The 144,179-nt window shown below is 37.1% G+C and overlaps 3 long non-coding RNA genes across 3 annotated transcripts; 2 read left to right on the top strand and 1 right to left on the bottom strand.

Moving 5' to 3' along the window:
• Positions 1 to 17,329: 17,329 nt before the first annotated feature.
• LOC111098463 lies at positions 17,330 to 70,586 on the bottom strand. Its single transcript, XR_005368360.1, has 3 exons — positions 70,380 to 70,586; positions 27,232 to 27,340; positions 17,330 to 17,416 (listed from the first exon to the last, which is right to left on the bottom strand). It is a non-coding gene; the product is annotated as an uncharacterized LOC111098463 (long non-coding RNA).
• On the top strand, positions 34,022 to 48,953 carry LOC111098462. Its single transcript, XR_005368359.1, has 4 exons — positions 34,022 to 34,097; positions 43,742 to 43,815; positions 46,644 to 46,721; positions 48,759 to 48,953. It is a non-coding gene; the product is annotated as an uncharacterized LOC111098462 (long non-coding RNA).
• Positions 70,587 to 70,692: 106 nt separating the features above from the next.
• Positions 70,693 to 85,074, top strand: LOC111098461. The gene is made up of 3 exons (XR_005368358.1): positions 70,693 to 71,935; positions 72,547 to 72,805; positions 84,888 to 85,074. It is a non-coding gene; the product is annotated as an uncharacterized LOC111098461 (long non-coding RNA).
• Positions 85,075 to 144,179: the final 59,105 nt, after the last annotated feature.

A 144,179-nucleotide genomic window follows, 5' to 3' on the forward strand; every position in this document is an offset into this window, starting at 1 on the left:
GGACATAAACATTTACCATTTTTATTTTATTTTATTTTATTTTATTTTATTTTATTTTATATTTTATTTTATTTTATTTTATTTTATTTTATTTTATTTTATTTTATTATTTTATTATTTTATTTTTATTCTATTTTTTAAAGATTTTATTTATTATTCATGAGAGACAGAGAGAAAGAGGCAGAGACACAGACAGAGGGAGAAGCAGGTTCCATGCAGGGAGCCCGATGAGGGACTCAATCCCAGGACCCTGGGTAACGCCCTGAGCCAAGGGCAGGCACTCAACTGCTGAGCCACCCAGGCATCCCAAATGTTTATGATTTTTAAAATAAAGACATGAAAAATAACAGCTTATGTCTTCTAAGTAAATTTCATTAGAGAACAAGAGGACTCCAATCACCATTGTCAAATTATTGATTTTAGAAGATACTTCATATTCAAATATATTGCTGAAATATAGTTCAAATATAGTTTCTAATGGAAACAGAGTCAGTAGAATTTTTGATTTTTCAAAAAGGTGAAACCTAAAAAAAATTGTTATTAAGATCAAGGGACTGATTTTTTTAGAGTTAATTGGCAAATTCTATAAGCAATGCACAATATTCTATATGCAGTTTAATTAAAAAATATTTTTTTAATTCATCCTTTAAATTTACTCTACTAGAATTTTGAAATCCAGATCTCACTTTCTATAATAATGGCTTAATAAAAAAAAATAAAAAAAAAAAAAAAAAAAAACAGCTCTGGATAAAAATTATTTTTCTTTGATTTTCCTCTGCTATAATACCAGCACCACATGGCAATGATGCTACATCTAGTCTACATTTTCAATTCTCACATCATAGGATTTTTTTTTTAATTTATCCTGGCCTATAGTTTGTATGCCAATGTAAAACATTTAATAAAATTTTCTTCTCTTTTCCTTACATATATCTTCTAAATTCTGGTGGCTGTTAGTAACACCCCCACTAGATCCAAATTTTATGCAACTCTAGTTAATACTTCCAACACTTTCTCAAGAGCCAACCCTTTCAGCAGTTTGTTATTTTTACTGCTTTGCTTTGAGAAACTTCATCTTAAGCTCATTTTCACTTGATAAAACACTGACTGTGAGAAAATAATCACTTTTTTTGTACTTAGAAATGTTTTTAAAAGATTTTCTTTAATCCATAGATTATTACAGTTCCTAAGATATTTTAGGAGCCATGAACTCAAGCCTAAGACAGATACTTTTTTATATGCCTTACCTCATTCAATCCTTACCATAAGCCCATAATGTAGTAATTACTAATCACTTTTGTACCAGAGATAACTGGTATAATAGTGATCTAACTTAATAAATTAGTTTACTCCAAATTCTCTACTATTTCTCTTATAGTTTATTGTTTTCTTACTGACTGAAGGTGCACATGCCATGCCCATCAACATGATACTCAAAGACCAAAAGTGTTAAAGGTCTTGATTAAAATTAAAGAGTTAGTTTAAAGACAAAGATAAGATTAGGTGCCAAGATAAAAATCTTCAAGTCCAGTTCCTAACAAATATCAGGCAACCTGCCGGACATGGAGAACAAAGATAAATGGCACACATTCTTTCCTCTTAAAAAAAAAAAAAAAAAAAAAAAACTCAGCATGGTGGGAAATATAATCATACTATTAATAACAATATGTGACTAGTGGAATCTATGGGATCAGGGAACAGCAGGGCTGCTGATGCTTAGGGAAAGGTAGGAAAGCTTTTACCCAAGAGGAGATGGTTTGAATGGGGTCTCAAAAGCATGAGCATGAGTTACGTGGAGCCAAAGGGAAGAGTATGTTTCAGGAAGAGGCAGTGGATTCTTAGAGCAGCCAACATGACAGAAGCATGCAGATGACTCTGGAAGAGGAATTACAAAATGCTTCCCATGCTGGGATGCCTTGGGGGCTCAGTGGTTGAGCATCTGACTTCCTCTCAGGGCTTAATCCTGGGGTCCCAGGATCGAGTCCCACATCAGGCTCCCTGCATGGAGCCTGCTTCTCCCTCTGCCTGTGTCTCTGCCTCTCTCTTTGTCTCTCATGAATAAATAGATAAAATATTAAAAAAAAAAACCAAACAAAATGCTTCCCATGCTATAGTGAGTGCATGCCAGAGATTTTGTGCTTTAGGTAATGGGATAGGAAACTCTCACATCTCTTTTATTTCCCCCAAAGTAGTAACATTTTCCAGTTCATGATTTGAAAGGTAACACTGACAGCATTGTGAAAGAGATTTTAAATGACATCGGTACTCATAAAATTAGAAAACCTTTACAGGAATAAACCACTAAGGAATATGTAATGAATAGTTGATTTTTTTTAACTCTTATTCTAATAAAGACTAGAGGAATGTGCATGTGTATAATTTTAAATATTTATTATATTTCTAAATATATATTTCACATGTACAAATATATTTTTACATAATTAATTTTTTTTAGTTAAAGCTGCATTTTTATATAATGGTAAGCTTATTTTCCTATTATATGTATGTAACCCCTTAAAATATGTTTTCTGTTTCTAGCACTACAAATAAAAATACTTTAAGGAATATTGAGTATCCTACATAACTGTATATATTACTCATATATTTCTTAAGTTGTAAACTTTTCCTTGTTTGATATGGAGAAACTGGGCTCTTTCTTTCTTGCTTTCTTCTTTCTTTCTTTCTTTCTTTCTTTCTTTCTTTCTTTCTTTCTTCTTTCTTTTTCTTTCTTCTTCTAATATTTTATTCATTTATTTGAGAGAGAGAGAGAGAGCACCAGCAGGGGGAAAGGGCAGAGGGAGAAGAAGACTCCCCACTGGGCAGGCATCCTGCCTCCAGGCTCCATCCCAGAGTCCTAGGATCATGACCTGACCAGAAAAAAGGCAATGCTTAACCAACTGAGCCATTCAGGCACTCCTGAGCATGTCTTTAAAATCCTCATGCTTTCCTAGGAGCCACTGCTGTAACAAGCAGATCATTCCTTTATGCTAACAGATTGTGACTGACATAGCTGTCTCAGCAACTCTGTTAATAATTAATACTGACACCTCTTTTAGGTTGAATTATCTATCATATGGCGACTTATATTTTACTTTAGCATATAAATGTAGGAGAATGGCTGTACTGAGCCAGACTAATGGTACACTCAGGCTAGCATTTAAATTCTGACATCATCACCTTATCTTTCTTCTTAACACCAACAGGAGAATCTCCTCACCCCAAAAATAAGCATTCAAGCTTCTCTTGTACACTCATTAGTGATTTGTCTAACAACTTCTTGAACATAAATGTAAAGTAGAACTTTAGTTGAGAAGGCATAGAGAACAGGTAGTTTCAAGCGTAAGGGTATTGAAATGGAAGTGGAGTAAGTCATAGTCGATGGTTCCACATGATAGAACTATGCCAAAGACAGAAGCATAAAGATTTCAGTTGGCCTTAGAGAAAGTTTTTAGAGTTGTCGAAACTTGACTGGGTATATTTGTTGGATAATTAATGAGAAAGAAGTTAAAATTTGGCAGGTGTTCTATAATGAGAATTAAATGTCACACGGTTGGACTGGAACAATGGTTGTCAAGTGGAGAGAAGGGGCTTAAGAAAAAATAGTGTACGTATGATTCAGAAAATGCTTATTGGGGTCATTCTGATATTCCTAATTTCCTCTTTCCTGAGCAGCTGTGAACCACTAGGATTGATCTTCGAATTTTCTATTTCTCTTAGAATTATTTTATTCTCTGAGTTAAAGTAGTACATTGCATAAATTTAAAAACTATTTGTTTCACTTTTTCCTCATATTTGGTCCAGATTCAACATTTTAGCAGTAATATTTGAGATTTTTTTGGCAGGAGGATAAAAGCTCTTCTCAAACCCTGAAATCACTTCTCAAATGTAACTTTTCTAAGTCAATAGTGCTCAATTTTACCCACTTCCAAGTCTTCATCTTCTCAATACCAAGTCCTATTTTTTCTGGTGTATTCATATGGAAAGCTTACTAATAGGCATAATTATAATTTTAAGAAGAGTCTTCAATTTTTAAAATTCTTTATTAGCCCAATTAAATTTTATTTTCCTTTTGGTACAGAAAACAGAAAATTTAAATTTAGGTCACATAAAGTGACTCCATCATAAGCTATCTAATTTAATATTTCTCCAGGTGACCAAAGCAAGTACTTAGAGAATCATCATTTTTGGGACAAATGTTTAATAATGGCATTTATGTTCTACCATTTGAATTCCCCATGAAGAAAAAGCAAAGTGGCTCTTTTAATTAAAATGTAAAGTAATTAAGACTTTTTTAAATAGAATTAAACAAAACAAAACCAAAAAAAAAACTCTGAAAAGAATCTGATTATAAGGAAAATATTCTTTTGTATTTGCAACATGAGTTCTGAATTAATCCAATATCATGAATACTGAGCTTTATTATTGTAATTCTTCAATTAAAGATTTATCATTCATTTAAAAGTGTCATAGTTTTAATATTCACTACTGGTTATTCTATCAAATACTACATGACGAAACTATTAAATTAAAATAATGGCAAATTAAAATAAACTCTACAAAGAAGCAAACATTTTATTTGCCTCAGAATTAACTAATCCCTCTAAATTTTAATCTTGTTAATAAAACTGAAGTCCCAATAACAGAAAATATTTGTGCTAAGTATCAGGTTACACTTAGTTAAACTATTTAAAAGCCTCAAGTGAATTCTGTTACCTGTTTGCATGTGTGGGTACTATGTCTATGGTGTTATATAGCATGAATATTGGCACAGTTACTTAAAGAGCCATCCAGATGAGGAAGTGAAGATAGAATAATGCTCAGACTATTTGGCCAGGGGTAAGGAGCTCCTCTACTTTAGAGTTGGAGATTTCCTAGAATGTCGGATCATAGTTTTCTACAAAGAATGTAAAGTAATAATACCACCTATTCAGTTCCTTTCCCAATTCTATTTGAGCAATTTTTTTGCATCAGTTAAAATTCCACATTAATCCATTAATTAACCTCAAGAAATGAAGTCTGTGCTGACATGATTCTCTCCACAATTTTCAAAGATTACACTATATCCATGGACACTGAACTTCATGAAGATATTGGAATTGTAATGCAGATTGAAATATCTTATGAAGTAGGACTTGCTTTTATAGCTGTGATACAGGAAGAGAGCCACAAAGCAGTAATTGTGATAGAAAACCAATGAAAGGACTTGCTGTTAATTCATGAACCTTCCTGAATAGGTTGACACTCAGCCTCATTGTGCATAAAGTGTAAATAGGTTAATAGTGCCATTTACGATCACAGTTATTGAGCATGACGGCAGACACTCTACTTATGTCAAAGACCCCGTGGAGGAAGTAGAGAGATGGAGACTGACTTGAGAGCCAGGTAAGGGTGGGAGAGAGAAGTACATGTTTTTTTTTTTTTTTTTTTTTTTTTTTCTTACATGCTGATAAATTCACCTCTTCAACTCTGGTCTCTCCATGTGTAACTCTGAGTTTTACAGAGCATCTCTCCACACTTGTATACCTCTGTTCTATTCTCTTCTAGAAGTTTTAGGGCTTCTTTAATTCTCACATTACTTTATTCGGGTCTTCCTTTCTTTTTTATAGATTTTATTTATTCATAAGAGACACAGACAGAGATGCAGAGACATAGGCAGAGGGAGAAACAGGCTCCATGCCAGGAGCCCGATGTGGGACTCGATCCCAGGACCCTGGGATCACGCCCTGAGCTGAAGGCAGATGCTCAACCTCTGAGCGGCCTAGGCGCCCCTCTTTGTGTCTTTCTTAAGACTATTTCTTTTATTTTCTTTTACTTTTTATGGTATTCATTTGTGTATCTTTCTTTTAAACTTCCTTTGTAAACTCTCTTGAAGACCATGAAAATGCTTAACCATCTCGTATACCACCTAATGCTATGCCATCTTTGTATGCACATCATTTTCCTTTGTATTTAGTTGTTTCTTAATATATAATTGAATAAATTTAGGGAAATGGAGGATGCATTCATAACATACTGAAGAAATATAATTGAGAGGATTTGGGAACTCCTGGAAGGTACATCAGTTGATTCTGAAGTCAGTGCAAACATTTCATGGTGAGGAAAAGGATGCACTCATCACCGCAGACATTAGTACTATTTAGGTTGTTAGACTTTTAGTTGCTAAGCTAAGTTGCTAACATCTCTTTAGTGCCTACTTTTAAGAAAAATAAATACTAGAAGGTAAAGAATGATAGTGAAGAATCTTGCTTTCATCACAGAATGGCTACCTTTGAAGTTATGGCAATTACAAATTTCCATGTGATGTTACTTGGTACCATGGCTGATATAGTAGAAACCCTGGATTTAATATTCCTAGTATAGTTATGTAAGAAAAATCTATCATCGTCTACTAGAAAAAGCCCAAATATCAGATTCAGATACTAATTCCTCCATTTATGACTCTCATCAAATATTTCTCTGAATCTCAGTTTCCTTTCTGCAGAATGACTTTAATAACATCCTCTTTACTCAGATTCCAAGTGAATATAGTTATTTTGAAAGCCCTGTTAACAAGTAGTGTTAACACTGAAAGAAAGATTCATATGACTACAAACCTACATAAAATTAGATTGGCTTTCAATTCATTTTAGTTATATAGAATTCACCTTATGAAATAAAAATATATTTAGAATGTTAAAATATTAACCCCAAGATCTTAAATTGAATACAATAAAGTCATATAAAATTCATAGCAAAGGTAAACACATGTTTTTCAAAACTTTTTAAAGAAACAGATGTTCCAAATACCCTTATTTTTCATATAAACCAATTCTGCTATAATGTGGGTTGTTATAACGTGTACATATTTATTATATTCAAGAATTATTATTATAAAATATTTTGGTGTGATAATGATAGGTTAAAACAAGTTCCCATTTTTATAGGTACATACTACAGTATTATGGATGAAATGATATGGGGGCTAGGTTTGGTTTTAAACTAATTCAGTGGAGAGGTAGGGCAATAGGAGGGTATATATTGATAATATAAAATTGGCCATCTGTTAATAATTGTGGAGGCTGGGTTATGTGTGAATGCAGTTGATCATACCATTCTCTGCTCTTGGTGTGTTTTTGAAATTTTTCATAATAAAAGACTAAAAATAAAAAAGAAAAGAAAAGATAGAACTAAATTTGACTTACAGATGATATGATACGCCAGCAGTACTACCTGGGAACCTATGTTTCTCATCTGAAAGAAGAGGTATTCCCAAGAGTCAGTTAAAGCCTCCCCACTGTAAAGTTAAGTAGGCAAGATTCCTAAGATGGAGAAGTCCTGAATATGATAGAGGCATCTGATATATGCCAGCATCATAAGGTCATGAGCTCCTCAGCCCGACAGAGAGAAGCAGACTACTAGGAGGAAGTAAAATTCAAGTTGAAGTTTAAACAACAGCTAAATGGATTTTAAGAGAAAGACACTTCAAGACCTAGCAGACAGAAGAAATGGATCGAGTCTTAAATCTAAACTCCTAGTAATTAATGCCTTCGTAGGATAGAGCTAAATGGATTCCCATGCAGCTCTGTCCTTAGAAATATCTTTGGAGGCTCTATACGCTTTGTAGCACTTTTTATAAATTTGAATTCTATTTTCTCTACATTATAAATATAAATATATTTTTACACTAGAAAAAAATATAGCCACTTAACCACAAGTTTCTACCCAGGCCATTGTGACCGTCAGGACAGCATGGTACACTGCAGACGCTAAGAAAGGCATCAGCTGAAATATCCAGATGCCACATAAAAAGTAAACTTTCGAATAGCAACAAATTACTGTAGAAATCATGGGAAGGAGTATACCTTCTGCCATAAAAACAAAACAAAACCTGAAAGTCTAGACAAAAAAACCTCTACCGATTTAAGGTAAATAAAGCTTGCTTAAAATAAAAACTCCCCACAAAAGGCAACTTATTGATAAAGTGAACTTTGTCAAAATTAAAATCTTTTGCTTCTTTGAAAGATATGACAAAAATGAAAATGTAAGCCTCACATGAGAAAATATTTGATATTTGCATGTTTGTTAATATGTTTATTTTCAGATAATTTATGAGGGATGGAATGAGTATCTAAAATACCGACTATAGAAATAAGACAAGCATTTTTGTATTTTCAATCTAATCTTTTAATCCCCAAGCTCCTATTTCCATGTGAAAGGCTACCCAAAAGTATATTCTAGAGGACTAGAATCTACACATTTAAAAAATTGTGTTGTTTACCTATTTCACCTTGATATGTAGTAATTATTTATGTATTCTGGATTAAAGTGGGGTTTTTTTTATATACATGTATTGCTATATGTAACATATGTACTGCTGACTCTTTCGTCTGTGGCTTGCTCCTTCATTTCTTAGTGGTGCCTTGATTAGTATATTTTTAGTAATCAATTTGTCAACTTGATAAAATGAGTTGCACAAGCAATTCACAAAGAAATAGTTATGAGTGACTATCAAATATATGAAAAGCGATCTAAAATCATTAGTCATCACGGACATGCAACTTAAGACTATGTAACATCCAAATGGATAAAACACAAAATTGGTGAGATGATAGAGCAACTGGAATTTTTGCCCATTGTTAGTGGAAATGCAAAATTGTTCAGCCATTTTGTAAAAGTACTTTGGTAGTTTCTAAGGTAAATATACTCTTCTATTACTTCGCCATTCCTTTCTTGTGTATCTACCCAAGAAAAATAAAGCATATGTCCACAATGAGACCTGTAAATGTATTTCCATTGCAGCATTAGTTGTAATAACTCAAAGTGCAAACAACCCAAATGTCTTTCAATCAGTAGATTGGATTTACAAACTATGTAATATTTATTAAATGGGTTATTATTGTTCACCGACACAAAAGGAACAATGCACTGATATGCCTAACAATATGGAGGAATGTCAGGAACATTATGATCAGCCAAGGAAAGAAGACAAAAATGTATATACTGTATGATCTCTTATATATGGAGCTCACGAGCAGACCAAATATTTACGGTGATACTAATCAGAGTAGTGTGAAAATGCTTGCATCTGGAGCGGTGGATAGAGGGAGGGGTTGACTGGAAAAGGATGCCAGGAAATTTTTAGGATGAAGGAAATAATTTGGGAGATTTTAATACAAAGGCATACATATGCTTCATCATTCTGAACACTTAAGATGTGTGCATTTTATAGTATGTAAATTGTACCTCAACTAAGTACTGTTTTTTTTTTTTAATTAAGTTTCTTTCTTTTTAAAGACTGGAATCTAAAGTGGCTTGTCTGCTAATTACATAGTATAACTGGCAATGATGTGTGTATACATACTTTTCAAAGATTAGCTAATATTTTAAAAATGCTTATGTTAGAATCACATACTTTTAGATATAGAGGAAAACTTCAGTAGAACCTACTCCAATCCCGTAATTTTATAGATATGGAAAATGAGGTGCAGAAAAGTTAATTGATTGGAGTCAAACCAAATATTAAATTGAGGCAGGACAGGGACTCATACCCATTTCTCAATGTCCCCTCCCAGTTTGTTTCCACTGTATTTATTGCCTCTTTTGAGAACAACAATGAAAGAAGGAAAGAAAGAAAAAAGAAGAGGAAAGAAAGAAGAAAGAAAGAAAGAAAGAAAGAAAGAAAGAAAGAAAAAAGAAGGAGAAAAAAGAAAGTAAAAGAAGAAGAAGAAAGAAATAGACCGAGATAAATCAGACCTACACCATAAAAAAGAAAAATATAACGAACTGACCTAACAGAAGCATCCCATACATCTCCCTACCTACTCCCTCCATCCCTCCCTCCCCTCCACTCCCTCCCTTACCTCCCTACCTCCCTCAAAGCCCCTCATCCCCTCCCTCCCTCGCTTCCCCTTTCTTGAGAAAAAAAATACTGGTGTTTTCTTCTTAAGACACAGTTTCTCATATGTTTACCGTGATTTCATGAGAAATTTGTATGTTGGGCCTTGATGATTACTTGCAAGATTGTTTTAACCAAAAGTGAAAGCTGTGATAATACCAGTAATTTAAAATAAGTGTAGAGATGGAGTCCAGATTATAACTAGAATTTTTCGTAAAATGAAAATGCTTTGCTGTATTACCTGTGAGAACTGTTTATTCCTTTGTATGCTTTCAGGTTTTCTGGTATTGGGCATCTGTTAAATCATACCTTTGTGATAAGCTAAGTTTATACTCAGCATGGAATCTCATTGCAAGTATTGAATATAATTGCATTATTGTAGTGAAAAATATGATTTCCAATATAAACAATGGCACATGTATTCTAATCTAGCTTAAATGTTAAATTAAATGATGCCAAGACTTATGATCTATCTAGAAGGAGAGGATCTGGATTTCGGGAACAAAACTTTTCATAATAAATACCTTCATAAAATAAGTAAATTGTTAGAACATCTTGCAAAGAAAAAACAAAATTTGTTTTGATTTATATGCTGCAAAGGAGTTAGAAAATTTCCATTCAATATTTTTTGAATAATCAGTAAGTTCCAGATAAAAACCTTCCAGAGAAATAAACTTCAAATTTTCTGTATCTACTAATGCTAGTATCTCTTGTCCATTATTTAAACTTAGAAAGTGTCCCTTCAATATGTATACTTAAAGCAGATCAAACTCATTTTTTTTTAAATTTGCAAATGAATTAATGGTGTTTAATTGCTTCTTTTACTACAAAACAAATTTTTCTCACATCTTTGCTCCCATTCATTTGCTATAAATTCTTTCAGTCTTCTTCCTAAATTTTATTTCTTTATACTGATATGGTTAGTATCTATCAATCTGTAATAGCCTTTTTCATATACTATAATTCAGATTCGATCTTATTTAAGAACGTTACCAATTTCGTCTTAACTAGGTTTTAACGTCCTCAGGGCAAGTACTCTATTTTTAATTTCCCTGGCATCTTTTAATTACGGCGTGTTGCAGGTGCCGCATACACATTCTACTTTATCTTACTCAGCAATTTATCAATCTCATTGATGAGTTGTTCAGTGTGGAAATAACCTAATTCTGAAGCAGTGGATTTCCCTCATGAATGTTTTTCTAAATCTTTAATTAAATATTTCTGTGGTTTACTCTCATCACTGCTGTAATCACATACCTGTTATAACAGGTATCATTTAAAAAATATTGCACTATGATATGTGCTCATGCTAATTGGTTGCATTTTATTATTAATTAACATGATATATTACTACACTTATATTTATACTAACTTGTGTATTATACATCTATAGTATATTTATTATTATATGTTTATTATTATATTTGTTAGGTTTAGAACATATTCTTATTGGTCATTTTTATTGGAATGCTCAGATACTTATATCATTCAGTTGGTTAAAAAATAATCCACCTGATGTCTCTAATAAGATCAAATGGGCAAAATTGCCAAAAGATTCAAACATAATAGGCAGAAAAAATTTCATGTTCACCAAGCATAAAAAGAATCTGAAAAGTCATAAAATCATAAACTAGGGCTAAATTGTAAGCAATGACCTTTCAGATTAAAGTAGATAGTTTAATTCAGAACTAAATCTAAAGGAAAGAAATTACGAATGACAAGTTATATTTCAAAAGTATAGTGTCAGTTGGGATTCTGATAGGAAGTAATGGTACACTCAAATCAGGATAATTTGAAAATTTATTTACAAATATGTAATTTACAGAGAAATCCAGTGAATGAGGGGTCCTGAAGCTTAAGCTTTATTGTTTTTTAGGGTATTTTATTTTTAGAAAAGAGTCTATGTATAAGGAAGCTTCCCATATTCCCCAGTAACATATCCATCTGCATGTTCTTTTTTTTTTTAATTTATTTTATTTTTTTATTATTATTATTTTTTTTTCATCTGCATGTTCTTGAATGGGTCTTGGTCACATGACAACCAACTGCAAGTAAAAACCTTTATTTCTGGTCATGATATTTTATGCTTATTGTGGGTTTTCTTGACAAGGAAGAAAAGAATCTGTTGATTTGGAGTGAGCAATGTATAGCAGAAGAGCTATACATTTTTTATTTTTACAAATTAATTCCATGTATTTATTCCACAAACACTTATTGAAATTTCATCATGGGCCAGGTACTACTCATACACTTCTCCTGATAGTAATAGCATCTGAATCTATTTTGCTATTCCCAATAAAGTTATGTTTGTTCTTATTATCCTTCTGATTATTTTTGTGACTTTATGCATTGGAGCTAAAGTTAACTGACATCTAAAAGACCACCTCATTTGTGGCATTAATATTGTTAAGAACCATTTTAAAGCCAGAGAACAGAGATAAAGAACTTATCAAAACTACTTAGGGTAAAATTTATTGAAGCTGTTATGAAGTTGGAAAGAGGTCAAAATTATACTTTCAAAATAGAAATGCTAGGATCTGAAGGTGGTTGGGAAAAGAAAGATGGTTAAGATGGTAGCTTTTCTATCTGGTTATTGGTGAATGTTGAGATCAATGTTAATAATCAATATGGGATTTAAATAGAACATTATAGCATACCAATATAAAGAAAAAACTAATTAAACATATAAATTTTTAATCAAACTAAGATTTTTAACCTTGTACTTGGAAAAGGATAAATTTAATAACTGTGAGCTGGTATTATTTTAAGTATAGACATACAAGTTCACTACTTCAAATCCATGAAACAAGCCAAGAAGTCTTAATGAAGTCAAATCTTCCGTTAGTATAATTATGGTAAAGAGTAAAGAGGAGCAGAGATACACATTTGATTTTAGATATGTGGGGTGCTGGATTCCCCAAACTTCACCAAAACAACATGTTGACAAGACCAAGGTGAGTTTACTGCTTGCTGTGGTAAGGGAGAGCAATGCCTCACGGTCTTAGTAGCATCCTAGAGGAAAAAGGGCAACACTGGCATATTTATGAAATTTTAAAAATTAGCTTAAGGTGAATCTTTCAATTCGAGAATGGAGAATGAAGTGAGGGAGTTCAGAGCTCTGCCAGGACTGGGTAAGAATCGTGATATAATAACTCATGACTGGTGGACACGGGAAGGTAGGGATGTTGCAACAAGGGATCAGGGGATCAGCATTTAAACTGCCCTTCAAGCTTTCCAATGAAAAGTGGATAGGTCTTTCAGATTTTTCCTAGAACGAATAATAACACCATAAGGAACATTCTCTTCTTAGCCAAGAAATTTTCTGGAAAAGTAGTTACGTCGATAAAGATAGTAGAATAGTAAAATCATGTCAATTGAGACAGTAAGTTCTGCAGATGTTTATATTCTCAGAGATACTAGTTCTAAGAATAAGTAATTATATATGTATATATATATGTATATATATATGTAATATGTATATATATGTGTGTATATATATATATATATATAGAGAGAGAGAGAGAGAGAGAAGAACGATAGGAAAGAAGAGAGATGTGAGTTCCAGAATTTCTTGTGGCTCGATCAGCATAGAGAGTTACCAAAATAATGAGCTTGACGGGATGACCACTGGGTGTTATTCTGTATGTTGGCAAATTGAACACCAATAAAAAATAAATTTATTATTAAAAAAAAAAAAACAAGTAATGAGCTTTCTTAGAAGAGCTCTTCGCTGAGAGTCATAAAGGAGGAAAATTCAAGAGTCAAGAACACGAGCCAGGGAGGGCAAATGAAGGCCAAAAAAGGGAGAGATCAGGAGCCTAGGAAAGAAAGAAGAAAACCAAAGAGAATATGTAAGAATCAAATTGAACATGTGAACATTTCATCAAATACTATGAAAACTGAAAGTGGGGGTTTCATTTCTCCTCCTTTTTTGTTCCTACTGCACAAAAAGAAAATGAAGCATATGTTTTGTTTCGTTTTTCTTTAGCAATAAGAGAGACTCCTCTACTGCATTATATATTAATGCTGTTACATCTCTTTGGTTAGGTTTGTTCCTAGGTACCTTATGGTTTGGGGCGCAATTGTAAATGGGATTGACTCCTTAATTTCTCTTTCTTCAGTCTCATTGTTAGTGTATAGAAATGCCACCGATTTCTGGGCAGTGACTTTGTATCCTGCCACACTGCCGAATTGCTGTATGAGTTCTAGCAATCTTGGGGTGGAGACTTTTGGGTTTTTTTTTTTTTCTTTTTTAAAAATATTTTATTTATTTATGAAGGAGAGACACAGAGAGAGAGAGACACACACACACAGACAGAGGGAGAAGCAGGCTTCATGCAGGGAGCCCGAGGTGGGACTCGATCCCAGGACCCCAGGGGTCATGCCCTGGGCTGAAGGTGGTGCTAAACCACTAAGCCACTCGGGCTGCCCCCTTTTGGGTTCTCTATGTACAGTATCATGTCATCTGCAAAGAGGGAGAGTTTGACTTCTTTGCCAGTTTGAGGGCCTTTTATTTCTTTTTGTTGTCTGATTGCTGAGCCTAGGACTTCCAGTACCTTGTTGAGTAGCAGTGGTGAGAGTGGACATCCCTGTCTTGTTCCTGATCTTACGGGAAAGGCGCCCAGTGTTTCCCCATCGAGAATGATATCTGCTGTGGGCTTTGTGTAGATGGCTTTTAAAATGCTGAGGAACGTTCCCTCTATCCCTACACTCTGAAGAGTTTTGATCAGGAAAGGATGCTGTATTTTGTCAAATGCTTTCTCTGCATCTATTGAGAGGATCATACAGTTCTTGCCTTTTCTTTTATTGATGTGATCTATCATGTTGATTGTTTTACGAGTGTTGAGCCACCCTTGCGTCCCAGGGATAAATTGAATGCTGTTACAAAATGTAATGCTGCAAGAGACAACTGGTCATTGGAATCCAGAATATGGTGGCAGAGGACAATCTACTGTCAACCATGGTAAGGGTAAAATTAAGATGACGGAAAACAATTGTCCTCATAGTGACTAAATCACCTTATGTCTCTACAGAGTAAAGAAGCCAGCATTAGGTCAAAGATTAACTAATGAATAAATAGTAGCTTGAAATTTTGGCCATAATTAACCCAGCTGAGACAGAATTAACTGATAGAGTTCCATCAACTTAATCAGGGAGGTGAATATTTTATATAAAGAAAATTAGGGGTACCTGGGTGGTTCAGTGGTTGAGCATCTGCCATCTGCCGTTGGCTCAGGTCATGATCTTGGGGTCCCTGGATCGAGTCTTACATAGGGCTCCCCAGAGGGAGCCTGCTTCTCTCTCTGCCTATGTCTCTGTCTCTCATGAATAAATAAATAAAATATTAAAAAATAATAAAAGAAAATTAAACTCTTTTTCTTTTTTTTTTTTTTTTACAAAACTCAAAGCCTTAATGGTATATTTTTCTAGTAGGTACATACCACTATTCTGTTTAAACTTTGGTGTGTCTTACTTATAAAATAGGAATGTAACATTCAAGTTCCTATATAAGATGGTTGAATTGTAGGAAACAAACAACTTGGCACTATAGAATCTTAGTATGTATTATGCACTTTGATTTATGGAATCAAAACATTTGGTAAAGTATCCACTGCCAGATCCAGTATTACAAAGAAGAAAAATCAAATTCAGAAGGTCAATTAGCTTATATAAGGTGTCACAGCTAGTAAATGGTAAAATAAAGATTTAGGTCTAATTCCTAAGTCCTTGTTTTTGCTGTTTTCATCTAATTTATATGTGTGAGTTTTTCATTTTCTTAAGAAATAATGAGCCCATATCATGTGCCAGTAATCGGATGAGATCGTAGGTTGGTAAATGGTTAGATTTTCCTGAGAGGATAAACCCCAATTAGCACTTGCCTGGGAGACCAGAGACACTATGTCAATAAAATATTTATCTCACAGTTTTTACTTGCATCTCACATGAGAAATTGCCAAAGTGTGCACAAGAATCTGAAATCACTATAATTATTCAAGGATTGAATGTGAATAGGGTGGAGCAGTGCATGAAGTTTACCCAACTTACATATGACCTATATGAGACTTGCATAGCCTAGAGTTAATACCTATTGTTCCCCACCCTAACTGTACCTAAGAGCAAGGGGGTGGGCAATGTGACTTCAATCCTCAGGAATAAAAAGAAACAACAGGAGATCTTTTTCTACTAGGAAAGGGAATTTGATGCAGTCTTTAGGGATAAAGACCATGATTCTTTGGAATATTTCTGAAATCCCTGTTACTTTGTCGTTTTCATTTAAGAGGCTATTTTTCTTTCTCTTGTAAAGGATTTTATTTATTTGACAAAGAGAGAGAGAGAGTGTGAGAGAGAGAGAGAGCGAGCGAGCAAGTCCGTGGGGGGGTGGGGTGGCAGAAAGGGGCAGAGGGAGAGGAAGAAGCAGACTCCCCACTGAGCAGGGAGTCCATTGTGGGTTGCAATCCCAGGATCCTGGGATCATGACCTGAACTGAAGGCAGACACTTAACCGGTTGAGCCACCCAGGAGCCCCAGTGGCTATTTTTCTATAATTTCTATTGTGTGTATTTCTGTTGTGTTTTTATGTGAGTATTGCATTCAACTTCCCCACTCCCATCAGGTACACCTAGATACTAATATATTTGTTCTAGTAACAAAATCCTTTTTTTTTTCCCCTTTTGAAAATTGTACACTGACTGGAGTACATCTCCTCTGACTCCTCTAAAAGCAGGAATAGTCACATGACCTAGGCTTAATTGATTGGAGTAACATTCCCACCTACTTACAAAATTGGCACAAAGGCTCATGACTCAAGACCAGTAAGTTAGAGTCCTCTCTTAAAGTTTTGTTTTTAACAAGTTATGATTTTTTTATTCTTTTCTTTCTGCAGTCGCTGCTAATCTGGAAGGATGGAAGCCAAAGTGTATACTGCCCACCATGTGGTACAGGGGTTTAGGCTTCAGGAGCCATTTGGCCTCTATCTTAACTACTCATCTCCTACAACTGTAGCAGGAAAACAGTAAAATGGACAAAATGTAAACAATTTGAAGTGACTGTGGTCCAATAAAGCTTTATTCGCCCAAAACAGGTGGCCCTGGTTGACCTTTGTGGATCACTGATCTAGAATCCATATGACAAAGAGAAACTTCAAGGTTGCACCATTTCCATTTTCACCTGTAGTTGATGTCATCAGACACAAGCACAGAGAAATTCTGAGAGAGGTCTGATAATATCATTTGAGATCCTTATTAGTTACCTCTTGCCACATAACAAACGACTCCCAAACTTAGCTTGAAACAACATCTAGTTATTTCCTCTAGTTTCTATGTGTCAAGAACTCAGAAGTGCCTTAGCTGACGTTTCAGGTTTAGTGTCTCTCATGAGGCTCAAGTGGGGCTGCAAGATCCGCTTTTAAACTCATCCACGTGAAAAATAATAAATAAATAAATAAATAATCACTCACATGGTTTTTCAGTAGGCTTTAACTCTCCATGGGCTGTTGACTGGAGACCCCGCTTCTTCCCCGAGTGGAATTTGTATGACATGATACCTGATGTGGTGAAACAGAAACAGAGTACCTCGAGCAGAAGTCACAGCTTTCGGATAACCTGATTTTAAAAGTGACATGCCATCACTTCTGTTGTTCACTGCTGGTCCCACAGACCAGCTCTGGTTCAATGTGGAAGAGAACTATGCAAGAGGATGAACTCCAAGAAGCAAATCAATGGGGGCTGCCTTGGAACCTGGTTACCACACGATCCTTGATGGATCCCTGTTTGACTATGAATCCTTTCCTGCATTTTCAGGTTGAAGTAACAAATGTCTTCTCTTTAAGCTTGTTTTGTCCCTGATAAGGATTAAGGTTTTGTCCTCCCTTATTCTGTGAACCCTAAAAACATTCAAGCCAAGCATAGTGCTTTCAAGAGAAGAGAGTGATCAAGGAAGGAACTGATGTGGGGTGGAGCTAATGTGTGTGCGGTATTTTCTACAAGTAGTCGTGGATGGTGGAGGGCAGCAAGAAATAAGGTGTTGGCAGCTCAGAAAAATAAGAGTAAGCTAAATTCTAATAACAAAGAGGAGGAAGAAAAGTGTTTCATGTTGAGTGATCTCTGATCATAGATGAGACAATGGAAATATAATTAAATAAAGCCCCCATGTCAGGTAAGTTTATTTTCCCACACAGGCTTAAAAAGCTGAAAATAGTAGGGATCTGGGGAAGCATAGTTCAGACATATTGTACAAGATAATGAGACTTCACTGGGATCTAATAAAAACACTGAAACTACTCAAGAATATCTGATTATTGGAGAGTTCGGGTATGAAAAATGTATGTTTATTATTATAATGTAAAACACATTTGCTACATAATAGCTGCAGCAACACAGTGGTTCAGATTTTCTTAGGAAATGTGAATAAATCACACCAACCAGGCCCAGAATAAAATACAGTTATAAAATAGGAATATCATTAGGATTTGTCTTATGGCAATAAATCATTTTAATAAAACTGCTGTTAAAAATGCAGAATGAATGTCATAAGGCTTTTGGTTTTTTTCCCAATGAGTTGTTGAAATGAACCTCCTGAATGAACTAGATTTAAAAGAATTCTAAATGACCGAGATAACAGAATTCTGTTGAAATGGAGGTGAGGCATTTTAACTATATACACATGGGAAAAATGAAGAGCACTACTAATAAAAGTAATGCAAATACAAATACTCAGATATTTGCTCCTAGTTATATTAACCATTACAAATCAGAGGATATATTTATAAGCAGTCTAAGCAAATCTAAAATGCTTCCAAATTTTGCAAAATTCTTCCGCATGTATTGTTTACTCAGGTAAACAACACCCCAGACTAAAATGGAAGTGACAATTTTACCAAATAAGAATAATGAAATAACAGAGAAAAATGTGATATTGATTTTGCTAAACATAATACAATTTTGGTTGAGCAAAATGTAAATTTTATAATACCAGTAAAATATCCTCGATGTAATGGTCCATCATTATAAACATTTTACATCCTATTTGCATAATAGAACTCCTCATGCTCATATCAGAGTAATTTTATGGTAGATGGGTGTTCTTCATTCAAACCACAGCTGAAGCTACATTATAGGAAGAAGGAATCTGCAACATAGGGGTGAACACACTTTTTTGTGGAAATATACACATTTTCAGTGCCACCTATTGGTAGAAAGAAGAGATTTATATACAATTATTTCTTTTACATATTTGTGGTAATAGATAATGTATGAATAGTGAACAAAGTGTACCTAAAAAGTATGAACTAATTTTGGAGGTGTTTGATTAATTAGTATTAGATTTGTTCATTGATTTTTATACATATGGGAAATCGCTGGCAATTTAAGTAGTTGCATGAATAAAGTCAAAAATTTGTGTATAAATCATTAAAAAATTATTTTAATTTTTATTTTTTTCACATCTTTACACTGAGTAGTCTGATATAAAATTTAGGTAAATTTGGTTGATTTGTTTAAGTTTGGAAGAAAATGTAACTATTGCTTGATTTCATGGCCATGCATTTTCAAATAAATGAAACACTGTACTTTGTGAAATCTATTTACAGAGAAATTAAAATTATTTAAGTTAAAAGTAACCTTTGCCTAAATATTTGGAGATCCATTGGAATTTCTTAGAATGTTTGATTATTTATTGATTGTTTATGATTTATATCTGAAAAATGTCATTTACCATAGTCTTAAAGAGAATCCAATTGCATCATTTGGTACAACATTTCAATTGCTACTTCACTTACATTTACTTTTTAAAGGGCACCCATATAATGCATAGAATCAAGTGTCAAATAAAATTCAATAATAAATTATTCATAATAACACTTGGTAGGTAAGACTGAGGCAACTTATTTTTCTATTTTTGATATTTTTTTTAATTTTTCAAGGATCAAACTCTAGTTTTATTTTTTTATTTATATATTTTTTAAAGATTTATTTATTTATTCACTATAGACATACAGAGAGAGAGAGGCAGAGACACAGGCAGAGGGAGAAGCAGGCTCCATGCAGGAAGACCGACATGGGACTCGATTCCGGGCCTCCAGGATCACGCCCTGGGCGGAAGGCAGGCGCTAAACTGCTGAGCCACCCAGGGATCCCAAACTCTAGTTTTAAAATTGAAATAAGGCAATATCATTAAAACTAACAAGTAAACCTGTATTGGTTAAATAAAAATATTTGCAATTATTAATTTATGAATTGCAAAAGTAACATAACGAATATGCCTTCCACATTAACCAAAACCATGAAGTAATTTTTTTCTTACTGCTTGAGTTTTAAACATCAATACAGAAATATGTTTTCAAAGTTTCCAATGATCCAGTCATATGTAATAATTGTTTCGTTACTTTAATTAATTGAAGGGAAAGTCCTAATTTATACCGTTCCTCTACCTTGATTAGAAATAATTTTGATAATGAAAGATGTGTTGTTTTTCTCCCATTCTCATTGGAGCCTTAGTGAGTCTCTGGGAATCCCCCAGCAAGAAGGGAAGAAGGAATTGAGGAAGGGTTGAAGCAGGTAGGAGAGCCCATCTCTGCTTCTGCTTTTACTTGTTCAATGGTGGTGCGTTTCACTACTGTCTTGACCAAGATCTCCCATGGGGTATGCAGATCCCAGTCACGTATTTTTGCAGAGTCCTTTCTATATAAACAATTTGGTTTGAAAAGATTTACAACATTGGGGTGCCTGGGTGGCTCAGTAGGTTGAGTGTTGGACCTCTTTTTTTTTTTTTTTCAAGATTTTATTTATTTATTTTTCAGAGAGAAAGAATCAGCAGGGGGAGCAGCAGAGGGAGAAGGAGATGGCAGGCTCTCCACTGAGCAGGGAACTGGAGGGACTCTAGGATCATGACCTGAGCAAAAGGCAGACATTTAACTGACTGAGCCATCCAGGCGCCCCACATGTTGGACTCTTAATTTTGGCTCAGGTCATGATTTCAGAGTTGTGAAATCAAGCCCTGTTTTGGACTCTGCACCAGGAATGGAGCCTGCTTAGCATTCTCTCTCCCTCTCTCTCTCTTTCTCTCTCTCTCTTTCTCACTCTCTCTCCCCACTCTCTACTCTTTGTCTTTTTCCCTCTTAAAAAAAAATTTACAACATCATGGCCCATATTTATGATGATTTAGAATAACGGTTGGAAAAGAGGTACTTATGTATTTGTTTATTTTCCAGTTAGTATACATAAAAATTGTTCATAGCATCAAAGTACTTTCACCTCCTGTTCATGACTTGGAACCATTTTTTCATGGTTTTTACTTTCAAATGCAATATTTCTAACTAACTTTATATCTCCAGCCATGAGGAAAAAAAAAAAAAAAAACACGGCAATGCTGTAATTGCTCTCAATGCTGTCAGAAGCCATTTGTATTGCAACAATTGGGTCTTCTCCTCTGTGCAGTTTCTCAATGCCTTTTATTTAATGCTGATTACATCCTTACTCATGACGCTGCATCATCCATCATCCATCATATGACTCATGATTATTGGCATCTAATCACTCTCTCCAAATCCAAATCTTACCTAGATAATGTATGGAAATGTAAATGAGAATTCATTTCTGGTCATGTAAAATTTTCTATTGGGAATGTAATACTGTAAACATAGCACATTATTCAACTGTGTACTCTCTTGAACTTTATAGACTCTAATCACTACATTCCTAGGCCTTGAACTGTTGATGTTGACTGCCATCTTCGATTCCACATCACTAACAATAGGCATTCCCTTGTGTGTACCACCCTGCCCCGAAATGGTATTCAGAATGGTCACCCAATCCTTCCATGGGTTTGGTTTCAAATGTCAGTCAAATTTTTGGGAATGGCTGAACCCATATCCTTCGAGGGTTTTCAAAACCTTTGCATCAAACCTCCCTTCCTGGAATGGATTTAGGAAACCTTAGAGAAGATAGTTTTGGCCAATCCCAGTTAGGTTCACCCAGAAGGCCAATGCTCGGTACAAAGTAGCCCATAGAGAAGTTAGGATCACTACCTTGAAAGCAAGTGGGAAGGAGGTGGTGGGTGCATGGTAAACGATACCTATCATGAACCCTACTGCTTCTAGGTATTGAAGATGGAGATGACATTGTGGTTATCTATAACATGGGAAAGTGTTAAAACTCAGGTCCACACATATGGCTGAAGGCCATGACAAGGCAGGGGACTTTTAGTAGCCAACAGACTGAGCATATCTCATGTCAAATTTAAGTGAGCATCAACCAAAACCAGTGCATCAGCACCATTCTGGTAGCTCATTTCCTGTGAGCCTGTTAAAGAAATATTTTACTACCCAGAATGAACACTCTCAAAATCTTAGCTACCTCACTTACGACATGTAAATTCATGATGAAGTTTTTTTAAGAATTACATGAGATAATATGTGTAAGGTACGTAATAGTGAATGGCAGATGTTAACTAATTTAAAGTGAAACTTCCTTGAATTTCAAAATTATCTATCCATTAAGTAATAGAATATGGAATCAAACACATCTTTTTTTTTATTTCACGCAGCAGGGGCCGTGTTGGATCTGCAAATGCAATAGAGTTGAGGGAATTTGAGTATATACCAAATTTTACACTTGAATAATATTTAAAGAAGAGAGGAGACCCAACTCACTGACAGTGATGGTCACATGCAGGCCTTGGGAGTGAGAATGGGAATTGAGAAATTTCTATGGGAAGGCCATAAAACTAAATACAGTTTCTTTTTTTCCTCAATCTGTTTGTTGCTTTTCCACTTTTTAAATTTATTTTATTTATTATCTCTGCTTGTCCCTTTATTAAGTCATGGGGACCATGGGAAGAGGTAGGGAAGAGAACTATACTGGTCCTTTATTTTTTGACTTTGCCACCTTAAAACACTGATTTAAAACAACAAAAATCAAAGAAAATATCTAAATCATGCCTGCCAAACCATACACGTTTTAAAAGGGAATATCATGAAGTATTACTGATCGACATTTATATAGTAGTTAATATTTGTTTTTAGAATCATGCAGAAAAACAAAAAACATGCTTAGTCAAAAAGACTACCAGTATAAAACGGGTATTTTTAGTTACTTTAAGAGTGTTGCTTCAATCCTTTGATGTAAAGAAGTAAATCACCTGTGCAGAAGAGGACCTAGAGTTCCAAGTCAACTTTTATAGAGAGAGAATATTCTAATGATTACAGACCAGGAAATCCTCTTAGATACCCCTTCCCGAATTTGCATTCTAAATCTAATCTTAAAATAACACAAATGAGAAAGTATAGAGCTGTGCATGGAGTAAAATGTGGATAAAATCCTTGTTTCATCCCACAGTGGAAAATTTCAGGTAATGAAGAGACATTTGTCCAAACCATCTGTTGGTTGTTCAGCCTGGCTTTACATATACAAAAGAGCTTTTCTTTTGCATGCATGCATGCACATGGAGAGCCACTCAGTTCAATATTTATTAAAGATGATTTACATTGTAATATGTGCTTTTAAATTTATTTTTAATTTTTTAAATTTAAACTCAATTTAGTTAACATCTAGTGTATTATTAGTTTCAAGGGTAGAGTTAGGTGATTCATCAGTTGAATATCAGATTCATTACATTACCTGTCCTCCTTAACGCCCATCACCCAGATACCCCATCCTTCCATGCACCTCCCCTCCAGCGTAATACATGTTGATGTAGCAAAGTTGTGTGTGGGCTATTCTACAAATGTCCTTTACTGCAAATAAGCATAAATCTCAATCTCTCCCTCTCTCTCTGTTTCTCTGTCTGTCTATCTGTCTTTCTCTCTCTTCTCATGCTCAGTGATATAGAATGCTGCAAATTCTCTTGAGTTCTGGGCTTCTGAGGGTTCATTTCTGAGGAGCAGAAGCTATCTAAATCTCACATAGTTGAATATCTTTTCAGATCAGATCATCCTGTGATGGAAATTACCCAGGTCAAAGCAGATAAGCACAGCAAAATAGATTCAGTTGTGCTTTGTGACATAAGGATACTGCCTGGTTTAAATAGATAAGTCACCTTACAGAGCTGGAGGGGAGATGATCAAAAGTGTGGAGATGGTGGGAACAGAAAAAATGTCTCATTTATGCCAGCAATTAATCAAAAGAATATGTCACTAATTTAGGTGATTTTCCGACTTTTTTCCCCATAGAGTTTGGGATACTCCTCTGTTTGGTATTATGATAAACTTACAAGTAGATACTGATGTTAAAAAAGCAGTTTAATATGTAAAGTGTATGAATATGCAAAGGAAATAAATCAAGTATTCAACCTCCATATGATTAAAGGAGGTGGAGACACGTTATAAAATTTTACTGAAAGACATTAAGGAGACTCAAAGTAAAGGTGTCAATTTCCCACAAACAGATCAATAGATTCAAAGTATTGTTTATAATATAAAAATAAAGGGAGAAACTGATATTCTTCAGCTCATCTACTGAAGAATAGATTAATAAATTGTGATATATTATAGAATGAAATGATACGGAGCTATGGCAATAAATGAACTTTTGTCACACATAAACATGGGTAAAGCTTAAAAAAAACATATAGAGTGCAAAAAGCAGATTAGAAAGGATATTGAGAATTAATTCATTTGTAAAAGCAAACCTAAACAGTTTACTAACAGATAGTATAGCCATTCTAGAATGTAGTTGGCAGTTCTTTTGTGAAATTAAGTATTTCTGTATCATAGGCCAAGAAATCGCGCAAGACTATATGTTTTGTAGTTCCGAAAAGGAGGAAAATTGAGTGGGTTCACTGCAATGGAGCTTGCCACAGTGGGGAGCTGGAGGCAAGAGAAATTAAAAAGAAAAGTAAGGAAATAACAAATATAAAATTTGGATTCTTCTTATCATTTTCTCAAAATTATGAAATCTTATATTATCTTTTGTACATATGAGGCATTACATATATGTGCACACACACATAAGTGGTTTGCTGCAAGAAGACACAGATCCATCTCATGAAAACTAAAAGAAAGGAGCACAGTGTATTTTATGGCCAACCGTGAAAGCTGGGCAGAGGTTTCCGTAGGATTATTGCTGAGGACGACTTTCAGAACTAGAGAGGGTGGACTAGGTTGGCATCCTTTCAAATGTTCATTATACGCATTAGGATCTGAAGGTTCCCCATACCTAATTCTGATTCCTCTTTCCCTTTGTATTTTTCAGAGGTTCTTGCACTCCTGGTATCTCTCAGGATCTGCTTCCATAAGACCCAACGGATGTGTCTCTGCATCACTTTTTATTACACTAAAGCTGGCATCATCCCTTTTGCAGATGTCTAACATTCCCTTCCAAGTAATCATACTCTCCTCACTTTCTGCCACTTCATTCTCCGCTGCTTCCCACAGGGCATTCAATGATACCATTTTTAAACACTTGGTTATTAGATCAAGCACAGCCTATAACCTTTCAGTTGTTTTCATTTTTTAAAAACCTCAAATCCTTAATATTTCCTATATGTCTGCATGAACCAGCCCATGCCTCTAATAGAAGACTTTAACCATTCTCTCCTCCACAGGACCTCACTCAATTGTGTTCATTTCATTCTTTGAAAATATGAGACTTCTAATCATTTCAGGAACATAACAGAGGCTAATTCTTCTCCTCTGAATGTTTTTTTCTCCTCATATTTTCTTTCTTTACTTAGAAAATTCAGATTTGCCCTTTAGACTCCATTTTAAATGTTTAGAAACAAAACAAAACCAGCAACAAAAATTCCCATTCTTCCCCTTACCTAATAATTTGTTAGATCCCTCTTTTACATGATTGTACAAGTTAGCAATTATTTAGCAATTATTATAAAAGTACTTAAATGATTAATTAATTTTCCAATCATTCACCTAATGTCCATCTCTTCAGTTAGAATGTAAAGTCCCTGAGGACAGGGACCTCTTTTTTTTTTTTTTTTAATCAACTCATTAGTGCTTTGTAAATATGTGGTCAATTAGTTGTATTTGAATAAATAAATAAAAAGTAGTGGCTCCTAATTGCTGTTGATAAGCCAATATGTCTAACTTTCTCAATTTCCAATATTTTGCATGAAATAACTTTTGGAAAAAGGGAAATCTATGTATGTCAGGAAACAGTACACACAGACTGGATAATTTGAGTAGATTGTATTCAAGGACTGTTTATAAAGGTGTGGACCAGATTTTAGGAAACCAATTTGGAAAAATTCAGTACCACAGGACTAGGTCTAAGTGGAGATATTTCCAACCCCTATCAGAAGGGGACACAGGAAGGGAATGGTTTCCAAAGCCTAGAGAGAAAGAAATCAGAGAAATCTGCTCTATGAAAGTTGTAGACTTTGGTGGAGTGAAGCTAATGTAGCAGGCAAAAAGTCTGCAGTAAATATATCATACCTCACTTTCCTTCCACCTTCCACCCTCCTGCACATGCCACCATTGATCAAACCCAAGTGGAAGCCAGAAAGCAAGGGAGACTTCTTCATTCAGTGTATACTCCTACCATAACACTCATCTACCTCATGGCACTGTGTGGGAGGAGAAGGTGGAAAAGTGGATCAGGAAGAGGCCAATGGAAGAAGTTCAGCATAAACACCACTTGTAATCAATGTCATTATCTGTCATTATTAATAGATTCACATGTATTAACTACTGAAGATAGTATTTATTCACCTTGATTACTGCAGGGATATAGAACTACTAGAATAGTGAACTACTGTTCACTATTAAAATTTAAATTCTTTTCAACTCTAGTTCAGTATATATTGCATTACAACCATCTGTGAACATACTGGAGTAACCATTAGCTATATTGAAAATGGCTGCTTTTCAAGTCAGCAAAGGGAAAGAAATCGGCAAAAACTCTCACGAAAATAGAGGTAAATAATTCTGATTTTATTGATTGCTCGAACCGTGTATCCAGAAGTAAAAATATGAGGATAAACTTGGAAGACTTGGGATTTGGCTTGAAAACAAGCACATTACTCTTTTAATTTTTAAAGGCTGTTATTACTTTTTCATATAAGGAAACATGGCGTGATTAACAAATGTCCAAAGGTAGAAGCAGTAATTTAAACAATTTTTGAGAATAGAAAAACTAACAATAGTTGTCCTTTGTTTTCATTTAAATATAAAGACAGCAATGTGTATTACACTATAGCTCTTTTCTCCATTTTTCCCTTGATTTTTGTTGAGATCCACCTCAAATTCCCACAATGAAAATTCGGGGCCAGTTCATGAGGAGCTCTCCATATTTGGGTTCCCATAAACTAGAGAATTTCAAATGTTCTTGACCAACATATTAAGAAATATTTTTATTTCGTATATATACACATATCCATCTACACACAGCACATTTTATAAACAATACTTACCTTCACTTTGTAATGCTTTCTGAAACTTTCACTTGTGTGCTTCTTTATTCTTTTACAGACTCTTCAAGTACTCTGATTTGTAGATGGTTTGAACAACAGAGCTAAGGACCTAGGTTTGGAAAACCTTTGTTAATGCAAAGACTAATGACAGGAAGGAACACAAATATTATTTAAAGCATTTATTGAGACTCATTTGTTCTTAGCATACTACCCTCTATTTCCATCTACTTCATTATAAATGGCAAGATTTCATTCTTTTTAATGCTAAATGAAATCAGTCAGAGAAAGACAGGTACCATATGATTTCATTCCTATGCGGAATTTAAGAAGCAAAACAGATGACCATAGGAAAAGGGAAGGAAAAATAAAAACAGAGAGCGAGGCAAACCATAAGAGACTCTTAACTGTAGGGAACAAACTGAGGGTCGCTGGAGGTTAGATGTGGGGGGGGAGATATGGTAACTGGGTGATGGGCATGAAGGAGGACACCTGATGTAATGAGCACTGGGTGTTGTATGCAGCTGATGCATCACTAAATTCTACCCCTGAAACTAATAATACACTATATGTTAACTTAAAAAGAAAAATCATTTGTATTTACTTCTGATCCTTCTCTTGCCTTCCACCCCTAATACCTGTGTACAGATTTTTAGCATTATCCTCTTAAATACATAATAATTTAACCTATTTGTTTTTTTTTTCTGTCTTCGATCTAGACACTATAATCCATTTTCACTAGCAGCAAGTGAGATTTTGAGAAACCTAGCCATGCATTCTATATTCTAAAATTGATCTGAATAGGATCTTTTTCTGGTTTCAATTTCTGCTACTCTCCACATTATTTTTTTTTTCTTTCAGTCCCATCATCTATGTATAGTTGCTGGATGAAGCTATTAAAAAAAATCTTTATTGTAAACATTAGGATTCCATCGGGGAACAAGAACAACTGTGAAGTAACATGAAATGAAGCATTTATTATAAGGATTAGGATTCTCACAATGGTGAGGAGGGTTGGTGAAGTAAAGTTCTAGAAGGAGATGATTGGAGCATCAGAGAAAAGTCACTAACCAGAGACCAGGAAGGAAGACTAGTGAAGAATAGTGAAGAAGTCAGTGCAATGGATTGTTTCTGCACCTCATCATGGGTCTGAAGTTACTTTGGTCAGTAGTTAGACTGTCAGGGAAAATATCTCTAAGTGAGACTGAATTCAAAAAAAAAAAAAAAATCAAAGACAAACGAGAAGTGTTGAAAATAAACCGGTGTCCTCCAGGACAGATAAGAACTTGCCTCTAAGTCCAATAATTCAGGAACTCTTCATCCCAGAGTCCCACCTCTGTCTGGCCCAGGACTTGGAGAAGCTGAAGAAAGAGAGCAGGTGAAGGAGCTGTGGGTCTATGTACACCAGTGAGAGAAGACAGTGGATCTACAAGGATGAGCCAAGCCCTGGCAGCACATGGGGGTTTGCGTCCCTCTTCAGGTAATGGCCTCTGTTTCCCTTGTACCTTGCAAAGCTCATTTGAATCTCTTTGTGTCCAACCCTAATCATACAGGGAAGGTGGTTCTGCAATATTGTCATGGATTAAACCACCACGCTCAAAACAACAACAACAACAACAACAACAACAACAACGAAAAACCACCGCCCTCTAATTTTGCTCTCTTCTCTGCCTGGAGAATCCCATCACCTCAATCGTCACTTATTTGAGGTAGCACTTCCTTCCCTACAGAGAATCTCTTTGTAAACCCACAATTTCTTTTAAACGTCTATCCTCATAAATCTTGTAGCAAACTTTGCAAATGACTCTCAGATTTACTGTAGCTCATGTTTATAAATTATTGACTTACTAGCTCGGATTTCATTCCCATAAACCTAGTACACAAAATTGCTCAAAAAAAGATTTGTTGAGGTAATAAATGAATAGGGTTTATCACATCCTATCCTTTATGATGACTTATTTATCTGCTGCTCAACTATATTATAATTCCCTTGAGAGAAGGGTTGAGTGGTTTGTGTCTCTGTGATCTTTGTCTTCACCAAATGCCAGAGACATTTTATGTGTTTGATCAATTATGTTCAGCAGATGACTTTATAAACCTCGCTATCTTCCCTTCCAAGAGTGGAAGAAGCCTTTCCTGACAGATGTGTACATTTTCCACATGTTCACACTGCTAATTGGTCACATAGTCAGAGGGGACCTAATAAGCATTGGTTGACAGTGTTTCAGAGAGTTACATTAAAATCAATATGTGAATTATACCTGACAATTCCAAATGCCTTGCATGTTCACGGGTAGGTATTTCATGAAGGGCACAGGGAATTTTAATGCATTTGTGATTTGATTTGTCAGAAAGCCAAGTCATTGATCATCTTTATAATCCCCACAATGACTGACTCTAACTCATGCGTAGAGACAGTTACAGTTGCTGTCACAAAATATGATCAATCACTTAAGAATTAATTTCAGTTAAATGTTCACAGATAAATTAGATCACGTTTGCCATTTGGATATCTGTTTTGCCTCATCACTTTTATGGCTTCTCTTATCTTTTTGTGAGGCATGTAAGCTCTCTGCCTACAAATTCGACTGAGTAAAACAGACCATTTGAGACATACTAACATGTTCACTTCTTAGGGGAAAAAAAATCATTAAACTATTCACTAGTTGAATGCAATTTAGCACCAACCAAGTTTACTAGGCAACACATTTATTCAGTCTAGTTCACTGTGTTCTGATTTCTAACAACAGAAGCTACCTGATTTTCACAGTCAATAACAATTTACAGATAAAAATCAATCTGTTTTACTTGACTGGATTGCAAAACATCTTACAAGTACTTACGTTTTTAACTGGATTTTTTTTTTTTTTTTTTTACCCAAAGCAAACACACAAAATCTCAGTTTGATTTCTTTGTAAACTATTTTTAAAGCCATTCTTCCTTTTTACCTCTTTTTTTTTCCCAGTAATTGCTTACCCATTTTTCTCATGCTCCCTCCATTTTGAATTTTTCTGTTTATACTTCTTTTTAATCAAAAGTCTTATTTAGGACCTTTTAAAGAGAGGCTTATACAACTTCCATTCCTGACTATGACAGATTGTATTTTACAAGACCAATCTCCTTTTGAAAGTAGCAACTATAAATGATGCATGAAATATGAACACAAAAACAACAAAATTGTTGCTTGAAGCCATAAGAGAAAAACCTGGATAGTCAAGACTCGAGTGGTCAAATTCCAAATTCTCTTCTTCCAAAGAAGAGAAATGTCATAAAATTAGGTGGAAAAGGCATTTGCTGATTCTTTAGTGAGGCGGTGCCCAGAAGTTGAGCAGAAATCGATGGCTCAAAATATTTATCAACCTCCTAGGGACTAGGAGACAAAAATTGGAGTTCTGGTCTACCAATACAACTAGGCATTAGGAAGCCCATGTATCCTGCTCTTCTATTCTCTTTGTACTTAGAGATTTGAAGAAGACCTCTCTATAAAAGGAGAGATCAAGTAGACAAGTATAAGGGAATATGGAGAATCAGAAGCTAAGGGGAGTTCTTGGCAATCTTGCCATGCTGAAGAGATAAAGTTGTGAGTTCAGAGCCGACCCAAGATAAAGGACTGTGGTAAATACCCCAGGCTGTCAATTGCAATCTCCAATATCCACTCTAGGAGTAAAAGCACATTAGAAATAGATTAAACCTCAATAATTTAAAACCCTACCTCAAATCATTTACTTTCAGATTGCTACAAAATAATCTGGCCATATGTGATTGATGTTCCAAAAGAAAATCCCCTGATAAAGATTATATCATCTAGAATTTCCATATAGCAATAATTCCTATATAGTGATCTAAAATTACCAAGGGATGCCTGGAAACAGGATCAAAAAGAAAATAGGAAAAGTAGACAACAAAAAAAACCCATTTTGATCCAGATGTGAGAATTTTCAGACATAAGCATTAAAATAATACCAATTTATATGTTCAAGAAAATAAAGACAACATTGGGAATTTCACCAGAGCATTAGAATCCATAAAAACTCAAATACTAGGGATCCCTGGGTGGCGCAGCGGTTTGGCGCCTGCCTTTGGCCCAGGGCGCGATCCTGGAGACCCAGGATCGAATCCCACATCAGGCTCCCGGTGCATGGAGCCTGCTTCTCCCTCTGCCTGTGTCTCTGCCTCTCTCTCTCTCTCTGTGACTATCATAAATAAATAAAAATTAAAAAAAAAAAAACTCAAATACTAGAGCTAAAATATGCAATGGCTGACATGAATAAATTAACAGATGAGAGTAATTAAACAGAGCAGAAAACATTTTTGAACTTGAAAATAGGACTACAGATTATATCTAGACTGAAGCATGGACATTAAAAAAGAAGGAGAGGAAAAAAGAAAGAAAGAAAGAGTAGAATAGCCATATGCAACTTGATGAAAGATCTAATATACTTTGTTCTAAAATCTAAGAAGCAGCAGAAAACAAGAATAAAGCACAAGCAATATTTAAAAAGATATTGCTTTGGAATTTTTCAACACAAACATGAGACATTGAGTCACAGAGTCAATCTATTTTTTTTCTAAGATTTTATTTGTTTATTCATGAGAGACACAGAGAGAGTCAGAGACACAGGCAGAGGGAGAAGGGAGAAGGAGGCTCCCTGTGGGGAGCCCGATGTGGGACTTGATACTGGACCCCAGATCATGACCTGAGCTGAGGCAGACGCTCAACCACTGAGCCACCCAGGCATCCCTACAGAGTCAATCCAAATAGTGGCTCATTTGTGAACTCTTCCAGTTGCATGCCATGTACTCTGCAGTGCCCTCTGTTGATGTTGGAAATCTTCATTTATGCAATTCCTTTTTTATCTTCCAGGACATCCTTTCCAATCACATTTACTGCATCAAGGCACAGATATTATGCAGAGTTGTGAGTAAGAGAATCAACACAACACAAATGACCAACGATAATGTGGCTGCTTCTCACTGTGGACAAGAATTACTGCTTTGAGATAAAGCATGACATCTCTTTTATGTGGCTAATTGTATAATAACCCACTGTGGCACAGAGGGAAGAGGAAAATTCATTCCTAACCTATGATAGTAATTAGCTTTTATGCCTGAGAATAAGGATTTATAGCAGCTCTTAACAGCGATCTGCAGCCAGTGGGAAAGAATCATTAGAACATCTACTAGACTAGACATTTACCTGGGCCTATCGGAAACTTGATTCTGTGTGTATGTGAACAGTATTTCAGTATTTTCTTTTTTTGGGGGGGGGGAGGGGTCTATCTCTTTGGTCTACATAAGTCTACCTATTTATTAAGAACATGAAAAAAAAAAAGAACATGTGCACTTAATAATAAAGAGAAAAAAGTAGATGTCCCAGTGGGAGATTTTGAAGATTTCCTTTGTATACGAGTATCTTCAAAAGTATCTTGTATTTAAATATATCTTGGAATAATTTAGTATCTTTATGGAATGCTTTGTTTCATAATGATTATCCAATTATTGGATGTGTGATTTCTCTAACACTATTATTGTAAGTTATGTGAAAACTCCATCACACTTTTTTTCACTTTCCACCATTTCTTAGGAACCCAGTATACTCTTTTTCAAAAATACCTTTACAAATAATTCTTCTCATCTTATTTGGAAGGCTAATCATGAAGGATAATTTAAAAGCTCTGATTTTTTTTCTGAGTTTGGGCCTTGTTCCATTGGACTACTGAAGATCATAACAATCACATGCTTTTGCTTGACCACGTTGAAGAAAATGGGCACCTTTGCTCTGATGCCCCCTTGTAATTCACAGATATGTACCTTAATCTTTTGTGGAGTCTTGGATTTGAAACGTGTTCTCAGTGGGCCTCTTCCTTGGCAGCATGTGTGTTCAGGTAGACGGCTCCATCTGTGACTAATGCTGGCCAATAAGAGGTGCAAGCTTAAGTGTAAGAGAAAGCTCAGACTCCACATAAAACCTTCACCTAAGATTGCACTGCTCTTACAAACTAAGTCAGACATTTTGTGTGTTTGTGAAAAGTCAGACATTTTGTGAATTGTGTTTGGCTTTTAATGTTTACTCTTTGAAACAAGAGATGAACTGTATCAAAGCCATAAGTACATCAGAAATAGAAACCCTTCAGAGCCCCTGGGGGGCTCAGGGGTTGAGCACCTGACTTGGGCTCAGGTCATGACCCTGGGGTCCTGGGATTGAGTTCCACACCAGGCTCCCTGCATGGAGCCTGCTTCTCCCTCTGCTGTGTCTCTGCCTCTGTGTGTGTGTGTGTGTCTCATGAATAAATAAATAAAATATTAAAAAAATAAATATAAAAATAGATAAAAATAAAAAATAAAAACCCTTTAATGCAGTGTTATACGTTTGGAATTTCTGTCCAAATTTAGCATTAGATTTTTGGAAATAAGTATTAAAATATTTTTGGAGAGGGCAGCCCGAGTGGCTCAGCGGTTTAGCGCTGCCTTCAGCCCAGGGCCTGGTCCTGGAGACCCGGGATCGAGTCCTATGTCAGGCTACTGCATGGAGCTTGCTTCTCCTTCTGTCTGTGTCTCTGCCTCTCTCTCTCTCTCTCTGTGTGTGTGTGTGTACCTGTCATGAATAAATAAATAAACCTTTAAAAAAATAAAAAAATAAAAATATTTTTGGAGAGTAAAGAACACTTAACATCGTGCTTCCTTTCAGTGCTGCATCTAAAAAAAAAAAAAAAAAAAAGATAAATACACCTCCCCCCCCCCCCTTCAAGGAACTTAGAATCTGATAGAGACACAATGCAACCTAGTAATTGCAATACAGTAGATGTGCTGGTACCATAGGCTGACTCCTGGTGCTGTATGGTCTCATGATTCCCAGGCCAGAATTTTGGGTTTGTTTTTTTGCTTTGTTTTTGCACTAAATCTCATTACAGTAAAGAATATTTTCCATGTATCTATAGAAATGCCATGCATCATTTGACCCCAAGAGAAAAACCACCTTGTCTTTTCCCTTTTAATGTAACTTATTCCTTCAAGAATACTATTTTCCAATAATTATTAACCAACTCAAATCTTTCTAATGACATGCATATTCTTTCTCCTCTCTTCTCTCTCTCTCTCTCTTTCTCTCTCTGCATCAGCATGGGTGTATATTTTAACATCTCTTTAAAAACCAATTACAAAATGATGCTCAAAACAAACTACCATTGTTTCTTGTAACTATAGTTATTTCGGGTTTTTGTCTCATAAAATAAATCAAAATAGAAGTATATTGGCAAGTATTACAGTGTCCTGAGAAGCTTGTTAAGTTGGTGTTTCTAAGCATCTGGTTAAATTTTAGGAGAATTTTTTTTTTCAAGATCTCTTTCCCTGAAATTTCAAAATTTATTTTCAATGCTCATTATCCTAAGCCATTTTTTAAAAAATATTTTGTTTATTTATTCATGAGAGACACAGAGAGAGAGAGAGAGAGAGGCAGGGACACAGGCAGAGGGAGAAGCAGGCTGCTCACAGGGAGCCCCACGTGGGACTGGATCCCACCCTGAGCCAAAGGCAGAGGCTCAATCCCTGAGCCACCCAGGCGTCCATATCCTGAGCCATTTCTTTAAATACTGTTCTCTGCCTTTCCTCAATCAAGCAAAGTTATGCGCTGTCTGGTAATAACAAAACAATTTAAAAGCTTCATTTCCATCAGAAGAAAACATTAAAAATCATTTGCATGCATATTTTTTGCAGAGTTTTCATTTTCCCAGATTATGGATCTATCTCATGGCTATGAAGCAGAATTATGACATAATCTGCCTGAATGGAATCATGAGTTCAATATATCTCATTTGTGCATTGTAAACACTTTTCCTTCTAAGATTTATTCTTTGAAAATATAGTTTCCACACAGTTTCCTACCTACAGTAAACTTAGCATTAAGTAGCAACAGAATGACAGATTGCCATTTAGAGCACTAATTGTGATTTTGCCAAAATGAAATACTATTCACATGAGACAGCACAATATTAAAAGTGGACAACCTGAATCAAAAATGGAAAATGTGGGATCCCTAGGTGGCGCCGCGGTTTGGCGCCTGCCTTTGGCCCAGGGCGCGATCCTGGAGACCCGGAATCGAATCCCACGTCGGGCTCCCGGTGCATGGAGCCTGCTTCTCTCTCTGCCTGTGTCTCTGCCTCTCTCTCTCTCTCTCTGTGTGACTATCATAAATAAATAAAAATTAAAAAAAAAAAAAAAGGAAAATGTGGTAGCATGTGTTGGAAAGAAACTCCAACTCCAAAAATCTGTGGTGATGAGGTCTCCAGGGCACAGTTTTATCCCAAGAAGACTGTCAGAATGCCAAGTTCCTAGTACCTATGAAATATTCACAGAACTCTATAAAACAATGAGGTTAATATGGAAATAATCAATCATTAAGAAATGAAAATTGTATTAGAAATCACAACAGCCCTAGTGTGTAAAACATTATCTCCTTGGCTCATGTAAAAACATATAGATATGTACATGCAGAGAATTGTCATTCAGAACCCCCAAATGAGAACTATGGTTGGTCTATCATTTGATTAACCACGTCTTCCTCTTAGATATTGATGGCAAGAAGAAGGAGAGAGCTCTGCTTTTTCCAAAATTTGATCTCAATAATAAAAAGCGATTTTTCTCTGCATGTACCAGTTTAAAATGTCACCTGAGGCAGCTTCTCAGAGTGGCCCATAGCACGTAATGAGCCGTGAGACAACTGCCAGATGGTTTACGGGTATATTCATTACAAGGCACAATCACAGTTTATTAACAAAGAAGGGGGAAAAAATGAAACCAAGTTGGCTTTAAAGCATAACGGGAGATATATTAATGAAATAAAACACCAGCAAATTTTCAGGTAGACTGATCGTCACTTCTCTATACATTGATACTGGACTCAAACACCCGGTAGCTAATTAGGGACTTCTGTGACAGTGCCAGGATTTTTTCTGATTAGATATTTTAAGTGGTGGACTCCTATGGTTTCAGATATGCTTATTTTCAGCCAGTAATCATCAATCTTCTGCCTGAATGAACATATGCCTTTATCCTTAAAAGTTCTATGCACCGCAAGAAGTCAGAACTGTATGAGGTCCCTCAGAGAGAATACAAGCATATATAAATATATATATTATTTTTTATTTAAATATATTTAAATATTTTTTTATTTAAATATATTTTATTTAAAATATATATATATATTTTTTAATCAAAAGCTGCTGCATCAGGGATTCATTCTTGCTCATTCCTTGGCACTTTTTCCATCTCTCCTGCAGTAGAAAGCTGACCTTAGGAACTGGAGTCTCCTCTAGTAAATGGTGGGGAGGGGAGAGGTTGGAGGGGTCAGTCTCCTCAATCTCATACAGTCTTCTCAGGGTACAGAAACCTTTCATTTCTTGTGTTTTTTTTTGTTTTGTTTTGTTTTTTGTTTTTTTTTTTTTTTTTTTCACTTTGCCTTTCACACCTTCCTGCAGTGGTCTAGAGGTATCATTTTTTTTTCCCCTGGAGAATTTATTTGTCCCAGGAATAGAAGACCATAAAATAGCATATGTTGTTAGTGAGTTAGCACTAAATTTAATGCTCAGATTATGCCAGACAAGTAGAAACTCATTAAATCTTAAAAGTAATAGTAATTAGAACTTCTAAAACAGATTTCTTTAAACTTTTATGTGTCTTGAAAACTAAGGTATCTTGGCTTGTAAGAACTCCATCAGTATTTTTTATGAGAAAGCTGTTTTGATGGTTATAGTTTCAGAAAAATGGTTTTGAAAATTAAGAGGTAAGACATTCAAGGAGCATTTCATTCCCTCAACAAATATTTGCTAAGAACCTAAAGTGTGCCTGTTGTACTGTGGGGAGATGTAGCAGTCAGCAAACAGACACAAATCCTTCTCTATGGGAACTTTCATAGTGGAGGGAATACAACAATAAACAAGAAAGCATACAATAAATCATGTCTGGAAGCAATAACCACCATGAAGAAATATAAAGCCAAATAAGTGGATGAAGAATATAATGAGAAGGTTCTATTTTATAAAGAAATTGAAAACAATCTTTTTTTGATAAGGTGGCATTTAAGCAAGACCTAAAGGATGTGAAGGGTGAAATTTGTAGCTATTTGGACAAGGAAGTTTCCAGCAACAAGTGCAGAAGCTAGTAGTTGGTGTGTTTAAGAAGCAGCAATAAGATTGGTGTGACTTGAATAAGAAAAAGGGAGGGTCTACAGAGCAGCCATTGTGAGAACACTGGTAAAGTAGGGATTTTCAACTATTATTCTTAGTAAAATCTGAAGCTACTTGAGGAGTCTGACCCAGGACATCACTCAGCCTGACCATGCTTTTAAAAAGATGATTGAGGGTTGCCTCAATTGAGGGTGGCTCGGTGGTTGAGCGTCTACCTTGGGCTCAGGGCATGATCCCGGGACCCTGGGGTCCTGGGATCGAGTCCCATGTCAGGCTCCCTGCATGGAGCCTGCTTCTCCCTCTGCCTGTGTTTCTGCCTCTCTCTGTGTGTCTCTCATGAATAAATAAATAAAATCTCAAAAAAATAAAAATAAAAAGATGATTGGGATTGCAGGGTAGCAAACTGACTAAATATATGCTAGAGTGGAAGTTGGGTAACAGTTTAGAAAACATTGTAGTGGTCAAGATAGGGGACAGTTTAGAGTATAAAGATGGAAAGTTGAGAACCAGCCAGATACTGCGTATATTCAGAAGAAAAAGAAAAAAAAAAAAGATTTAGTGACAGACTGGATAAAAGAGGTGGACAACGAAAAGAAGTATAAGATAAATCCAAGAGTTTTGGCTTGAACAACATGAAAACTGAAGGTACTGAGGCAGGAAGTCTGGAGGCACATACATCTTTTGCATCACAAGATTTTTCATAAAATTTAAAATAGAATTGGAAAAAGAATGTCTATCAGATTCTCTTTTTTTACCAACCACAATGAGAAGAGAAAGCAAAAGTGATTTTTTTCTCTAAAAAGAGGGATTTCCCCTCCCAGAGACAGAGATATGATTAATAGGAACAGGCATAATCAGATGTCCCCAAGAAGGGTTTCACATGGATTCGGTTTGGGTAAATTCTAGAGCAGTCAGGACTTTTATCTCAATTCCCGTGCTATAACCTGGAGGGGTTCCAAGATTCTTTGAGAAGCCATGTGTCCATCATGGTACTAAAGTGGGAGAAGAATGATGATTATTTGAGGTTTTAAAGCCCCCATCATTCTGGTTGTGATGGACTGATGGAGACCAGTGATCATGAAGGGGTCTCGAGTTTTTGGTGAAGAGTTTACACAGCTGGTTAATTGCTACCAAAATGGGATTGGGTGGAGAACATTAAATCTGTCCCATTAGAGAAGCAATGGAGGGTTTTTTTGTTGTTGTTGTTTTGTTTTTAAGAGTGGGAGATACAGGGCAGCCCCAGTGGCGCAGCGGTTTAGCGCCGCCTGCAGCCCAGGGTGTGATCCTGGAGACCCCGGGATCGAGTCCCACATCGGGCTCCCTGCATGGAGCCTGCTTCTCCCTCTGCCTGTGTCTCTGTCTCTCTCTCTAGCTGTGTCTCTATGAATAAATAAATAAAATCTTAAAAAAAAAAAAAGAGTGGGAGATACAGAGTGACTGACCTCAGCAGCACAAACCACCATAAGACAGAAGACAGTTTTTGAATATCAAAGACTCATTCTCTACTGAAATTACTGAGTTTACAAGCAGCGGGCCAGATTAATTTAACTCTGCTCTTAAGCAAAGTGGACGCTCAAGACTAAATAAGATTATAGGAAGTAAAGGAAATAACATCTCCATGAGTTTGATCTGAAAATGAGAATATGCTCCAATGGTTAATATGTGTGGGGTACCTCCTTGGGCTAGATTTTCAAGTAAATCCATTACAAGGATTTTAAAACTTTGATCCTGACAAGCCAATGGAACAGACAGTTTTTTTTTTATAAATGAGGAAATTGAATCAAAGACAGGTCAGGCAACTCTCTCAAGGTCACACATCTGATAAGGGGTGGGCTTAGTTTGGGAACCCAGGAAGTCAAATGACATTTGTCATCGCATTAGACAGCTTCTGGTTACAGCACCCTGATAGCACGACATTCACTTTGACTTAACAGACTTTTTCTTGTAAACAGACTCCATATATTTTTGCTTTCAAACTAGAACAACTCATCATTTTTTAATCACATGTAATGGCTTACTGCGTGGTAGTAAACTTGGCCTTCTCTTTGATGATCTGCTTTTCTTTCCCCTTGTATCCATCCAGCTGGTCATCAAGCCCTGCCATGATCATAAATCTTGTATCCCACAATTCTTCACCTCCAGAAACATTTGCCCTGACAATCACTAACTTTTCCCATCACTTTAGTACATCCTGCAGCAAAAATAATGGGAAGAGTGTTCCTTCTCAAACACCACAGTTATCATAACTTTCGTTTTGTTCAAATATTTACATTTGACTTCTGTAATTTTAATTTAAATTGGAGTCCTGAGGATACAGAAATGAGAATAGTTTGTTCCAGCCCATAGAAAAGCTTTCAATCAGTTGTTTGCTTTTGAAAGTATTTAATCAACTAACCTTTACTGTAAGTGGTCCTGTGCAGAACAGTCCACATCCAGTCACTAAGGGAAGCCTTTAAAGCTGGATATAGATTTTACCTCAAATATAATATTTTTCTCTAAATTCTTCCATTAATGCAAAAACAACCCCAGTCAATAGATCATGGGTGCATTGTAAACTTCTACATAGAGTCCATTGCTCTCTTAGTTACAATATTTAAAAGTAAGGACCATACAAGTGTCCTAGACTTAATGCTCATGGGAGTTATCACAATTCAGTCATGTTCCATCCAACCACATATGGGGAGGAGCAGATGGTAAATGATGATGACACTGCTGCCTCATTTCCAGTATTCTTTCATCAATCTAGGAGTCTGTCATCTTGTTATTTATAAATTCTTGCCAAATCTATCTCTACCAAGAGATCTCTCTCCCCCTTGTTAAATGTAATACCAGTTTAAGTCATTTGGAGCCAGCTCCTCCCTGAAGCTACCTTGTCAACATGAAGAGACTTCAGGGTTTGTTTTTTTTGTTTGTTTGTTTTTTAGATTTCCAGAATCAATACTGCATTGCATTACATTAGTGTTTTTGTGTGTTTTTAAAACATCTGTAAGCATTTTTTAATCATCTTTTCGAAACCTTTTTTTATTTGTGGGGCACCTCTGTGGCACAGTCAGTTGTGTCCAACTCTTGGCTTTGGCTCAGGTCATGACCTCAAGGTCATGAAATCGAGCCCCAAGTCGGGCTACCCACTCATGTTGGAGTCCTGCTTGAAATTCTCTCTCCCTTTCCTTTTGCCCTTCCCATTTGTGCTCTCTCTCTTTCTCTTTCTCTCTCATTAAAATAAATAAATAAAATCTTACAAAAAAAAAAAAAAAAAAAACCTTTAGGGATGCCTGGGTGGCTCAGCGGTTAAGCGTCTGCCTTCGGCTTAGGGTATGACCCTGGAGTCCCGGGATCAAGTCCCACATCAGGCTCCCTGCATGGAGCCTGCTTCTCTCTCTGCCTGTGTCTCTGCCTCTCTCTCTGTCTCTCATGAATAAATAAATAAAATGTTTTTAAAAAAGCTTTATTACAGAATGCCATTTCTTGAGAGACCAAGGTTAGCAGTTCCAATATCTAAGGCAATAGAACCTCTAGATTTATTATGTAGCTTAGGGAACACTGAAATGTAGATTAGGAAGTGACAAATAGTTTATCAAAAATATTGTTTTATGTTTTTGAGTGCTACCAACCCCATATTCCTTTTATAATCTGTATCACGGCACTTTTTTGCATCTAAATAGAACAACAGAAACACAGCATCTTTCCTCATTTTCATTTCACCATTTTGGTGAACACTTATCTGGAATAAACACTTGAAATAATTATAAGACATATAATAAATAATTAATCAGGTCATTGGGCATTTATTGATCTCTGATGAGTTTCTATGGCTGCTGAGGTTAATAAAACACAGAACTTGTACTGAAAAGTCCATAGCCTACTTGGGAAAATCTACATAGAAACAAGCAAGTTAAAAACATGGGGCTTATCCAAGCTGCTTTGGAAATAAAATAGAGTTTCTATTCATGTGTACAAAGAGAGGATAAAAGTGATGGTTATAATACATGGCTGCAGATGAACATAATTATGTATGTGGGGGAGAGATAAAAGAAAATAAAGATGATTTCCTTAATTCCTAAAAACTTTCTTCCATCAACACGCTATCTTACTAGGTTACCATGTTCTATTTTCCCTTGACAGTAAATATTTTTGATAGAATTGTCTACTTATTATTTGTTAGTAATATTTAAGTTAGTAATTCCTAAGAATATTGTCAAACTCCCACCCCCAATTTTTTTCTCATACTACAATAATCACAAAATGTTACAAATCACTATCTTGTCAACAAACCAAGTAATATCCAATTATCACTCCCTTTTGTCATCTGTGATAGCACAACACTGTCAAGTTCATCTTATATGTGCTCTTCTTCAATGGTAGATTTCTTCTCTCATTGTCAGACCTCCCCCTCTCAAGTTGCCCCCATTTCTCAGTTCATTGCCACCTAATTCCACCTGTTAGCCCATTACCTCCCTAAAGATGACTTCAATCATATAGGCAGTTTGACATCTCTCCTTACTCTGAGGCAGAATTTTGGCCTACTGGAAATCTCCAATCTCTGCAACTAATGCTCTGGTCTAAATGTTTGTGTTGCCCCAGAATTCACATGCTGGAATTCTCGTGCCCGGTGCGATAGTGTTAGAAGGCGGAGTCTTTGGGAGGTGATTAGATTACACAGTTGCGGCCCTCATGAATGGTATTAGTGTTTGTTTTTTGTTTTTTTTTTTTAAATAGACCCAACAGAAGTCCTTAGGCCCTTCTACTGCATGAGGATATAAGAAGTCTTGAGCCTGAAGAGAGCGCTTTAAGCGACCATGTTCACACCCTATTGAACTTTGAGCCTTTAGAATTGTGAGAAATAAATTTCCATTGTTTAGAAATACCATCTGTGGTATTTTATTACAGCAGCCTGAACAGAACTAACTCCCAAGAGTCTCTAGATCCGACTTTTATAGATAATCCACATTTAGTTTATTTTTTCTTTCCCATACAGAATTACTCAAAATGTCAATAAATACATGAAAATATTTCCCTTCTTTGTTTTTACCTTAGTTTCTCTCTTCTTCTTTTAGTATGTCACCAAAAATAAAAACTTACTATACTATGAGCCTTCTGTGAAATAGTCAAATCAATAGCGCATACACAGCTATTTAATATTTTTTTCTTTTATTCTCTTACTAAGTTTAATGCTTTTTACCTGATACTATAGGTATCTCTGTCCCTCACTTCTCTCTTTCACTCTGAGTGGCAGAAAGGTGTAATATTTCTAAAGCTAGACAGGCTTGAATTGAAACCCATAGTCTACATTTCCACTTAGATATTGAACAGAAGATGGTAATTTTTATCTTTCCTTCCATACCTCCAGATTCTCAAATTTAACTGAACATTAGAATCACTTGGGTACTTTAAAAATACTCATCATAGAATTATATCTACTACTATTTCAATTTAATTGATCTGAAATATGGACTGGACAGAGGATTTTAAAATTTCCAAGGTTTTTGAAAGGAACTCTAAGGTTGAGGACTCTGGTGGAAAGTGAGGTGCCAATCTTTCTTCCCCAATTTTTGCACAGTAATTAGTATAAAAATTCTCACATACTATGAATATCTTAATAATTGTCAGTTGAAGGACTATGTTGGGAGTTCACAGATATTCCTGAAAAAAGGGGGAAAAAGCCTAGAAGACAACTATTAGAAAGGCATAAGAAAGAGGTACACACAAAATTGTTAGTCGCTTTACAACAATTAATTTAGCATCAGCAAGCAAATTTGTGGGGGAAAAAAACACTGGGGGTCATTCAGATCTAATTTCAATATTTAAAGCAAAGAGTAAAAAGATGAATGTTAATCCAGTAGGAATTTTTTGTTTAGCTTATAGAGGCCTTAGAGGTGAATGCAATGTGTGTTTTCTGAGAGAGCTTCACATAGTATCTGACTTCTGAGATTCTATTAATGTGTTTTTGTTTTTTAAAGATTTTATTTACTTATTCATGAGAGATACAGAAAGAGAGGCAGAGACACAGGCAGAGGGAGAAGCAGGCTCCATGCAGGGAGCCCGACGTGAGACTCGATCCTGGGACCCCAGGATCAGGGCCTGGGTGGAAGGCGGCATTAAACTGCTGAGCCATCCAGGGCTCCCTATTAATGTGTTTAATGTGCATTTCTCAGGTTCTTCCTGTGGCTGGTAAGAGCCCAACAGAACCCAAGAAAGTTTCAGGAAATAAAAGCCATAAAAATATGCAAAAAAAAAATATATTGGCTTTGATATTGGATGATCCAATTCAATTCTTGTTTCACCATTTCTTTATGGAATATGGTGATAATTATGGAATTCTGTCTACATCCCAGGTTCTGTACTAGAATGTGGAATTGAATGAGGAAGAAGATGTAATCTATGGTCCAAAAATCTTCTGACGGAGAAGGTAAATGAGTAAAAAAAGAAACTAAAGTAGGAAAACACAATGTGAAGAATTTTATGCATAAAAAAACCATGAGACCAGCCACAGAAAAGCCAGGAAAGCAATTTTGCAAAAGAAAAGGCTAAACTGATCATCTCTATTCTCTCCTATCTTTTTGTGATTCTCAAGTTTACAATTTTATCTATGAGTAGAGATATATAAAATTACAAAAATTTTCATAGGACGCAGGAAATGTCATGTTCATAGTGGGCTAGCAATGTTAGCACACTGCCATGTTGTGGGTAAGAAGGGATGGGTTGCATTATTAAAGTAAGGAAGAGAATAAGAGGAAGAAAAACAACAGTAGCTAGGCTACTGTTTTATTTTCCAGGAACAGTAAAGTTGATGTTTTAAGAAAACTTTGGCCAAGAGCCCTGAAATATTTAAATGTCAGCAATAGTTAGATCCAAATGTCTAATGAATTGTGTAAAGTATGTGAAAATTGGGAAAGAGTTTGGATTAATAATCACAATGCACACACGCACCAATACACATACACAAACACAAAAAGCAATATTGATCACATTTTAGAAATACAGATGGTAGACATGAGTGGCTAGAAAAGATTTGGAAAATTTGCGAAAAAAGAGAGAATAAAATACATTCAGTTAAGATAATGAGCAAATACAAGAATATTCTATTCATTTTTCCCCAGGAGTTTGGTTAAATTCTGCAGTTCTTGGCAGTGGAATAAAATGTATGAGTGCTCTGTTTGTTAGATTTAGCACAAAGTCAAATTTCTTCTAGAGATTCTTTAAATGTTGATCACAAAAACCCTTTATACTCTTAAAAAGTAATGAGTATCTCAAAAACTTCTATTTTGGGGCTTATACCTCACAATATTTTCTGCTTTAGAGACTAAAACTGAGAGATTTAAACATATACTTGTTAATTAATTTATTTAAGTATAACAATAAGAAACCCATTACCTGTAGGTATACTGTTTTTATTAAAAATTCATTTTCCAAACCAAAAAATTTTTGAGAAGAGTAGTACTGTATGTTATCTCTGTATTTCTCTTTAATATCTGAATTAATTCAAGACAGCTAATACTTACATTTCCTTCTGGTCAACGTATTTCAATATGTTTTGGTGGATGTCTACGAATAATATCTTGCCCCTACTGATATACTGTTAGAAAAGAGAATAATGTTATGGGTGTTTTTCCTCGATACTGCACCAAAATTCAACCTGTAGTAGTTCCTTACAGGTTGGTTTTATTTTTATTTTTGCACTTTGAATGAATTTTGTGCCCATGTCTGATTTTGTTACATCACTTATTGATCGGAAAATATTGGTTCAATATGTTATGCAAGTTTTTCAACTGCTGACCCACTTCATTACAACAATATAAAAAATCACATTCATTAATAAAATCACCCATCAGAAAATCTTGAAGCTGTCAGGCTTATGGTGATGCAAAGAAGTTTTCCAAAATTCTAACTTGCTTGAAAATTTGAACTTTATCATTGGCAATAAATCTTGTCAGTTATTTTCCTTGAAGTGACAGGCTTAATTGATACCTTTTTGGCAAAATATCTGCTCAGTTACCCAAATGTAATTAACCAGTTTATGGCAGTTGTTCTTTTAGGTACCCTATGAGAAAATAGTTCCTCAGGTCATGACTCAATTGCATCTCCTCATACCAAGACTACAGTCATGATTCATGTTAAACCATCTGCATTTTTATGGGTCATTCTTTTGAGCCATCAGTGCAAATGCTGATAAAGTGGAAAAAAACATCATTGTCTTACTTGACTTATAAAAGTAGTCTTAACCCAACAGACCCCTTGAATATATATCAGAGACTCCAAAGGGTTCACTGATCACACTGTTCTAGACACATAACTAACACAAATATAATGTACAAACATAGGAAAAAAGTACATGTATATGTATGTATGTTCACACGCATGAGATTTATATAAATATGTCCTATGGACTGAATGGGGTCCCTCTAAAAGTCATATGTTGAAGGTCTAGCTCCCAATGTGATGGTATTTGGAAACAGAGACTTTGGGAGGCAATTAGATAGTGACGGTGGAGCCCTCATGATGGCATAGGTGCCCCTACAGGGAAACAAAAACAAAAACAAACAAACAAACAAAAAACACAATTCTCTCTGTCTCTGCTCTGTGAGGCTACAACAAGAAGGCAGAGTCTGCAAGCCAGGAAGAGGGCTTTCACCAGAACCCAACCACACTAGCACCCTGATTTCAGACTCCATAACCTCCAGAACTATGAGAAATAAATATCTGCTGTTTAAACCACCTAGTTTTTGGTATTTTGTTACAGAAGCCTGAGATGGCTAATATAACATGCAGGCACAGCAGATTATGTTATTCTCATTCATTTATGACCATTTACTGAAACTTAAGGATGTGTGTGTGTTTAGAATTTATAAGATTATCCTGAAGTATTTCACAGAAGACTATTAGAAAAAAAAATCTTCCTTGGCTTCTATTCAAATCCTTCCCACTGGCGTGATGGAGGGAAATTGGTTAATGTGTATCAGGATAGGAAATGAACAAATAAACAGTAATTTAGAAAGAGTCCCATAGCATTGAATGCACATCTCAATTAAGACATAATTTAAGCTATGAGACATGAGAATTTGGTGGGCTAAATCCATCAGACTAGGATGGAAACAGAAGAAACAAGAGGAGAGAAAATAGATATTTTTTTATGAAAGGAAGAATGTAAAGTTGAATCAATTGGAAAGATAAACATAAACAAGCATTTATTTTAAAACTAATGTTTTGAGAGTTTGGTATGTGCTTGACGTCATTCAGGATAGCGGGATTGCAATTGTGGACAAGACCGATCTGATGTCTGCCCTCCCAGAGTCTACAGTACGGTGGATGCTATAGGTGAGTGACAAGCATTACTCTAAAGTGAGATAGATGGGATGTCACCAACAGAGAACCATCTCTGAACGGTTACTGAAGGGTGGTAGGCAGTTGATTTTAATTGATGTAATGCTAGGCTAAGATAATGACGTGGTTAAAAAGATAGAAATCAGTTAGGAAAGAACAGAGGCTGCAGGCTAGGAGACAAGAAGAAAGAAAGAATCGTAGTAAGAGACTCCTGGAGCTCTAGACACATAGGAAGGACTGAGAAAATAGGAACATCAGTACAGCAAAGCCACAGGGTGGATTCCCTCATTGAACGGCAGCCCTGGGAGAAACACAAGGCTCACTCTCTGGCATGGTCCTACTTGATCTCCTCCACGTTAGATTAATTTCCTTTCCCAGAAGACCACGCTCTTCTGCATGCCTGCTGGATTGTGTTCTTACATGCCTGCTGGATTGTGCGCTAAACAGTAGCTTCCTGTTTCACCACTCCAACCAAAACCCATGCTACCCTCCATTGTGCACCAGGGCTCTTTAGATCTGCCTCAATTTTGACAGTTGTCACCGTACATGGTATTTGTTTATGTGTCTGTCTTGGTAGAAATTTCGAAGTGAGCTTGATTATAGCAATGTTCTTACCAATTGCTCAAACTTTTAGGACTGACATCTCCGCCCTTTGAAACCTGTTTGGGGACTTCTCTACTCCCCTTCCACCCTGACATCTTGGCCATTTGAAACCTGTTTGGGGACTTCTCTACTACTCCTCCACCAAGAAACAAGATTATTTGAGCGCAGAGCACACTCCTGAATGCATTTACTCCATATACACTACAGCCTGATAGAAACAGATTTTAAATGACTGCTGCAAATCACAAACATTTTTCAGTAAATGTAAACATTCATTTTTTTTTCTGAGCTGAAAACATTTCGAAGAATTCAGAGTTTATATATATAACAGATGGTTCAATTTGGTCTAAAAGTTCGCTGTATCTCAGGATAATTGGTCGTGAATAGCACGGTAATGTGACTGAGCTGCGATCGAGTATAACCCATAAATAAAACACACCTGTAAAAGTGTTCGAAGCAGTTGTTAATTGTTCCACCTGGGCTACAACGTAACAGTGGAAAGCGTGCTAATAGTACCATTTGTGGGCTAATTCACTTAACTTTGGCTTTTTGCAACTTCAGATCATATTTCTGAAAACCAAACTAAGTTTCTGAACTAACAACTCTTCCACATATTTCCAGTAAACAAATGACGTAAGCCAACCCACATCTAGACAAACCACAGATGTAGAGAGCGAGTTAAAGGCCATCTTACTATCTCACTACTGTCCCCATTATAAGAAACAGCAATGAGAGTACTTCAGGCTTACACAAATTTTTAATTCTTTAAATACCCTGATGCAACACATTTATAAAAACCAATATTTTCAGATGGTAGGTTTTTGACAAAGATTAAAACAGATTAATATCAGCACGATCACATAGCACAGATAACCCATGGCAGGATAACAAGACCAATATGAATAGCTCTAAAACTTTATGACTATTCTAGTGGCTTTTGTGTGCTCTGTCGAATTTGAAAGTTATAACAGTCCTGTGAAGTAGGCTAGTTTTCCCTGTCCTTTATAGATGGACAGTTCCTTTTAAGAAGTACCTCCCTAATGTCACCCAGCACTTGATGGCAGATCCAGCTTTTTGATCCACAGATTTTCCTTTCAAATCCAATGTTCTAATCTCCAGGCCTCACTGACTCTCAAAAGAATAATAAAAATAATTTCAGAGACTGAGCTAAAATCATCTCACCTTCTTCAGGAATTTTAGGTGAGAGAATTCAGCGGTTTAAAAGGTCTAGGAAGTGAGATAAAGCACTGCGGATGGGCAAAGAGAGACATATCGGAAACGGTGACCACTGAGCAGAAAATGGTGAAAATAATAACAAAGGAGATCTTGAGAAGAGAGGTTGAGAGCAACCTGTGAAAGCATTATCCTAGATTTGCCAGCTCGGTGGTTTTGATTCAAATCCAGGAAATTAACTTTGTTCTCTTCCAGATTCACAGTTACAACTCACGGCCAGTCATTTGCCAAATTTGAGCTTTCGACCCTTCTACTGAAACTGTGTTTGCATTGCTCTCGAAGGAGGTGGTAGGAGGGCCATGAGCCGTGGAGCAAGGAATTCGACTCAGCCACGGTTCCATCCTGGCTCCTCCACTTGCAAGCTGGTAACCTCACCCCAGTTACTTAAATAAACACTATTGCCTCTCAGTTTTCTCAGCCATAGATGAAAAATAGTACACTTGCTGCGAATATTAAGATAATACACGTAAGGCTTCGGAACAGTTTCTGGCCCAGAGCAAACTATCAGCTAGCAGATTCAAGCTACAAGAATGTAGAAATCTGTTTATGCAAAAGAAAATGAAGGCAAGAGATGTAGATGTGAATAGTGCAGGTCTAGGGAACAGTAGAAATGAAGGAATGACGTGACATTTAGATATTGGAAGCTTTAGAAGAGAGAGGAAATTTTTTTTTTTTTTTTTTTTTTTTTTTTTAGAAAAGCAGAATTCTTGCCAGGCAGGCAACTAGGAAGTTGAATTGAAATTAAGAATTAAGGGATTAAAGGATTAAGGATGTTGTCCTTGTCCTTTTAGAGAACATTCTATGGAAAGATTGATATATTAATTTTTCAGAAAGGGGAGGCGGAAAGAGAATGAGAGAGAGAGAGAATATCCAACAGACTCCGTGTTGAGTCAGTGTCCCATGTGGGGCTCTCTCTCCAGACTCTGAGATCATGACCTGAGCCGAAATCAAGAGTCAGAGGCTTAACCGCCTGAGCCCCCCAGATTCCCCACTATGAAGAGAATCCTTAACGACAGTGTTTAGGTCCCAGGTATAGGCGCACGCATGTGCATACCTACAGGTGACCAAATTGACTTGAGTGCAAACAGAGGCAAATCAATTTAATACTCTGTGCACAGCTTCTTCAGGTATCTGCTCCTCCCTACAACTTCTCAATTTCTGGATATTCTGTTTAATTTTTTTACATTATAATTTTTCATTGGAACTATTCACACAATAGTTAAAAAGAGAGAAGTCAGTTTGATTTAAGGAAGAGTAATCTAAGAATCAAATTGTGAAGCATCACCAACGTTATTTTTTAATGTGAAATTATAAATTGATGTGTCTACTACAGATTCATCTCCCCAAACTGAATTTTCATTCCTCTTTTAGTATCAGCCTATGATACGAATGACGGTTAAAGAAGAATCTCGAAATCTTATACTTTAAAAAAAAAAACTGTATTTGATAATGTGAAGGATATGAATAAAAGTTAGTGGTACTTATTCATGTAGGGATGGCAGTTTTAATGAGTTGTCACTGTTATTCAGACGATAATTTTTATAATTGGAAGTGGCTACTGTGAGGTCACAATAAGGAAATAAAATCTTCATTCAGTTGAAATGTAACTTTGTTCAGTTATAACGACCCATAGAAAAGAGGGTTTTCAACTAAGGGTGCATTTTCATCACGTACACAGTGAAATATAATTAGGTTCAGCCCTCATTCACAGCATCTGCATTTAAAAGCTCAACTCTGTATGAAGCTCCTCCTTTTCATTCTCCTCCACTTCACTCCTCCTCCTTCTGGATTTTGACCTCTGGGTCTTGGAACCATGCAAGATATATTGAGATCTTTGATCTCATTAACATGTTTTGCAATTCATTTTTTCTGTTCCTATCTAGTTAAAATAGATTAGTACTCATAGATATTAAGTTACAAAGCCCAGGTCAGTGCACCGAGATATTGCAAGTCAAAGCAGGCATTTAATTCTTGATTTCATTTAAATAATTATTTAAAGATTGGAACAAAGGGACCTTGAGAGGTTATTTAGTCTATCTCCTGCATCTTAGGCAAAATTATTCCTAAAATAGGTGCCTGACAATCTTTTTCACTCCTAAGGAATCCTTAGAAAGGGACTTAAAGCACCATCTTGGCATATTATTCTGCTCCATAAAAACACTCAATATTGTCTTAATTTCAGATTTAAATCTCAAATGTCATTTTATTTTTTCTTTGTCCTTAGAAGAAGTAATTGAATGATTTTCCCTGCAGTAATCTCATATTTTTAAGTTCTTCTTCCAACTATTTATTTTATCCTTCTACTTTCTCTTTTGCATTCTCAATTCCACTGCAAAAGAGTGACTTGTACAGACCCTGTGATAGATTACAATAATATCCCAGTACCAAAGATGAAGAAAATAGTGTGACTGACAAATATTTATTTAATCTTCAGTTGTACCCTGTTTTTCCAGTGGTAAAAAATACTCATGATATTTCTTACAAACTCAAGAGAGCTGGTTTTTATGAGATGGTGATAATTTAAATGAATATTTCATAAAATATATTTGTCAAATTATTTGACTTTTTTGAGTTTTATGTCCCTTATGTTAAAAAAAGGAAAGAAGAGAGAAAGAAAGAAAGAAAAAAGAAGGAAGGAAGGAAGGAAGGAAGGAAGGAAGGAAGGAAGGAAGGAAAGAAAGAAAGAAAGAAAGAAAGAAAGAAAGAAAGAAAGAAAGAAAGAAAGAAAGAAGGAAAGAAAGAAAGAAAAAAAAGAAAGGAGAAAGAAAGGAGAAAGAAAGAAAAGAAAAAAGAAACCTTGTGTGACTTCATTTAAAGCAAATATTAAAGAAATATTTTGGGGCATCTGGTTCAGTTTGTTAAGCATCCAACTTTTGGTTTCTGCACAGGTCATGATCTCAAGGTAGTGAGATCAAACCCCTTGTAGGGCTCTGTGTTCAGCTCTGGGTCTGCTTCAGATTCTCTCTCCCTCTCCCTCCTACTCACTCTTTCTCTCTCTCTGTCTCTTTCTCAAATAAATAAATAAAACTTAAAAAAAAAACACTTTTGTGGTAACCTAAAGTTACTGATACTTTTGTGTCAGCCTAAAGATGAAAGTCAGAGTGGAAGAAAAGATATTCAAGAGCAGTTTTAATGGAGGGGGGGATTTTCTTGCATACTCTTTCTCTATAATTTTTTTTCTTTAATTCTCACACTCACTTCTAGAGTCATATTTACTGCTTTTTTGAACAACACTCTATCCAGCCTAGTAGCTAGGCTGGAGTTAATTGTGATACCACCGTACATTTTGAACTTTGTCATATGGTCTAAAACTTTGCTACTTCCATCTTAAATAAAAATAATTTATTTCAGCATTCTGCATTGGCAGTAATGGGAACGATCAGTCCTTAGATCTTTAGGTGGAAGCCTGACTGTCTACATGAAATCTTCCACTGTGGAAATAAGCATGTAACAGGCTAAAAGTAACCCAGAGAAATTTCCAAAATGTTATAATGAACTCCAGATATACTAACTTTCATATTTCATTAAATATTGTTATTATTATGAATAATAATTTCATAATTTAAAAAAGAAAAAAAAAAACTTGAATCATAAGCAGAGGAAACTACTTAGAGGGTGATATTGTTGAGCTTATCTCCATCTTTTGTGCAGCCTTATCCCAGAGTCCATTGTAATTTCATCACTTTTAGCATTTTGTGCTTAAGGAAGATACTGTGTTTTATGAAGCATCTTGATACTCTATGCTAAGCTTTGAAAAATCTTCTAAATGTATACAATTTTCATAGATTTATCAAATAATCCAAGGTTGGGAAATGCAGCATAATCTTCACAAAGATGTTCCTCTTGATTGGCTGGAAAGGAAAGTAGACATGTACTTTGAAGTTGTCTAGCCTTTCATTTCAGCAAGCAGGGAAGAGAGAAAGTTTGCCTTAATTTTCAGATATGTCTGTGAGTGAGACCAATATACTCAACACCCAAGGACTCCCAGGAGATTGTTTTTCTCAATCTTAACCTGGGACTGGCAGCTGACTTACCAAGGAGGAAAAAAGGAAAGATACTAAATGATAAAGACATCCATGGGCAAATTATTCAACTACTTGGTCTTTTGAAACATTTCCTGGAAATAGGTCCACGTAAGATTTATTTCCATTAGTATTACCCTAATATTTTTCTAAGACATATTTATCTATGTATTTATAAAACATTTTGAACCAAGTATGCTATAAATATTTTATTCAATTTTAAAGGATAAGTGTCTAATCGATTGCTTATATGAATAATATATTACAAAATAAATTTTGGTTTTCATATTCCAGGACATTCTATTTTAAAATAAATAAAACACAAAAACATTCAGTTTTTTTATTAGTTGTCAGAAAAAATTACACTTGTAAGAATTAGTACTTTTATGATTTGCATAGTAGGCATTCAATAAACATGTTTAAGCGATTTGTAATAGTAGGCAGATCTTCAAGTTTTACATAGAATTCAATAAAATCTTCACATTTGTAAATGAAACTTTAAAATAATTTGTGGATATATTTTTATCCTTAATATAAGTTAGCTCCAAATAGTATTTCCTTAGAACTCTCTTTTATGAAAGAAATGAAAGTATAAAACATGTTTTTTTTTTTTTTATTTAATTGGATACCAAGAATATGGCATCTTGGTGAACTTGTTCCCTTAATATGGATAATCATAACATCTTGCATGCATAAAATTTTTTGAAGAGTAGTCAAACAGCCTCGCTAACACCTTTTAAAATTAAAATAAAATTTAGTTGTCAAGTAAAATAAAATCTAAATTGCTTAGAAAACTCTGGATTTACGGCAGACTAGCAAGCAGGTCATATATGAATTTCATATACAGGTTCTTGAAGTTGTAAATTGAAGAAAACTCATTCAAATTGCCGGAGGAAAATATGTTACTCTGTTTATATTAAAAGCTGTGAGCAAGACAACTTAATGGAAATTGGGTACACTGCTACATGGCTTCAAGCTCCTTTAGCTACAAAGCCGAAGAGGTATTTAATTATAAGTTCTAATAAGAATATCCACGTGACGCAAGGAAAATATAACTTTTTCTGAAAGTTCACACGTATTCAGGGCATAGAGGGAAATAGGAAACAAAAGCAAGGAAGATAGAGCTCTTCTGGATTCTTCAAAAGCATGACCATTTACCTTGTAATTTAGAAAACTGTGGACCTAATCAAATGTTTTACAAGGGTACTGAAATGTCTTGTTAAGTCATCAAACGGTTGTCCATTGCCAAGCTCATATTAATTAACATGTCTAGGTTCTATCTCTCAGGGATGCAACTACATGGTGTGAGCTGGGCTCCCGAGGAACTATAGTTCTGTTAAGAGATGAGGAGAGCAGGGGCACCGACCAGGGCGATGGTCTGGAGGAGGAAGAGCACTTTAGGAGCTTCCTGGGGGTATAAGAGATGCCTCAGGAAGGAAGCTGCTTCTTTAGAACCTAAAACTAGAGCTTCCCCTGGCCCTCTCGACTGCTCGCACAGAGCTGCTGACTCTCCAGGACTGACAATCCCCTTATCACTCAGTGGAAGCAACTGAAGAGGAACAAAAATTGTGTTGGTTCTGATGTTTCTTTTCTAAAAAAAAAAATACTATTCCTGATAACTAATGTCAATGGATCACCTTAAAATTTCAAGTCTTGTATATTTAATACTTTAGGAACTAGTCATGGCTGTTGCAAGTCTTGCCCTGGAAGAAGAACCCTTATATGTGAGAACGTGAACTCTGCAGCCAACATGAGTAACGCCAGGGAGCACTGTCAACACCGGGCCTGGCAGACAGCAATGGGCCAGCCCCGAAAGCAGCCAAACAAACACAAATGATGACAAAAGGCCAGAACTCCACAAAAGCCCCAAATCTGCAGATAACAAAGCGATCTGCGCAACCAGCCATGACTTCCCGAAGGCTTCTCTAGAGCAATCATGTGCTGCAAGAGAAAAGTGGCTTCCTAAAGACAAGGGACTGCCCATGTTGGCTGCACAGCCAAGAACTAGGGTCCTTTTAACCACCTGGGATGAAATGGTTGTGTTTTCATGAGTCTGTAACTTATCTTAGAGCAACTGTTCCCTTAGAATGTCTTGATGCATCAAATACCTCTTCCGTCACTCTGCAAGGAACTTTAAATTCAGATCAATCCCTCCTCATCCCAGGATGTTCCTTTACAAGAAGATAATATTCAGGTTTTTGTATGTCTCTCTACCTCAACTTTCTCCATGTTACCCGGAGCCATGACTTTAAGGCTTTGTGCAAGGACGTTTCTTCCCAGTCTTGACCCTTGCCTGCGTCTCTGCATCATGAGTGCCCATGTTGGCTGATGCAACATTAACATGCCAGTTGCAGATTCTCAATGTGCATATCATTTTCAACTTCAAGACACATCAAAATCAGTATGAAGCTTACTGCATTTGAAATAGATCTCCGGCCATACTCTTTGCTTTTTAAATATAAACAACGTTAAAAAGAGTAAGGGTTTTTATCTGAGTAAGGCTTTTTACAACCTTAGATATAACCTATTAGATTCTAGTAACCCCAACCATGCGGAGAAAGTGCTGAAGGTCTGGGTTGGGTTCTGGATGGTACGACCTGCTTTTCTCTTTCTGTTCTTTTTCCTACTGCACCACCCACCAGTTAGCCACCTGTACATTAAAAGAGAATTTCCAGAATCTCAAAACTTTACAAGTTTGGTAAATAGGCTGAAATGTACATTCTCTGTTTGACACTTGAGATTCTGTGCGAACGGCAATATTTTTTCCCCATTCCTAGAAGATCTAGTTCTGACACTGAGAAATTGATGACAAGAAAAGAAACTGTACTTTGTAAGCCATGGAAGAATTTGCCAGATGGTAAATGACACTGAGTGTTTGATCAGCAGACTGCCGTTCTCCGACTAGAGGCCAATGACGTGTACTTTGAGGATCCTAGGTGTGAAGTGAGGAAGAAGGGCCGGGAAAGCAGACGGCCAGTGAGGATGCACCAGAGCACTTTTCACCCAGAACAACGCATCAGTTAAGGACTTGCTTTCAATATTAGAAATATGTGAGATATAATCTAAGATCAATAGATGAAAAGTTAAACTGCATAAAATGAATTTGGAACGCATTTAGAAAAATTTAGGTGATTGCTGTTACAGGTTGGGTTGTCCATGACTGTGGAAATTTCCCAACGTCATTTCAGCTTTAGGTTTCTATCATCAAGCCCTTTAATTTCCAGTCCACAAACAAAAATTAATAGAGAACCGTGTTCTATTCATGATTCTATGGGAAGAGTTTCCTGTCACTTATTAGCTGCATAAACTTTTCAAAGTATAGAAACTTACCCATGTCCCTTAATTCCTTTGAATCATCCCTTTATACATCAAGGTAAGGGCTCGAAGGACTCATAGGACAAAGCCCGTCCTTTACAACTGTGATTCCCTTCCCTCTTTATTCCCCCCCATAGAGTTAAGGATATTCAGACCTTTTGAGAAAAATGCATTTTTGTTAAGGTCTGCAACATTTTGTTTGAAAAGTTTCAGACCTTTGGAAAAGTTGAAAGAATTGGGTAGGTGAAGCGTATAAGACTGTTTTTAATTTACAAAAACATCAGTGGACTAGGTGAAAAGTATAGGAGCATCCCTTCTGCCTAGGCTGAACTCTATGGAACTGCTATTTTTATAGGTTAAAACTGCTCAAATATCTGCAGTTTCATGTGATTTGAAGTAAATACAACTAATACGCCTAGACCTTTTGCTGAGGTTCACCAGTGGTTCATGTTTTGCCCATTTGGTCACCCTTCTAGATATCAAAATAAATATAGATATAGATGTATAGATCTATTCACTCATGTGTCTATCCATTTATTCACCTGCCTGCCTATCTGTATATCTATCTTCAATCTATTATCATCTATTTAATCTATCATCTCTGGTCTGTCAAAATCTGCTAAATCCATTATTCTAAACCATTAAACTCTCTCTCTCTCTCTCTCTCTCTTCACACACACAAACACAAAATATTCATATTTCTTTTCTTTTTAAAAGATACATAGAAAAATAAATAAGTAAATAAGTAAGTAGATAAATAAATAAATAAAATAAAGACACATAGTACGCCATTGTGGACAAAAGGACGTACAGAAAGGACAGATGAGTCAGCTGCTCTCCGCATGAGAATTAAGGATATTCTCAGCATTTTTGCTATTATAACTAATTTCAAAATGATTAACATTATACATAATGTTTGTCGTTTTAGTTTCTTGTTGCTTTAAACTGACGGAATTCAATTCCTAGAAGCAGAATTGTTGAGTAAATGGATAAATACTTACATACTTAATGCTATATGCTGCTGAACGTCCCTCCAAAGAAAGACACTATTTTAAAGTCCCATCAGTGTAAGAGAGTCCCTGTTTCCTCACAGGGTATTGCCAATCTGTGTCCAATCTAATAGCTGGGAAAGATGATCACAGTGCGATTTTGTGTTTCCCATATTTTAAGGGACACTCTATCCCACGACCCCAGGATCACGACTTGAACCAAAGGTAGATGCTAAACCACTGAGCCACCCAGGTGCCCCTACACTTTGTTTTTTTTAAATTGAGGATTTATAATATGTTCAAAATCTACTAATTCTATGGACAGAGCTCTTTCAATGCTTCTTTTTCCCCCAGTTCCTTCTGTGTTATGCTAGTAGCATGTTATTATTTATTTATTTATTTATTTATTTATTTTTTTTATTTTTTAAATTTAAACTTTAGAATACACTTTTCTAGCTCTGGAGCAAAACCCATTCCAAATTTATTTGGCATTTTGTGACGTGAAATTTATTTATTATTTTGGCATTTCGTGATGTGAAATCAACGTACTTAAATTAAAATTATATCTTCATTTGTCCAAGTCTACTTCTTTGTCTTTTGTGGTGTTTGATAATCTCTTGTTTGAATAAAGCTTCTCCTCTAACAGCGATTCCTCCTCCTAGGAATGCCTCCTGAGACAGTCTTTCCTGAGCTCTTGTATATTTAAAGCTATTTTCCTATGTACTTGATACTTTAAGAACAACGTAGCTCACTATAAAATCCTTGGCCCACATTTGGTTGCTTTTAAAATATGACTGAGAAGTTGAAGAAAATCCAGTGTCCTTTCTTTTGCAACTTGGTCAATTTTTTTTCTTAATGTTTGAAGTCTAATAGTTTTATTAGTCTGTTTCTCATAACTTTCTGTTCTAGTACATTTTTGTCTCAGGTATATGGTGATTTTTCAAATTGAGTCATTTATTTCCAGAATTTTTTTGTGAACTAAAGTTTTAAGTATTACATCTGCCTCATTATTTTTGCTTTTTAAGAACTAAAATTATATGTACAACGGACTGTCTTTCCTGTTCTCTGCATCAATTGCCTTGTCTGAATCTTTTCACCTTTTTATTTATTTCATTTTGTTCTCAGAGATATTTTCATGTAATTTTTCAAGACTCTTATTATATCTTCAGTCAAATGTATTTTATTCTGACACCTTATAATTTAATTTTTCTAAAGTTACTTTTTCTCTTTCTCCCATTTCTTTTCCTGAGTCTAAATGGGCTCTCATTTCACAGATTCTGAGGGTTTTTTCCACTTATGTTATAAACTTTGATTCATGTGTTCAATTACTTTTTCTTATCTGTAAGTGCCTGATAAACGATATTTAATTCTATTCAAGTGTTGTGGTCATAGTTTTCTTCTGCTTTTTGTTGTTTGATGGAAAGCATTTTCATCAGCTAAAATATTTCGATCTATCTTCTATTAGTTTTTACTTCCTGTTTATATTCAAATGTCTCAATACACTTTTATGTAGAGAGTGGTCAGGGATTTGCCTGCAGTAGCCATTCTCGGTGCTCTGCTTAGATATCATAGAATCTCTTTGCTGATTGGGTGCATCCTCCCTTAGGCGCTGTGGGTATTGCTGCTTATATACTTTCACACTTTCAAATTTCTCACACTTTCAAATTTCACACTTTCAAATTTCTCCAAGGGGCTTGCTCTCGGATAACTGGAGCTGTATCACCTGGAAATTGCCATTTCCCCGTGCTAACCCAATGACCGATCTGTGAAGACCTACAGCAAGCAAACCAGTACCCTCAAGGGATACAATAAGTTTATGGTTCATTTATGCACCAGAGTTCCTGTAGGATGGGATGAATATGAACATCACTTGAAACTACAGCCTTGCTTAACATCTTCCCCTTCCCGATCATGCTTTTCTTCCTGTCTCCTTCCAGTGCTCTGAAGCTTTTTCCTTCCAGTTTATCCTGGGACCACTCATTTCACATCTCACTTGCACAGGGATTCTCATTTGGGCCCATTTCATCTAGGAAACCCAACTTAAGCTAGTAAATGACTAGCTTTTTGTTGTGGTTGTTTTATTCAAGGGCACCTTTCTTTAGGAAGGTTGGTACACCTTCTAACCTTGTAATTGAATTTCCTTTCTTAATCTTAATTTCTATTATTTAATAACTGTTCTTTACATATCAAAGGGATACAGCATCCAAGTCCTATCCTGGTCTCCTCATTCCAAGCAACATGCTGCTTCTGTTCTTGTGCGCTTCAAGAACTTGCCTTTGGATTTCTCAGAAGCTGGTCCTTTGATCTATCAGTTCTTGATTGTGATCCCAGTATTTCCCAGTGCATGGCAAGCTGTTCTCTTGCTGAGATGTATTTATCTGTTATATATTAGACTTTTGCCTTTCCTTTTCACCAAGTCTCCACTTGAGTCTGTGCTCATAATGGGCTCTGGAGATGGCTCTGATGGATTTGATTATATTTTTCCCTATTTATATATAATATAAATTTATGATATTAAATTATCTCGTGTTCTCTGTTCTCCAGTTTTCTTGTAGACCTCTATTTTAGGTGGATTTATCTATTATTCCTTACCTTTTGTATGTGTCTTTCTTAGCTCTTCTTTCTTTTTCTTTTTATTTTTTGAAAGATCTCTGAAAATGTTTGGATTTATGCCCTATTTAATTTTTTTTATTCATAAAAATCAATTTTAATAAATGTGGCCTTAACCCCATGGGATTGAATACCTTCAAGTCACAGAAAAACTAACAAGTCTCAGTAATTTCTTAACCAAGAGTGAGAAAAAGTTGACCTTCTTCCGACTTTATTTCTACTGCTTCTATAAACTAAAATACATCAATTAGGAAACCATGAGACTGTGACAATTTGAAATAAAGTATACATGTCTGTTTTTATTGATGAAAAACAACCAAAGTTTGCTCAAATGCACAGAATTTAGTTGGAAACGAACAACTTCTTGGGAAAATCCTTCTACAGGAAAGGAAGTCCTTCTGGCAGCCACCCTGCCTAGCTGTAGAAAAGCTATTTGTCATGCTAATTTGTTATATTTTTAGAGTAACTATTTTAAGTGTCTTATTTAAATTTTCCACAGTCATATTCAGCTAATAAAATAAATTAGATAATTATAGCTAACTCATAAAGTTTCTCTGGCACTATTTTTCTCAATTGAAATTAGACACCAAATTGAAAATAAATCAGGCAATTTTTGCACGTTTAATATTCAAACATATCATCTAAATAAGTTACATGGGTTTTAGAGCTAGCCTAGAACTTTAAAAATTTGTCTATAGTCTCATCATTTTCTATTTTTTCATTGATTTGTGTCATTCTGGTTGTGTCACTGAAATAAGAAGCAATAAAAGAGATAATTGAGAATTACTATTTTAAAATATTGCAATTCTACATAAAATATGAGCCTAGAGATTATTGAAAATAATATATGTAATTTTTCTGACATCTGGGGGCTGAAGTTTTAACTGCCCCTTGTCTGTGAGAGTGACATATGCTTCTGTGTTTAAGTATCTTATTTTAGGACGTTTCGTAGAAGTCATTTCTGCAAAGGCTGCAAAAGAGAATACTAGTGCAGTCCTGCCTTAGCTATGAAACAGGATGTTGGTGCTATTTTATTTTAGCTGTCCTGACTCCGTATTTTCTTGCTGGAGGCTCTGGCTCTGACTACCTATCCAACTGACTCCTAACAATAATCTTAGCACCTTGTCCTGGAAAGTCTAAGTGTGACAGCCTTCTTTCAATCTATCTCAATACCTTTCCATTCAGTTCAATACCTTTCCATTCCTGCTAGGGTTGCTCATGACATTCGTGGGTCACATCCATACTAATCCCCTAAATGTTTGCACAGCCACACCCTTGATGCTCTCGTCAGAATATGCTTTCTTGGGGCACCTGGGTGGCATAGTTCTGTTAAGCCTTAAGCTCTTGGTTTTGGCTCAAGGCATGATCTCAGGGCTGTGATCTCAGGGTAGTGAGACGGAGCCCTGCATCCTGCCACTTGGTGCAGTCTGCTTGAGATTCTTTCTTCCTCTCCCTTTGCCTCTCCAGCTCATGCTCTTGCTCTCTCTCAAATAAGTAAATAAATCTTTAAAGAGAGAGAGAGAGAGAGAATGCTTTCTCTGCAAGATTTTGCAAATCCTTGCAAATAAGAATTTCTTGCAATATGGATTGGATACAAATTTTCCAAATCTCTAAGTTCTCATTCTTTGTTGAACAGTTCCTTCTTCAATTCCTTTCCTTCTTCTTGCATTTTACTAGGAACCAAGCCACTCCTACAACACCTCCTTAGAAAAAAACTCTCATCAGAGTCACTTTTAAAAGTCACTCCATGGCAATCTCAGCTTTTCCTAGCATGCATCTCAATTTTTTTTCCAGCTTCTACTCATTACCCTTTTTCAAAGCTGCTTTCACATTTTCTGCTTTCAAACAGACACTCACTTCTCAGTGCCAGTGTCTGTCTTGGTTAGGACAGTTACAACAGAATATCATAAAAGGTGATTTAAACAACAGAAATGTATTTCTCACAGTTCTGGAGGCTACAAAGTTTAAGTTCAAGGAGCTGGCCAACCTCTTGTCTAGTGAGAATACTCTTCCTTTTTTGCAGACTGTGATCTTCTTGCTATAGCCTCACATGATAGGAAGACTAATGCCTTTCTCTTCTTATAAAAACAATGCTCTTGTCATTTGGATGACACTTCCATGACCTTATCTAAACCTAATTACTTCCCCAAGACCCTCTTCCAAATACTATCTCATTGGGGGTTAGGATTTCAACATATGAATTATGAGGGGATATAGAAATATCTAGTCCATAACATTGCTCCATGCTTCTCTCCTAACTTGATGTGCATTGCTGGCAACCTTTGGCATCCATTGGTGTGTAGAAATACCACTTTATTGCCTCCATTATCACATGACCTTCTTTGCTATGTATCTTCACATAGCCTTCTCATAAGGACACTACTGGTGGAACTTAGGGCTCACTATAATCCAGTATGACCTCATTTTCACCAATTGCATCTGCAAAGATCCTACTTCCAAATAAATTCACATCTGTTTTGACATAAATCTGGGGGAAACAATATTCATTCCAGGATACTCTCCCACTGCATTTTCAATTATTCCAGGATAGAAATAGAGCAAGTTTTTGGCCACTGTTTATTCCTATCACCCATCTAATGTAGATGCCCAATACAAATGCAGTAATGAATGACACATGTCCGAACTTTATCTGATTACAAATACATTGTGGCACTTGTGGCAATGGTAAGAAGGCAGCATATGAATGTTTCAGCATAATAGTTTCTTACTGATAAAAATTACTGAAGGACTTCACTCTGATTCCTTATCATTTTTCAACTGGGATCAAGAAGGGGTGGGGGAACCAAAACTAGACTTTTGTTCAAGAGGGAAAATGAGATGTACATTCCAGAGCTCCCTAGAATCACAACTTCTGAGAGCCTGGGTGGCTCAAATTTGAAATTCTATGCAAATTTCTAAAAAGAAGCAAACATCTGCTGCATTAAAAGAGATCTGTTATATAAAAAGAATCACAACTTTTTTTTTCAGATTTTATTTATTCATGAGAGACACAGAGAGAGACACAGAGACACAGGCAGTTGAAGGAGCAGGCTCCCTGTGGGGAGGCCAATGGGGGACTCGATCCTGGGATCCCGGGGTCACGCCCTGAGCTAAAGGCAGACGCTCAATCACTGAGCCACCCAGGTGTCCCTAGAATCACAGCTTCTTAAACTAAATATTTTAGCCACCCTGAGAGATTATTACAATATTGTTTATAAAGTAGATAGTATAGGAATTTTAGAATGTAACATTACTCCTTTCCTTCCTGTATGTATTTGGCAATCTAATGGTCCTGTTGTCATACGGTGCCTAAGATAGTGCCCAATAACACATACGTGGCAAAGTGAGCCAGGATAAGCACAGTAAACATTTCAGATTAAAATCAATTCATATTATCTTGAGGACTCTGGCACAATCATAATTTTTTTTTTAGGACAGATGAGAATATTTAATATGAAATTTTAAGTCTTCATTGCTTTGCTCCATGAAAAGATTTTTTAAAATCTGAACAAATTATAACAACTATTCTCATAGGAACTAAAATCTCTTCTGGACTTTTTAATAACATCACAATAAAAATCTTTTAGCTAAGGCATTATTATAAATAATTCCTGGAAAATCCTATAATATAACTGAAATAAAATATAAATTATCAATTCTTTTTTTAAAGGGGAGGAGATTTACTTTTTTGAGGAACCTCCATGGTGTTTTACAAAGAAGACGTACAATTTGCCAACAGACACGTGAAAAGATGTTCAACATCACTAATCACCAAGGAAATGCAAATCAAAGCCACAATGAGATGATACCTGACACCTGTCAGAGTGGCTGGAATCAAAAGACAAGAAATAAGAAATGTTGGCGAGGTTGTGAAGAAAAAAGAACCCTTGTTCACATAATTTTTTAAAAAGTTAGTTCTTAGGTTTTGCTGATGACCCAAGGACATATTTAATCTTTGCCTTATCTTTGATCTTGACTCAAATAACAGCACAAGAGCTGGTCTGATGATTTTTGTTTTGCTTTGTATATAAGGCTATTCTTCATTAGACTAAGCAGTCAGTCTTTCAATAACATCTACCATTTCCTGAGTCAGTATCATACAAACACACTAAAGTGAGGAGCACCAGTTGTGAGAACCACTCTGGTATGGAACAGTTAAAGCTGCACCTGCACACCAATAAGTATTGGACATTTGGGCAGCCTTCTCATGCTGAGAATTCGAATCCTAAAATATGTCCTTTCTCTGGTAATGAAGGACCTTAGCTTTAAATAACTTTTTAAAGGAAACTGATGTTTCTTATATATATGTATAATATTGAAGTGTCTCTACAAAATGTTTAATTTGTTTCTTTCTTTTACATCGATGAGTAGTGTTTTAACTCAGTGGGGAGAATAAGAGAAGCATGGATAAAGTAGTGCAAAACATTGGTGGTTTATATTGTATATATTTTTCTTTTACCACTCAATTATCTTACTAATCTTACTAATAGAGCATATTAAACATCTTGAATCAATCAGGATCTCCAGGGAAATAGTATATGGAATTGTATATGATTAACTCTATTTTTCAATGAACTAATATAATTTGGGCATCTGCAGTAGCATCATTGATGGTCATCTGATAATTAGCTCTATTGCATGAACTGAATGTTTGTGTTGCCTCCAACACCAAAATTAATAGATTGGATACTAACTGCTAGTGTAATGATATTAAGAGGTAAGGCCCTTGAGAAGTAATTAGGTGGAGCCCTTCTGAGTGGGATTGATGTTCTGATAATAAATGAAAGAGATGAGAATTAAAATTAAAAAAAAATAAAAATAAAATGTGATTCTGTCTTAAGAGGAAGAAAGAAAAGAAGGAAGGAAGGAAGGAAGGAAGGAAGGAAGGAAGGAAGGAAGGAAAGAAAGAAAGAAAGAAAGAAAGAAAGAAAGAAAGAAGAAAAGAAAGAAGAAAAGAAAGAAGAAAAGAAAGAAGAAAGAAGAAAAGAAAGAAGAAAAGAAAGAAAGAAAGAAAGAAAGAAAGAAAGAAAGAAAGAAAGAAAGAGAAAGAAAGAAAGAAAAGAAAGAATCTTTCTTTCCACCATGTGAAATTAAAATAAGAAGACAGCTCTCCCAACTCAGAGTGTTCTCACCAGATGCTGGATCTGCTGGCACCTTGACCTAGGACTTACCAACCTCCAGAACTGAGAAATAAATTTCTATTTAAGTGCTCCAATTTATGATCTTCTGTTATAGCCTCCGAACTGTCAAAGCCACTTGTACAAAGGCCTTCCCCTAACCCCAAGATATTAGGGACATAAGGAGCTGCAGGATCTGGATCTTGGTGCTACTTCATATTCACAATGCTCTAGTAGCTTTCATAAATATTAGAGTCTTGTGCCAAAAGCATGGGTGTAGCCAACTGACTTTTCAATATTAGTTTTAAAAAATCGTGTTTACTTTGATTCATAAACTCTTCTTCAAATGTGAACTATCTGACAAGGTTTATTTTTTAGCTATATATATTTTGTTGTTGTTGTTGTTGTTGTTGATGTTGTTCAATAACTAAGTTCCATTTAAATTGAATTTGTGACTACTGATAGCTCCAAAGATGCCTTGGGAAGTCTGAAACAACTTTCTGTAGAGAGTCTATTCCAATGAGGCTGTCATTATGATGTGATGTTTAGTGATATAAGTCAATTAGTTCCAAAGAGTTCATTAAGTTTAAACGTAAGTAGAAGATTCTGGATTTAAAAAATCACACTGCAAGCTATTGCTTTGCCTCCACTCTATCAAATGTGTTAATAAACAATTGTTCTAAGAGAGTCTGTGGCACATAATAGACTCCACTGCCAGCTGCAATTTTGTATTTATGATTGCTATGAGTGTCATGTCCTTGGATATAAGGATAGAACCTTAAAATTGATTGCCAGAAATCCTATGCAAATTCCTAAAAAGAAGAAAACAATCTGCTGTATTACATAGGTCTGATATTATATAGTTGATTGAGAATTAAATTCTGAGAAACATACTAATGCATTCTAATTGGCTAATTCACTTTTCTGAGCCCATCAAAGTCGATTTCTTTTGGTCTTGAATTCTCCTGAAGGTTCTAACAATTATAAAGGAGTGTATCGTGTCACATAAAACACGCCTGTTGTGTGGTGGTGGAGACATAGCTCTGGGGTGTAGAGTTTTGTACTTCACTTCCTTCAAATTATAAAGAAGAGATACAGATTTTGGTTACTTCTGTTGATATCTTATTGTAAATCATAGAAAAGCTAGAAAACAAGAGATTCATTCAGCAGATTCAAGAAGTGTAACCTCACTCACGGGTATTCATATCAAGTAGAAACTCCAGTGATCCAGTGGCAATGTGTGTCCCCTTTGTGCCCAGGTTCTTGGTCACACCTCTTCGAAGAATGAACAGGTAAAGTTTCCTTAAGCCATCAGGGTGTGCTGAGTCGTGCCAATCAGGGCTTTGGTCACATATCTGTCTACCTATTAGGTTAATGTCCAAGTGCTGATAGTTCTTTTTTGCTGACATCTGGGATCTGAGGTCTTAACTGCCCCTTGCCTATAAGAGTGACAGGTACTTTATGGTTAATTTTCTTATTTTAGGCTGTTCTGCAGAAGTCGTATCTGCAAAGGCTGCAAAGCTGGGTACTAGTGTGGTCCTCTCTAAACTGCAAAACAGGATGTCAGTGCTGGTTTATTGGAGCTGCCCTGACTCCACATTTCCTTGCTGGGGACCTGGCCTTGACACCCTAACTGTCCAACTAACTCCTAACAGCACCACCTATGAGCCTGTGGTCAAGGCAGTCAGCCTCACGCACCTCTTCATGTACCATCCTTCCTTTAGTGAATCTACTTCTTTGCTTCTGAACTAACTTGTCTCTGGCTTTTCTTTCTCAACCTCTCCTTCTGGTGCTTTTTCTGTAGCTTCTGCTTCTCTGCTACTAAAAGTAACCTGTATGACAGGTCAGGTCAACATGCTTTCACAGAAGACATCAGCAAAGGTCCACAAAGACAAATGTTTCCATCTGTCTGGACTGCTAACAAAATACAACAAGTTGAGTGGCTTATAAAGAGAAACTAATTTCTCACAGTTCTAAGGCTGAGGAGTCCACGGTCAAGGCACTCACACGGTTGCTTTCTGGTGACGGCCTTCTTAATGGTTCATAACTGGCCTTCCTGCGTGTCCTCACATCATGGAAGGGGCTTACACACTCTCTGGGTTCTCTTTAAAAGAGCACTCATCCCCTTCATGAGGGCTCCACCTTCAGGACCTAAGCAGCTTCCAAATGCCCCACCTACTAATCCCATCTTCTTTGGAGGTTAGGATCTCAAAATAATATTGAGGGGACATAAATATTCAAACTATAGCAGCAATTATTTCTAGCACATCAAACTCATAGTAAGTGACTGACAGATTGGGAGAGAAATATTTTGATAAATAAAAAATATCTTGATAACTAAACATTGATGGAATATTTAAAATATACAAAGAGCTCCTGTAAATCGACAATAACAACCAAAATGACAGAAATAAATATAGTACAAATGGAGAAATAAAATATTAAGAAAACAGAAATTTTAAGAAAACAGAAATTTTAGATGGAGAAATCCACATGACTAGCCTTACTAGTAATTAGAGAAAGAAAAACTAAAATTAACAGAAAGGACTCTTTACCGATCAGATTGGCAAAAGATTAAAAAAAAAAGTTGTTTTAAATGGTTGATAATACCAATTATTGGTAAAAATGTGGGATAATGGGAATCTTATGTAGTGCTGGCAAGAGTGCAATAGAGTGAAGCTTTTATATAATGAAATCTATCACCATTTAGGGAAATCAAGTATATGTAAATTTTATCATTTTACCAAGGCTACTCCTCAGTATGGGTGCCAGAGGGAATTTTGCCTGGGTCTCTGAGGTTGTTCATAAAAGGCTATCCATTGTCATGAAATTTCAGTAGTTGAGATTTAAAATCAGCTGGGTATCCGTAAATAGGCAAGTGGATGAATAAAATTTGGTAGATGCATAAAATTGAACAAATGCAGGGAAAACTATTCAAAACATTCAAACATGAAACAAAACTAGTTAAACAATTTCTCTTCTTTGCTATTGTCTCCTAAAAAGTTGAAGCTGAAAATACTTCTTGGCCCTTAAAATATTGTTTAATGTCATAAAGGACAAGTAGATTGAAAAAAAAATTACAAATTTTATTCTCTTTCAGTGAGGCAAATGGCAAATGCCACTCAATATTCTAAAGTTCAATATTCTGATCCATCAAAATAAAAACTTGCAAAGGTGTACAATAGGCCATTGCTATGAAATTTATTTTCATTTTTTTATTGAATCTAAAAAATTATTTCATAGGCAGTCAACCCATTCTGACTGCACCAAAAGACAAATTGAAAAATAGCGCATATTCATTCATTTTAGTCCTATTAAAAAAAAAAAAAAGGTGAATTGGGGTATTACAGTAATTTACCTGAAATACAAAATGTTTAAGTGGCTTTTGCCCACTGGACCAAAAGCCCCAAGTCAAGTATCTCTTGGACCATGCAGGCACAATAACTGAGAGGCTGTATATTGCTATGACATTTATGTGTATAAGGTGGCTAATTTCACACTTGCACAGCTCCATTGGTAAGAGGCATTTGTCCATATTTGTTCATCCCTCTGTCATACTAGTGAGAGGAAGCTGTTTAACATCTAGAAAACAGCATGCTGCAGATTATTCCAAAGTACTTTCGGCAGAATGTAGGACCAGGCAAAATTTTGAAGTAGGAAATGGTCTTTGCTTTCAAGAGTTCTTTCCACTTCCATTCTTTTGCTGCCTGTATCACCATCCCATTCACTTGTCCTGTTTATTCCCTCTACCTGGCATCTTTGACCAATATCATGTTTTTTTTTTTAGGTTTGAGTAGGCACTGGGGAAAACTAAAACGGGAGGTCTTCTTAGCTAAGAAATTGAAATTGCCACTCAGCTTCCAGCCCCAAGGCACAAAACTAGCTTTAGGGTAGAGGAGGAATCAAGACATGATGGAGGGTAGGTCTCACTGGTTTGATGACTGCTGAGAAGTGGATAAATTACCCTCTGGAAAGTCCAGCAAAGAATGAGTATGTCCCAAGAGTTGAAGGACCATGGTAATGGCAAATTCAGAAGTAGGCAATGTACAGAGGCTCAGGTCAGCAAGCTAGGAATCAACTTTTCAACTTTCAGCAAGCTAACAGAAATAAGATCCAAGTCACAGACCAGCGGAAGGAAACATGGCAATCAGAGTAAGACCGGTCAAAGCAAAACATGATAACAATCTACTGGCTGTGTATTTCAGGTAAATATTAAGAAATATCAAGACTGAGTGTCATCACTGAAAACTAACTTATTAATCAGGTAAACACAAAATATATGAAGTCTAGAATACATATTGTTGCTATGGAATTTACTTCATTACCGAATGTATAAACTGTGCTATGTAAGCTTGACAAGGAGAAATGCCATTGGACTTAAGTACTTTGAATTAGTGATTAGAAATGAGACCAAAAAAAAAGGTGAGACATTAAAGTATTGATTGAAGTTTCCCTTTCCATACTAAACCAAGGTCATGATTATTTCTAAAGTGCTGATTATCTTGAATTTACAGTCCAGGGTCAAGGAGGCTAGTTCTGTGGACTACCAATCAGTCAGAGCTTCAGAACCAATAACTGATAAGATGTTCTATTAAAATGACTTCCAGATATATTTGCATTTTAATAAGAGGAATCTTCAGTACTCTAGAAATTAATCTTTAAAGTTGAAACTATCAGGAAGTGATGAAGATATTTATGAGCAAGAAACCTTATCAAGGTACTCGATACGTATAAAGCACAGATAACCACTCTCTTAAGTGGAAAGTTAAGTTTGTCACACATCTTAATATGTAAGAACAAACAGAATTGAAGATTTCCCTTATATTCAATCATTCTATCACAATCACACAGAAAATTTAATACCAGCTCTTCATCATATTTGAACTAAAGTCTAGCTCAGATGCCACTTTTCCGTTGTCTTTTTTTTTTTTTTTTTTTCCGGCGTACTTAAACTAAATTGTTCCCTCAATTCTGTATAATTTTTATAATATTCTTATATTATCCTGTGCTGTAATTATACTCAGATGTTAGTATCTCCAGCCAGAATATGATCATTTTTGAATATAAAATTTTAGACGATTTTTTCTGCTTTTTTAAATAAGTGGTTTGCAGTTCTCCAAAGGAAACCAAGAAACAAAACACCTCTGATTTGTTGCATTTCCCTATTTCTGAGATATAAATATTCCCACCATGACACATATTGAGTAACGAACCTGACTTCACTCAAGCTGAATATAAAGGTGAGAGGAATGTACACAGTTGGCCCTTAAAGAGTCTGTAAGATCTGGCGTCTTCAGGCTTCAACTCTCTGGATTTGAATATTGGTTCAAATACTTACAAGCTATGTGATCTTGGTCAAAAGATTTGTAATGAAGATAATTATAGCTTTTCTATCACAGGATTGCTGTGTGGACTGAATGTGTTCATAGGTTTGAAGTAACTAGCATAGTACCTATCACATAGTAAGCAACTCAGAGTTGTTAACTAACTATTTTACTTCCATATTATAATCAGAGAGACATCTAGGAGTCATGCACAGTAGAGATCCCCTGTTTTGATTACAAGAGGTTTAGAATAATTGATTAAGTAGGAATGGGGATTTTAAAGGAAGTCCCTTTCTGAGAAGAGTAGAAATACATATTTTTGAAAGTGTTTAACCAGAATCATGAAAGTTTTCTTTTAATAGAATATAGATTCTGCTGCTATATCAAATATAACAAATAATGGATTAATTTACAAGAGAAAAGCTCACTTCTTTTTTACCTAATAGCCTAAAGTTATGTAATCCAGGCTTGATGTGATAGGGTCCCAAGTGCATTCCATTTTCTGCCCTTCTTCAAACGAAGGTCTTGTCTACATGGTCTAAGGTGGATCACTACTAAATTCAGTAGAGAAGCTCCAAGAAGTCAAGTCAAGAAGTCAAGATGGAGAAGATGTGTCATGAGTGCACTGTGGAGACCCACAGCACGACCTGTGTCTTTCCACAGTGTCAGCTCTATTCAGTCATAAAGCAAAGTCAAGTCACAATTATAAAGCAGGGCCAGGATTCCAAATGCAATGACATTTCCCCGTGTGGTTAAGCTCGGCCTCTTACACAGCACACGCAATGGGACAGAGGACAAGCCACACAACAAACAAGATGACAGGAGGGTGCAGGGAGTTAATGACCCAGATCCGAAGTCAGTCTATGGGTGCACAGTCGAGATAAGACCTCCGTCTGGTCCGGGTCAGCTCTTGGCACTTGCTGCTTCTTACGTTCAAGCAGTGAAGGACCTTGGTTCCATTTGGAGATGAATGGAGCAGAGCCTTCAGCGGCAGTTGCGTTTTTTAAGTGGTCAGACACAGAAGGGTCAGGTCTCAAGAGCCTGACGGTTGGCTGGCCAAATCCTCTCCTTTTTAAAGGGATTTAATTGGGCTCGAACCCCTGTCCAAGTTGTGCTCTGGTTTTTCCCCTAACCAATTGTAGGGCGTCAGTGTTAGGAGCTGGTTGCACAGTTAGGCAGTCAGGGCCCGGGTTCCCAACAAGGAAGCATGGAGTTGGGACAGTTGAGATCAAACAGCATGGATATCCTGCACCACAGCTTGGACAGGACCACCCTGGCCTTCTGCTTTGCAGCCTGTGCAGAAATGACTTTGGCAAAACATCCAAAAATGAGAATTTTTTTAACATTTTTTTTTTTTATGAGAGACACAGAGAGAGAGAGAGAGAGAGGCAGAGACACAGGCAGAGGGAGAAGCAGACTCCATGCAGGGAGCCTGATGTGGGACTTGATCCTGGGTCTCCAGGATCATGCCCTGGGTTGAAGGTAGATGCTAAACTGCTGAGCCACCCAGAGATCCCTAAAACAAGAAAACTAACCACAAAGCATCTGTCACTGTCACAGAAAAGGAGCAGTTAGGACCTCAGCGCCCAGATGTCAGCGAAAAAGGACCATCAGCACATGGACATTAACCCAATAGGTAGACAGAGATGTGACCAAAGCCCTGATTGGCCTGACTCAGCACATCCTGGTGGCTTAAGAGTTCCACAAAAGACCCCACTGAAGTCCCTACACTTGGAAGCTCATAGGGCAACCCTCCTGGACTCCCCTCCGTCTCTAGGAGCTCAATGAACTTTGCTTTGGTGCCCACCACTCTTCATCTGGGCTCCCTCTTCATTCTTCGAAGAAGCATGGCCAAGAACCTGGTACTTGAGGCGACACCAAATCCTGGAATGTCAGCTGGTTCTGGACTCCTAGCTGCAGTACCTTAACCGCTTGCGTCATTGGCTGACACAGGCCCCTGCTTGACATGAGGGGCTCCGTTCTGACCTCTGCCAAGTGCGTACATCAGCTCCACTCACAGCTCATTCATTGATAAGAACATATTTCCAAGGGCAGCTGCGTGGCTGCGATGTAATCTGAGTCGCATTGGCTTTGTTCTGGGGCAGCTGTGTGTTTAGCTAAAATGCAAAGTTTCTAATACTAGGGAAGGAAAAGGAGGATGGATAGGAGGGCAAAAGAAGACGTCTTTGCCAGGTGTGTGAAGCATCTGTGACGCCTTCCTATTGTTCGTGGCTCATGTGGGGGTCCATGAAATGTGAAAGGGTATGGGATCCTCTAGAAGACCATCCAGATAGACACGAATAGCCTAATTCGCCTTATTTCCTTTCCATAGGACCTTCAGAACCATGGTGATCCCTGGTTGTACTGTTTTAGGTACAATCATCATTTTGCTTCAGTTGCTATTGTAGCTGTAAATGCGATTTATACGTCCTGGGTTGATAACGGAGCTAAATGCATGCAGGTGAAGTAGGAGTTCTCACGGCTCAGGAAGTGATGACCCTTATCACGGGCATAATCCAGCCGCTGAATTCAGGCACGTGAGCCATTAGCAGATGTTCCTTTTGGCTCTCCTTAGCCTTACTTTTATTTATTTATCTTTTTTACAGTGCCAAAGATCACTATCTCCAAGGAGACGCCCCAAATAAGGAAATAAGATCCACAGAAATTCATCCATAGAGTATGTGCATTTTTTCCAGTCATGACATGAGAGGAATATCCTGCGTGTTTCAGAATATACAGCTGGAGGCGATGTTCCGTGGTACCTGAATTTAAGATCTTGAAAGCACGAGGTAGCTTGCCTGAGAACCAGTGTCAGGATGCGGTGCTGCTCTCAGACAGGGGAAGGACAACAATAAACCTCGACTGGTAATTTATTTTTATTTTATTCTATTCTGAACATTTCTTAGACTCGTTTTTTTAAACCCAGGCTACGTCAAAGAATGTCTTTGAAAATAATCATCCCCCTTTATTAATCAGTAATAGCCTCAAAATGTAGGATTTGTTTACAGTTAACCAATTATTTCAGAAACGAGCTATTAGCCATGCGGATCATACAATGAATAAAAAATAATTGTTCCGAGATTAAAAGACACTGATAACTTCATTTTTTAAATTCATGATCCTCCAAATCTTACTACCTCTCATAGGCTCTAAAACTAACGATCAGATGTTACCATTTTGAGACCAACCGAAAGGAAGACCATCTAAATCTCCCCACCCCCCCCCCGCCAGTCCCAGTGATTTTTCTCTATTCTCCCGGAGCTCTAGGGAGATGGGAGGAGAGAGCAAGTGCTCTAGGATCAGGGACTTTGGGGTCTGACCCCTGACCTCACTCTTCCGTGGCGTCGTGACCTTGGATGATAGGCTTGGCCTTGTGTCTTTCTCACTCTTGGTCACCGTTCACGTCCTCCTGTGACCCTCGGGTCCCTCTGTTCCGTGTGGGCTCACTCAGGAGGAGGGGCGCCTCATGTCCGCAGAGGCCTGAAACTGTGAGTAACCCCTCAGAGAAGAAGAATACAAAACTATATGCACAAAATCAGGTAGGAAAGCAAGTACTGATTCGCATTGAAACCACACTAAGTCATGCATTTTAAGAACACAGAGGACGGGGTCTTTTTTATTATTATTATTCAAAAAATTAAAATGTTTTATGGGTTTCCTCTGAAGAACACTTTCTCTACAAAAATTCTACACGTCCATATGCTTCCGATTGCAATGCATTTGTTTGTTTTAGTATTTATATAAATTCCAGTTAGTTAACGTACAGTCATAGGAGCTTCAAATATACAAGTCAGCGAGTCAACATTTCCCTGTGAACAAACTGATGGCTACCAGAGGGCAAGGGGGGGGGGGTGAGGTAGGTGATGGGGACTAACGAGGGCACTGGCCGTGACGAACATCAGGTGTTGCGTGGAAACCTTGAATCAAAAATAAATAAATAAATAAATAAATAAATAAATAAATAAATAAATAAAAATTTTAAAAAATAAAAAAGAATAAAATAAAACGAAACCTTGAATCACTAAATTGGACACAGGACAAATTCTTAAAGAAATGTTCACGATAAATGCCACAAATATCACCAACTATAGGGGGGGAGTAAAAGCATATTTTTGTGTTAACTGTGTCTTCAGTGTTTCTCCCTTACATTATCCCTCCTGCACACTTTTCATATGGAGGGGATTTCAATAATAGCATCCTCTCTAGAGAGCATAGAAAGAGAATTCTGTGTTTTTTCTTGTGCGGTTGAACAGCACATAATTTTATTTCTACCTATATAAAGGGTTTAGAAAAGTGTCTTTCGGGGCACCTGGGTGGCTCAGTGGGTGAAGCACCTGCCTTCAGCTCAGGTCGTGACCCCAGGGTCCTGGGATCCAGCCCCACCTCAGGCTCCCTGCAGCAGGGAGCCTGCTTCTCTGCCTGTACTCCCCCTGCTTGTGCTCGCGCTCTCTCGCTCTCAAATCAATCTATCTATCTTTAAAAAAAAAAGGAAAAAATAAAAAATTTATTTTGATCTCACAAATTTGGGGGCTGGGTTGGTATATATTTAAGACTGTTGGTGAGAAGAAGCAGCAGGCCCCAGCGGGAGGCCCCCAGTGGGGCTCCACCGAGCACAACACCCACACGAATGGCAGCGCCAGCCTCGACTCCCAGGTTAGGCCCAGGGACTTCCATCCCCAGGAGGAGAAGGAGGGCACCCCAGGGGAAGGCGACCTTTTCTGAAACACGCCTATTCCTTTCCTTTGTAGTGACTTCCTCGCCCCCAGCCGGCCTCTGCCCCTCCAAGCCTCCGTGTGCACTCTTCTGGGCCCCCTGCTAGTGGGCGCACCTGCTTAGGGATGAGGGAGAGAAGCGCAGGCCGCCTGCGCGCCTACCCAAGGCTCCGCTCCTTGAGGCCCTCGGGGGAAAGAGCGCGGGTGGGGCTCAGGCCTCCAGGACAAGATTTGGACCCTTTTCCAAAGACGGATGTCGGTACTTTGACCTTGCTGCTTTCCTCGGTTGCCCTAAGGATTTGACTTTTAAGAAACCTCCATACGTCCTGTGGGACCCAAGCTTACACCCCAGGATAGCAGCGCCCCCAGCCTGGGTGCAGGTGTCCTTGCTCTCTGCGCCCCGGTCCCCCCAGTGGCCTCCCCGCCCAGGGTCCCCCCACAGGTGTCCCTACCCCCCCACCCCACCCCCACCGCCCCGGGGACACCACCGCCCGTCGGGAGGGAAAGGGAGAGAGCCAGGAGGAAGAGTTCATGGTGAGCTGAAGGGGGAAAGATGTCAGATTCGAAGGCGAAGGCCAAGCAGGAATTCTTGGCACATCTTTGGTGCTAAATGGTGGTTTGGGTAAAGCTGGGGCACAGGCCCAGGGGGTGAGGAGGGGCCATTGTGCACCTGCCGGGTGGAGGGCAGAGGGTGCAGGCCCCTGGTGTTTGGGAACAGTTTGGGGGCCGGGGGCGGAGGCTGAGGGGCCACTACCCTGGGAAGAGCTCCTGATCGTCTTCTAATGGGCCCTGAGTCCTGGGCGCCTCTGGAAGCACCTGCACCAACAGGTACAGTCTGCCGCCTCGGGAGGCTCCTTCTGCGGGTGCAGGCCGCCTTGGGGGGCTCCTTCAGCAGGTGCAGGTCGCCGCCTGGGGAAGCTCCTTCGGCAAGTGCAGGTCGCCGCCTGGGGAAGCTCCTTCGGCAGGTGCAGGCCGCCACGTCAGGCCACGGGCTGCACGAGCTGGGCCCAGGCTCCTGGCCTGCCCCTGCCCGTGGTGGCCGCTGTGGGCTGTCGCCCCTGCTGTCACGCACTGGGCCCCCTGGTTCCCATAGGACAGGAGCGGGTGCTGTCACTGAGGCCCACCCTTCGCCAGCCTGCAAGTAGGCAGCACCCGGTCCCCACCGCGGCCGTCGCGAGACCGCGGGGCCTGTTCTCCAGGAGCAGCCTGACCAGGCCGCGCCCAGGGCTCCAACTGCCTGCCTGCTTCTGCCAGTTAATGGGAACTTAAGTTTTTTGATTCTTCTCACACCTCTGTAAGGAGTCCCTGCACTAAAATATATATTTTTAAAGATTTCATTTATTTATTTGACAGAGAGAGAGAGAGAGAGAGAGAACCTAGGCAGGGGGAGCAGCAGGCTGATGCCAAGGGAGAAGCAGGGCCCCTGCCGGGCAAGGAGCGGGATGCAGGACTGGGTCCCACCTCGAGGTCATGGCCTGAGCCCAAGGCAGGCGCTTCACCGATGGAGCCCCCGGATGCGTCCTCACTAAAATACCTGAAATCCTCTAAGCTGCAGTCTATTTCCAGCAGCTTCCTGAGGATACAAGGTACTTCGATCTTCTTCAGCATCTGTTTCTTTATCTATAAAATGGGCCAAATATCCATCTCATTGGTGGGCAGCAAAGAGGACAGGAGACAGCGTGTGCACAACGCACGCCCCCCCGCCCCCCATCTGTACCACTGATTCCTTCAAGCTCACAGCCACCGAGGAGCCCCTGCTCCCAGGACAATCTGGCGCCTGATGAGGTCTCCCCATCTGATGGGGATCTGCAGCCCAGGGGGTGCAAGACTTCGCCTGGGGCAGAAGCAAGGAGCTGGAAGGTTGTTGAATGTGATGTGAAGAAGCCAAAGGGGGGACAACCAGAGATAGCTGGCCTTGAGGCCGGCCGGGGTGGGGATCCAGTTCAAGGGGGATTGCATAGGGAGGGGGTGGATGGAAACGTATGGAATTTCCTTTTATGGTACCAGGTAACCCCTTGGGCAGCTAGGGTGTGTGGCTGTCTTGAGCTGGGTCCTCCCCTGGGCCCGCGTTCAGCCGGGGCATCAGGGTGGGCCCTGCTACCTCGCCGGGGCTTCCACAGCTCAAGCTGCTGGTCCAGAGGCCTCTGCAGCCGCCACCCAGCGCTTCCCACACAGTAGATAAAAGATCCCAGTATCACCGTGAGATTCCTGCAACCATGCCTCTGTGGGGTGATGCAGCAGACGTGAATCCTCAGAAAATATTCAAGGCCATGCAGAATCGAAGCTCCATGTTTATCATTAGCCAGTGTCTCCACAAGTGCATTCTCAATAAATATAATAATGATAATAGAGAAGAAAAGAAACACACACGTTGGAAGATGGAAGTGAGCTCTGCCAAGTAGCAGAGACTGCACAGGCCCGGGTGGGCAGCCAGTGGCAGGAGGGCCCGGTGGGCAGCCACCCACGGAAGGGCCCACGCCGCCGCGTTTGGTTGTGGTTTATTCATTGTGGTTGGTATCCGCAAGGCCTAACTTCTCCATCCATCAGCTAACTCCCCCCTCTCTCTTTGTCTTTATTTTCTCTCTCTCTCTTTTTTTTTCTCTTGATTACTTTCTAGGGAAACCCATGCTGGCAAATCCACCATGGCCTGGATTTCTTCCAGGGAGCTTGATGTTCACCAGAAGTGGCTCAGGCCTTTAGGAGAGGCCAGGCCCTGCCCCCAGGACCTCTGCTTTGGCGACACATGAACCGCTGTGCAGAGCACAGCAAGCTCGCAGCGCAGCCCCCATGACCTGCGTCACCCTCAGGCCGCAGAATCCCTAGACTGTTGCTGCCTGCTTGCAAAACCCACAGGCCCCACCTTGGGCCAGGTTGCTCATTCCGAATCAAGTCTGAACCCTCGCAGTCATCCTCCCAGTCCACAGCTAGTTCTGACTGTTCCTCGTGCAATGTCATAAAGATGAGGGTCAGCGTCCAGTGAAATGTCGTGCGTGTCCCTGTGTGTGGGCGCCTGTATTGCTTTCCCTCTAGACATCCTCTGGGGCAAATGGGGAGCTGGGGCCCGCTGGCAGGTGTTAGCCTCTCAAAGATCAAGGTACTTATTTTTAATTGACAAAAAAAAAAAAAAAAAAAAAAAAGGTAGGTAAGGAGAAGAAAAGGGAAAAAAATCTTGAAGGGAAAAAGAGAAGTTTCATTTGAGTGCAGATAGGGAGTGTTGCCATGGGAACCCTGCTCCAAGTGTGAAAAAGAACATCCGTCCGCCTGTTATTGGGGAGTCCATCATGCGCTGGCAGCTGCAGGAAACCTGCTCTGATTAGTGCAAAATTTTAATTTTCCAAAGGGATTGAGTCTGGATGAATGGTTTTAATAGTGATAAAGCCCCCCCCACCCCCAAAAAAGTGATAGTCATTATCTAAAACTCTGGTCCTGATGACAGAATGCTCTCTTATCTCCTCTAATCAGCGTCATTTTCCAAATGCCTCCTGTGACTGCTGTAGAGGACAGACAAGAACACATCTGAGGACGCAGAATCCCTCTATAATCTCTTTATTTGTTGTTATTTGTCTTTGGCCAACTCCACGCCATGCATAACATTCATATCAAGTTCTTCAGACTCCCTAGGAGAAGTTCTGCATTGTAGTACAAAGGGGAGGGGGGGATTTTACTGTCTGAAATCTCTACAAACAGAAAGTGACCAGAGGTTGAACCTTAGGCTCTGTATCAGCCCACTTTGGCAAGGCATTTGATATGTTGGGGAGAACACTGTCAATGCCCAATTTCTGTTGACAGAAATAAGTTTGAATAATTGCTCCTTCATAGGCAGCAAACACAATTCCCCGCTGAGGCGCAGGTCAGGGGAGTTGAGAACGGGGACTGCAGAGCCAGTTGCCTGGGTCGAACCCTGCTTCCCCATTTCCTAGCAGCGTCTGACCTTGGACAGGTTACTTAACCTCCCATCAGCCCATTTTCTTCATCTTTAAAACAGAAATTCGGGTGAGAGCGATGCCCAGGAGATCAAAAGTTCTAATGGCAAACTCCTGCAAGGCACCAAATGGTGAATATTTTGGGCTTCCTTAGACCTGGGGTCTCTGTGGCAGCGAGGCAACCCCGTTACTGCAGTGTAAAAGCCGCAATAGACTGTATGAAAACTGATGGGGTGCTTATGTCCCAATAAAACTTTATTTACAAAAACAAGCAACAAGCAGTGGGGTTGGGTTGGCTTCCTGAGATGTAGTTTGTCACCCAATGGTTTAGTACATAAAATGTTTCAAATAGCACCTAATTTGTAAGTGCCAAATAAGGCCTTAACTAGAGGAGTTGCCCAGCTGATTTTTGTTGTTGACTTAGTTTAAAATGAAGACAGTACTTTGAAATCATCAATACACCTTCAATATCAGTAACTCCATTGAGGCATATTTAATTCAGGAAGGAGGGCAGCCTGGGTCGCTGAGCGGTTTAGCGCTACCACCTTCGGCCCAGGGCGTGACCCCAGGGTCCCGGGATTGGGTCCCACGTCAGGCTCCCTGCATGGAGCCTGCTTCTCCCTCTCCCTGTGTCTCTGCCTCTCTCTCTCTCTCTCTATGTTCTTCTCATGAATAAATAAATAAAATCTAAAAAAAAAAAAAAAAAAAAGAAAATTCAAGAAAGAATTTTCAGGGCCCGCAAATAACTCCGAGTTTGAGCTCCTCTGTACCATAGAAGATAACACTCCGAGGAAATATTAGTGTGGAGATACCTCGACTGCAATAAGCGTGAGCAGTACAGTCTGCCTGTTACAAAACAAAGGAATTGGATAATTAAAATGTGATGAGTAGGGTAAGTTGCTCTGGAAAGATGTTTAATGTCCCTTTGTATTAAAGGTATGACGTCAAAAAGCAAAAGTAAGGTGGGCAGCAATAGAAACGTCCGTTGAACTGAGATGGAATCGAGACTTTGAAAAAAAAAGTCATATTTGCTGTAGGAGGAAAGTATCATTAAACTGTGATCGCAGCTGATTATACAAAATAAGATTTTAATGTCACTGATAATTCTACGTGTACTTGCCTTTCATAATTAAAATATGGAAACCACTTGAAATTGTAAGCATGAAGTGGCAGGTGGTGGAATTTCCACTGCCTATTTCAATAGTGCCAGTGATTTTAGTTGTAGAGCCTCAGGATTTAAAGGCCCACGGTGCCATATTTCCTTCCCCTCTAGGAGCAGAGTTTTGGACTGCTCCATAATTAGGTAATATCCTGGCTGCAGTTTACCAAAATGGTCACGAAATAACTGTATTCCGCAAATTGTTCAACCCCAAATCAACACAGCCCTCTAACTTTCAGTTGCAAATTTACCCATCAAATGTATAAATTGTGTAACAAGAGCAATATTTTAAAAAGAAAATAAGGATTAGCACTAATTAGGGTGTTTATTTCTCCTGGAATGAAATTTATTGATCAGGAAAGACCCCAAAAGAAACATCTGTAGTGGAAGATTAAATTTTCTTTTTTATCTGGAACAGTTGTTTCTTTGAATAATTTGATTACCAAGCCCCTGGAAACCTATATTCAAATTGATTTAACTAATCATGAAAATGTGCAAAACGTTTAGATGGCTTTGAAGATTTATGCTTCACTCATCCCGTGAGCGTGCACTGCCCAAAGATTTGAAGTCGAGCTCTCTATAAATTGTTTTTAAGTTGAATTTTAGATATTTTCAATGATGTTCAGTTAAAATTGTTAAAAAGGAGACAGCAGTCCCAAATGGAGTCACTGATGCTAAAGCCCACCAAGACTTACTATGTAACCTAATTGCAGCTTCAACTACTCCCAGAAATGTGGTTTTGAATCAGCCAACCCCAAATTTCCTAGTCAGCCCTGGAGGGTAATCTACTGATATATCTCTTTCCTTCCTTTTTGGGAGGGCAACCTTGTCTAAAACAATGCATTCTGTGCTAATAATTTCCTTTTTTGTGTGCTCCCCTTCTGCCGTTAAAAGCCTTTCCTCTTCTGCAGCTTGATGAAGCTCCTTTCTATTTGTTAGATAGGATCCTGCCTGGTTCACAAATCATTGAATAAAGCCAATTTGATCTTTCAATTTACTCAGGTAAACTTTTATTTCAGGGGTCCCTGGGTGGCTCAGCGGTTCAGTGTCTGCCTTCAGCCCAGGGCGTGATCCCAGGGTCCTGGGATCCAGTCCCACATTGGGCTCCATGCATGGAGCCTGCTTCTCTCTGTGTGTCTCTGCCAATCTCTCTCTCTCACAAATAAATTTAAAAAAATCTTTCAAAAAAAATTTTTTTTTCATTTCATACAATGATGATCATCATGTTGTTCTACATAATAAATTTAGAGCTACCTTTGAAAGCCGGAACACCTGAAAATCATAAATGTCAATTCCTGCCCTGTACTTTTCATCTCTGTGACTTATTTTGTAAATGGAAGCTTGTACCTCTCAATTCTCTTTCTTTCACCCAAATCCCCACCCATCACCCCTCTGATAGCCACCAGGTTTTCTGTGTTGAAGAGCCTGTGTGTTTTTTTGTTTTGTTTTGTTTTTTAGATTCCACATATAAGTGGAATCATATGGTACTTGTCCTTCCTTGTTTGACTTATTTCATTTAGCATTATATCCTCTAGGTATACCCATGACATTTGTCGTGGCAAATATGAAAATTTCATTTTTCTTTTAATGGCTAATATTAAAAGAACATATATGTACCACATCTTCTTTATCCATTCATTTATTAATGGACACTTGAGCCGTCCCCATTTCTTGGCTATTAAAAATAATGCTGCAGGGAACAGAGGAGTGCATATATCTTTTTGAATTAATTTTCTTGTTTTCTCTGGGAAAATGCCCAGTAGTGGAATATTACTGGATCATACTGTCGCTCTATTTTTGACTTTTCGAGGAACCTCCATACTGTTTCCCACATCTTTTTCTTACCTGTCAATTTTTGAGTTCTCAGAGTAACCACTAGCTCTAAAGGGAATAGTCCATATTATTTAATTATTTGGGTTTCATAAAGCACAGTTATCTGATGACTAAAAGGCATGGACTACAGAAAGTACCATATTTATGAGCATGAATTTACATCCTGTTTCACCTTGGATCTGTTTATGTCACTTTCACTGATAGATCTCTCTTTGACTCAAGAAAATCCCAGTTTAGGGGCACCTGGGTGACTCAGTCACTTGAGCATCTGACTCTTGGTTTTGGGTCAGGTCGTGATCTCAGACTGTGAGATCGAGCTCCATGCCAGGCTCTGTGCTCAGTGAAGAGTCTGCTTGAGACTCCCTCTCTCTCTTCCTCTGCCCCTCCCTTGCTCACGAGCTGTCTCTCTCTCTCTCTGTCTCTCCCAAATAAATAAATAAATCTTAAAAAAAAAGAGAGTCCCATTTAGAAAATAATGCATGTAGATGCCCTAGCTTTCAGTTATTTATTTATTCCCATATGTTGTCAACAAACATTTTGGTACCTACCATGTGCCAACCCCTCTTCTAGGCCCCATGTGTTTTTTGCTTTAGTAAATTCATAAATAAATCTGTATTAATTATTGAAGAGCCCATAGAGGCTTTTACTTCCCCCAGGGCATTAAAGCAACTATTACAAGCTATTACTGCTCATAAGTAACTGCTTTGGCTTCTGACACTGATGGACTTCATTGGCAAGCTAAGTAGTCCTGACTGAAATTAGAAAATTAAACAGAAATAATTGTCACAGTTGGCTGGCATACAGCCCTGGCATCAATATAGCATCAAGGTCTAGAACGAAATTAAAGATTTCCAGCCTTTCATATAGCTGTGAGTTTTGAGCTACCAGGCATTACATATTAATATGAACTTCCACACAGGGATAAAGATAAGGTTGCACTTCTAACACAGAAGCAAATGGAATTAAATTTAACTTTACTAACCAAGACACGATGAAGGCAAAGTTGGAACAGGGTATTTGAAATTGCCTTGTATGGAAATTGAGGTAAGCAGACTGGAAATAATCCAATAAACATTACCTAGCACAACACATTGTCCATTATTGAGCTTCAGATGAATTTCCATATCAGTCTTGAGTGTGCCATGTGTTTCTTCACACGTTGCTTAACCTGATCCTCACAAAAATCTTACGGTGGGTTCAGCCAACGTGATCCCCATTCTACAGATGAGAGAACTAAGGTTTACAAAAGCTAATATATTGACTTTTTAAATGGCAAGAGACTACATCACTCATAGGACGTGCAAGTATACAAACTGTAAATTAAGATACTTTTTTTTTTATCTTCTTCCACATTTAGATGCTCAGAATTAAACCTACTCCTGAAGTAACAGTGCTGCCTGCCCCTGTCTCTGCTCTCCACTCTTCAGGGATTTTACTTCTCCTACCTACCATGATAGGACCAGGCCTTTTTCTTGCCCCATTCCTTTCACTTTCAGTTAGATGCCCAAAAAACGGAGACCATGATCTTGTTAATATCCTAATCACAGAAATGACGTCCCATAACTTCCACATTTTGTTTGGCAGCCGGCAGTCAGTAAATCCAGTCCACACTCAACGGGAGGGTATTAGACAAGGACATGAGTATCGGGAGGCAAGGGCCATGGGACACCACGATGGAGGCTGCCTCCCGTCCCAAACATGCAAATGATTCCAGGGTCATTTCATCCATTGCAAGAAGGCACAGCCCCAGATGGAGAAGAAGCTGAAGTTGGAGGAGTGCCATTGTATGGAAGGTGAAAATTTCCCTTAAAAAGAATGTGCTTCATCTCACAATGGGAGAAATGACAATTCTGCAAGTGTTCTTGTTTCTAAACAAGGCTACCTCTCTTAGACTGTACCAGAGGGAGGGAGAGCCCTGGGGTCCTTTCCTTAAGATGCTGTCAAAGTTTTTGTCAGGACTAATCCGGAGTGACCAGGCATTCAAGGGCTATGAGACCTGAGCAAGAACTATTTACCAAATCTTTTAAATTATATTGCTAAAAACTCGTCACACATTCCATACCCACAAGAGTTTTGAGCATAAATTTAAACTGCAGCACTACAAACCAGGTGAATTAATCTGTCTGTTTTTAACCTGATGCATCCAGGCCCCGGCTAATTTAGAGGACAGTCTTAGTCTTAGGCTAACTGACTTAGCCTTAGTTTAGGGCAAGGGGGCGGGGGAGGGGGGGTGGAGAAAGAAAGGGAAAAGGGGAGGCAAGAAGAGAAACCTTAAAAATAAAGAAAAGCCAATACCTCCACTAACAATACCATAAACATTGTCTTTTTTAAACCAAAAAGATTCATAAAACCACCTTTTTAAAATAAAACATTCCCCCACATGGGCATATGATCTAGCCATAGCTGTATCCACAAAAACGATACTTGTGCCTGAAAATGCCCGTTTTCCACTCTTTCACAGAGCAAAATCCTGTCTTTAAGGCCAAAGCCAAATCCATCTGCTCTAAGGAATTTTTGGTAATGTCGTCCCCAATCCCCCAACCGCGGAATCCAATACTCCATGTGCCTCAAAGTTATTTCCAAAGTTCATCCATACTTCCTGCCTGTTTCTCCTCATTATTCCATTCTTTCCACCGCACTTCTTCTAAGAGTTAATAAGTCTTGAAAATAATATAATCTGAGAATTCATGATGTAATAGGTGATGGAGTGACTACTCACATGATTTCATTAAAAAATCCTATGATTCCGCTAATATAAATTTATTTAGTCCTTTATTTTCTGAAGAGGAAAGAAGCTGAGAGGAAAGAACTTGTACAAGGCTCAGATCTAGAGGGTGGTGGCAAATGGATTCAACCTCAGTCAATCTGATTTGAATGAAGAATGATCTAAGACTATATGAGTCTATCAATATTCAATCAGGACACAGACTCATTCTGTCGCCCAAATGCTAAAGTAGTAAGAACTATTTCAAGAGGACTCAGGTTTCAATCATGCAGGCATAAAAATGAGTTTAAATGTAAATATCATTCATTTCCTTAACAAATCATCGCAAAGCTAAGAAGTGATACCCAGTGGAGCCTGAAGCCAAGGGTGGGTTCTGGGTCTCACACATCAATGTCTGGCACATTGTCAGAACTCAGAATTTGTTTAATACAGCCCCCCCCCCTTTTTTTTGGAAACTTTACAATAAGCCACTTCATGATTACAAAAGACCTATATTATTAGTATCTATTTTCGCTAACTAAAAAGTCCAAAGGGGGATTTTTGCTTTTATGAAAAAAAGTGAAAAGTAAAATCGTATTCAACATCTATTTTGCAGCGTGTTTTGCAGAGGACTGACTGTTACAGAGGCAGCGCAGACCCTGAGTGTGAGAACACCCCGCCAGGTCCTTCCCCTGGACCTACACTCAGCATCTCATCAGCAAGCCACCCTAACTTCGAACTGTGTCTGTGAACATCTGTGCTTTACCTTCATTCCTTTTACACATCTATTAACAAGATGTATCCTAAGGTATCAGAAAAGCCTATGAGAGATTATTTTTGGGGTCTGGGAATGCCCAAAAAAGCTTCCATTACAGATTCATGGTGATTGCTTCTTTGCTTTATGCTCTTTTTTGCCTTATGAAAGGTTTCATAGAGACACTTTATGTTCAGACAGCAGGAGAAACATGTACAATCATAAGAATAATTCTTATACACATACAAATAAATATATTTAAACATCCTTTTTTCTTTAAACTTGGCAATACATGGCAGCAAGGGCTTTAATATGTGATTATTGATAGCAATGTAAGGTTTCACATCTAGTTATAGCATATTTGAGTCGTCACATTTATTATATTATGGTATATTTAGGATGCGTACATTTTTTTTTGTTAGTCAAGTGTCAAAATTTCAGAAAAAAAAAGTTTTTACCATTTTAAATTCCTTCTAATAGTTAACCTAAGTTTTGAGCAAAAACTTTTCTAATATATCGGTCAATTATGACAGCCACTATTGGTAAAATAGTGATGAGATACAATTCCTCCCTTAAAACCAAGTGCACAGAACATCTGTCAGTGATATTCTCTTCAGTGAGTAAAACAAGGACAGTTTTGTGTTTAACGGGGGAAGGGAACTGAGCTTGGGTGGGAGTGATGTGTAGGGACAAGAAGGGAACAAATTCATCTTGAACAAATAGGATCTGAATTGCTTCTGGGAATGTAAAAGGAATTCCCTAGTGGGCAATTGGATCTGTTATTCGTGGAGTGAGGTCTGTCTTGAGATATAGATTTGGACATTAAGGATTCATGACATAATTTTTCATCATTCCATTAATTCATTTTGATATTCAAAATTTTTAAGATAGAATTATAAGTAACAAGCATAAATGGGTATATTTGTGTATTTATTCCTGACCTCCAAGTAATTTGTGTTTTTCTAGTTTTTTTTTTTCATAATTAAAATTTGAGGAAAATGATTATCATAGAGTATGGGTCTGTGATAATAGTTTTTAGAGTTATCTATTGCTTCCTGTTGATTATTTTTTAGTTCTTACTTTTAATTTTCATCCATAATTTTCTTTCTCAAGTTTCCTTTACATATTTCACTTGTTCCAAGGGCTGATTTTGACTCTTTAGTCTATTCACATATATTCTCTATTACATCTAAAAATAACGTTTCCACTCTTGCTGTGTCACCATTTCCTTGATATCTTCCTGTTCACTCATTCTTTGTTTATGCTTCCACAATACTTTGTTTTAGCTATGCTTTCTATACAGTCTGAAGTTAGATTGTATTTGCTAACCCATTTTGGCATTTTAACGTATTTGAGTGTTTTTTTTTTTTCTGAGTTGATGTATTCAGGCTTACTTCTGTCATCTTTTATTATGCTTATTGTTTTCTTGCCAACGTGTTTTAATTTGTGAACTGTCTTATTCCATTAGATCTATGCAGAATTGTGATAATGGACATTATAAAGAAAAAAAATGCAAGACCTTCCACTGATTATCCTCTCCATTTTAATTTCTAGCTACTCTGCCCTTGACCATTTAGAATCAACAATTTCATTTTGTTTTCTCTACCATGCTCTTTCCTGCTTCTATGTATTTTTTTATTATACCTTTTACCTGGAATTTTACTTTGCTCACTACCGACATTGGCTTAACTTATGTTTATTTTGTAAATGTTTTTTTCAATTTTGTTTACTACAATCTCAGTTCCCCAGACACCTTCAAAAAAAGCTCTGTGTTCGTCGGTGTTCCCTAGTTCCTGTGCTTATTTATATCCTGCTTTATAATTAACTTGCTTATGTCAGTTTCTTCACTGAACTGTGAAATTTTTGAGTGCATGAAACTGATATTATTTATGTTGGTCTTTCTAGCAACTGAACATTATTTGGCATTTAATAAGAACATAATAAATATACATTAGTATTGTTTGATTGAATAGATTAATGGACTATAAGATTTCCAAGGTATATTTTCAGACTACGTTTTCCTGAAAATCATCAAGGGTCTTTTAATATCTCTTTGGTATATCAGGCAACTTGTATTTTCTCCCACTTCTGACTTCTGGGCTTTGATATTATCAACTTTGTAGCTATAAAAATTTCTTAGATGTAAATGAATATTCAAAATTAAGTGCCTGCGATTTCTGGCCCTGTGTTCATTTCTTATGATCTTGGTTTGGTTTTCTTTCCTTTGCATTCTGGATTGCATCATTATATATATGTATATATACATATATATAATGATTTTTTTTCCAAGGAGGTTACATAGGTGTGAGCTATATCATATCTGATTGTTCTTAAAATGGCTTTTGCAAGTGAAATATACAATCTGGCTAGATAAAAAACTCTTGAGTCAAATTTTTTCTCCTTTTCAATTATGCAGTATATGTTTCATCATCTTCCAATATCTAGTCATAGAAATTTTATTTCACATTGATGTTTATCTTGAAGATAGTTTTATTTCTCCTTTTTTAAAATCAAAAATGTTTTAGGCAATCCATAGACATATCACATTATCAAATGATGTTGCAGAAAATACTTCCTATTCAAATATTCAAATTTTAGTTCAAAATACTTTTCTAGAAACATAGTATCATTTTCTTTTTCTTTTCTGAGTTGTGGCTTTATCTGTAGGTGAATACCTATACTTCTTAGGCGAAGTAGCCACTTTTTATTCTCTTTTTTTTACAGCTATTATCTTATTCTTATGCTTTCTATCTACCACTCTTCTGAGTTTTAAAGGTTTCAATTCTCAGATTTGTTGTCTACCTTGCATTTGACAAAATGTGCGTGTTATTTTCTGCTATTCATTTCTTTTCAGGATTTTATTTTAGATATTGTGATTTTATTGTCCTTTTAATTCATATTTATCTAGGACAGCATCTTTTTTTTGAAGATTGTATTTATTTATTCATGTGAGACATGCAGAGAGAGAGAGAGGCAGAGACACAGAGTGAGCAGCAGGTTCCATGCAGGGAGCCCAATGTGGGACTTGACTCTGGGTCTCCAGGATCACTCCCTGGGCTGAAGGCGGCGCTAAACCGCTGAGCCACCCTGGCTGCCCTAGTCAGCATCTTTGTAATTTAAGATTATTGTCTTTTCATTTCAGTTTGTTCATTCTATTTTCTTCTGGGTCATGGAGAGGGTAATTTTCACTACTACTTTTAGTAATATCCTTTTACTCAGCATACAGTCACAAGGTCACTTCTAATTTAGAGGGAGCTGAGAAATGTATTTTTCTTTCTCTTTCTCTTTCTTTCTTTCTTCTTTCTTTCTTTCTTTCTTTCTTTCTTTCTTTCTTTCTTTCTTTCTTCTTTCTTTCTTTCTTTCTTTCTTTCTTTCTTTCTTTCTTTCCTTCTTCTTTCCTTTCTTTCTTCTTTTGTCTCTTTAGTGGGTATATTACACAGCCAGATAAAAATTGTAGTTTACACTACTATTAAAGAATAGAAGAACAGAAATTAGGAGAAAATAGCAGTCTTTGTCATAGCTTTTCAATACAGGTAGAAAATATATGTAATATAGAAAACGTTATCAATCCATCCAGAAGTGGGAAAGGGTGAAATAAGCAAGCAAATAAATAATAGGTTTAAAAAGCACAAGCTAGGAGGTAAAAATAAGTCTCCATGCACCTGTATCACCTGTCAGTTTGCATCATGTAAAAAGCTGATTCCTAAATAAGATTAGACATACAAGAGATTTACTTATGAAATTGCTGTGAAGAATAAGAGGAAAGTCTTTAGTTTGAAGACCAAAACATGTGAAAGGAGGATAATGTTGGAAAAGAGATAGATTATAAGGTACTTCTGAAAAAGTCTTGACCAGGGCCTTAGTGAACCTTCCAGCAAGAGTTGTCCATTGTAGTGGTTCTCTGTTGAACAGAGATGGCCTCACAATAGTACACAGTACCACATGCAGTCATTGACTGGGACCAGTGTAGAGGAAGAGTAATGAAGTGAATCCCAAAGTAGTTCCTGACATGTAGCACTTGGGAGTTACCAGTCAACTATGTTACCCAAAGCAATTTCTCTTCCAGCAACCACCATGACTGCCACACACACGATCAACATAAGCAGAACAAAAAACTCCAATAAAATACATAGGTTATACATTTTGCTAAGTAAGTCTACTTATATATCTATATGTTCTATTAAAACAGACTTAATAAATGACACTAAATTATTCATATAAATGGGCTTAAAATATGCCTGGCAAACTTTTACTAAATAAGGTAAATTAGCGATAAAAATAACATATATCATACAATGATCACAAATGTGTGCAAAAGGATACATAGCAATAAAAGGAGAAATTCAGAAATGGTATTTATAAGTAAATATTTTATATGTATTTTGCAAAAAAAAAGCCTCAAATATATAAAGTAGGAAGTTATGGAAGAACAAATGAAATTAAGAATGCCATATAATGACATATTTTGACACATTTTTATCAGAAATGAATATATCATGCAGCAAATACCAGTAAAACTGTGAAATATGGGGGGATATATGTGTAGTTGCATATGTACACATGGATAAATGTATGCATGTTAGCAGCACATAGAGACTACATATGATGTTTAAGTATAAATGGATTCCTTAAGGTTTAGGTTAAAATTCAATAAAACTTCAAATAATTTCATCACACATATGAGTTTTTTGACAATTAAACAGCAGCCATAAAAATATATTTTAAATTATATTTAACATAAGCATGAAACATACTTAAACATTTTTGTTTTAATGGGAAAAAAAACACACCTTACAATAACTATGGGATTTGAGAAGATAACAACAAGAAATGCAAAATATTTTTAGATGAATGTTAATGAAGCACTACCTATCAAAACATACTGAATGCAGCTTAACCAGTAAATCTTTAAATTCATGACCTAAAATGCATTTAAAAGGCATTTTTCATTAAAATGAAAAATATAGAAAAAGAGAAGTAAATTATACCTAAGCAAAATTGAAGGGTTTTATAAGATGGGTGGAATATGAAATAGAAATAGAAATGAAATAGAAAACAAAAGAAACATTTATAAGAGACCCACAAAACAGGATTTTTTTCCCTTGTAAGATTTTTACTCCATAAAAGTTTTAAAAATTATGTAACTTTGAGGTATGAGTCATGTCTTTAAATTTTTAAGAAACAATTTTGATTCAATTCACTTTTAATACAGCTGAATAGAGCAATTGAGGGTAATCACATGATTTATTAATGCAATTGTTTAGTTAGAACTTGGTGCATTATATCATCTTATCAAATTATTCTTTCTTCTATCAGTGATTATCTGCAAAATTTGTAATACTTGGTGGATTTTTGTGTTTTTGTATATTTGTTGTTGTTAAGTGTGTGAAATTCTGTACCATATGAATACTTTCTTAAGTATTTAATAAAATGGTCATTGGGTTTTTTATTTAGATTTTTTTTCTATGGGAGATTTGTCAGGGGCCAATTATCTTCAAAACAGGAACAAACTATAGGTATCTAGAAGCTGGATTGTTTGGGTCTTTGGGGATTATCTTTACTAAATTGTTCAATCTCCTCCAAAGTAATTGTACAATTTTATATTTCCATTTAGAATAGTTTTGTATGAAATTTATTTAAAAATTATTAAATTTCAGGTATAGATTGGTATTTTGCTAAATAGGAACCATAAAGGAAAAGAAATTCTGTGTTTCAAGTGTCTTATAGCTTCATTATCTCTCTATAGATGTCTAGATTCAGAAGTAGTTCAGCCTTGCACCTAGAAGAAGAAAGAACTAAAAATATTTGGTTAATGGATCTATTGATTACCAGAGTCCTCTCTTCTTATTGTTTATTTTATTCCTTTTCTTACTAACAGTGTAATTTTCACTCAAAAATGAAACTGTATTGAAAGTTTAGCACTTCTGAGAAATGATCACTTGTTTCCGTGAGAAGTCTAGATGGAGCATGTCATGATTTGAAAACATAGTGATTTAAAAGATCATTAATCTGCCTTTTACACACCTGCTATACAAAATCTATCAGTTATCTATTGCTGAATGACAAACTACTAAAAACTTAATGTTATTATCTCATTGTGAGTTTCTGTGAGTCCAGAATCTGGGAATGAGTTAACCGGGTTCTCTAGCTCAGAGTCTTATGAGCTCCAATGTCTCAAGCAAGACACAGCCTTCAAGGTTTCATTAGTGACAGGATGACTTTCACGTTCACCCAGGGATTGTTGGAAACATTCATTCATTTTGGGTCATTGGACCAAGGGTCTTGTTTTCCTTCAAGCTGTTGATGGTAATCTCCATCGACTCCCTACCATGTAGAGCTTTGTACAGTAGCTATAAACATGGCATCTGACTTCAATAAAGCTAGCATGTGAGTAGCAGTTGAGAGATGATGCTTAAGCTTTTAGTTCAGAAAAAGTGCTGGTTGATTCTATCAACCTTTAAGATTATTAAAATTACACACACATATATATAGTAGTGTAAATTAACAAGTGAAAAGACAAGAGAAAGCACAAACAAGATGGAAGTCTCGTTCTTTTATAATCTAATGTTGGAATTAATATCCAAATACTTTTTCCATCTTCTATTTATTAGAAGGCGGTCATCAGTCAGGGGGAGAGGAATTTACAAGGGCATGAGTCAATTGGGAGAGAGGAATCTACAAGGGCATGAGTATCAATTGGGAGAGAGGAATCTACAAGGGCATGAGTATCAATAGGGCAGGGATCCTCGAGAGCAATTTCAAAACCATCTACCGCTGTTGTAGAAGGACAGGATAACTCCAAAGAATACTATCTGGAAGGATAAAAATGAAGACACAGCAGGTTTTGGTTACAGGAATTAAAAAATTTGGGCAGATATTGTGAAGACTCCCTACCCTTGAGGTGTAGACTATTTCTCAACTGTACTCTTAGTATTATTTCTGGGATGGGCATCTCACTCTTTTGTTTATGACGACCTTGGAAAAATTCTGTTTCCAATGCAAGTCTTCCACTCCCTTACCACATCTACAGTGTTGGAGATTAAGCTATTCTAGGGGGCTGTGCAACTTTCTGGGCCTAGTTTCTATGCCTAGAAAGTTGGGAACCCAAGGATTGTTTTATGTTGTAGAAGGATTGTTTTATGTTGTTTTATGTCTTGAACAAATAATTCTTTTTAGCCCAGGTTTATGATTTCCCTTATAGCACAAATTGTACAAAACTTAAACAGGGGTCACACATTTCATTCCTCCTTGTTCCAGAAGCCACAATGGTAGTTACTTCCAAATTAATTGCAGATACTTTGTCTCCCTCATCCCTTCCCCAGCTATTTCGTTTAACTGAAAGAATTTTGGGAGGGGGCTTTAACGTAACTAGGGATTCTAACAATGAGAGAGCTACTCGTACTTTGATTTGATTCCTGTAAAATGAACGATATCTAATTGGTCTCAATTTTTCAAAAGAATTCTCAGTTTACTGTTAACAAGTGGATGATAAGGAGTCTCTGGTCTTGCCTCTGACTATTGCAAGTCTCCATATTTCTGGGCTCTCTCTATTCTCTTTAGTCTCTGTCAAATTGTGCTTTTTTTTTTTCTTTCCATGCTGTAATGCCTTGTCAAATATAACCAACAGTGTCTAAAATATGCTATTTTTCAACTTCTTTCCTTAAAACTTTGTTCTCATTAGGGACATTGTATCCTCTCCACGTTATTGTGGGAACCAATTTTAAGAGATTTTGCACTGCAGAAGAAGGCTCTCCACCCTTCTAGCATCTGGTAATTGTTTCTTCACTACCCGCTAACAAGTCTCTATGTCAATGCCACATTTAGGGTTTTTCTTAAATTTTTTTTTTTATTTATTTATGATAGTTACAGAGAGAGAGAGAGGCAGAGACACAGGCAGAGGGAGAAGCAGGCTCCATGCACCGGGAGCCCGATGTGGGATTCGATCCCGGGTCTCCAGGATCGCGCCCTGGGCCAAAGGCAGGCGCCAAACTGCTGCGCCACCCAGGGATCCCCACATTTAGGGTTTTTCAATGGGATCACACACTTCTAGCTATCAATAGTCCTATTAGTCATGGTAGGAGAAGTTTACCTGGTGATAAAAAGTAAGAAAACTTGGATGCTTAACTCAGCAGAAGTTTGTCATTCATCTATTTTGCATGTTCATCATGAGTTTTCAAGGGGCCCTCAGTTGTTATGGTCACTCAAGGACGAAAGAATAACAGAATAGTAACCACCTTAAATATTGTCCGTTGCAAAAAAATAAAAAATAAAAAATAAATAAAAATATTGTCTGTTTCCATGGCAAAGGAAAAGATGTTGGGGCTTGTATGAGCAATGACATGTTCTGGCCTAGAGGTAACAGTGCCTCTGCAAAAGTTATATAGCCCATGACAATCAGGAAGAGACCAGGAAAGTCAATCCTATTATGTTCCCAGAAGGAGAGAAAACCAGAAATACTTGGCAAACAGCCCCTGATAACTAGCAAATACCTAATACCTCATTTAATTCTCATGTAACTCTGCAGGGTGGGTAATAGTTTCACGACGTTAAGGATGAAGAAAATAAGGAGAGAAAGATTAGGTAACATGCTCAGTGTCTCACGGGCAGTAAGTCATGGGGCAGTGCCTCAAAGCCAGCCAGTCTCAACACAGCTTCTTTAAGCCTTATTCTACGGCCCCTGACAAGAGAGACAGAAGGAGCCTAAAATTCTAGGAGATTAAATACAAAGTGGTAGTCACGCTACAATTGCAGTTATGCTCCTTTTTATTCATTGCTTCTCTAATCTCTTTTCAGTGCTATTCCAAGAAGTTACCTGTAGAAACCTTTTTGACCTTGACCCCACTAAGCCTTTCCAAAATGTTTAGTTTATGCCTTGTTCTTATGGTTTTTGGTAATGAGCCAAAAGTGAGTGTCAAGCACTGCTTGCTTGGGAATCACACTTTGGCAAGTAATCACATTTGTACTCTTAAATCTAATCATGAAGAGCTTTTATTACTACTATGAGGTTGATGTCTTTAGCTCAAATAAAAATGCTTCATAGGCACTAATCTTTATTTGATTTCCTTTCTATTTTGTCTTTGAGTCAGACATTCAAAGAAGCTAGAATGGCTTACATCAGTATAGGATACGTATTATGCTAAACTAAAATATTTATAGACTATGGAAACTGAAGGGTAAAACAAATTAGGATAATAAAATATGGCCAAATATTTTTGTGGAAAACTAGAATTAGTACAGACACGGAAAAGCATAGATAGTAATACAAAGTTCATGTGACAGAAAGTTACAAAGTGCAGAGAAAGAAATTTAAATGAAGCTCAAGTATAACCATCTAAGTAATAAAATCAAATCTCGGTGAGCCACTATATCGCTCCTACACTTGCCTAAACAAATATAGCAAACTATGTGGTAGCTAATAGAAGTTTTAAAATTTTGTTCTTCCTACGTATTTTTAAGAGTTTCATTTCCTATTTAAATGCCATCAGAATTAAGGCTTGCAACTTCACACTTTACTTTCCAGTTGAATCGATGCATTCAAGTGTCCTCATACCAAGTTTCTTGAGCTGTTCAATAAATCTGTCATAAAGAAGATGATCTAAAACCTGCAACAGATGCATTGATCTAATCAGTTGCAGCAAAATACCCCATTTAGTGTCATAAACATTTCAATATCCAAAGCATTGGCTTTTAGTAGACCAGAAAGCTGACTCACAGGAATATTTTTTTAATGTAGCAAGAGCAGCAACCAATAAGCATCTTTCAATATATGGTAGTTACTGTGGACATAAAATATTTCCTACGAAAGGCATAAGCATTGCACAAATAAAATTAGATGCTTCGCTCTTCAGAAAGAGAGCCAATACTGTATTTAGTAGTGTTATAAAACATTACTTTAGAGAATAATCATATTGAAAGGTAACTCAAAATTTAACAGTCTTATGCTTTCAGATAAATCCAGAATCACTATTTAAAAACCCTTATAATGAATTTATGGTTGAAAAGAAATCAGGAAACCAGGGCTCTGTTCATAACTTTAATCTACTTACCCTGGTGATCTTAAACACTGCACTTCAAAGCTAGCAAAAGCACTGAGCTCTGTTATTCTTTAGTGTGGTCCTTCTCCTTGATAATTTTCTTTTTTCTGATAGGAAAATTTTAAGTGTTTGTCAATAAACTGTTGTAGGATCAACAAACGTTACCAGAGAATGCTGCTGTAAAAAAAAGCAAAGTGACATGTTGTGCTATTATTTTTGTTTTGTGTCGTGTTGTGTAAGTCTTCTCTCCTTGAAGCAATGGAACAGAATGTTACTGTAATTGCCTCAAAAAACAAAGAACAAACTCCTGAGTTATGAAATGGAAAGGATGCTTTTGTCAAAATATCATTTTCAAACGGATGAAAACATGATTCCCATACAAATTCAGATGACCACATATAAAAATGCATTCACATCATTAATGAAGGAACCACTGAAATGCAGTATTTATGATTTTTTTTTTTTTTTTTTAGAGAGAGAGTGCACAAGTGGGGTGGGATGGGGAGAGGGAGATAGAGATTAAGCAGACTCCACACGGAGGGCAGAGCCCCACTCACACCTCTATTCCACAACCCTGAGATCATGACCCCAGCTGAAACCAATAGTCTGACACGGAACTGACTACCACCCGGGTGCTGTGAACGTGGATTTTTTTTTTTTTTTAAGTCAGAATAAGATTCCCAGGTTAGAAACAAAACCAGTGATTTTTTTTTATAGGGCAGGAAAAACCATCATCTTTGATGTTTTCTTCCTATCAGTCAGCAATCTATAAACTAATATGTTCCTTATCTGTGTTCTGTCAAATATTAAATCCCAAAGACCATTCTAGCTCTTGTAGTGAATTTAATATTCCTTGAACAGTAAAAATAACAAAATGTTAATACAGGGAAACAAGTTAGCATTGACTGGAACATCTATAGAGTACGTGAGTTTGACCATATATTGGGGGAAAAAAGTGTACAAAATCTGTGTGGCCTCAGTTCAGTGAGAGATTGGGTTGGAGAGCTTTGTATAAAGCTTGGATCATCATGAATTGACCTTCTGGAGTGAAAACAATTCCTCACTGGAGATGGTGGCTTGGAGTACACGCTTATACCACCATTGGTTCTGGTAAAGTGGAACGACAAAAATAATTTCTCAGAAGATTTCCCAATGACAGGTCTATACTTAACAAAAATTTGGGGTCAGAATTCATACAATATATGTGGCCAAAAGGACATTTGAGAATTAGAAGTTGTTATTCTCAGTAGTCTGGGAAACAGCAACCAAAATATCCTTTCTGGAGGCAACTATTTTAAACTCAGTCCTTTAAGAAGTCTCATTTAAAAAATTACAAGTAGAGGGATCCCTGGGTGGCGCAGCGGTTTGGCGCCTGCCTTTGGCCCAGGGCGCTATCCTGGAGACCCGGGATCGAATCCCACATCAGGCTCCCGGTGCATGGAGCCTGCTTCTCCCTCTGCCTGTGTCTCTGTCTCTCTCTCTCTGTGACTATCATAAATAAAAAAAAAAAAAAAATTAAAAAAAATTAAAAAAAAATTACAAGTAGAAAGTTCTTAATTTTTTCTAATATAATGAAAAAAATTAAAAGCCCTTATTTAAAAAAAAGCCCTTATAAATAGGAATAAACACAATCAACTGACTACAGAATCAGGTCAGCAAAGGCAGAAAATAATATAATGGACAAAACAACTTAAGAATAAGATTATTTCATATACTTTAGAGAAATGAAAAGAAGGAATAAAGACAAAATTAAAGGAAATCAAATATTATTTCTAAAAATGAAAAATAGGTAAGGCACAGCTGATAAAAAAGAATGTGATCCCAACAAACTGGATAATAGATTTAAAAAAAAAAAAATTACACAGAAGGTGACCCAGAGACACAAAGAGAGGGAAAATTTGAGAAAGTGGTTTAAAAAACACAGAGGATAGCTTTAGAAGTTCTGACCTAAAGCCACACAGGATTCCTTGAGGAGATGTGACAACATTAAAATATATATGCCAATAATTTCCCTATAATTAACTAAAGACACCGATTATCTAAACCAGGAAAATCATGAATCCCAAGCAAGATAGATGTGAATATGTCCACACTTAGGCGAATGTTAGTTGGAGGCCACCAAAGATACTGAATTTTAGGATCCAGAAATAAGGCAAATTACCTGTAAAGGAATTAAAATTGGACTAACAGTTGGCTTAACAAGAGGTTTAGAAGCCAGAATACAGTAGGATTTATTTTAAAAGTGCTACACAAAAATATCTGCCAACAACCTACAATTCTATAGCATATTCTATAACAAGAGTCAAATCAAACAGGTACGGATGAGCAAAAATTTAAAACTTTTACTACCAATTGATTACAGTAAAGAAATATCTACAGTATATATTTGAAGAAAAAGCGTAATCATGAAAGAAAAATAATTGCAAAATTTTCCTCAGGTGTTAAGCAAACACTTAAGTCTAAACAAACTATTTTGTTTAAGAATTTAAGAATAACCACAATGATTTGTGGAGTTCATGAAAACAAAGACAGAATTAAATCGTGGATACCTAACATTAATGAAGAAGTTATTAGAGGAAAAGTGTTTTAAGAATTTTTATTATTGGTACACCTGGGTGGTTCAGCAGCTGAGCATCTGCCTTTGGCTCAGGGTGTGATCCTGGGGTCCTGGGATCAAGTCCCACACTGGGCTCCCTGCAGGGAGCCTGCTTCTCCCTCTGCCTGTGTCTCTGTCTCTGTGTCTCAAATAAATAAATAAATAAATAAATAAATAAATAAATAAATAAAGTCTTCAAAAAAAAAAGAAAAAGAATCTTTATTGTTCTCCAGGAGGGTAACGATATTCATCAATCTTAGAGTTTAATTTAAAACTACACACTAAAATGTCAAGTATAAATGACAAATATTGGAAAATTTGAAAACCCTCAGAGGTCACAAATAAAATAAACAGAAGATTCCTTTAAAAGATTCAAGAAAAGGGCAGGGAGTCAGGAGGAAACCGATGTCTTGGCAAAGAAAATACATAGTCCTCCTGGGTAAGGGTGGACTCATCCCAGGCCTTAGCAAAAAAAAAAAAAAAAGGCTATTTATGGAACAGCCTGGCTGTATTATCCAAATAAAAACAAAGCCAAATAAAACAAAAATTAAGTAAAAGTGTACGTGAACTATATCATGCATGTTATATATTTAGATGGAAAACAACTCCACAGATCAGTACAAAAGGAAAAATACAATTTTATCTCTCAGTTTACTCAATATTAAATACCACTTTATACCATCTTAACCCCCCTCCCCCCCAGAAACCTCTTTGTTTAAATGATTTGTGTAGCCAATTTGATTCAGGGACCATAACTCTTAGGATTGGTTTACGTTTTATAGAGATCTGATGAATGGTTATTCAGCCTACATTGCAAGAATTTTTATAGGAAAATTAAGACATAATCATGAATGCTGCCTCTTACTTAAAGACATAAGTGAAACTCCCCCTAGAGTTATCCTAGAGATTACTGCTTAAAATTATTAAATTGTGGTAATAAATGACTTTAACTAGAGAGAGTCCTCCTTAATTCTTAAAAATAGCTCTGGAGAATTGTCCCCCTGGAAAACAATATTCAGTGTATATATTTTCTATGGATTAAACCTCAGCAGAATTATCACCAAATTGATAAATTAGATATTTATGTCTCTTTTTTTGATATTTATATCTCTTAAACATATGCTACATAATGATATTTTCTGTATATAAAATACAGAAGGTTGTCAATGGTTTTCTTTCATTATGAAAGAAGCATATATAGACAGATTGTTAGGAGGATCATTATATTAGGACGCAGAAGGTTTGCTCTGCCAAGAATCCACATCATGCTCGAAGAGGAATGATGTCTTTGAATGTATTGTATAACCCAGAGATTAACGTCTTCATGCATTTGTTGATTGGTTTGCTCATTTATTTGGCAAATGATTATGAAGCAATGGCGTATTGGAAGCCATTTTAACAAGCATGGACTTTATTCTTTGGACTGAGCCACTGAAACGGCCTAACCTAGAGAATGGCACTGGTCACATTTTCTTTTTATGAAATTTATTTTACATTTGGATGGATTACAGGAGAGAGGGGCAAGACATCATGAGTGATGGTGGAGAACGGTCAAGAAACATATTTCGAAGCCTGAATATGAGATTTGAAGGTCTGAGCCTGATCTGGGACTGAGGTACCAAAAATATGGAGAAAGAAATCTCTTTGAAGGAGTATTAGGAGGTACAATCAGTAAGAATTGGTGATGGGTTGTATGGAGTGATGGGGTAAAGCAGAGCTTACAGAGTTCATTGGGATGGTCAATGGATTTTCCTATCAACTGAGGTAGGAAAACATGAAAGAAGAAGCTATAGAGTCAATCGTTCCTTAAATACAACCATGTCCCTCTATTCCTTTTGCTACTCACCTAGTCTACCTTTTAAAAATATCTTCATACGCTTTAAAATTACAAAGCCATGTGAAAATCAAGTGTTAACAAAAATAATTAGAAAAATAGCAATAGTATACAAAGCTAAAATTCTCCATAATACTCTTCCCATAAATTCTACCAACTTTTTAAATATTTTTCTAGCTTTTTGTCTTTCAAAAAGTACCTAATTTGTGAAATGAGAAGAATGCGACTGCATTTTTTTTCCAATGCTCCTTTGAAAATTTATAGAGGAGGAAATTTCTCCCCTCCTGTCACATAGATCCCAGTAAGCTCCATGAATTTATTGGTGATAAGGAGGGAAAAGGAAATCCAATGGTCATTCCCAGTTTTAAAATATAGTCTAAATGAAGACTTTAGAATACCCAGTCTACAATATTTGTTTACTATTTCAATCTTAATTAAAAAAAAAAAATAAGGATTCTTTCTCCGATTCTTCTTGGGCCCAGCTCTGGCCGAGAGAGATGAGAGTTGGTGCCTGAACACCCTTCCTCGCCTGGATTGCTAAATTGGCTTTATGTCCTCCAAACCTGTTTGAGGATGGAATCCGCCTGTTTCTGCATGAGAAGCTGACAGAGCTTCCCCACCCGCTCCCTCCCTCTCTTGATTGCGACTCCCCAGGAGGGAGACCCTGTTTCCTTCTCCTGGACTACCACTCCCCTTTGTTTACTAGAAGCCAACTTCATTCAGATTTACTTTTAGGCCATTGCCCAACCAGGTGTTTTTACAGGAAAGAATCAAACTGCACCAGGTGGCAATCTTTCCTCATGATTCATGCCTGGAGCCCAGGAAAAATATATTAATCCTTTCTCCCTGAATTCCAGGTAGCCTCGTTGAAGATGTTCTCAGTAGATTTAAGGTGAGAATTACCCATCGCCAATATTCCTTTCGCTTGTGTGTGTGAAACTCCTAGAACAGCTGCACTTCTTTGAAAAAAAAAAAAAAATCACACCAACCCCACTTTCAATCATCCTTCTTGAAACTGTCTATGCCTCCCTAGAGGCTTACACCTTCGGAGGTATTTAAAGGACTCTGGCAGGAGCATCTGCTGGAGTTTGGTGATTATTTTCCTGTTTTTATGAACCATTGGAAACACAACGTGTAAAGTTATCTGCCTTCTTCATCAAAAGCCATTGGAACAAAAGTCTCTCGAAATATCTTACTGACAATTTTGGCTTTTAGTTATAGGAAATACATTACATGATATAACTAAGAAAAATAATTCATAACAGGTGTGTGATATAATGATTCAATAATTTTACATTACTCAGTGCTCATCCTAAGAGTACTCTGAACCCCATCTATGTATGTCAACCATCTCCCTCCCCCCCCCCCCCCCCCCCCCCCCCCCCCCGCCGCCTTCGGGCAACCATCAGTTCATTCTCTGTACTTAAGAGTCTCTGGTTTGTTTTGTCTCTTTTTTCTTTGTTTCTTAAATTACTCCTATGAGTGAAATTATATGGTATTTGTATTTCTCAGTCTATTTCCCCTAACCTTATGTCCTCTGGGCCCATCCATGGTGTTGCAAATGGCAAGATCTCATTCTTTTTATGGCTGGGTAATATTCCATTGTATATGTACATATCACCTCTTCTTTACCCATTCATCTGTAGATGGACACCAGGGTGGCTTCCATCTCTTGACTATTGTAAATAATGCTGCAGCAAACATTGAGGTGTGTGGATCTTTTCAAATTAGTGTTTTTGTTTTCTTTGGGTAAATACCCAAGAGTGGAATTACTGGATCCTATGATAATTCTATTTTTAATTTCTTAAGGAAACTCTATGCTATTTTCCATAGGACTTGCACCCATTTGCATTCCTACTATCAGTGCATGAGGGTTAGTTTTCCCTACACTCTTGCCAACACTTGCTATTTCTCATCCTTTTTGATTCTAGCCATCCTAACAAATGTAAGGTGGTATCTCATTGTGATTTCGATTTGCATTTCCCTGAAGATTAGTGATATAGAGCATCTTCTCATGCGTTTGTTGGCCATTTGTATGTCTTCTTTGGAAACATGTCTCTTCAGGTCCTTTTCAATTCTGTGACTTATTTAACACATTCTATCCTGAGTTTTTAAAATGCTGGATAATTTTAGCACATTCATAGAGTGTATTAAAATCAATTTTGAATGTAATGAAATTGAACTGGAAAACAACAGAGAATCAAGGTTTTTGTATTCAGAGAAATCATTATATGCAAATTTATTTATTGCAGAATCACTGGGCACAGTAGGTTGCTATGAGTTACAGCTTGGATAAAAGCACAACTTCAACTTCGCAAATGTGAAGCCACACTGTTGAAAGACAACACCTGAGAGTTGTAGCAAAAGTTTTCATCTATTAAAAAGCAAGTAATAAAGTATTTTGATACTTAAAATTGCTGTAATTTTCTTCCCTTGAAGAAAGAACTTCCCATTCATGAGATTGTAGTTGTTTTCTCATTTTATTCCTCTTGAAAATAAGACTGTAAAAGATGCTTATTAATATTTTTGTCTGAGGATACAGAGTAGATGTGAACGATATGCTGTAATTTTTGCACAACACAATATGAACGGGATGAAAAATGATGTAATTAGTATAAGTATTATTCATTCATTAATCAATTATTATCTTTTTTAAAGATTTTTTTTAAGTTTATTTGAGAGAGAGAGAGAGAGAGAGAGAGAGCAACACAGAATGGAGAGGAGAGGCAGAAGCAGGCTCCTGCTAAGGAAGGAGCCCAATGTGGGGCTCGATCCCAGAACCCCGGGATCATGACCTGAGCTGAAGGCAGATGCTTAACTGACTGAGCCACCCAAGTGCTCCAATCAAATATTTTCTTATGTCCTATGATGTCTGGGGTGATATGGACACAATGTGAAGGTTGGAAAAGGATTAAAACTGCTGAGATCAATATGCACCTGTAACAACTGATTAGCATAACAGTTGTGGGGATTTTTGCTCAGAAGAGGTACTGGCTTCCAATAAGTTCTCTACTATAATCATCTCTTAATGTTTCCTAAACCTCACTGAGCTAAGAGTCACTGAAAGATTCTTGTTAAAAATACATATTCCTAGGTATCCTCCCTAAACCCTCTAAATCAGAATCTCCAGGAGAGGAGTTGGGAGTGATCAGTTGTTCAGTAGAGTCTGAGATGACTTTTATCATTAGGGAAACTTGAAAGACACTGAGAGACAGAGACGGTGACCCAGGGTCCACGTATGATTAACCACTTCTTTGAGACATTTTAGTAGTTCCCGAACTTATCTTCATTGGGATCTTTTAAAAGTACTAATGCCTCTTCTCCCCAGACATTCTTATTTAATTGGTACAAGGTGCCACCAAGGCATTGGGAATTTTTAAGCTCTGCATATCACTCTGGTAGACAGCAAAGTCTGGGAAACACTGATCCCTTGGTAAGACTTGTTCCAACACATCTTGAGGATCTTAAGGATAAGAAACTTCTCTAGACTCAATGTCTCTGAGATTTATTTTGTAGTACCATGTGAAAAGAGGAAAGCTTTAAAACGTCAAGTCTATTCATTTCCTTAGGGCAGAAGATGGAAGATGGTGAATTGGAATATAGACACTGACCTTTTTTGTTAGTCTGCTGTATTTTTACATTGTGGGAACGAAGGAGCATTCAATATACACTGCTAATTAGTTGGGATCTTGAGAGACCCCATTAGTTGGTCTCTCTCACAATGAGACACCACTTTGTTTTTCTCTGGGCACCATCACCAAGTGCTCTACTTACAGGTCACTATTTCTCTGGGCCTCTCCATCCTTATCTCCAAGATTAGGCCACTACTTGTCATGAAATTGTGGTGAGGCTGTGAATGTGAAGTGCCTCACGAAGTAAACTGTGCTAATAACATGAAGCAGTATCGTTCCCTTCTTGTGGCAGCAAGACTATATGTAAGAAACCGATTTTATTTCACTCATTACCTTCTAATCTTTTCTTCCTTTAAAAATCTTTCCTAAAGTAAACCATGCATACTCAAGAGTGACAAAAACATAAAGATATATGTTTCTTAAGATGAAGCGTTCTCAATAAATTTAGTCTCCTATTTTTAATATTTGTGTGATCGATATTTATCACATGATCATATTTATTATCACTTAAAATATCTGATATGAGAAAAAGTAAAATGTTTGTCAAAGAGTTACCTAAAATCCATATTCAATTATATTGTCCCTTTGACAACACTCATATTTTACTCTTTATTGAATTTCAACAAGTTGCTTTAACAATATTTACCTCTTTTGTTTCAGTTTGCTTTCAGTAAATGGCACTAGCAGATATAGGGCCATTTAGTTTTTCCGCCTTTGTATGTTATACAAGAAACAGATTGGAAATCGTTCCATGTTACTCCTGTGCTCTAGACAGTAGGTACTTGCATTCTATCAAGATAAAAGATTTTCTTTATTAATTTCTTTCCCCAGAGTTCCTTTTTTTCCCAGCTTATATTTCAGTTATTTAAAGGGTTTTACCAGTACTATAGAAAAAGAAAGTGAGACTAATGTTTTCAGGTGACACTTCACAACCTCTGTCCATCATACTAGGGTCCTGATGCTTCCTCCTTCTCTCTCTTCTTCTTCTTCCTCCTCCACCTCCTCTCTTCTTCCTCCTCCTCCTTCTTCTGCTCATCCTCATCCTTGTCCTCATTGTCATCCTACTCCCCTCCTTCTTCTCCTTCTTCTCCTTCTTCTTCTTCAACTTACTACCCAAGAGTAGTACAATATTCTTCCAACGTAAAAGAAAATAAAGTTGGGAAGGATACAGTAGACGTGTGGCATTCCATTTCACCTTAGTGGAAGGTTCAACAAAATGCCTTTAAATTAGAGTTCTGAGTGATGGTATTTCAATGATTTTAGTGATGCCTTATCAAATACTATTGTGTTTGTTGCAGTCGTCTATTCTTTGAAGTCACGAAAGTGAAAAAATATATTTTTTTAATTTTTTCCACTTTTTCAGGTTTTGTTGTTATTAATGTGGACCAAGATTCTATTTATGAGAGTTCAAATCCTATTTGGTTGGCATTGTTTAATTAATTTTTAAATTTGTCAGGAATCTAAGGACCTATACTTGTTAATAGTTTGAATGTATATTCATGTGCAGCAAAGCAGCCTCATAAAAATTCTATTGTATGTAACCTAAGGTTGTCTACCCAGCCAAAGCTCACAAACCTGAGAATAGACTTTCCACCAGGGAGCACTACAGAGGAGAAACCAGGCGAGTGAGTGTCTTGCTACATTTGCAACTTCCTGCACAGACACATCTGTACCTATCTACATCTGCAGCAGACTCCCTCAGACTCAATCTAGTCCAATATTCATAAATATTTTATTAACGATGAGCACATGGGCCTTAGCACCCAGTATATTCTGCACGATAAATTGGCAAATGTGCCCTGAGTACCTGCTGCGTTTGAAGCGCTACACCATATGCTGAGGCAGCCTGGTGAACGGGAGAAATGTGAATCATGTCCTCAGAGAACTTGAGGTTAAGTGGATGCAAACATGCTATAGCAATACCAGGAGACTAAGCTCCATGAGCAGGGACCATGTCTCTTTCCCACGGACAAATCTTTGAAATCTAGCGAAATGAAATCTCGCAACACATTTTGTTCACTCTACAAGAGAGGAATGAATACATTTAGGACATGTTCAAGACACCTCTCCTCTTCTTTATTTTCAATCTTCTTCACCTGAAGCTCACTTGGGCCATGACAGAAATCTTCTCTTTACTTTCATCTTTCCAGCAGACTATGGGCATTCAGGCCTCTGAATTATTGCCTGTCTTCCAGTTCAGCTCAGTATAGTGCTCTGCATCGGCACTGTGGCTCAGGGTCAGCTAGGAAAAAGCCGCTACTGTGTTTTCTGTTTGCCATTTCCCCATAGGCCATGTTGAGGAGAGATAGATGTTATCTGAATCAAAATTAATCTGTTCACAGGAGTAGTGACTTAATATTCCCTTGCAACACTCACATCTCACCAATATCTTGCACAAGTATGATAAATGCCCTTAAAAGGGAAACTAGGAAAAAGCACAAAGGATGGACTGCTAATCTACAGCTGAAGACCACAGGATGGATTTCTAGAGGAATCGATATCCAAATTTAAACTTGTTTTCAAGGATATTTCTTAAAATGTGAAGATGGATTTTTCCTCTAATGTATCAGAATTAATTGCCACTTGGGAGATATGAAAGCATTTTAAATAGCTAAATTTCTAAGCTCAAGTACACTTCTTTTTCTTGACTAACATAACTTTTCTGTATCTTTTCCATATTCCAAATGAAATAATTCAACAAGCAAAAGGAGAATAAAATTACAATAATTTGGCAAAGAAATACTATCATGAACATTATTGACTGGTTTGTAATATGTACATATATATTTGTATAATATAACAATTCAATTAATTTAATAAAAATAATCACTATTAATTGATTTACAGAGGAGTAGCAAATGATTCTCTTTAATGCTATGAAATATTTATTGATTTAGATGTGACAGGTATAACAAAACTAGTTATGATTTTGTCATTAATATCTTAGTCTGCATATCTTAATACAATTATGAAGTGTCATTAATTTGTGGGCACATAAAGTTAGATAAATTGAATAAATTACGCCTTTGAAAAGCAATAAGCACAGTTCTAAAACTATTTAAATTATTTAGAATCACAAGTTAGTGAAAGGATCATACAAAACCCATCTCGCCCCGCCTCTTTGGGTACCGGGACATCCAGTGGGCAGGCACAAATGACCCCCAGAGGACTTCAAGGGGAGCAGTAATATGGATGACTGTGAGCTGGATGAAGACGTTGAAGGTGTCAGAAAGCACATGGGTGCAGATGATGTCTAACAAATAAGTGAAAGCACTTGATGGATTGAAGGGGAGTGAAGAATATATCAGACTTTTTGTTTTATTTTGAAAAAGTAGGTCCAAATAGAAGTCAATTTGGGAAGATTTAAAACTAGAGTTATTTCCATTGTCTGAACCCACTAAGTATCTGACCAGGTATCTGTTTGAATTGATTCAAACAATTATGGCTCTTACTCTGTTTTTTGTTTGTTTTCTGGTGCAAAAGGTAGTTTATGAAAGGATGGGGACAAGACCTGTGGGAAGAAAGAGCTGCCTGGCTGTAACTGTTTTGACTTGCCCTTTCTCTGCCTTAATTCTCCCATCTATAAAACAGAAAGAGTAATGATATTTAGTCATGGCATTGCTTGATAATTAAGTAAATTAATGAGTGAAAAGCACTTAGAACAGTGGCCAGCACATAGTAAATGCTTATCTGTGTTGGTATTAACCAAATATCTTGGCTTTTATGCTTTGAGATCCAAAAAAGTTACTTCTGACATAACACTATTGCAACTGTTCCCTCCTTCTTTACTCTCATGTTAACTGTTTCTGTTTCATTCTATGCCATTAAACCCATCCATTCAATCATGGGCTTTGTTTTTGTATTTCCCTCCCACACCTTCATCCTCCATGGCCTCGGCCCAAGATTGTTTCCCTAGAAGCCTCAGGGTCTGTGTCCCTTTCCTTTTCTTCCTTGGCCAGACACTGAACCTCCACAACTTGCTTTCCACTTATTCAACTGCTCACTTACTCATTAAATATTTATTCAATATGTGTTAAATTATAGGACTCCGGATAGACAGTGATGAACAAAATAATTTTTGCCTGACTCTCACAAACTTACAAATCCACAATCTACTAAGGAATCAGTAGTCATCATATGAATATCTTCAGTGTGATTGTTTTTGCTAAGGTGTATGTGTAAAGTACTAATGAATTGTTTTGACTTGTTTGACTTTTGACTTTAATGAATTGAAGGAAATCTTCCCTTAATTTGCATTAGTTGGTTGGTGAGGTAAAGACAAACATTGATGAAGAAGGTATATTTTAGTTGCTATTGAAAAGTACTGGGCTAGATTAAAAGTTTGGTGGGAAGGAGACTAGGAGATTCTAGTAGGGAGAATGAAATACTAGAAATCTGGAAGTAAAGAAGAGAATGGTCCACTGAAGAAAAGAAAGTCCAGAAATACTGAAATGCAAAAGCTGGGGGGAGAAATGATACAAGATAAGACTGACATAACAGAAGCCAGAGAGCAATGCTTCTCAAACTACCTAATATGAAGGAGCATCCCTTCTCCCTCTGCACACATAGTCAAACACACACGCACACACGCACCACGGTCCTTCAGGAACAAATTATTTTTCAATAAAACAATGAATATGAATAAATACAAAAAATACATCGAAAATAAAATCTTACAGTATTACTATTTTTAAATTATTAGATTCAACAGACATGAAATTATGCTGTCAAATTGCTATGTGAGTTTCTAGATCTTTCCTCTTAATTTTTTGTATTTGTCTTATCACACTTAATGGACTGGCAGGAGTTTGAGGACTACAGTTTAAGTGGTAGTGATCAGCAAATATTTTCTATAAAAAGCCAGGGTGCCATGAAGTCTTTTTAATTCTATGGTTGTAGCTTGAGAACAGTCTTAGATTTTAACTAAATTAATAGATGAGGTTGGATTCCAATAAAGCTTTTTATTTACCAAATCAGCCTGGCTGGATTTGGCTGTAGTTTGCCAGCACTTGATGCTGTTATCGAAGATGAAGAGGCTTTTGGATGCCATTCTAAAGGTCATATGAGGAGAATGAAGGATACTAAAATACAAATACTGAAATTTGATTTCACCTTTATTTTGTTCAGCCTGAGTAATGAAAAGTAAAAAAAAAAAAAAAAAAAAAAAGAAAGAAAGTTCCTAGGAGACAGAGGAGATATGAGAGGTATGGACTCAGATGATAGCATTTGCTATAAAGGAGCTATCTATATTCAAGAGATATTTAGCAAGTGTAAGTCAGTCTTAGTTGATCCAATGTTCCTGGTTTTCCTGGAACTGAGGATTTCCTCAGTGCCAATCTGGAGAGCAACAAATGACTCCAATAATTCTGTCTTAAAAAAACAAAACAAAACAAACAAAAACTTGGTGGGCCACGATAATGGGTATATGTCACTATATGTTTGTCCAAACCCATACATAACACTGAGAGCAAACCCTGATGTAAACTGTGAACTTTGGGTGATTTTGTTGTGTCAATGTAGGTTCAATAAATGGTAACAAATGTACCACTCTATTGGGCACCATTGTTATAATGGGAGGGGTCATACATGTGTAGTGGCCAGGGATATGTGGTAAGTCATTATACCATCCCCTGAGTTTTGTTGTGAACCTAAACCTGCTCTAATAAAACACACTCAGTCAAAAAATGCTTGGTGAAAAGTAGTGTCTTTAATGAAAATAACTAATAAAGCTAAAAATGCAAGTGAGGGAGACATATAATGTTTCAGTTTGGAATTCACGAATTATCCACTACCTGGGAAACAAGTCTTGTGACTGAACAGTAGACAGTTGATAGATGGTTCTGGCTTTTACAAAAGAATACTAAACTAGAGATAAATGCTGGAAGGTTAGCAGACTGTCAATGCCAATGTGACAAAGACCGCAAGAAACACATCTGTCATCAGATGCGGTTGAGTCATTGACTTGTGCGGTGAAGAAAACCATGCACCACGGGAAATGTGGAGTCGTCAGTGAGAGGGCGTTAGAAAGGGCTTGACTTAGGGGTTGGAAAGTGATGTTATTACAGATTTAAAGTTTATTCTGTTTTATATTTTAAAAGATCTTGTGTGCAATAATTTTAGACAGAGTACAAAGAGTATGTTCCGGGCCTGGCACTTTTAGAAAGCAAGGTAGGTCTATGATTGAGTACCTTAGTCGTTCCTATCTACGAGGTAGGAGGAATGGAACGGTGCTAGAGCTAACCGGCAAAGAAGCAGCGGTCACTCCCGTTAGCCCAGAAAGGGGTGTGTTTGGTCCTTTTTGTGATTGCACAGTGTTCTAGCTTTTGTCCACACTCAAGCATGATTACAAAATGCTCTTAGTTTTGTCTCATTTCATCAGTCACCCAGTGATCTCGTTTGATGTTGATATTCTATGAAATTGTTTATGTTAAAGTAGGGAACAGTGGTCTAGTTATTTCGGTCAGGACAAATATCAGCTGATAAGTGTCAGGAGTTGTCGCTTTTTCCTTAAAACTAAAGCTTCCATTTAGGGGCACCCGGGTAGCGCAGTCAGTTGACAAGAGATCTGACTCCGTTCTGGCTCAGATTGTGATCTCAAGGTTGTAATCTCAGGGTGATGAGATCAAGCTCTGCCTTGGGCTCCATGCTCAGTGCAGAGTCGGCTTAAGATTCTCTTCTTGGCGGGGGGGCTCAGTCAGGTAAGGGTCCGACTTTGACTCAGGTCATGATCTCGGGGTACTGGGTGAGCCCCACTTGAGCTCCCTGAACAGCAGGGAATCTGCTTGCCCCTCTCCCTCTTCTCCTCATCCCCAAACCCTACTCATGCTTGCTCTCTTTTATTCTCTCTCTCTCTCTCAAATAAATACAATCTTTAAAAAATTTTTTGACAAAAATTTTCTTGAAAAATATTCTCCCTCTGCCCCTCCCCCATTCTCTCTCTAAATAAAAAAAATATATATATTAAAAAAAATAAAACTAAAGTTTGTTTTTAAAACTATGAGCATCTGAGAAATTTCCTAGGGACAGTGTACAGATTGCAAGGAATAAAGGATAGGAAGTAGAACTCTGAATTATATAATCAGTGCTTTGAAATCTCTATCTTCCCTCCTTTCTCAGCCACTCCCATCCCCAATCATATTTAGGTCCTGGAGTAATCTAGAAAAGATAAACTAAGTTTGCTTTTAGTAAACTGAGGAATTTGGAAATTGGCTGTTTCCAAATGAGACTGGAATGTGGCATCTCAAACTCTTTTCAAAAGCAGTTGCATTGTTTTAAAAATCTAAAGATCACAGAATTCATTTCTCCTATTTAAATCAGGAAAACAGGCTTGTGATTGCTATATCTGAGCACATTAAGAGGAGTATGGAGAACATATAAAATAGTGGTTTTGAGGGGTGTGAAAGAAAGCTGACCAGACCACAAGACACTCATCAAGATACTATTAAAAATCCAAATGAATTTAATCATCGTGCATTTGGCATCAGTCAGTGTAGAGCCTCTTTCATGGTTTGACCATTCTCTGTAGCTCAGAAGTGTAGGATCTTAGAAGGTCAGCGCCTTTGGCCCCCATTTCCTATGTAGCTCTGTCTCCTGATGCTGACATCCTGTTTCCAGATTCAATTTTAGACAGGCAGCATAATGTTCTTAAAAACATAGATTTAGGGGCACCTGGGTGGCTCAGCAGTTGAGTGACTGCCTTGGGCTCAGGGCGTAACCCTGGGGTCCTGGGATAGAGTCCCCCATCGGGCTCCATGCAGGGAGCCTGCTCCTCCCTCTGCCTGTGTCTCTGCCTCTCTCTCAGTGTCTCTCATGAATAAATAAATAAGGGATCCCTGGGTGGCGCAGCGGTTTGGTGCCTGCCTTTGGTCCAGGGAGCAATCCTGGAGACCCGGGATCAAATCCCACGTCAGGCTCCCGGTGCATGGAGCCTGCTTCTCCTTCTGCCTATGTCTCTGCCTCTCTCTCTCTCTCTCTGTGTGACTATCATAAATAAATAAATAAAAGAATAAATAAATAAATAAATAAATAAATAAATAAATAAATAAATATCTTTAAAAACAAACAAACATAGATTTAAGGACCGTTTCAACCCTATGTCTACAACCTTCTTGATCTTTGGCCTTAGGCAAGTTCATTTATCCAGGCCTCAGTTTCTTCAGCTGTAATGTGAACACTGTAGCCTCATAGGACTATTATGAAAATAAACAAGTTACTACAAGCAAATTTCCTGAGTGTGTAGTAAGTGCTTTTTAATCATTTGCTATTAGGATTGCTTTTGTTGTTACTAGGATCATCATCATCATCACCATTGCCATCCTCCTCAAGAATTAATCCTAACAAAAGAGGAATCTGGCCCTTGTCCCAGCTCCTAGTAAGTAACCCTTGGAATTTCCTGAGTTAGAGGAGGGACTTTATTATATATAGCACCTATAAAACCATATCTGATCATTAATGCTAATGGCATAACTAAAGAGAGGGCCAACTGCCTCTGACAATCTCAGTGTGAGGGCTCTCCGTCACCATTCATGGGCGTGTAGCAGTGGGACGTCAAGGCCCATGATGCCAGCCTAACTGCTAGGGAGGCATGGGGCTCAAGCACCACGTGGACTGTGATTTAATTAATCAAACTAATATAATAAAGCCTCAATAAAATGTCCGGACACTGAATTTATGGTGAGCTTCTTAAACTGGCGATACTCCGTGTGTGTGCTACCACACACACGAACGCCCGGAGGGCAATACTTCCCTGACGACATAAACTAGGCTTTGTGTCTGCAAACTTTCAGTCTCAGATTCCACCCTCTGTTTCTCTTCCTTTGTCTGATTTTGACTTGTATCCTTCGGGTATCATAAAAATGGAATCCTGAGTAGTATGACACTACTTTCCTGAGTTCTGTGAATTGTTTTAAACAATTATGGAAACTGAGTGTGGTTATAGGATCTCTTGACTTTATAATCAGCTGATCAGAAATGAGGGTGACCCTGGAGACCTCCTCATTTGTGGCTGGTGTCTGAAGTTTGGGCAGACGTGGTGGTGTGGAGGGCTATGCTTGTAAACCCGAATTGGCTAACTCTGTGGTGATAATCAAGTTAATATACATAGATTTTCTTACTATGTAGTTTTTTCCGATATTTTTATTGTTGCTCTATTATTATTATCTTCAGAATCGTTTCTTGTTTTTCCTAGCCAAATATATATATATATATATATAATCAGTATATTCCCCACACGACATTTAGAGTTATTCTTTGAAACTAAAGGCCAGGCCATTCTCTTCTGAGGAAAATTTTGTAATAGTATCTCCTATAACTCAGTACTATACTTGTAGTTTTCACTAAGGCCTGCAGGGTCCTTGGTAATATGGCTCTCGGTCCCTGTCAGTCCTCATCACGGATCATTTTCCATGCTCGGGCTTCACTCTAACAACCTGAATTTCATATTCTGCTTCAAACACATCTTTATGATCCTTTTTTAATACAATTTTAATTTCTATTAATATGTCTCCTCAGAAAAAGCTCATTAAATGTTGAATGGCTGGATTAATGAATTAGTGTATAAATGAAGAATAAAAAGGATAATTGAGTGAATGAATGAATGTATTCCAGGCCTGGTAATGAAAGTTGGTTTATGTAAATAAGGGCTGTTTAGAATGAATACACTGACATTGTTAAATATGTGTATGAATATAATTCTTGGGGTTTTTTTATGTGAAAGAAAAATTGAGTGAATATTACATCCCAAGGCAACTGGAAGATGGATTTATCATTGAAGTGAGAAAACAATTAGTGAAGAAAATTAAAGTATAGGAATAAAACTTTGATTTTCTAGGCAGTATGAGGGACTTTAATTGCAAGTTTTGATTAAAATAACAGCTCTCAGCTCACATTAGTTCTAGACGCATAATTATATACATATGTACATATAAAATTTTGTGTGAAATTATATTTTGTTATTTTCCTAATGTACCTTATCAGTAAATCACATTTTAACAACATTTAAAATATAAGATAGCACCAAGCTTTGTTTCTTTAATGGTGTTAATTTTTACATATTGCATTTCATTTTTAAACTATTCCTTAAGATTATCAAAGTAGGATTAGGTCAACACAACGTCTACCATATACAAGGAATATTAAATACCACTCCTCTACAGTTTCAGATTGTTTTAATGACATTTGCTTATATAGGGATTTTCTTTGAACGTATCTTGAATAATCGAATTAACTGTATCATAACAAAGTGTTGGGGGCTAATTTTCAATGTGACCCAGAGTTTTTGAAGTTGCCTCCATAGAGGTAGCATATGAGAAGATACCTGGATAAAATAAGCCCCACACAATTTAAGGCAAGGCTCCCTTATATACAGAAAGAACATCAATTATACAACCTATTAGCTCGGGTTGATGTCTTGTTTTTTACCAGATACTGCGAAAGATACTGGAAACAGAGGTGGAAGATCTAGATCTAGCCTCAAGAAGCTCTTAATAATGCCAGGAAGCCACTTAATAATGCCACTTGGGTATTGTCATGACAAAGGATCGATCGACAAGGTGCACAGGACACGCTAACTGGATTAGGCCTATTTTCTAGAGGCAGTAAAATGTGGTGGTTTCTAAAAGCAAGGGTTTTAGGGCTTAAGAGACAGAGTTCGAATTCTGACTCTGCCACCAATTAGCTAGATCCCATAAGGTAAGCTATTTGACCTCTTGGTGCTCCTGTTCCCTTATCTGAAAAACAGGGGTTGATACAAATTCCCACCTCATCAGACTGTTGTGACGACCAAAGAGGTTGCTATGTAACTGTGCACGATGTTTAGGGCTGTATTGGTACATTGCAAGGACTCTTCAAAGTTAGCTGTTAGTAGTAGTAGTAGTAGTAGTAGTAGTAGTATTCATAGTAATATTAGTGGTGATGGTATTTGTTTTTATACCCTGCTGCCAAAAGTCTATAACTTGAAGATTTTTCAGATTATTATTATTATTTTTTACTCTCTTATTTTCCCTAGAAAATCTCTTACAGAAATAATATGTCAAGATCCTAATCCATAAGAGACAGGAGGACAGTATACAGGTTATTCAGTTAATTCCATCCCCCTTTAGCAAAAGTGTAATGGCTGCAATCATAGAAAAATGAGAGACTAAAGAGGATGGGTATCTTGGCTCTGCCACTTTATCTTTCCTGAATGTTTGTTGCAGCAATGTTACTCGCCACTTAAGTCATTGGGATTAAATTCAACAGTTAATAGATTTCTTAAAACTAATATTATTTCTTTGACAAAATGGTGTTCTAAACATTTTGTTGTAACAGAGCCTAATGTAATGTAACTAGATATTGGCAGTGTGTTTTACAAAGACGGGACCTCAACCGCCTGTTTTTCCATAATTCAAATTGTCTCTTTCCTTCATTTATTCTCTTCGTAGGATTGCTATGAAGTTGTAGAGTGCGAGAGGAAAAGAGTTATAAATTTTTGTAGACTTCCATGAGTATAAAACTTGGATAGATTGACATCCTTTTAAAAGGACCTAAAAGTATTGCCCGGCATGAAGAATTGACCCCATTAACAGTGTGCTGTAAAGGGCAGAGATAAGCTATCATAAACTTGTAGATTCAGCAGGAGAAGCTGTGTGACTCCAGCCACCGTAATAGAATGATTTAGAGGTTGGGCCCCACTGGCAAAGTGCCTGCAGCTAGTAACATGAATATCAGCATGACATGAAGTCATAAAGAGGGTTTTCACTCAGGTTCACGTCTAAGTATCTCACAGCCTTCTTCTCCATCAAATTCTGCTGCTTCTTCTTTTTTTCTTTTTTTCCCTTTTTTTTTTTTAACCAAACCTTACCTTTCTGTTCATCTACCACGTTTCTTCAGGTTCGGTTTCTCCTTTCCCGAGCTCCCCTGAGCCCTGTCTTTATACCACTTAATAATATTTAAATGGCTTTGTTTTTGCAGTGCACTCATAATTCTGAATCTTCTTAAGTGGCTACAATATTTGTGTTACTATTAAGAGAAAATATGTTGTGCATGCAAAAGACAGTGCTTTAAATATATCGACCCATTTAATCCTCTAACAACCCTACAGAAGAGAGCAGTATCGTCATCTACGTTGATCAGATGAGGAAAGTTAGACATCAAGAATTTAAGTAGCTTGCTAATGCTCAGCTTAACCAGCTACTTAAGCCAGGATCTAAAGTCAGTCTATCCCAGAATCTTTCCGTATACACTTTTAGGTTAGTAAGTTCTCTTCCAGAACTTAGTATTAGTTTCCTCAGACCATCTGACACTATGAAAGTATCTTAATGAAACGCTTTGACGTTTTTAACCTGTGTGTCTTTCTAAATATATAGCTTAGCTGGCCCATATGATGACCCAACCACATATGGCATGCAGAGATATTATATCTGACAAAAATAAGAAGCTCAAATGCCTCAGGAAGGCTGGTCTTTGCAAGTTCCCAGGACGCACCCCAATGCTAAGTCATGGCATTCTCAGCCTGTACACTTGTTATAACTAAAGAATACATTTCATAAATATTTCCTGGAAGAATAAGAAATTCTTTTCAAAATATGCAGCCAGAGCTGAGTAAGCATGCTTTTTAAAAATTAATTATTTATTTGACAGAGAGAGAGAGCACAAGCATGGGGAGCAAGAGAAGGAGAAGCAGGCTCCCCACTGAGGGGGGAGCCCAATGTGGGGCTCGAACCCAGGAGCCAAAGGCAAGACACGTAATCGACTGAGCCACCCAGGAGTCCCTAAGACTACTCCGAAGTCTCTAAGTAGTGCATCGTGGCTAAGAGCATGAGCTCAGGTGGATGTTCTTGAGCAGGGGACTCCAGTTGTCTCAGGCTCAGTTCTCTATTCTGTGAATTGGTAATCATAGCTGTATGAACCCATGGGGCGTTGTTTAGAACGAACTATGGTGATACATATAAAAATATGTAGCATGAACTAAGAACTTAATAGCTGTTAGCTGCTACCATCATTGACGTTAGCAAACTGAGGATGCCTGTTTCAATATTCAAGGGAAAGGGCTCTTTCTTTCATACCAGAAGTTAGCAGGGCTCTTGACCTCATGATCTTACACTTTTGGCCAATAGGGATGGGGATAGTCTACTCATTCACAATCAACAATATGTAATTTTAGTTAATGCTTTAGAATTATATCTCAGGGCTTTAGGACTTCTCAAGGGAAAAAAAAAAAGAAATAGAAAAAAAGAAAACACTATTAACTATTAACTTAGCATTTTAGGTTAAATTTAAGTACTGTGTGACTGAATTTTTCAACTTCATTTGGAATATCATTAATTTTGTTCATAAGACTTATAAATAAATGATTAGAAAGTCTGGAATACGCTAACAATTATATTATAATCATATATAATTATATATAAATATTTAATTATATATAGTATTATTATATATAATATATCATTATCATATATATATTCCATTCGAAATAGGGATGCCTGCGTGGCTTAGTGGTTGAGCATCTACCTTTCACCCAGGATGTGATCCTGGGATCCAGGATCAAGTCCCGCATCAGGATCCTTGCAGGAAGCCTGCTTCTTCCTCGGCCTGTGTCTCTGCCTCTCTCTCTCTCTCTCTCATGAATAAATAAATGAATTTAAAAAAAAAATAGATTTAAGAAATTAAATAATTAATAATAAAAACACTACCTACCAAGCTAATTGTTAAATGATTTTCTTCTGAATTCAATGATATGTTATTTGAAGGATTCATCAATCCAGTATTCTAGGTCTGTATGTGAGTTCGATCTGGATTTCAGAGGTCCTATGGCGCTAAGCCACAGGGCAAGCATTCTCACATCTACTCTAGCATCCCACATGAGCGTATCTGTTAGTCTACGTCAGTTAGATTTATTGCACTTTGCTAACCGACTCCTGAACCACAGTGATCTCCTACAGCAGACAAACCAATGACCCCACTCTGCAAGGGCTTTCCCTATACCTTGTCAGTACTTCCAACATACTCATGCAGCACTCAGACCTGCAAATATTTTCCAGCACCTAGACTCTGTCCAATTAGAAAAGAATGCTTAAACTTCAATTGTTGGCTATGTTCTCCTATTTTACAGTCTCAAGTTATAGAATTGTATAGCCTTGTTTTTTAGGTATTGGTTATCTAATGAAATGTAATTAATGGCCTTTCGATGTTTAAAGAATCTGAAGACTCAGACTAAAATCTTTTTTTTTTAAGATTTTATTTATTTATTCATAGAGCTGCAGAGAGAGAGAGAGGCAGAGACACAGGCAGAGGGAGAAGCAGGCTCCATGCAGAGAGCCTGACGTGGGACTCGATCCAGGGTCTCCAGATCATGCCCTGGGCTGCAGGCGGCGCTAAACCGCTGCACCACCGGGGCTGCCCCAGACTAAAATCTTGGAGATCTCCTTCCTTGCATAAACTTTAGCCTAATTGCTGAAGGTCCAAAGCTACCCTTCCCTCTCCTCTCTCCTCTCCTCTCCAATCCTCTCCTCTCCAATCCTCTCCTCTCCTCTCCTCTCCTCTCCTCTCCTCTCCTCTCCTCTCCTCTCCTCTCCTCCTCTTGTTTTATACTTAAGATTTCTATTCCTTCTCCTCCTCTTGTATCATCTCCCTCCCTCCTCCTCTCACTCTCTTTCATCTGACCTCCCTTCTCCCTCCCACAACATCAACAATAATGAGTAACCCATATTTAGCATGTGTGAGTAACCAAGTTTGTTTCTTCATTTGTTTTATCTAGTCCTCATAACATCCATAGGAAGCAAAATATTATTTTCTGCCATTCAAGTAACCCAAGCTGCCAAGTTCATATCCTTTGCAATCCACTCTGTCCGAGGAACTCGTTTTTGTACACAAAGAACTGAGATAATGAGCTGCTTTTTTATGGGATTCTCTTTCTCTTCTCATATACCCCAGCATCAATGAGCAACACTTCACAAGATGTCCACTAGCCAATGCGCCCATTAGTAAGTTTTTCTACTGTTCCATGGGGCCAATACTGTAGAAGAGTGGAAAGAGTGGAAAGAGTCACTGACAGGTGCGTCAGCTGTTGGACATCTTGTGAAGCTGAGATGCTGCGAATAGCATATGTCATGTGTCCTAAGCTGGTGGCCAATGAATGATATTGCTCTTCTTCCATACTCAAAATGCATGATTCTAGAATCCAAGGGGTGGAAGGGAAAGTGGGCCCTCTCACTATTATTTCTCTTAACCTACTGGCAAAAATTTATTGTAACTTCATTTATTCATTATTATGGACTTTGATGTTACACTCTAGGCATAGGGAAGAACATGTCAAGAAGGTCGGGGCTCCTCTTAGGTACCTGATAATACTGCCATGTCCAAAGGTTAAATCACCTGGATGACTTCAGTGACCATGAGAAGGACCATGAGAGGTCTGAAAACTCAATCTTCTCCTCAGGTAAAGCATGACGACCAGCTGAGGCACTAGGTGAGGATGAAGAGACATCGCGTTGTTACTGAAGTTAGGAAATCTCTGTATGGCCTTCCAGAAGGTAGCAGAAACAAGAGGCATAGAATCTTCTCAACTCCCCTTCTGGTTGTGCTATTTATATATTTATGTTTATATATTTGACCTAATTTTCTCTTTCTTTCGGACCCTATTGTGTTCTACTGTTTTATAGGTCATACAGAAGTGATGATGAATCATTCACAGGTTATAGAGGTCAAGATAGGATTACGGTCACTAGAGAATAAGAACCAGAACAGATTACAGTCGGCCAGCAGAAGCGGTAGGTCCTATTTGGGGAAAGAGTGGGTATGTTCACTTTTGAATAAGAGGATAGCTACCTATCCATGTGGACATCTGGGTGGGACCATGATGCAATTTTCATTGATATTTGGAAGTCTCAGTGTGGTGGGAGATACTGACAACGTTAGGGAGGTAAGGAGTGGCTGCCACAGACTTGTATGACCACCAACATCTATGAGTGGCCTTCCCATTTTTTGACCATCTCTTGCACAATGTACTCAACTTTCCATAGTGGAAACCAGAACGCTTTCTTTCTCAGGCTTCCAGGAGGCACCGGTGCAAATGAACACCTACACAGACTGTGACGTGATGTGAAGAAGTGGATACATGAAGAACCCCTGTTTTAGTGAAGGTGGCAGCATGCACAGTAGCTTCACATAGACAGATGTGGACGAGGTGTCAAAGTCCACCTGTGTGAACTCCAGCTGTGGCCCCAGAGTCATGTGCACAAGATGGACATTGGGCGCTCTGTGCAAGCTACCATGTGGCAGCCATGGTGTCCTTTCTGAAGCATCCTCAGAATGCATTTGGATTCTGGCTACATAATTTAGGAGCCTGACCCCCTGGCCCGTCCAGAGATTGCGCGACCTACTGGATATCCTTTACTACAATTTTACTTTCCTAATAAATCAGGGCCTTATTCTATAGCTTGTAACAAAGAATATCTATTGAAACTTTGAGCAGTAATATAAATTTTTGAAATATTAAGATAAAAAGCACAAGCTATTTCAACTTTTCAAAACAGAAAGAGGAAGGCCAGGAGATGAACCAAGTAACAACAAATGACCACTACCAATAACTTACTGCCATCCTCTTTATAATCACTTTTCATTCTGGAATAGAAAACTATTACAGGCATAAGAGAATGTTCTTTCACTCTTATTGTCAGCTATGATAGGAATTACTCAAAGAAAGAGTATTGTGACACGTCGATACACAGAATAACCCTCGTCGTCAAGAAGACTAAAACCTATAAAGAAGAAATACACTGATGTAGCCAAAGGTCAGTGAAGAAAGAAAGAAGATGTAATGTAGGCAGAGCAAGCCCTTTCATTGTGCAAATTATTGAGTGATTGAGCAAATAAAAGAGCAATGAAATCGTGCCCTGTTAGGTCAGCTGGAGTATTTGTTAGTGATGCTGCAAAGGTCTTACTTCACCCGGAAGTATAAATATTTCACAAGGTCAGGACATTTAACTTTCATTTAGTTGAGATAAAACTGATAATTTAAGACAAAAACAAAACCAAAACATTCCAAAGTAGAAATATATTTTTGAAAATCAAAGAGGTTAGCGAGAGCAAGCCGAGTGGGCAGGAATCTGAGATGGCAGAAAGATTTCAAAATCAGTAAGGAAAAAAAAAAAGGATTTTTTTTGTACTTTAAATAAGACTTAAGTTCAGTTTGAACAAAGACAAAGGACGCCTGGGTGGCTCAGGGCGTAACCCCAGGGTCCTGGGATCGAGTCTTGCATGGGTCTCCTTTTGGGGAGCCTGCTTCTCCCTCTGCCTGTGTCTCTGCCTCTCTCTTTGTGTCTCTTGTTAATAAATAAAATCTTAAAAATAAATTAATTAATAAAAGAACAAAGACAAAGACAAAAAAAAAGTCCATTTCAGAAAAAGTTGTCCATCGCTAATTCACTCATCAAACATGTATTTGACACTGAGTATTTCCCTGGCATAATTCAAAGCTCTGTGGCTCAAGGACAAGGGAGCATCTTTCTTTTTTTTTTTTTTTTAATTTATTTTTTATTGGTGTTCAATTTACTAACATACAGAATAACCCCCAGTGCCCGTCACCCATTCACTCCCACCCCCCACCCTCCTCCCCTTCTACCACCCCTAGTTCGTTTCCCAGAGTTAGCAGTCTTTACGTTCTGTCTCCCTTTCTGATATTTCCCACACATGTGTGGGAGCATCTTTCTACCCTAAATAACTCCAATTACGAGAAAAGACAGAAAAGCTCACCAAGGAGTTTAGGGACACCCTGGCAACGTTACAGCAGAGGGAAGTACCGATGACGCAGGGTCCTAGGGTGATGGCTCTCTGGAGGAGACCAGCCGGGTGAGGAGTAGACCAGGAAGCTGAACTGCAAAGAGCTGGTGAGCAAGAAAAAGTCCTATAAACATCCATCACAATTAAGAAGAGGAACAGCGTCAGGTGTACTGTTATTTTATTACCATTTCTTGCCGCTATTTTCGTAGAGCTGTATGCTATAGCCATGATTTCACTTCCAACTCAATGTCAGAAAAACGCAAAATGCATTTGTTCTGACAACCATCCACCCGTTTACCTACCCACTATATGCATATTACGCACCCCTTATGTGCCAAACACCCTTCTGGAAGCTGAGGATTGAGCACGGAGCAATACAGACAAATCCTGCAGCCTCTTGGAGCTTATATTCTGATGGGGAAAAAATCAGTACAGTCCCTCATGTCCACCAGGCAGTGACTATTTATTTGGCCTTAGCAATATGAGTGAAAAGTCAAGGTCTAGGTTTCATGTAAATCATACAGCTCACCTTTTTTATGCTTTTGCTCCGTGATGTTTCTCCCACCTTTCCACTGCCTCACTTTTCCTATCTGTCCTTTAGGTTTTGCCTCACCCGACCGACATCCTTATTGTGTCTGTCTCCAGTTCTTGGAGCTCTGCAGCATTTCTTCTCTGGAGCAGTTGGCACATTGGCAATTCCTGGTGGGATATGAATTTCGGAAGAAAAGAGATTTGCCTGACTTATTCACCTCTTTATATTCATTTTCAGACACTTGTCTGGCCTTTGGCACCTAATAGGTGGTTGATTTGTGCTATTAGCACAGGGAGGAATTACATTTTCCTTTTTTTTTTTTTTACATTTTCCTTTCAAATCCTGAATTGTCAATCTTCAGGGTGAAGACATTTGGTCTGTATGAGGTGTGGTTTCTGTATGTGTCCTGTGTTCTTCAGCAAGTTCTTCTGTCCTTTATAGGAATCCAAGGTAGAGTGCCTGGTGTATTTGGGAGTAAGTTTAGCTTACATGGAAATTCATTTGTTAATGGATAATTTATCTGTAATGATCTAATGATGAAAAAACAAGTTTTTCATTTCTCAACTCACTGTATTTCTAATTCAGTCATGCTTCAAGTCACTTCCTAAGTAATAATTTTTCTTATGTCATCTTGTAGATTTTTTTCTTAGGAGGAAAAATTTTAAGAAATTATCTCTATATTCTATTTATTTTAGATAATAAAGAGTTTGTTTTGCATTTATAATAAATATGAGCGGTTGAGACCATTATAGGAGCAATAAGTAACAAAAAAATACAGCAGTATGTATTTTGTCTTAAGACAGAGATCCTTTATGGTCTTCAGAGCTCCTTACACTCTTAAAATTTAGTGAAGATCTCCAAAAGTCATTGTTTTATAAAATAGGGATTATAGTCATTGCTATTTATTATATTAGAAATGAAAACAGAAAACTTTAATACATTTATTGATTCATCAGAAACAGTAACAGTATAAACCTAAAGCATTATAATCAAAATAATTTTAACCTTACTAACCAACTGAGCAAGTATCATGGTCCTACGGTGTTAATTTGTGCTAGAATATAAAGAAGCATAATTAAGGACAAAACTTACACATGGAATTTGATTTGTCCCCATCCATAATACCTGAGCCTGGGAAAAGCAATGAGATGTGTTAAATTTTTCACAAAGTTTGGTCAAATTCTAGGTACCTGATTTCTTACTTTACCAGTTAATGCCTTCACCTACGATATGAAAGGTTATTCTTTACCTTCGGAGTTTCATATTTGATCAAGAGTCATATTCTTTTAATTTTACATTTTAAAAATTATCCTTTGATAGTCCCTAAAAATAATACTGTAAAAAATATTTAGAGATGTGGAGGGATCTGGATAACATAATAAGTTAAAAAGTGGGTTACAAAGCAATATTGATATTAGGATACCTATTTTAAATTTTACCTGCAAAATAAACATACATGCATTGCTTTATTGTGTTGGTTTGTGATCATTTACATATATATGAAAATAATAACTAATATTGGATTTTTGTATGCATTTGCACACGACAGTGCACTCAAACTTCTTTTTATATCTAAAGGTTTCCATCTTGTGATTTTCTGCTTCTGATGAATTCTCAATCACACTAATTCCTCGTAGGGCAGCTCCCATTCTCTAGGCCGACATGAAACCCAGAATGTTTTCCTTAACTTTCTCAAAATATCCTTATATATTCAATTTCTATGCAGCAAGTCTTGTTCCCGTTTCAGGAGTAGTGGAAGGTGGCTGCATCGCTGCATGACACAGAAATTAAAACCGAATATAGATCATGCCTGTCTATGAAATACTCTCTCCATTGCCATCAGAAGAAATCTCTAACCTGCTATATTTTCTCCACAGCCTGGGCAATTCCAACTATATTGTTATTCCCTTTCTCTCCATCTGGGTTCTCTCATCACTGAGTTCCCAATCCCCTGTTCTCAGACCCCAAAGCCTAGCTTACCTTACAATCTTTGTCTTATCCTAGACTACCTTCTTCATGCCTGGGGAACTTCTTTCACGGCCCAAAGGACCTTCACCAAATGCTGCTGCTGACTAGTAATGTGTATTGAAATTTTATTACGGGCCTGGTACTGGCTAAACGAGATTGTTTCATTTAATTTAAAATCAATTCTAAGGAAAGAAAACTAATAGTTTGTGCATTTTACAGATGAGGCCAAAAGATTTGTTAACGTATCCAAACGTACAACGGCCTGGGATCTGCACTCACATAGTATGATTCAAAAGCCCCTCATCAAGTTATCTTTTAGAAGAAAGACATTTCCCTTCCACAGGGAAGTTCTGTTACCAGTTTTTAAAATTTCATTTTTTTTTCTTCCACGCTACGTATTTTTGCACGTGTATTTGGAAACAATGAAAACATTTCTAAAAGAAGACAGTGGTGATAATTTTTATTATTTTCCCTTCCCTATATTTTTAAAAATTTCCATAATAAACTGTATTGGTCTTCCCATATAAATAAGAGAAATCATCTTTTGAAACTAGATTAAAGGAATTTGGCTGAGGTAATTTTGTTTCCAACAGAACATCTCGAGTGGTGATGTATCTGATGGTATCGAAATATTTAGAAAACTCTCTCCTTTCTGGCATCTTGAATGTATTTTTTTTCTAGTAGTGTGAGAAAAACAGTTTTAAAAAAACCAAAACCTTAAACTTTCCTCAATTACTTACATCCTAAAGTTGGAAACCTGGGATCCCCGGGTGGCCCAGCGGTTGAGCATCTGCCTTTAGGGCATGACCCCGGGGTCCTGGGATTGAGTCCCTGTCGGGCTCCCTCCATGTAGCCTGCTTCTCCCTCTTCTTGTGTCTCTGCCTCTCTCACTCTGTCATGAATAAATAAATAAAATCCTAAGAAAAAAAATGAAAAAAAAAATACAACGTTGGAAACCAACACCAAAGTAGTCCATGAATGTTTGAGCAATGCACCAAGATTTTTTTTTTTTTTTTGCACCAAGATTTAAAATCCATAATCCACTAAAGCCATTGTTAAAATGTTCAGGAGCTCCACCCAGAAAGGCCTCTTTTTTAATCCATAAGAGATCATTATTCTGTATCTTGCTCTGTGGCTCTTCCAACAACTGTTGAGTATTCAGCTTTATTTTTCTTCCCTTCCCTGGAAAGGCAAATTATTGTAAAGTGAAAGAAATACCTTTAACAGATACATGGAATCTGCAACGTGGCTTGAAGGAGAGAAGAAGGGCCAGGGGTCTGTGGTGTGAGGTCTGGATACTCTTGCTCCCCGTGCTGGGGGCAGCGTGGACGGTGGGACCACCCCACTCTCTCCTCCGGGGTGGAGGCCGCAGGCCCACCAGGCCACCCTGCCCTCCTGCCCAGCATTTAGTTCACGTTTCTCCATCCATGGCTCAGAGCCTGGATTTATGACACCATTTTCACCTCAAATTATAGATCCTCACATAGTGCTCTTTTGAAGCTTATCCAAACCCATGAAGAAATACACCTTACACAGGGCCTGAAATGGAGGGAATATTATTCAGATGAACTTAATTATTCAGATAATTCTTGGTGTGCATCTCTCGATGAAACTACAATCTACTAAAGGTGATCAGCCGCAGTTTTAAATCGTGGAGCCAAGGGTTCATTTGTGGATTATATCTATTCATATATATATATATATATATATATATATATATATATATATATATATATTTTTTTTTTTTTTTACATAAGCTATTACCTTGGATAATTGAGACCGAAATAGATGCTTTTAGAGGCCTACATTCACAATACTTTTGTTTTATTATTTTAATCTCCTGGGAAACTGAAAGAAGCATCATAAAAAAGAATAAGCTCAGGGATCCCTGGGTGGCGCAGCGGTTTGGCGCCTGCCTTTGGCCCAGGGCGCGATCCTGGAGACCCGGGATCGAATCCCACATCGGGCTCCCGGTGCATGGAGCCTGCTTCTCCCTCTGTCTGTGTCTCTGCCTCTCTCTCTCTCTGTGACTATCATAAATAAATAAAAATTAAAAAAAAAAAAAAAGAATAAGCTCATGCATGTGGATGTTACACGCCTGCCCAGTTGAGAAGTCTGGAAAGGGAGTGCTGACAGTCCAGATTTCAGGCGAGTAGCAAAAACTGGGCAAGGGGTGAAGAGGGTCATGCAGACGGTGGAGAAGGAGGCCCTGGGTGCCAGGTGGATGCTCATGGCCTGCCCACAGCCCACCTTCAGGGACAGCACCTGCATCCATGTGACACCGCACCGATGCTGCCCTGGAGTCAGTTAGCAAGGAGCGAAGTTCTGTGGGCCTTGTGGGGGAAAACGAACAGAAAGGAAAAACTGAATTGATCTCTAAATGAAATCAGGGCCTAGTCTGTGCTCCTGTTGCAGTCACAAGGCCAGAACAGGCTTGAGGCATTAGCGGTGCCTTCTGAAATGAAAACAAAATAATTGAGACATTTGAAGACTCCCAAACCCAACACAAGTGTGCAAATAAGAAAAGCCCTCTGCAACAAAGATCTTGATTTGAGAGATCATGTGATCTGAAATATTAAAATAATAAAACATTTCTTTTATGTCTCTAGTGAGCCCGTAAGTATTCTGATTATTTCCAAAATTACTTAGGCCTTTGAATTGTATGACTATACTCTGAAGGAGAGAAGAGCATACATTAGACCCAAAGTGAAGCATAGTATTTTGACTCAGAATGGAAATTAATGTAAGTTTTCCACAAGGTAAGACATTTTCTCCAACTACCATTGGTTAGTTAATATTTATTTTATGTTTTATAACAATTTCAATAACATTTCAATTTTAGTAATTATAATCCTTTTACGCATTCCCTTATTTAACCAGGTGAATATACTTTTCAATATCAATAAGTGATTTTTTTAATAAGTGATCTTTTGATAATAATTATTTATTCATCTAAAAAAAACTGAAAATATACCCTACTGCAGGCACTGAGCTATAGTGCAGAATGAAAAAGGATATAATTACTTTTTCCCCCTCTCTTGGCCTTGTAAGTTATAAATACAACCATATTTATTGCAGGCAGGTTATCAGTTGTAATCTGCAACAATAGCCGTGACCTGCTAGCATTCGGATGCTCTAGACAACTCTTTGATAATAATTGCATAAGTTGTTCTAGTAAACGATTCTTTAATATTGCCTAATGTGTAATTATCAGAAATTAACTTAAAATAACATTTATTGGTAAGCTTTCATTACCTTGTAAGAGCTGTCTTCAAATATGATCCTATTCCCTTTGGGCTCACTAGAAGGATAATTAATCTGAGTTCTCACAAGCATTCCCTGGAGTTTCTACAGAAATGCCATTTTAATCTAGTTTTTCATTTCTGTTTGTCCACATGTTCAAAGGACTTATGGATTCGGTGGTGGTGGTGGTGGTGTGTGTACATGTGTGTGCACAGGCTTGTGTGCATAAGTTTATTCTCTTGTCAGAAATCACCCTGGTAGCTGTCCTGACAGTAACACTTGTTCTCAAAATCAGACGACCTTGCCTTAATCCTATCTTTGAGACTTACTCTCAAGATATCCCTGATTCTTCCTCCTTCACGGAATAAACTTCTCATTTCCATCCTGAGTCACAAAGTCACTTGTGGAGCATAAATTTGGACAAAGGCAGGGGTAATCTCTCTGAAATATCCTAAAAGATGGAAGACAAATGAGCTTTAGAAAAAAGTGCCATCTTCACAAACTGCACCTTGAATCTATGCTTATAATAAGAAAAAAAGGTATCTATAATGTATTGAGTGGTCTACAGAGATTTTTTCCCCTCTGAATTGTTTGTCTAGACTAAGAAAGCTAAGATGAGCATTAGAAACCAAGCTCCATTTGGACGTCTGTAACTCATGATCTATATTAAGGTTCTATTTTGGGGCTGGACGCTATGGAAGATGTTAATGAAGTAAGAACGCTCCCAGGGAGTTTCCAGTTGATGATCGGGAGACGAGCAACTGCATTAATAATAGAATAAAATAAGATTGAAGTAGAGAAAGTAGAAGCATCTAGTTCTATTTGTGGAGCAGAGCCTCAGAAAATCCTCCCATAGAAGAGGGCACTTGAGCTGTGTCTTAAAAATAGGAAGAAGTTCTCTAGATTGCCAAGATTGGCAGCAGGGGAGGAACGTGACAATGAGAGTGTATCTCTGAAGTTTAAAAGAAAATCTTGGTTTATAAGAATCTGATTTTTATTTATGAAATGTAAATGAATTTGGTTTGCCTGAAGCATAGGTTGTAAAGGAGTAAGAGAAAAGCAAAATCTTATAAAATCTGAGGAAGTTAGCTTGAAGCAGATGACAGCTCCTGGAGGGTCCTGCATAAAGCAGCAAAGTGTCTAGACTTTGTCCTGAGTAGTGAATGTCAGCAAACATTTTTATTCAGGAGAGGAAATTGTTATGTCTGTATTTCAGTTAAAGCTTTTGTCTGCCATGTAGAATGTGAATTGGAAGAGGGAGTGCTATTGGCAGGGAGACCCAACCACAGCCCACGTGAGAGCTGATGGGTGTATGATCTGTCTCAGAAGTCATGAACACAGAGGGAGGAGCTAGAGTTCAAGTCAATAGAATCTATAGGACTTGGTGGTTGGTTGGCTGCGGGTTTAAGGGAGAGGTGGCTTTTTAAATTATATCCCTTAAATAGAACTTAGATAACTGAGTGAATAATGGTAAATATTTGGGAGAACATAATGTTATCCTAAGGTCTTGTTGTAGATGAGGTGTTTTGAGGCTATTTACAGATATCCCCTATACGCTTATGTATACACGTCCAGAGTTTAGATGACACCTTTGCACAGTCAATATAGGTTGTTTTAATAACAATTTACTGAGCACCCATTATGTAGCAGGCAGTGTTCTGGGGATGCAACAGTGAGCAAGACTCCCTCAAGGAACATTTGCTCTAATTAGACTAAATATTGTGGCCAATGGCAGAAGTTGTCCTAATAGGGATGGATGGTCATTTTTATAAAAAGTAGAAAGAGGAAAGGTAGAGGAACAGAGAGAGAAAGAAAAAGAAAGAGAAAGAAAGAGAAAAAATAGAAAGAAAAAAGGAAAGAAAAGCGATGAGCAGAGAAAAATTGCAAATGGAATCTTAGTGAATATGAAGTGGCATCACAAAAAGAAAAATACAAAAATAAATAAGGATATTTAGATGAAGTTTTAAAAAGTAGGATTTTAAACTAGAAATTGTGATCCTAGAAGCCAAGAAAGGAGAAAAGTTGAGAATGATGACCAAAAAATGTTTAATGTTAAACAAATCTAAGTAATGTGAAAGACAAAAATAACCTGTTGAAATTTAGCAGGCCCATGAGTCACCTTTTTATAGAGGAATTTCAGTGAGATAACAGAGGCAGAAGCTTGATAGCAGAAAGGAAAGAAGTGACTGAAATATGAGGGCTCCCATCGTGAACTAAAGGCAAGCTTTCTCTCTTTAGCAAGGATTTTAGCAGAGGGAGAATTTAAAAAGCATTCAAGGACAATAGAATTTTATTTTTTAATTTACAGAGACAAACACTTTGTTTTCTGTGTAAAAGCAATGACGACGGAAAGAAAGAGAGGAGTTAAATATACAAGAAGGTAAAGAGTGATGAATGGTGACCTGTTTTATGAGTAAAGGAGTCAAAGCAGGAAGGCTTTTTTCAAAAGCACAAGTTGAGGCATTTGCTTCAAACATGAGTAAAGGGACAACTTATCCCAAGTGGATAAAAAGGAGTAATGATGATAGATATAGATTGGTAGACAGATAAATGATAGATGATAGATAGATGATAGATAGATAGATAGATAGATAGATAGATAGATGACAGATTGATGATAGATCGATGATAGACCGATAGATAGATACAGAAGAGGGGAAGACAGAGAGAGAGAGAAAGTTATCTTTAATCCCCAAATCAAAATTCCACATTTGAAATTATTTATATAAGAAGCAGGTGGATCTTGTTTCCAGGTTGAGAAAATAATATCCCTACTTCCTTTACTAGTTAAAATTCACCCGCTTTCTGACTGTTTATTTGTTGTAGGATCCTTTTGATTGCTGAAAAGATTAGCTGTTATAACCCTCTTAAATGGAATGACCTAGCAAGCAGCACATTATATCGGTCAATTGCACATGACTATAAGGGTGACTGCATTTAATACACTAGCATAATTGCAAATCTGCTCTTAATAAATTATTGCCAACATCCCTTCTACTAAATTACTTTATGCTTGTTTTTAAAAAAATCAAACAAGTTTTGCCAGACAGCTCTCCTGCTATATTTTAAATATACTTTTTTTTTCTTTTTTTAACCCAATTTATATTCATCAGGGCAGTAGGAATCTTAATGACTCCACCAGGTTAACTAAAAGGCATCTCAAATTTATATGCTATAAACAAAACCATTGGTATTTGTATTCTAACTTTTATTTATCTCAGAAAATAGCACTACCATTGACCTTGTTGCTTAAGCCTCCAAATAAACAAACAGATCTTGTAATCATTCTTAACTCTTTTCTTTTCCCCACATTTATATAAATCCATCAAGAAATCCAACAGGTTCCCACCAGCGTCAACACTGTGAGGACAAAAAAAAAAATTTTTTTTAAATAAATAAATAAATAAATAAAATTAAAAACAAACAAAAAAAAAAACACTGAGGACAGGCCACGTTGCCACTGACTTTTGCCTAGAATGCAAAAGCTTCCCCACTTAGCTAATCCTTCCAGTCTTGACCCCAGTTGATGACTCACCTTTGGACAGGTAATTCTTTTTAAAACCTATGTTCTATCACATTCCTTCTTTCTTGAAACCTTCTAAAGGGGTCTAATAACATGAAAAGCTCTTGCCGTAATCTGGAAGGTCCAGTTGGAAAGGACCTATCTATCTCTTGAACATCAGCTCCTACCTTCCTTCTTGATGACTCACGCACCTTCTAGGGCACCAAACATGCTTTTATGACGGTGTCCCTCCAATCCTCGTCTCTCAGCCTGGAACAGTCCTCCCTTCCTTCACGAACTTCCCACTCAGTTGTTATCTATTAATGGAGACTTTTCCTGGCAAGCTTGAAAAAATAATTTTCCATGAACTTCTCTCCTCCTACCTAGCTACAGTTTCTCTTCAAAACACCTATCACCAATTGACCCTGTTCCCCCATTAGAATATAAGGTCCATTAGTTTTCTAATGTTTCTAATGTGTTCTATTAGTTTTGTTGATCGTTTAATTCCCTAGTACCTGCAAATGTTAGTTACTCAATATTTGCTGAAGGGATGAATAAATGAACAAAAGAATTTCATTCACTGTTTGAGAATCTGTTTGCTGATTTTCTTTTCAGGTCGATTTGAGCACATACTGCAGAGACATCATAGAATGGAGAGAGGCTATAGCACTGGGATGGCTCGCTCACCCTATCTGTGATCACTGATATTTTAAACTATGTTGGATTATGCTCAATAACTGAAAATGACCACAAAGCTGTGGGTTTTGCTTAAAATGCAATTAAACGATGTGGAAGCAAAGTTAAAGAGAGGTCCTTGAAGGCACATAAAATTATGTCACAGATATACTGAGTTTAGACTGCTCGATAACCTTTTTATGTATTAAAAATAATATGTGAGGATTAAAATGAGCCTCAAGATCCATAAGCTGGCAATTTAATATATTTATATTTATTTCTTAACATTATCATACATTAAATATGATGTGATGTGAAGTATAAAGTGAACCTTGCAGCGTATCTGCTTTTTATTTGTTTGATTGCTGTTTCTCTTAATGGCTTTACAAAATCTGCTTCAATTCACAAAGATCACAGATAAATGGATTGGTTGCCTACTGGATTTCTAAGTATAATTGAATTATTTAAATTTTACACATAATTTTGCTTTGAGTCTAACCCAGTTATACCACTTATAAATTGTGTGACCAGCAGCGAGTTACTTAGATTTTTATCATCCATTAAGTGGGAATATTAACATATTTATTCCATGGTTTGCTATGATGATAACATGAAATACACTTAAAGCACTTGGAACAATGCTTTGCAAAGAGTAATTTTTATTTTATTTTATTTTTTTATTTTATTTTATTTTTCTATTTTATTTATTTGAGAGAAAGAGTGAGAGAGAGCATGAGTAGGGAGAGAAGGGCAGACTCCCTACTGAGCAGGGAGCCTGACCTGGGGCTCAATCCCGGGACCCCAGGATCATGACCTGAGCTGAAGGCAGGCACTTAACTGACTGAGCCACCCAGGGCCCCTGCAGAGAGGAATTTTTAAATACATTTTTACATGATTAACAACACTGTGTGAAAGATGTTTGGATGGTATAAATATGGAGAAGTGTTTATCTGCTCTGGAATGGATATTTATGTTGTCTCAAAATTTCTATGTTGTAAGATCATTGGGAGGTAATTAGATCATGAGATTAGAACCCTCAGAAATAAGATTAATGACTTTACCAGAAGAGGCCAGAGAGCTACCTTGCTCTCTTTCCACCATTTGAAGATACAAAAAGTCCACCCTGGAGGAGGACCCTCACCAGAACCCAACCACATGGTACCCTGATCTTGGACTTCCAGCCTCCAGACTGTAAGAAATAAATGTTTGTTGTTTGTAAACTACTCCATCTATTTTACTTTGTAGCCTAAACCAACTAACTCTTTTTTTCTTTCATACAGAGAGGACACAGTAAGTTTTTTAAAGATCACACATTTAATAAATGTCACAGCCAGAACTGTAAGCTAAGTAGATACACTCCAGTGCCTACATTCTTGGTTTCCATGACACCTCTAGCGAGGCAGCAGGACATATGAATTGACTTTGAAATATTTGTATTTTACTCTCAAATTAGACTAAAGAATAATTGATTGCTGTGAAATATACATAGTATAGAAAAATGGAACAAAATAAATAAAAAGCACTGAATGTGGATGAATGAACCATTTGCAAAACAGAAACCAGATTCATGTTGCCTATAATAATTTCTACATTTGAATGATATTTAAATAAAATTTGAGGGAATTTCATCTTTAAATCAGATTTGATAAAAATTTATTAAGATTTAGATTTTTCTGAAATTATGAATCAGATTCAATTTTGAGGTCTACAGTGAATATTATTTTTTTAATGTTTTAGGAATATTTGCCAATATTACTACCAGTAATGATCCTAATGTTTCAGAAAGTGCCACCTACCTCTGCCTTGGGCCCAATGCTGACTAATGTTGAATGACAAGCCAACAGAAAACACGTGTTTACCAGAATTGCAGAGCCAAGAAACTAGAAAGGAGAAATAACACTGGCAATTAAAAACCATGATTAAAATAATTTGAAGAAAGGTATTCTTCTGTAAAACTGTGAATATATAATTTAATGAGAATAAATTGAAAATGTTGCCTTTAATGTCAAAGCGTTGACTGTACAGTACAAGATTAGGGATCCCTAACACCAAGTTCATTCACAAGAAAATGTTCTGACATTTTAGCTGAACTTAAGTAAAGTCTGATAGCTCACACATTCTCCATAAGCTCCCCTCACTCTTCCATGATGATCATGATCATTAATTTTATGTGTCATCTTGACTGGGCCATGGGGTATTGAGATGTTTGGCTAAACCTTATTTCTGGGTGTCTTTGTGAGGGTGTTTCTGAATGAGATTAATATTTGAATTGGTAAACTGAGTAAACAGATCCTTCTCTGAGAAAAATGGGCCAGAAAAGGTGTCTCAGCCTCTCACAAGCCAACCAAGAAATGTCTTTACCTCATCACCACATCTTGTTACAATAAAGCAACCATCCTCAATCAGAAGCTAATCTCTTCTCTTGTACTCAGAGATAATCTCCTCTCAAGAGTACTTCTGTGGTTTCTTTTTTTTTCCCCCTCCGGCATCATAAATATCTCTTTCTCCGTTGCTTATAACCTCATCCCCATGCAAATTTCCTTTAGCACATTCCCCTAGATAGCAACCGCAACAACAAGGCATGCCTCATTTACTGCTTTTTATCAATTTTACTTCATGGCCAAACACTGAACACATATTTCCTAGACACACTTCCTTGAACCTATGTGTTCTAATATAGCTTCTTTCTCCCAGTAACTCAGAGAAGTCCTTTCAAAGTTTCCAAAGACCGCCATATTGCCAAAATTATTTTTAAATTGCAGTTTTCAATCTGTTAAGACTTTCAGGAGCATTTACTTCTTTTCTTGAAATATCCCCTCAAGTTTCCAGAACACGCTACTCTTTAGGTTGTCCTTTTGCCACTTCTCTGTCTCCTTAGCAGGTTCCTTATCTATTTCTCCCTAAATGCTGCCAAACCTCAGTAATGACACCCTTTTCTTCATTCTCTGCATTTTTCCCCTTTGCCACAAATACCTTCATTTCTATAGATTTAAATGATATCTATATTATATATGCTCTTTTTAGTTACAAAGAACAGAGTCTCCATATTATATTATGTATTAGTTTATATATTTTTTAAATTTTATTCATTTATTCATGAGAGACACAGAGAGAGAGGAAGAGGCACAGGCAGAGGGAGAAGCAGGTTCCCTTCAGGGAGCCTGATGTGGGACTTGATTCCAGGACCCTGGGATCACCACTTGAGTCTGAGGCAGATGCTCAACCACTGAGTCACCCAGGTGCCCCCATACTGGATTAGTTTAAATAATAAAGGATTTTTTGAGTAAAAGAACGGAGTTGGGAAGCTGTGTTGTAAGGAGCATTGGTATTTGGTTTTTATCTCAGTGTTACAAGATAACTGCCACACCTTGAATCATTCTATTTTTATACAATACCATCCTGAGCTGAAAGCAAGAGGAAGGGCTGGAAAAAAAAAAAAAAAAACACCAACAAACACCTGTTTTCCTGATGTCTTCATATAACAGGAAGGATAACATTGATAGAAACTTTCAGAAATATTTATGTTTTATTGGCCAGAACTGGGTCACATGCTCACTCAAAGATGAATTGTTGTCAATATGGAAAAGCTTAACGTAATTTAATTAAAGTCAAACTAATTCATTTCCTAGCCTTGAATTAGTTCCTATATAAATTTGGAGTTCTATTAGATGCCCACTCTAAAATCATTCTCTCTCTCTCTCTCTCTCAAGTAGAATGTTATTTTTCTTTTCATGTATCAAATCAAGAGCCTTAGATTTTTTTTATATTTATTTATGATAGACATAGAGAGAGAGAGAGGCAGAGACACAAGAGCCTTAGATCTTTGAAAAAGTAAACCCAGCCCACAGTCTAGGAGTGAAATTATGGTTGATTTTTTTTTTTTCACCAATTAGAGGAAAGAGAAAATTTTCTGAGGGGCTTTTGGGAATGATTTTGAATCTCTCAAAAGAAGGAAGCATGTGCTAAAAAGGATTCCACTCTGTGTGGCTCTGTTTTCCCATGTTTGAACATGACTTGGCGTGGTGTTTGGAGCTGCTATCGTGAACTTGCAACAGTGAAAGGAAGATTAAACACACACACACACCTACAGACAAACACACAGGTTCCTAACATTGTTGAGTTCCTGAACCAATGTTCTTACTTTTTCCTTGACCATAGCAAGCCTTTACTTTCAAAGTTCCTACTATATGAGAAAATTAACAACTTCTATTTAATTCATCATTTGTCAGACATTTTGTTGCTTATAAGGAGGGCATAATTAACTGATACAGCATCTGTGCACTGTTGTCTTTTTAAACTACACTTCCCAGACTTCCTGTCCCATCTTTGGCATAAGACACAATGTGTTAAATAATTAATGAACAAAAAGAACACGATCTGTTAACAAAATTCGTTCTTGACATCTGAAATTGGATGTTCCGAATCAAATATAGTATAGTCAAAGCTGGAGTTTTCATTTCCCTCTGCTCTAGAATTCATTTTTTCCATCATAATTTTTAAGCAAATGGGACAACATGCAATTGTGAGCATTCTCCAGAGAAACAGAATCAACAGGATATGTATAAAGAGATTATAAGGAATCGACTCACATGATTGTGGAAGATGAGAAATCCTAAGATCTAGTCCAGTCCAAGTCTGAAGTTCCAGGCTCCAGAAGAGCTGGTGGTATAAGTTCCAGGCTAAGTCCAGGTCTGAAGGCAGGAGAAGAGCAGTGTCTGAGCTCGAAGACAGGGAGAGCAAGAAAGCAAATTGTCCCTGCCTCAACCTTTTTTATTCTCTGTGGGCCTTCAGTGAATTGTATGAGGCCCAACCACACGGGGAAGGGTGATCTACTTTACTCAGTCTACTGATTCAAACGTTAATCTCAACCACACGCACCCTCACAGATACACCTAGAATAATATTTCACCAAATGTCAGGGCACTTGGTGGCCCAGTCAAGTTGATACAAAAATTAGCCATCACCTCTATCAAAGTGCTCAAATTAAAATCTGTATTCATCTTCAATTATTCCCTTTGGATAATCCCATTGCACTGAATTGAAAATTCATTTTCTATCATGATGTTCCAAGCCATGCTATAATAATGATCACTCACTTTCATCTACTACTAACCCATTATTGCCCACTGATGCCCCTATACAAATGGAAAGCAATTTTGTCTTATTTTGATATTGGAGACCATGCCTGTTCCTACTTCTAGGCCTTTATGTGCGATCATTTGTTTTGTCTGGAATATTCTTTCTGTCCTTTGCTAAAATTATTCTTCTTTTCCTTTAGGTCCTTGAAAAAGATATACACAGAGAGATTTTCCCTGATTTTTATTCAGGTTTCCCAGTTATCTGCTATCACAGGACACTTTCTTTTCCCCCACTTCATAGTATTTATAGCAAATTATTTTTTTCTAATTAATTTAATATGTTTAAAATACATTAAAAACAATTGGATAGTTTATTTAATATGTATTTACTAGATGTTTTGTTGTCAGACAATAGGAAAGGCATGAACTTTGTATGATTTAGACAGTACCCAGTACCCGCCCTTCTCAATGGCATTCAAATTCAAGTTTAAATAAACACTGCATTAGATATCTATGCTACATAACAAATGACCCTAAAACTTTGTGACTTCAGACATTACACTTTTATTATCTCAAAGTTTTCATTGCTTAGGTATCTGGGTGCAGCTTAGTGGGGTGCCTTTGGTTCCGGGTTTCTCACAGGAATGCAACCAGGAGAGGATCCTTTTAAACTCACTCCTGTGACTATTGACAAGATTTATTTCTTTCTGTATTATAGGAACATTAAGCCCTGTGTTCTTCACTGACTGTTGGGCAACAGCATTCCTCTGTTTCTCACCAGATAGTCCTCTCGGCCGGGAAGCTCATAACATGTCAGCTGGCTTCCTTAGGGCAAGCTAGTGAGTGAGTAAAAATGGGAAGCAAAATAGAAGCCACGGGATTTTTGTAGAGTGATCTAGAAAAAGATGTTCTATCACTGTTTATATATCCTCTTCTTAGGAAATGAGTCTCTTGATCTAGCTCATACTCAGTTGGAGGGGATTACACGAAAGCATGAATGTTAGAGCATGGCGGTCCTTGAGGGCCATCTTAAAGGCCTCTTATCCCACACATAATATTTCAGAGCTCTAAAAGCAGTCATTATGCTATGGTTGATGACTTCTATCCTCCAGAATACAAGATCTATGAACATATATTCAAATATTTGTTTACTACCATATCTCCAGATTCTTGACTATTGCAGGTCCATATTGGGCACTTGTAGTAGGTCAAGTAAAGATTGCAGGTCCATATTGGGCACTTGTAGTAGGTCAAGTAAAGTCCCCCACCCTTGCAAAGATATAAAATCTTAATCTCCTGAACCTATGAGTATGGTACCCTACATTGTAAAAAGAGATTTTACAAATGTGAATATATTAAGGATTTTAAGATGAGAGTTTATCCTGGATTATCTGGATGAATCCAATGAAATCACAGGGTCATTGTAAGAGGGAGGCAGAAAGATCATGATGAATCAGAAGGAGATGTGATGATAAATCACCATGTTGGTATAGTGCAAGGAAAAGGCCACTAGCCAAGGAATGCAGACAGCTTCTAGATGTTGAAAAGGATGTCACCATAATTATAACAATTCTACCCATACTATTAATGAATCATAAAATCCTGTATAATCATTGAGCTAACTAAAAGTGATTAGTCTGAAAAACAAAACAAGTGAATTAGTTACTTTATTGTCATCAAATACTTGTCAAAGCATGAGTTAAAACCTAAGTTTTGAGCTTTCCAATGCATAAATGACTGAAGGACTGAAATAGAGATTTCAAACTCCCTTCAACATCTAAGAATCTATGATATCATGATTGTTAGATCAAAACTTTGTAAATTAAATATTTCTATTTTTATGAAGCCTTTTAAAGTTGTATGTATTGGTGTCACCTGAGCATGTATCTAAATTTAAAACATATGCACACATTCTATAGAATTATGTACTACAAACAAATCAATGAAGTATGTTTCAGTCATCAAATTCTTAGAGAAAGGTAAAGCATCTTTTAGCATTTCTTGTTATTTTGCAATTCACTAAGGATAAAGATAGATTGAGTGAAGTGAATGTTTAAATTGTATCCATATGCAAATGTAATTTAATACATTTTAGAAAACATGCCAAATATACTTCTGCAACCTTAGATAAATTCACTAAAGTTCTTGAGATACACATTTCATATATAGTTCTTATAATTTCATCTTAAGGGACTGTGATGACTACTTGCCATGTTTAGAACTTTGTATGATAGGCATACCTTAAAAGTATCATAGGTTTGGCTCTAGACCACCACAATAAAGTGAATATTGCAATAATGTGAGTGAAATGAATTTTCTGGTTTTCCGGTGAACACAAAAGCTAGTTTTACACTAAACCATAGTCTATTAAGTGTGCAACCAAATTATGCATAAGAAATGTACATACTTTAATGAAAAATATTTTATTGCTAAAAAGCACTACCCATCCTTCATCTGAGCCTCCAGTGAGTCCCAATCTTTTGCCAGTACAAGATCTTGTCTCAGTATTGGTGGCTGCTGACTGATCAGGGTGGTGGTTGTTGGCAGTTGGGGTGGCTGTGGCAATTTCTTAGGACAACAATGAAATCTGCCACTTTAATTGACACTTCTTTTCATGGAAGATTTTTCTGCACCCTGTGATGCTCTTTGATGGCATTTTACCCACAGTAAGGCTTTCGGAATGAGAGCCAATCTTCCAAAACCCTGCCACCGCTTTATCAGGTATGTTCATGTAATATTGTAAATTTTTGTTACTGTCTCAACTATCTTCAAGGCATCTTTAGCAGGAGTAGATTTCATCTCAAGAAACTACTTGCTTTTTGCTTGCTCAGAAGAAGCAGCTCCTCATCTGTTCAACTTATAGGATGAGATTGCAACGAACGATTCAGTCTCATATTCAGGCTCTGCTTCTAATTCTATTTCTCTGATTGTTTCCACCACATCTGCAAGTTCCTTCTCTGCTGCTCTTGAGCCTCTCCAAGTCACCCATGAAGCTTAGAGTACACATCTTCCACACCTTGGTCAATGTTGATATTTTGGCCTCTTACCAATGGATCACGATTAACATCTAAATACAACAAGTTATTTCCAGAAGAGTTTCAATTCAATTCATTTGCCCAGATTCATCATAAGAGTTAATTCCTAAAGGAGAGTCAACCTGGCCTTTGAAACTTTGAAGCCAGGCCTTGACTTCTCTACTCCAGCTATGCAAGTCCTTGCTGGCATCTTCTTTCAATAGAAGGTTGGGTCATTAGAAATCTGCTGTTTAGTGTAGCCACCTTCATTACTTATCTTAGTCTTCTGGGTGACTCGCTGCAGCTTCTAGGTCAGCACTTGTTGCTTCACCTGCACTTTTATGTTTTGGAGATGGCTTCCTTCCTTAAATCTCATGAACCAATGTATACTGGTTTCCAACCTTTTATTCTGCAGCTTCTTCACCTCTCTTAGCCTTCATAGAAGTGAAGACAGTTAAGGCCTTGCCCTGGATTAGACTTTTGTTTAAGGTGATATCATGGTTGGTTTGATATTTTGTTCAGACCACCAAAACCTTCTCCATATCAGCAAAAAGGCTGCTTTGCTTTCTTATGATTCATGTGTTCCCTGGAATAGCACTTTTAATTTCCTTTAAGAATATTTCCTTCGTATTCACAGCTTCACAAACTGTTTGGTGCAAGAGGTCTAGCTTTCAGCTTGTCTTGGCTTTCAACACACCTTCCTCACTAAATCATCTCTAGCTTTTGGTTTAAAGTGAGAGACGTGATTCTTCCTCTCACTTGAACACTTAGAAGCCATTGTTGGGTTATTCATTTTGGACTGATTTCCACTTTGTTGTGTCTCAGGGAATGGAGAGGCCCAAAGAGAGGGAAAGACAGGGGAAAAGCCCATGGTGAAGCAGCCTAATGCAAAGAATTATTGATTAACTTTGGTGTTTTGTGTGGGCATAGGTCATGGCACTCCAAAACAATGATACTAGTAACACCACTGATCACAGATCGCTGTAGCAAATATGATAATAATCAAACAGTTTAAAATATTATGAAAATTACCAAAATGTGATACAGTGACTTGAGGCAAACAAGTGATATTGGAGAAATGGTGTGGATAGCCTGGTTTGACAGGTTTGTCACAAACCTCCAATCGGTGAAAAATGCAATGTCTGTGAAATGCAACAGAGTGAAGTGCAACAGAATAATAAGGCATGCCCATAAAACATCGAGAATGACCTTAATGTACACCGTGAATTTTGCGGGATAATGATGTGTTGAAGTAGTTCGGCAGTTGTAACAAATGTACCACTCTGATGGCGATGTCTGTACTAAAAAGCATAGGGTTATGGAAACTATATTTTCTGCTCAGTTTTGCTGTGTATCTACAATTGATCTAAAATATAAGGTTTATTAAGTCTAAGAAAAGAATATTTTCTACTCCATGAGGATATATTTTTTTTAACTTAATTCTTAAGACATTATTGTTTCTGTCACTACTTTGTGGACATCCTTAATAAGATTTTTCCTTCATTATATTTAGCAAGTACATACTTTATACCACCTTAATTCATGTAGTTTTAAAGCTGAATAAATTGAAATCTTGCTTTTCTATGCCATGCCTTTTAAATATCTTATGAAGTTAGTTTCTCTTATACTTTTACCAAAGCCTGACACTAAAAATATTATAAAGGAATCAATGATAAACAATGTGCACTCTGCTAATGTATTAGTGATTTCTAGTTATTAATAATATGTCTATCTCAAATTTTATAGAGAAATAACTTTACTGGCTTTTAAAATGCTTTGATAATATATTAATATAGTCACAAGATTAAACTTACGTGTATAGATAATATTTCTTTCACTTATATGTAGTGATAGAATTTCCAAATGATCCTCACCCCGTTGTGTTTGGTTAAATGTTTCTAGATTTTTAAGTACTTGTGAACAGTTAAATAAAAAACTAGTTTAATTATTTTAAATGGAGCAGAAAATACTTAAGCTACAGAACTGTATCATAGGGATCCCTGGGTGGCACAGCGGTTTGGTGCCTGCCTTTGGCCCAGGGCGCGATCCTGAAGACCCGGGATCGAATCCCACATCCGGCTCCCAGTGCATGGAGCCTGCTTCTCCCTCTGCCTATGTCTCTGCCTCTCTCTCTCTCTCTGTGACTATCATAAATAAATAAAAATAAAAAAAATAAAAAAATCAACTGTATCATATAGTAATCATTCTATCTGGAAAATAAAATTATAAAGTTTTGTAAAACAACACTGGTAAAAATAAAGAATTTTAATAGTCATAGATGCCTGCTATATATTAATATGTTCAAATTTAATAAATATAGATTATATTTTATAGCAATGTGTATACATATCTACTTATGTTGTCATTATTAATTCTATAGAAATGAATGTGCTTCTGTTTGGATAAACAATTATTTTTTAGGTCTGGTGGAACTACGTGGTTTTCTTTCATTTTAAAAAATTTAGACCACTTTCTAGGTAATGCACATTTTCATGGAGGAAGAAATCCTCCATTTTTTTTAAAGATTTACTTATTTGAGAGATAGAGAATCCTCAAGCAGACTCCACGCTGAGTATGGAGCCCAAAATGGGGCTCAATCCCAGGATCCAGAGATGATGAGCTGAGATGAAATGAAGAGCCAGCTGCTGAACTGACTGAGCCCCCCAGGCGCCCCTAGAAATTCAACCTGTGAAAATATCATCCTTGGTCATTTTAAGAGTCACTATTATAATCTTCTTTAAGGCATTAGGAAAGATATTCTTAGATATGTGGAAGCCTAGATTCCTGGTTGGAAAAAAAAGCGTGGTTTTAAAAAATGAGTTGCCAGACATATGACCATTAATCAATATTCCTTCCTTTTATCAGTCACATTGGTATATCTCATGCTACTGGTAACCAGTGCCAAGCAAAGTAAAGTGGAAAAGAAAATCAATTTTATAGGGACTGCCTGGGTGGTTCAGCAGTTGAGTGTCTGCCTTTGGCTCAGGGCGTGATCCCGAGGTCCTGGGATCGAATCCCGCATTGGGCTCCCTGCTCAGCCAGAAGCCTGCTTCTCCCTCTGCCTGTGTCTCTCTGCCTCTCTCTCTGTGTCTCCCATGAATAAATAAATAAAATTTTAAAAAAGAAGAAAATCAATTTTATTGTAAAAATGTATTAAAATGTGTTTAATATTTGAAAATGTAAAGCATGGTAAAAAAATTCAAATTACTTTTGATTATTTTTAAAATACATAGAAAGTTTATAGAACTTAGAAAATTTTGAAAAAAAATGCAGTTTGATTGTGTTTACATGATTTTATGTTTAAATTGCACATTAAGACAATCTCTTCTTGAGTTGAACAGTGATGTATACAAAACTTGCCAGTATCTTTTAAGAAACATCTTTCAGATTGTAGTATTCATTGTAATTATGACTTTTCTTCTCTTTCACTTACTCATTTTATTTATCCAGTTGTTCACTTTTATAAAAGTATTCTTTGGTGAACTTATATACTAGAGACTATATTTGTTTTACTCCCTTATGTTAATTATCATCCCATAACTTCAGATCATATGTTTATTAACAAAACCAGTTCTGATATGAACTAGTCATTATCTACCTCAGTGGTTTTCAGGTGAGGGCACCTTTGTCACCACCACCACTACCACATTCTCCACCCTCCAGGGAACATTTGACAATGTCTGGGGTCATTTTTTATGGCCATTACTTGGGGATTAGGATGCTACTAGTATAAATTGGGTAGAGGCCAGAGATGTTGCTAAACACCATAGCATGCACAGGAAAGTTCCTCACAATAAAGAGTCATCGAGCCCAAAATGTCAATTTTGCAAGACTTAGAACCCCTGATCTGCTTATACATTTTCAAAATCGTCACGTGAATGATACAACAAATCTAAAGCATGTTTCCCTTGAAAATATATCTTTTTTTTGTCCATCAGTCAATAGCAACAATTTATTAATCACTATCGAAGAGCCTATTACCTTCAGATGTGAAAATTTGCAGAATGAAACACATTTTTAAAGTATAGTAGAAGCACACTGATTCACTGTATATGCATGTATGTGTATGTATGCAAGTAGGCATCTTTTTATTTACTTATTTGTTGTAGATGTCAAAGATCATTGTCAATACAGCTGAGTTCACAGTGTAAACTCTGGCTTGTTCTTTGAAACCTGATGCGTACTGAAAAAATGAAAATTTTGTCCCATGGCATTAAAAGATTGTTTGCTGAAGGAAGCAACCTTAAAAAGCTATTGACTACCCCAGGCAGGAAGCTGTGTAATATAACTAAATCACATGAGAAATTATGCACCTTTTAAAATTCTACAAAGGAGTATCATAGTCTAACCTCAGCAGTGTAATTTAACATATGACAGACTGAGTTTATACCTTCGAAACAATCCTAAGGACCAAAGTACGGCATTTCTTAGTTTAATTATATTTTATCTTGTTCTGTGCTCAGTGTAGAAGAAAAACAGCCAGTGCCTGTCCTCTAAAAATTCTCTCTTCACAGTCTTGAGTTCTATTACTAAAGAAACTTACAATGTCTTTCCTTTAAAATCACTCACTTTCTCAAGGCCACATGGCAAATTTAGCATGTTCTATTTGTGAAAACTTGGAGCTAGAGTTAAAATATTAGAAAGCCCCTCAGAAATTCAGCCATCTAATTTATCACTAAAGAGCTCTCTTCTTAATCAAACTAGTCCCTTTTATTAAAATCTCCACTTTCCAAAATGAAATAATTTCCTAAGCCAAGAATGTTTTATGCAGATTTTTTTTCTAGTGGAATCGATACACTATTTCCTATACTATACTTCTAGAAACAAGAAGTCTGAAAGGGTAAAAAATTACCCATAATAGAATGTCACTGTAGTTCTCATGACAGTAGATATAACCCAAAAGTGTAACAAATTCAAATATATAGAGACAAATTTAAATCAAATTGATTAGCATTTGGATATAGTCAGTCATGGGCATGAAATGTGTTTTAATCAGGTAATGACTTCATTAAACATGGTTAATCACACACCACCTTGAACTCATTTTCTAAACATAGAATTAATTATTCAAATTATAGCAATTAAAACACACCAGTCAATGGCTAGATTCATTTTTAAAACTACCTAGGTAAGCTTGCCAAAAAAAAAAAAAAAAAAATCTACTCATCATTTGCAGGAATTGTAGTATGCATTGAATACCTAATGCAAGAAAATAGACTTTTGAATCAAATAGTACTATAGGAATAAAATATAGGAAACACTGGGTAGTTATTTCTAAGCCAAATC

This window comes from Canis lupus, chromosome 13 (assembly GCF_011100685.1).
Source record: "Canis lupus familiaris isolate Mischka breed German Shepherd chromosome 13, alternate assembly UU_Cfam_GSD_1.0, whole genome shotgun sequence".
Classification (NCBI taxonomy): domain Eukaryota; kingdom Metazoa; phylum Chordata; class Mammalia; order Carnivora; family Canidae; genus Canis; species Canis lupus.